The sequence below is a fragment of the Anarhichas minor genome, unplaced genomic scaffold (genome assembly GCF_050575085.1).
Source record: "Anarhichas minor isolate MPS153535 unplaced genomic scaffold, ASM5057508v1 ptg000074l, whole genome shotgun sequence".
Taxonomy (NCBI): Eukaryota; Metazoa; Chordata; class Actinopteri; order Perciformes; family Anarhichadidae; genus Anarhichas; species Anarhichas minor.
Window position 1 is genome coordinate 11,796,797 of NW_027466520.1, and position 119,257 is coordinate 11,916,053.

Below are 119,257 nucleotides of genomic sequence, written 5' to 3' on the forward strand. Positions count from 1 at the left end.
GCCACAGGGCTCTGAAGAGCTCACAGTCAGGGGAGCAGAGTTAAAAACCAGACAAGCCACACCAAAATGTCACAGGAGACTGTCCAATGAAGTAAGACAATGGTACAAAAACACCATAGAGTCAAAGTCAGAATCCAGAACCAAGGTCCAAAATACTAGAAAACTACCCAGAAATGATCCCTCAACCAGTAAAGACATGAACAGACAAAAGAGAGCACACACACTGAATACACAAGCGAGGAAGGTTTATTAGACACAGGTGAAACTGATCAGGGCCGGTTAGGTAATCACAGTGACGGGAAACACACGAGGACAGGAAGTGAAGTAGCTATAAGTGAATACCAAAATAAAACAGGAAATAAGAGAAAAACTGAAAACAATAAAAAAAAAAAAAAGACTTTGTAACAATATTTAGATTAATCAGTGTGCTGTTACTAAAAACATTTTTCAAGAACAGAAAGATTCTAATAATCTAATTTCAACATGAACAATATTCAATAAATGCATCCACTATAAAGAAAGTTATTTCTGCATGTAATAATCAAGGAGAGAGAGAGTGTTTCTCTACGCATGCAAGCTCTTAACAATTTAAATAATCAGTTCCATCTCATAATATGCATTGTCGTGACTCTAAAAGTGTCATTTCTTCATTTAGAATACTTTCATTTAATCATTGGCTGGTAAATTAATGGACGTTGTGGTATTTTCAGAATCCAGTAGTGGTTGTAGTACAAATGTGCACACAAGTGTGTGAATTCTAGCTTTATTTTCCATTTGCAAGAACACCAGCAGTGATGTTTTGACCCACCTTCCATTAACTCCTCCTTCCTTTCACAGTCCATCTTGGTTCATAGACCTGTGACTTCTGCATTTACCTGGTCAGACAGCACGGCTGCACTGAGGAAAAACACCCACTCCAATGTAAGTTGATATCTGCTACAATCAATCATTTTAGGATCAAATGGCAAATGGTAGAAAACTGTCTTTCTATATCTTTAATATTTCTATTTCTTCTAGTTATAATATATTTAATTCTGATTATTCATCAACAAATTTTCTGATTACTTGTAGCATCAATGCAGAAGCATCCAGAGGACTGACTAGCGTTTTACTTGTTGAACTTCTGTTTTCATATTTAAAGGCACAGAGAACAAAACTGTGTGTCAGGACTCACGGGTGGATAAAATATCAATGAGTTGTAAAGAGTAGCTGCTCATCTGAGCCTTTTCCGTATTATTCATGCCATCGAGTGCCTTATATTGTTCTGACTGCTTGGCGAGTCCTTTTCCTCTGCTTCTCATGGATTCCAGTATTTTCCCCTCTATGTTCCTTTATGAAGGAAAACAACAACAGATACAATTTCTGCAATAATCTGTGTGAAACTGGCTCCTTGATGGGACATTTTCATGTTTTTCTTTTTAAATATAAAACAGAATAATCCTGACCTTTTGTCTGCTGGTGTTTATCAAATGTACTTTTTAAAGATTTTAATAGATATTTGAGAGACGAGGAAGCAGAATGTTTAGCTATTGGGGTAAATCATTTATTCAATGATGAAATTGTAATAACTGATAAAAAATAAAACTGCACTCGCTCTGTGTTCTTAATTCAAAGGAAGTCGACTTTGTTTTAAATTATGACAGATAAAAAAGGGAAGTTAGTTTGTTGGACTGTTGAAATTCATGAATATCATTATTTTCTCTTTAAAACCACCAACCAAAGGATCTATTTGTCACTCTCTTGTTGATGTGGGCTTCTTTGGTAAGACAACACTCATGGTTTTATTCTCATCTAACACTCTGAGTCGTACACATTTGCAGCCTTGTGAGCGGTGGTCTCTTAACACACAGGAACTTGTGGTTGTACAGAGCATGTTGAACGCTTTGTAAAATCCACTGTTGTGTTTGTGAATCCAGGTGATGAGTGTCATGGCAGTCCGGTCTGTGAGAACGGTGACAGCCAACATGTTACTGAGTGTCTTCTTTCTCTCAGGTGAGCTTTTGGTTCAGTCACTTGTATTCCTCTTGAATCATTTACTATTTGACACATATCATTTTACCCTAAATTCATGTGAATGTTACAATCTGTATTCTCTGCGTCAGCTCTTTTGTCACTGAGACGAGACTGACTTAGTTATTTGGAGATATAGACGGGTTTGGTCACCACTGGGGTCGGCCTCGTGGGGGATAGTTGTTGTAAAACCAAAAACATTAATCAAAACAAAAACTGTTCAGGGAAAAAAAGACCAAAATGCAAAATATTACTGCTGAAGTATATTTCTCTTCATGTTTTTGTTGTTGTTTATTTACACATGTTACTCACCACTGTTAATCATTAGTCTGTTTCACAGGTGCTTTGACTGATTGTGATGAGAATCCAGCTCTATTCATAACTGCACCTCAAGAGATGGAAGCACTGACTGGATCTTGTTTGCAAATCCCATGTAACTTCAGAGATAAATCAGAGGAGAAATTCAACAGCACAAGAAAAACCTTCGGAGTGTGGATTAAAAATGACCATAACTTTGGCCCAAATCCAAATAATGTGATTTTCAACAGTAGCAGGAAGGATACCATCTATCCAATGAATCTAACTGGAGACCTGAGTCAGAAAAACTGCACCACTTTATTTTCCAGTTTAAACACATCATACACAGACAGGTACTACTTCAGGATTGAGAACCGACCATTTCTGGCAACAGCTGAATGTGATCCTCTTCAAATAACAGTTCGAGGTAAGAGAGTTTTGGTTTTTATCAGTCAGTCTATGATGTTATTGTTTAGAATAAAAAGTGATATCAGTTGAAGCTAACCTTCAATGTGAATGTAAATATCTGCTACAGAGACCAACCAGAGAATGAAATGTTTACACTTCATGGATATTAATGGAATTGTTTTTTGTGCTCTACTATTAATAGTCCCATGATGAAGCTGCCTGTTCATGCAGACCTTTGCATTTAATGCTTGAAAAAGGGGAAGTCTCATGAGTTCAGTATTTTTTAGAAAATCTACATTAATTAGTGCAAGTTTACATTTCATGTTACCCCTACAGAGGGTCACAAGATAAATCTGAGGGGTCGTGAGATGATTAAACCAGTCACATGTGGTGTTATTCTTCATTCTGTAATGTCTTTGTTACTGGCATCAAACAGGAGGAAACAGCATTTGTTGGGGACTATTTTCAGCGGCGGATTAATCCACATTTGGCGACTCCTCTGGTTGTATAGAAGTCTATGAGAAAATGACTCTACTTCTCTCTTGATTTATTACCTCAGTAAACATTGTAAACATGAGTTTATGGTCTCTATCTCTAGTTTCAAGTCTTCTTCAATACAGCATGATGTTCATTGAGTACATTATGGTCCATTTAGAGTCAAACAGACCATAAAGCAGGGGATGCTTTAGGGCGGGGCTACACGGTGATTGACAGGTCTCTACCAGAGACGTATACGGCGTCTCTACGTCACTCCTCCTCAGTCCAGATATGGTCACTTCCTGTTCACTGGTTGCAAGAAAACCAAGATGGCGACGGCCAAATCGCTTCGAAACATCAGTCCACAAACCAACGGGTGACGTCACGACGACTACGTCCACTTCTTACATACAGTCTTTGAGAAATACATCAGATCACCCCCGTTTTAATGCATTGCACTGCTGATTAATAACTGTGTGTGTGTGTGTGTGTGTGTGTGTGTGTGTGTGTGTGTGTGTGTGTGTGTGTGTGTGTGTGTGTGTTTTAGGGAGCAGCTCAGTGCATAGTCAGCATACGGGGGTCGGGGAGTTGTTGGGAAACACACGGTTCTGGCACGGAAAGGACTACTGCAACTTTGTGTACAAGGACTGGATTCAGCTGGAGAAACCGTTCGATGGTGAGAACACCGTCACGCTCACAGTTTACGGAGAGAAGAGGAGGGAAGAGAGAGAGATTTATTCCACTCACCCGTCCTCCTCCTCACATTCCCGTTGTAGATTTCATAGACAGACACACGACTCCCAGAATGCCCTGGCACGACATCTCCTCAGTGGTTCACGGGAAAGCAGCTCGGGACGTGGCCAGACACTTCATCCAGCGGTGGAACTTCACTAAGGTCAGAGGTCCTGCTGCTGTTGTCTCGTCACCCTGATTCTATCCTAAATGAATAAAAGTATTTATAATAATCTGTTTTCATGAGACATTAGTGTCACAGTTGTTACTTTTTGTGTACTGCCCTTTCTTTCTGAAGGAGAAAGCTGGTATCTAGCACCAGACTATAGCGTTCAATTAAACTGATATTGATTCTTTTAGGTGTCTAAAATACGTCCACAGCAGAACATTGATTACTCCGACCCTTTAAATAATCTCCTTCTGGACAGAAGTGATGAAATTAAATATGTGGAAGAAGCAGAATATACCTGGAATAAAGTATAGAGTGTTTTATTTTCTCTGATGTGACTCTGCAGCCGACCACGTCGCTGTCTCCAGTAAATTTGTGACCCGTGTTTTGATTTTTCCTCTGTTTGTCTTCCAGCTCGTGAAGCCAAAGTACCGCTCCCTGTCGTACCCGTACCTGCTGCCCAAGTCTCACACCACGGCCAGAGAGCAGCGGTACCAAGTCCCCAACTGCATCCAAACCAAAGTGCAGGTCGGTGCTTGTTGCTTTTATTTTAACACGGCTGACTTTAAGACGCCCCTTTACATCCTGCAGCTCATCCTCACTGTGGGTTCAGCTCTGACCTGCACTGGAAGAGGGTTTTTAAGTGTGCAGTGTAAATCTGGTGTCCCACAATGCAATGCACCAAGGAAACAAAGCTTCTCACGGCTGGAAAAAAAAATGAAAACAGATTTGGCGAGATGAGTTCAGGAGGTTCCCAGAAAACCAAAAAAAGTGGTTCAACACTTTGCATTCCTCTTGTTTAGTTTCATTTTCAGAGACATGTTGTCTCGTCACCTTTTTATGAATTAATTTCTGTTTATTTGCACTTTAGAAAGTAGAAATCGTAAACAAGTTGGAACATTGTGTAGCAGAGGTTGTAGATATCAAAAGTCATATTTGAAAAAACAAAACAATAAAGAGACAAACGACAGATTTATAAAAATGTTCAAATGACAGAAGTTTAAGATTACAAGTTGAGATACAAGAAAATGTGTGAAGTGATATAAACAGCTGCTACTTTAAGTTATTTTCAGATGTTTTTGGTACAAAAATCATAAAATAAACTCAAAGTACATGAAGTACAGATTAAGTATATTATATATATTAGTGGACGAATGGTAGTTGTTGTGTACTCTCACGTGTCTCAAGACTCAAACACAAACATCCAACTTTCCTCTTTGCAAAGTTTTTGTTTTCACGTTTGTCTTCCTGTCGTCCCTCCCTCCATTTTTCTGGAATAATTCACGTTAGAATATTCTAACCAGCAGCAGAAGTAAAGTGAAGGTCTCAGTGAAGGATCTAGTCTCAAAAATCATAAGACGATTATTTATCACTTGCAAGTGTCACGAAAATGTCTTTATTCAAACTGCAAAACATGTATTCATGTTTGAACCGTTCAAAATACTGATTAACTAACAGTATAAATGTCTTTTTTAATCGTTCAAAAATAGCCAAAAAATACACATTACCAGTTACATTAATGAACACATTTCACATTTGAGCCAAGTCGTAATATTTGCCTCCTCAAAGTCACCAGACTCCATTGACGGAAAACGTCATCTTACCTCCATGATCGTCGTGAAACAATCTTTTCAAACAAACTTCGACAAACAAAATAAACCTCACAATTACTTTGTGAGTCTTTCCACTGTTCCAACAATCACCAGCTGTGGTTCAGTCAGAATATATCATAAATTCAGAGTTAGATGTGAAAAGAAACGGACGTTATTCCCTCCTCAAAGCCACCAGACTCCATTGACAGAAACAGTGATATTGTCGAGTTTTCCCGTGTTTAAAAAACCTCCATATATGCTCTAATAATTTGTTGGAAAAACAGCATTAGACGGTGTTTGTTCACCACCTGAGGAATGTTCCAGTGTTACCTTTGTGACCCAGCCTCACTAACACTGTTTGAACATAGTTATTAATTATAATAATGAATCTGTTGAGCTATCGATCCTCCATCGTCCTCTGGTGTTCTTATCTTTGTGAGTCATTCGGCGGTGAGATATCATCCTTCTCTTTCTCCGTGTCATTTCAAACGTTTTCAGGGAGGGTAAAAAGTACCGAGTGTACGTGGTGACGCCTCTGCTGCCGGGCTTCGAAGGAGACATCAACACCGGAGGAGGCAGCGCCATCCAGGCCGTCATGCACTTCAACTACAGGTGTGTGTGTGTGTGTGTGTGTGTGTGTGTGTGTGTGTGTGTGTGTGTGTGTGTGTGTATGTGTGTGTGTGTGTGTGTGTTTGTGAGAGACAATAAAGCTGCCTTTAACCCACCTTCTGTTTGAGTTTGTCTCATGCTGGTCTGCTGGTTTTCTAAACATGTTTGTGTTTTTGAACTAGAACTGAACCTTTAAAGGTTCCACATAACCTAAAGCAGAACTGCGGTTCCCAAACTTCCCTTCTGACCCTTTAAATGAAGAAATGTCTGAACTGTACCGTAATGAGATATGGTGTGAAATATGTGTCGGGTAACAGATGTTTCTTTCACACAGATAACTGTAGAGCGCAGCTACAAATAACAGAAACTAAAATATAATTCAGTGTAAATAAAACTACATCATTAAAGATTAGAGTTACCACAAGGAACTTTCATTTTGTGTCTGAAACAACAATTTAATAATAGAATTCTGTAATCGTTTCTGTTATTTTGTCCAGCTCCTGTCTACAGTGACATAAAGATAAACATAACTATTAAATATAAAGGACATCATTCACTTCCATGCCCTTGATATGAAAGTGAAGACCCATTTATTAAGTATTTAACAGATCTCTTTAATTATTTTTTTTATATACATTTCTTTGGACTATTTCATTTCCTGTATTTTACTAGTATGAACGTCAGCATGTAGTCTGAGCTCAGGCGCTGCAGCGCCCCCTGCTGGCCGATTCTGGGATCGCACTCATTTTGTGGTTCTGCAGGTTCTGCCAACATCAACGACCGGAGCATGCTGGGAAAGAGGGACAGCGAGGTGGCGGTGATCGTGGAGGACTCGGAGACGGTTACGGCGGTGATGGACGGGCAGGAGTACCAAGCTGGAAAATACGCTCTGCAGCTCCGCCTCGAGTGCTTCAAGTACTGACACATTATATGAACTATGTATTCAACCAGAGCTTCTTTACAGGCTGTAAAGACATTTAAACATGAAATAAGAGAAAGTTAGGAGTGAGAGAAAACTTATTCTGACACTTTTTAAATTAAGATAACTTATTACACTATAACAATATTTGTTTCATGTATTTTTTGTTCTTTGTCCAGGGGGGCCCCTGACATGTTGGGCCCCTGGGCCTGTGCCCAATATGCCCGTTCAGTAATCCGTCACGCAACCGTCTCTAAATTTGAGGTTTCAAAGGGGACATATCATGAAAAATGAATGAACTCACATACATTTGGCTATCTGGAGTTCTTACCAACCCACAAACTGTGAAATAAGACGACCCAGTCAGTTTTTTTGTGCGCTACCTTGATCAGAAAACATTAGAATAAACCTCCCCATAAGAGTATCCCCATATGAGCTTCAGAACCACATTTGCAGAGGATCGCCATCATTTTCTAACAAGCCAATCAGAGCAGACTGGGCTCATTTAAAGAGACAGGCGCTAAAACGGAGCGTTTCAGACAGACGCTGAATACTGATGTATTCAGACAAGACTGTGTGAGAAAAATAGTTTTTTAAATGTAAATCTAATTTATTTATTTATTAGAGTTTTTTGTACTTCTGTTAAATTTCCTCATCACGTCTTCTTCTCGTTGCCAAATATCTCCGCTCGCAATATCCTGCAATGTTTCAGCATTTCCTCTTTTCTGGTGCCGTCAGCGTTTCTTCAAGTTTCTCCTCACCCGCCTCCTCACCTCTCCGTCTCTCTCTCTCTCTCTCTCTCTCTCTCTCTCTCTCCCCTGGTTCTCTCTCTGACTCCGTCCTGTTTTCTTTTGTTTTTTCTCTCTTCAGGTCTTCCGAAGTCTTCCGCCCAGCGACGTCCGTAGCATCCTGGAGCTGGAGGGCTACCTCGCCAAGCCGGGCCTGGACAAGGAGGACCCGGCCCGGGCTCACGAGGAGCTGAAGAAGATCCGCGGCTTCCTGGTCCAGTTCCCTCTTCAGTTCCTGTGCGAGCAGAACCTGCTTCCCCCCATGGGCTGCAAGGAGGCCATGGTGCCCATGGAGGTCTGGACCTGAGACCGAGAGGGACTCGCCAGTGCATTCATGTGTTCACGCACAACATCAGGAAGGCTTTCAGGTTAATGAGACCCACTCTGGTGCCATTTTGGAGGTCATAGTGGCTGAAAACAGCCTTTTTGTGTTTTTAATAAACTGACAGCTGTATCTGATGACATGTTAGCGTTGCACTACAGTGGTTCCCCTCTGCAAACATAATTGAATAATATTTTCTAACCAGTTTGTTTGTGCTGTAAAAATCCTTGACCTTGGTGCAGTCTGTCTGTGCTGCAACGCTCCTCAACATGAGCCACAAAAAGTAAAAGTTAGAGTTAAACGGAGAGTTTCTTTGGAGATAAAAACCTGGTGTTTGGATATAATTTATAAACGTCTGATCTACTTACTTTTATCTTTGTTGTAGTATGAAAGTGATCACAAACATCTGATGTAATGGATCGTTGCAGTTGTGTCTCCATCATTGGTTCTTTCGGTTGTGATAATAATAATAGTGGAAACAAACGTGAGCAAACCGATTGTAAACAAATGCATGTGGACGAGAAAAACATAGTTTAAATGATTCGAAACGTCCTTCACAGTTGACAGACGGTCTTTGTGGTTCAACTGACCTGCTGTTCTTACCGTAGTGTAGGCTTTCTTCGCTTTATTATCAATATTTAAACTTTCAATTTGACCGTGAAAAAAGTTGTTTTAGATAATCTGGAATAATTCAATATAATTCATCATCTGTCAATTGAATCACATCCTGATACATAATAACCCCGTCTATATTGATAAGAACGAGCACATACTCCCTTCATTTAATGAGAAAGTACTCCGTATATATGAGACATGGTTTTGTAAACTTATTCGTGAATTGAATACAATTTATTTATTTTCAGAAAACTTTCTATATCCTAAAATATATCATTATCAAGATATTTCAGGTGATTAAACACTAAAGAGAACATCATTTTAAACATAACATTCCCTTTCTGCCGATAGATCCCCTTTAATGCGACGCGCTGGCCCTTTAAGGTAACCTGTGTGGTCACAGCTGCTGATCCTAGAGAAGATGGGTTTTAGCTGCAAAATGACCTCCAAAAATGGCGTCAGCTGTGGTTGTGAACAAAGCCTTTTGTACCAGCGGTGCCACCGGATGCACGTGAATAAGTTTCACACTGACACTGTGTTGTTGGAACAACATGGAGACTACGATGACACGTAAACGACACACATGTACCAACAAACATGGAGCGCAAACCACCAGGCTTTTCCTCTACAGTCTCCTTCGTTCTGCAACAACACTATGCAACGTTCAGGGCCGGCAAACGCAGCTCTGAGGGTTTGAAAAAGACACAAAATAATATAAAGAAGAAGAAGAAGGGGACTTTAATAAAGGAGAAGAGGATGAAGAGCTGTCGGACGTCTCCAGCCATTTTCTCTCATATCTCTGAAGCTTTTTAATATTTATGTCAAACAGGAAATCACAAGTGCCAAAGATGAAAGACTGTTAGTACAGTACGTACATTCATTACATTCCTCATACTGTTCTACGTTTAGCCTTAAGTGACCTGTTCTTGTGCTCTGATCTGCTCTTTGTAGTTCTTTTGGTAGCACTTTACTTTGCAGGTCTGTAATTTCCAATTAATACCATTTTCTGGAAAGAGCTGCTATAGTTTGGTGCTAATTACAGTAACGGGGAAATCTTTATTCATACCTAAATAAACATTCATTTGATTGGAAACTTTACACTCCTTATAATAGTTTTCTGCCTGTAGACAAAGTTTAATTTAAATTTAAAAGAATCTAAGTAACATTGTTAGTTCTTTGGTATTCATTATAGAAAACGTGGACACATAACCAGCCTTTCCAGGTAATTACAGACTTGAATAAAGCGTTGCCGTTCTGTTTTTTTACTGCATAACTCTCAGATTCATGCATGATAAGTTCATTACAATGCTGCGTTTCATTAATGTCAGCAAGCAGGAATTCTTTAGCAACAGCCAAGTTTATACAAACAGGCAACATTAGTTTGTTGGGCAACGATTGAGCGGATGCAAGTTCCTTCAGCACCTTTGTTTCTGCTGCCACCAAGTGGCCAAAATAATCTATTATTGCAGCGTTAAGATATTTATTAGTGCAGTTTTAAGGTTTTTGTAGTCTTAAAGATATACTTGAAGTTTAAGTTTATTAATAAAATTAGAAACGATGGTCTGCAGCCTTCACGCTGTTAAACTCAACGTCAGGTCGTCACAATTTTGAGAAAAAGTCTCAGATTTTCCGACGTTTCTGGAACGCAGCATCAATGTCCCTCCGTGTCTTCCTCGTTGGTCTGTGAGTGATCTGCATGACGCTGTTTTGTGCTATAAATTTGACCAAAAAAAAGACGATACCCGTAGCTGACAGCATGACAGCTGCTCATTGCCATTAAACATTAAACAGATGAAAGCATGAAGCTGAACTGGTTGCCTTTTTAAAAGCCATGGACGTTATTGATGCTAAACGTTGTGCCTGTGTGTCGTCCGGATGCACCTGAAACTTCTCTTCTGTTGTTATTGATGGATGCTCTTCTTTTTAATCGTCCTCTCTACCTGCCTGTGTTTCTACGTCCTGCTTTTTAAGCTTTAAAAATCAGGAATATCTAAAGCTATCCCCCCCCCCCCCCCCGAAACATTTTACCAGGTAAAGTCATCTGAACAGGCAAAGAAAAGGTTTGCTGTTGTGTGCAATGTCAGACTGTTTAAATCTAAAACATAAAGTATATTGACAGACAAAAACCGAATTCACCCTTCAGAAATGGGATTATGTCATCAGCAAAGAAGTTGATTTGGATGGAAGTGTTTTCTGTGCATCCGGAATAACTGACTTTAAACCCAGAAATGTTTATGAGTATTGTTTTAGGTCATTTCTGAGTTATCAGGAACACAAACATATTGTGTACATGGAGTCACAACAGGTGTAAATGAGTATTGAAACCTTCAGCGGTCGCCTCATTTTCCTCACACCTGACGTCTAGAGGTTCAGAAACACGTTCTTTTCTCTGTCCAGCTTTTAATCACCGTGTCTCTATGAAAATGCACTTTTTTGCACAGACTGTTTTCTAGTGGCGACCTCTTAAAAGATCTGCATGTCATTTGTCGCTTTTTGTGAAATGATGGAATAAATAAATGATGTAATAATAAGTCATTAAAATGTGGTCTTCTATCGGAATGAGCCATTTATACTCATTATCGTATGAAGCTGTGTTCATCAAGTCTTCTGCTAATAGCAGGTATAAAATACTGTGTTCTTACAGTTTAGCACAAGTACATTGGTTATGTCAGTGGTGGTAGAACTAAAAATCATAATAAATGTGATAAACCTCATGACAAACTGAAGAACCACATCACCGCTGTCTGTGATTCGATGGAAACAACTGCTCAATCTGTTGGCAATTAGTTCTCCACACGCTTGTGAAACAGCGGTAACGAGAGCTACAGAGGGTGAAATTGTGGTATCACCAGCCGCCGTCTGGCTTTCTTTGCTCCTAAAGAAGTGATGCCACGGGTTTTCATTCTGCTCACGTTAAGGACTCTTGTAAAGGGAGGAGTGGAGCAGAGGCGTATTCAGTTGGTTGCAATCTACAACCTCACCACTAGATGACACCAAATACTACACAAAGTCCTTTGAACATTCGGCTTATTTTATTCATGACACAGATCGTAAAAAATAAAAATAAACATTTATCAAAACAATAAGGGTTGTAGAAAGGAATCTGAAAAAGAATCAACGGTATTGAAATATTTGTATTTTATTTATTTGGATATTTTCTCCTGATTGTCCTTATTGTGAGGCAGCAGCTCGAACCACTGAACCCAACAACATCCTGTATTATGGCTGCAGCTGTCGATTACTTTCGATTATTTTCCATCGATAAATCGAGCAGTCGGATTAGAAATAATCACTTTAATAAGGTATACATACATCCGTGCTATTTTTGTACACTTGTTGACAATAAACACTAATATATTAAAAATATTTCATGAAATACTACACTGACTTTTATATTAAATACTATACTATGACTTTCATATTACATTTATATGAAACAGTATACTGTTATGACTCCCAGAACGCCTTGCTTTTACAGCATTATACAGTATTAGCACAATACAGTAGGTAAATGTTAGAATTTCACTGTGAATTTACATCAAAGTGTTACAATGCAGAGTGTTGAGAAACGTTTTCTATAGATTATTAAATCAATGCTGTGATTGTTTGAGAGAAAGCCAACAGGAAAGATTCTATGGGTTCTATTGCGGAAAGGTATTTAGTGTTCAAAGACCGTCATGGAACCTTGTGAGAGAAACAGATAGAAAACGAGACTTTGACTCATTCAGAGTGGACATGTTTTAGTTAATGATTCATATTAGCTCCACATTAAACCTGGGGCAGGGAAGAGGAAACAATATGTTGTGTGTATTATTCATGTATATTTTATTATACTGAGATGCAATGCAAATATCTTTAAAATGTATGCTACTCACCTTCTATTGTTCTTTGTTTTAGTGAAGTGGCAAAAATATATTAATTATATTAGTGTTTACACAGCATTAACCCCTGTGTGACTCTATATAACAACTTTTATAATGTCTGAGACATATGAGCCTTATGTCAGTGAGTATGTAGTTATGCATAAAGTAGAATTAGTGAACTGGTACATTATAAGTAAGATAAGTTTCAACTCAACACATTTGACAAACTGTCCAGACTGTGTCTAAAATCTCCCTATTCACTACAAAGTGAATGATATTTACAGTCCGAGTGTTGAGTGCAGCGTGTGTGAGCACTGCTTGTGATCACCTTGTACCTGCATTATTAGCAAATATCTGACTTCTGTAATTCTATAATGTAATATAATGCATTATAAAACATAAAACTGTTCAATCAATAATTGTTTTTCACATTCAATTCAATTAATTTTTGTTATAACCCAAAATCACAAATTACAAATTTGCCTCAGAGGGCTTTACAATCTGTACACATGCAACAGACAGACGGACGGACAGACAGACAGACAGACAGACAGAGAGAGACAGACGGAGAGAGAGACAGACAGACAGACAGACAGACAGACAGATGGAGAGAGAGACAGACAGACAGACAGACAGACGGAGAGAGAGACAGACAGACAGAGAGCAGACATTACATTACATTACAGTCATTTAGTAGACGCTTTTATCCAAAGCGACTTACAATAAGTGTATTCAACATCGGTTTTCAAGACACCAGAAGTCATAAGTACATCTCCTTTTTCAAACAAGCATCTAAGAGCATGAACCAGAGCAAATGTACAGTGCAGAAACAAACGAATGTAATAATAATAACAAACTAATACGAATACAATAAGTGCTAAGCGGAAGTCTCAGGGTAGTACTTCTTGAAGAGGTGAGTTGTCAGCCTGATGAAAGATGGGCAGCGACTCCGTTACCGGGGCCTAACAGAGGGAGGGACGCGTAGAAGGAGCGACTGACCAACAGCCAATAAGGTCACGCGAGGGCGATCAGCTGACTGAAGCCAGGAGGAGTCAGCTGGATTTAAGCTAATTGTAACTGAGACAGACATGTTATGACTTTTACGGACTATGAAAGAAGATTCAACGGAAGTGCTCGTTCAGTTCGTCACATTGCATCCTGCAGGTATCAAGCTTCCTGGTTGGAGCGTGTGTGGACTCTTTTCCGCAGATCATATTTCCATCGATGGTGTAAATAGTGTAATTCACTTTGCAATTGTTTTAGCTTCTGTAAGATTAAATACTTTTGATCAGAATTTGAACCGGCTGAGTTTTTGGCACGGCTGGATGACGTGCGGCTCTCCCACAGTTTCGAGAGGTTCCTGTCCCTAACATGGGTAGGAGGAGAGGAAGAGTGGTAAAGGACAAAGGAGGAGAGGAAGGAAAGAAGAGGTTCTAATTTATCAGTCTGGATGTTAAAGTCGCCGAGCAGGATGAGTGCTGAGCCATCGTCATGGAAGTGTGAGACTAATGTGTCTAGCTCCTCCAGGAACTCACCAAGAGGGCCTGGTGGGCGATACACAACAGCAATGGTGAGTGACAATAACCGCATGAAATTCGAAAGAGGACGGGAAGAACTGTGGAACAGAGACAAGAGAGTATCTCCATTTTGGGGAGATTAGCAGGCCAGTACCACCACCTCGCCTCACAGCTCTGGGAGTGTGAGAGAAAGAGTACACTTCTGACAGAGCTGCAGGTGTGGTGGTGTTTTCTGGTGTGATCCACGGCTCAGTTAGAGCAAGAAAGCTGAGGGAGAGCAAGGAAGCATAGCCTGAGATGAACTCAGCTTTCGGCACTGCCGATTGGCAATTCCAAAGTCCCCCCACTACCACTTGCTCGCCATGAGCTGAGAGAGTAGGATAGATGAGGTTAGCGGGGTCACGGCACCTGGGAGTGACCCAATGTCTACGTGACCACCGAGCAGAGGAGCGGACAGAAATCGGATGCAAACACATGGTAGACAAATAGAAACTCCCTAAGTACACGCTCGAGAAGTCTTCGCTTGACGAAGTCGCCCTGTTTCCTTTGACCGCCCTAGCCTTCGTTTGTGTAACGCTCGAGAGCTGACGCTTCCGACCACCAACAGTGGTTAAGGACAGCTATCTACTGATTGCTACCAGGAGTGCAAGCTCCTCCCTTTGCAATCAGCAGAGCTATTCAGCAGCAGAGACTATGTCACACCTCCTCAGTCAGGCAGAAACTCACAGTCCAATCACAACTGAGGCAGGCCTAAGTACAGCTATAAAGACAACTTAGTTAAAGCAAGAATAAAATACTTCAGATCATCAGATTCTGGGTGAGTCAGAAGTTCAGTTGTTGCTCCAGAAGATGAATACAGTCAGACAGATACAAGACAGAGAGACAGAGAGACAGACAGAGAGACAGAGACAGACAGAGAGACAGAGAGAGAGAGACAGATACAAGACAGACAGACAGAGAGACAGACAGAGAGACAGATAGACCAGGGGTCGGCAACCTGCGGCTCTTTAGCCTCTCTGTTGCGGCTCCCTGAGGTCCCCAACTGGCACACCGGATCCGGACCCAGGAACGAAAAACCGATAGATAATTCGGAATTATACATATTGGGCACCAAGTTGAAACTTTAACCGGCGCCTCTTATTCAGCCGTTACGGCACTTGTTCGGGGGTGCAGGAAACACACCAACCAATGCATTGCAAATCACATCACGTGATGCAGCAATCAAATATGAGTATTCTGACAAGTTTCCTGACTCCAGCGAGGTTTACACACACGTGACACACAGGGCTGAGAAAGAAATAGAAAGAAGAGCAGGAACATTGCGCTAATTGAAGAAGTCATCTCACATGACTCTCCAAAAAGAGAAACGTGTTCAGAGAGAATATAATTCATAAGCAAGAATGAACAGACTCTTCTATGTTAATTATAGAAAAGGTTGCCGACCCCTGACCTAGGACAATGGGGGTAGGGTAGGATGTGGTGTGACTTTAACTCCACACTACTGTAATTTGGGCATGGATGGGAGGGGGTTGATCGTCAGATACCCCTTAGACATACTCGCTGGCTTTCTGAGCGTGATGCGAGTGTTTCTTGACATGGACGCACTGTGCCTGATCTGAGGGGGGGGGGGGGGGGGGGCTGGCATTTTTTAGACATTGGAGGCAAAGATGTCTTGCCTCCAATCTCCAACTTTACCGTCCTTTGGTCAGGAGTGAGATCCTTCTTCTGCTCTTTAACCTGAGGGGGGGGCTGGCTTTTTTTAGACATTGGAGGCAAAGATGTCTTGCCTCCAATCTCCAACTTTACCGTCCTTAGGTCAGGAGTGAGATCCTTCTTCTGCTCTTTAACCTGAGGGGGGGGCTGGCTTTTTTTAGACATTGGAGGCAAAGATGTCTTGCCTCCAATCTCCAACTTTACAGTCTGGCTTTTTTTAGAAATTGGAGGCAAAGATTTCTTGCCTCCAATCTCCAACTCGTACATTCTGGAGTTTCCCTTTTCAGCCATTAACTTCATCCTCAGGTCTCGCGTGTCCCACTCGGACGCTGCCAACTTCAGGATGGCGTATTGCGGCCGCTGTGCCAGCCTGCTCTTCAGCTCTGCTATCTCGGCATTTTTTTGTGCCAGACTTTTTCTGAGCCTGCTTATGGGGTTGGCATCCAGATTGTTTTTCAATCGTTTCCCCCGACGCAGAATCGAAATGTTATTATTCAGTCGTACTCCGAGTTGTTGCTGGAAACTTTTCCATTGATTTTGCTCTAGCACGAGAGAATTTACTTTGTTATTAGTTTGCACAATAACCCCCTCAAGTCTCACAATCTCGGTGTCCTGGAGGCTGAGCTGTTTATTTTGCTGTGCTACAGTTTCCTTGCAGAGCTGAAGTTCTTTTTCCAACTTTTCTTTCTCCGCCATGACCGCGTCCAATTTGTTTGTCAAGTCGGCCTTGGACTCTTTCACGGTCTTATATTTGTTGTTTATTTCACACCGCTGCTGCTTCACTTTTTCCAGCTGCTCTTTCACAGAACAGTTGATCTGGTCAGCCTTGTCCAGCGCTTTGTTCTTTTCATCTGCCTCAACTTTCAAGAGTCTGACTTCCTCCTGCAGCTTCTTAGTAGAAACAAGTTGATCCTGAGCCTCCAACAAGTTTATTTGGATCTGAGTCCTCTCAGCCTGTAGGTCCTCAGTCTTGCTGATTGCTTTTCGCAACCTGTTCTCCAATTCAGGAATGAGCTCTCGGAGCTCCTTGATTTCCTGTTCTTTTAACTGAGCACACTTGATGTGCTCCTCTATCTTCATTTGCTGATAATTGTTTGAGGTCGTGATTCTGTCAACGCGACGCCTCATTCCCCCAATGAAGCCACTCTTTTTCTTGGACTCCTTTTTACAGGATTCCAATTCTGCAGTGTCTTTAGCTTCTTTGAGGCTTTGTTCTTCAGCTTTCTTCTTAAATGAGGTAAATTCCTCATTTAAGAGTCTGTATTCTTTCTCCAGAGATTTTATCTTTTTATTTTTCTCCTGAATTCTAGAGTTGAAATCTTTCAAATTTGCTTTCTCCAATGCTTCATACTTCTCTGTGGTTTTAAACCGCTGCACTTCTTCTTCTTGCCTTAGCGATCTTTCCTTCGCGAACATTCTCACATGTTCCTTCAACTCAGCCGCGTGTTTTTGCTGTAAACTTTCTCGATCTTCCTTCAATTGTTTCACCTCCTTCTGGAGTGGAAGGAGGCTATTTAATTCTCTTTTGAGGGACTCGTATTGTTCAAATAGTCTCTGATGATGGGTCAGTTGACTTACAGTTAATTCTGCACTCTGGCCTTTAAATCGGATGACTTTATCGGAAGACATGTTGACTGTTTGACTGTTACTTCAAAATGTGAGAGTTCATCTATCATTCAACATGATATGGCAATGTTTCATCAAAGGCACCTTTGAAACGTGACGTCACAAATAATCAAACTTGAAAGGAACGTCGGAACGTCCCGCCCACCCTAAACAAACCGCCGCAGCTATGCAACCGTTGCCGTGGCAACGGTGGAACCTACTCACAACAGCTGATCCTCACGTGCAGCGGGAGAGACAGACGTCTGATGTCAAAATGATGTAAATTATTTACCACGAAACCTTTATGAAGGAAAACAACAACAGATACAGTTTCTGCAATAATCTGTGTGAAACTGGCTCCTTGATGGGACATTTTCATGTTTTTCTTTTTAAATATAAAACAGAATAATCCTGACCTTTTGTCTGCTGGTGTTTATCAAATGTACTTTTTAAAGATTTTAATAGATATTTGAGAGAAGAGGAAGCAGAATATTTAGCTATTGGGGTAAGTCATTTATTCAATGATGAAATTGTAATAACTCTGATAAAAAATAAAACTGCACTCACTCTGTGTTCTTAAATCATTAGTCTGTTTCACAGGTGCTTTGGCTGATTGTGTTCCGAATCTAAAGCTATTCATTACTGCACCTCAAGAGATGGAAGCACTGACTGGATCTTGTTTGCAAATCCCATGTAACTTCAGTGGTAAACCAGAGGAGGGATTCAACACAAGAACAACCTTCGGAGTGTGGATTAAAAATTATTTAAATTTTCCCCGAAATCCAAATAATGTGATTTTCAACAGTAGCAGGAAGGATAACATCTATCCAATGAATCTAACTGGAGACCTGAGTCAGAAAAACTGCACCACTTTATTTTCCAGTTTAAACACATCATACACAGACAGGTACTACTTCAGGATTGAGAACCGGCCATTTCTGGGAACAGCTTCTTGTGATCCTCTTAAAATAACAGTTCGAGGTAAGAGAGTTTTGGTTTTTATCACTCAGTCTATGATGTTATTGTTTAGAATAAAAAGTGATGTCAGTTGAAGCTAACCTTCAATGTGAATGTAAATATCTGCTACAGAGACCAACCAGAGAATGAAATGTTTACACTTCATGGATATTAATGGAATTTGTTTTGTGCACTACTATTAATAGTCCCATGATGAAGCTGCCTGTTCATGCAGACCTTTGCATCTAACGCTTGAAAAAGGGGAAGTCTCATGACTTTTATTTTTGACAATTTACCATCATTGATGTACAAAATCTACATTAATTAGTGTAAGTTTACATTTCATGTTACCCCTACAGAGGGTCACAAGATAAATCTGAGGGGTCGTGAGGTGATTAATGAGAGAGGAAAGGAGAAAAAAAGTGATTTCTGTTAACAACTCAGAAACATCAGAAAAATGACAAGAAGCCCCGAACAAACACGTTCTTCTTTTTTTAATAAGGAACAATCCAAAAGCTGTTAGTGGAGTAAAAGTACAATATTTTGCTCTCAAATGTAGAAGAGTACTGCTAGCATGGCAGTAGACTCCTGGTCTTGTTGCTGTGTTCTTCAGTGTACAATCTGTATTTGATTTGAAACCACAGATTCTCCTCCAAGCCCCAGGATTGAGATCTCAGGTGATCTGAAGGAGAAGGAGTCTGTCTCTATAAGCTGCTCAGCTTTCACTCCCTGTCCACACTCTCCTCCTAAACTCACCTGGAACCTCCAACAAGACCCTCACATCATGACAGAGGAAAACACAGATCGAACCTTCACAACTAAAATCCAGAAGATCATCACTCTGTCAGACAAACATGATGGATTCATCATCACCTGTTCTGCCAGATATCCTGTGAATGAAGGAAAAGATGTCAAGACATCAGAGGAGACAACGACTCTCAGTGTTTCATGTAAGTGTTTGTTTTATAAAGATTGAAAGCAGATGGCAAAACAGCAGATTTTTTCTCATGATTATATGCTAAATTTTCCAGATTCTCCCAGAGACACCTCAGTGGTCATCAGTCCCACTGATCCAGTGTCAGTTGGCAGCTTGGTGAACCTGACCTGCTCCTGCAGAGGAAACCCTCCCATTAACACCTTTGTGTGGTTCATGATCGATGATGGCAGACTGACACTGATCAAAGTTGATGAACAGATTTATGGCTTTAAAGTGAGCAGCAGTGATGGAGGCAGATTGTATTATTGTGGATGCAGAAATGAGCTGGACATTCAGCTATCGACTGGACGTCAGTTGGTATTTGAAGGTAACTGCAGGAATTATGATTTGAGATGTTTTAGAGTCATAACATTTCAGAAGGTGACCATGCTGTTGTGTTGCAGGCGATCAACGGGTTGGTGCTCAAGTCATAGTGAAGATCCTGGGAATCGTAATGCTCGTCAGCACATTGGTCATCTTTGAGCGGTGAGATAAACTTTTCTACGATACGATCGTCTGCAGATACACACCAGCTGGTCTCATTTTAAATGTGGTTGGAATGTATGAGACAGATCACTGTCATTACAAAATAACCCCAAAAAACACTTTCTACTCTCTAAGCCCATGTCTATAATACATTATGAATACATTTGTAATGCATTAATGCATAATACACCATCAATATTCATAATGATGATGACAATAATCATACACATTATAAAGCATTTTACAACGACGTATAAGGTCAAGTACAACACTTCATACCTGCTAGTCACTCACTGACATTTACAAGGATCATAGTGTATTATAACTCCCATTGTTGTAATACATCATAATCTTTTAATGATGCATTATAATGTGATTATAAGTTACTCTAAGTGGGCACTGTTTGCTTCAAGAAAAGTGAAGAAATATGTCATTAATTCTGCTAAATAACAACACACAATGTTCACTTAAATCAAAACAATAACCACAGAGTAACGTATAACCACATTATAATATATTATAACAGTGAGTACAATGCTTTCTAAAACAATGATAATGTATTACAGCTATGGGAATTATAATGCACTACTATCCTTGCAAATGTCAGCGAGTGACCAGCAATTATAAATGATTATGATACTGGACCTTATATGTCATCATAAAATGCATAATGATGCCGTGATGAAAGAAAATGCATTACAAAGTATGTTTATGAAGCATTATAGACTTATAAAGTGTTACCAACGAATTCATTCATTCTTCTTTTTCATCCAGCTGGTTTAGATCAAGACGCTCCACCAAACCACAGGAGGTAAGATATGAGATGAGGAGAGCTATTTCATTATTATTTCTTTATAAAGTGGTTCCATTCACTCATACGTAAAAACAGAACATCAGAAATGAATACCGACAAAAATTAAATCTACATAAAGAACGTTTGAAACAACACAAAGTCAAAACAGCTTTAAACCTGCATTCATTTATTAAGGGGCAGTCCAACAAGCTGTAAACACAACATTGACATGTTATCACCTTATAAAGATGATATGGCGAACACTATCGTGTGTGTGTGTGTGTGTGTGTGTGTGTGTGTGTGTGTGTGTGTGTGAGGTTTAACATGTTCTTTGAGGGCCTAATTTAGTTGGTGGATTGTTCAGTCTGCTGTTCTCTAATGTGAGGCCCTGTGACACTGACACATCTGTAACACAAAAGACATGTTGCATCTGTGTTCATCTTGGCAGTAACTAAAACTCTTTCTGCTGCAGCAAGCAGTAGAAGCGGACTATGTTAACAGCGTGGTTGAGTTACATCCATCATGAGCCAGAAGAGGAAGAAGATGATATGGAACGACAACTGTGTTATATGTTCTGTATTCATTAGTCTTAGTGTGCCACTTACACAATGTGTGTAGATCTTCTCTTAATACTTAAGGGTCTTCCGTTCTTTAAAGAGGAATAGTTAATCATGTTTATATGTGCTTTCTCTGCACTGTTGTCTTTGTTAAAATTATCACAACACAAAAGTAAAAACATCCTCTTTCATATTTTATCTCATGTTAAACTGATTCCTGGCACCAGATTTTATTATTTGTTCTTAAGATACAAAACACATGCCTGGACCATGTACATCATTTGTATTGCTTAGCTGGTGTTTCCATTGGATGCATGTAAAGTGTGTTAAATAAAATAAAAAATGATGTGTTTCAATCAGCAGAAAGTGTTGTCACTTATGTTATCATTTAGCATGTACACACAGACTCATGATTGCTATGTAACTGTGGAGGTAACGGCTGATATAATGTGCAGAAGTCAGCATTACGGTTTCTGTGCGTGTAAAATACATGAAGTTCATACTTTCACCTGTTCAAATATGTCATTATTATCATTATGTTATTTGAGTTACGTGAAGTATATACATGAATGCTTGTATCTTTATGATGTCGTAATATCTGACTTCATTTGGTTCAAATATTTCTGATGCTCAACACGACAACTGAGAATAAGTTGTATTTATAACTGACTAATTAACTCGTTGTCTCATACTGTGGAAAGCCCACGTTCCCCTACAGAGAATATGGTTTTATATGTGGGGTGTTCATACAGTGCAAACAGTCTATGTACTGAAATGACAAATCAAGACTTATTGTTATATATATATATAAATCCACGTGATTAGGAGTCCAGTTAATAGTGCATTATTAATGATCCTCAGGAGGACATCACATTCACTGCAGCACAACTAAAATTCAATGTACATGATATTCATCGAGGCAGATACTTGTTTGTGAAGTTTCCCACACGTTTAGTTGGTGTTGACACTCTGAATGTGATGAGAAACCTTTGTTTCAGCTGTGTGGCTTATCAACCAGACTAATAAGGAGAAGTGGTGGAGGGTAAGGCATGTGCAAAGCCCTCAATAAATTCTGAGAACTTTCAAGTACACAGGGAAAGTTGGTTAGTCGGATTCTGCAGGATTCTCACTTGTGATAAATCATTTTCTACAATAAAATGTATTCATTGAGAAATGGGATTTTCATTTCAAAGTATATGTTGTGTGTACTAAGGATGGGAACATGTAGGATTTTATAGGATATTGCATTAAAAGAACAATAAGTACAGGAATTATCATGTACAAAAGAGCAGACTCACACAATGTTGCTATTTCTTTTGTATTCATCCTGAAAGGGGACCTTATGAGTTATTATTATTGTCAGACGAACATGATGGATTCATCATCACCTGAATATGTACATATGTATTAAGCTACACTGGAAACCAGCAAGACATGAACCCAAAACACACGACTCAGATGAAAAGTGCAGGTGCATGTAAATGTTTTAAGATGACAAAAACACAAAAGTTCACAGGAGACTGTCCAATGAAGTGAGACAATGGTACAAAAACACCATGTAGAGTCAAAGTCAGAATCCAGAGAATAAAAACCTTTTTCAATAACAGAAAGATCCTAATAATCTAATTTCAACTTGAACAATATTCAATAAATGCATCCACTATAAATAAAGTTACTTCTGCATGTAATAATCAAGGAGAGAGAGAGTGTTTCTCTACGCATGCAAGCTCTTAACAATTTAAATAATCAGTTCCATCTCATAATATGCATTGTCGTGACTCTAAATGTGTCATTTCTTCATTTAGAATACTTTCATTTAATCATTGGCTGGTAAATTAATGGACGTTGAGGTATTTTCAGATTACAGCAGTGGTTGTAGTACAAATGTGCACACAAGTGTGTGAATTATAGCTTTATTTGCCATTTGCAGGAACACCTGCAGTGATGTTTTGACCCACCTTCCATTAACTCCTCCTTCCTTTCACAGTCCATCTTGGTTCATAGACCTGTGACTTCTGCATTGACCTGGTCAGACAGCACGGCTGCACTGAGGAAAAACACTCACTCCAATGTAAGTTGATGTCTGCTACAATCAATCATTTTAGGATCAAATGGCAAATGGTAGAAAACAGTCTTTCTATATCTTTTAATATTTCTATTTATTCTAGTTATGATATATTTAATTCTGATTATTCATAAAGAAATTGTCTGATTACTTGTAGCATCAATGCAGAAGCATCCAGAGGACTGACTAGCGTTTTACTTGTTGAACTTCTGTTTTCATATTTAAAGGCACAGAGAACAAAACTGTGTGTCAGGACTCACGGGTGGATAAAATATCAATGAGTTGTAAAGAGTAGCTGCTCATCTGAGCCTTTTCCGTATGATTCATGCCATTGAGTGCCTTATATTGTTCTGACTGCTTGGCGAGTCCTTTTCCTCTGCTTCTCAAGGATTCCAGTATTTTCCCCTCTATGTTCCTTTATGAAGGAAAACAACAACAGATACAGTTTCTGCAATAATCTGTGTGAAACTGGCTCCTTGATGGGACATTTTCATGTTTTTCTTTTTAAATATAAAACAGAATAATCCTGACCTTTTGTCTGCTGGTGTTTATCAAATGTACTTTTTAAAGATTTTAATAGATATTTGAGAGAAGAGGAAGCAGAATGTTTAGCTATTGGGGTAAATCATTTATTCAATGATGAAATTGTAATAACTCTGATAAAAAATAAAATTGCACTCACTCTGTGTTCTTAATTCAAAGTAAGTTGTCTCGGTTTTAAATTACGACAGCTAAAAAAGGGAAGTTGGATTGTTGGACTGTTGAAATTCATGAATATCATTATTTTCTCTTTAAAACCACCAACCAAAGGATCTATTTGTCACTCTCTTGTTGATGTGGGCTTCTTTGGTAAGACAACACTCATGGTTTTATTCTCATCTAACACTCTGCGTCGTACACATTTGCAGTCTTGTGAGCGGTGGTCTCTTAACACACAGGAACTTGTGGTTGTACAGAGCATGTTGAACGCTTTGTAAAATCCACTGTTGTGTTTGTGAATCCAGGTGATGAGTGTCATGGCAGTCCGGTCTGTGAGAACGGTGACAGCCAACATGTTACTGAGTGTCTTCTTTCTCTCAGGTGAGCTTTTGGTTCAGTCACTTGTATTCCTCTTGAATCATTTACTATTTGACACATATCATTTTACCCTAAATTCATGTGAATGTTACAATCTGTATTCTCTGCGTCAGCTCTTTTGTCACTGAGACGAGACTGACTTAGTTATTTGGAGATATAGACGGGTTTTGTCACCACTGGGGTCGGCCTCGTGGGGGATAGTTGTTGTAAAACCAAAAAAATGAATCAATACAAAAACTGTTCAAGGAAAAAAAGACCATAATGCAAAATATTACTGCTGAAGTATATTTCTCTTCATGTTTTTTGTTTTTTTGCACGTTACTCACCACTGTTAATCATTAGTCTGTTTCACAGGTGCTTTGGCTGATTGTATTCAGAATCTAAATCTATTCATTACTGCACCTCAAGAGATGGAAGCACTGACTGGATCTTGTTTGAAAATCCCATGTAACTTCAGTTGTAAACCAGAGGAGGGATTCAACAGCGCAAGAACAACCTTCGGATTGTGGATTAAAAATGACCGTTACTTTGGCCAAAGGCCAAATAATGTGATTTTCAACAGTAGCAGGAAGGACAACATCTATCCAATGAATCTAACTGGAGACCTGAGTCAGAAAAACTGCACCACTTTATTTTCCAGTTTAATCACATCATACACAGACACGTACTACTTCAGGATTGAGAACCGACCATTTCTGGCAACAGCTGAATGTGATCCTCTTCAAATAACAGTTCGAGGTAAGAGAGTTTTGGTTTTTATCACTCAGTCTATGATGTTATTGTTTAGAATAAAAAGTGATATCAGTTGAAGCTAACCTTCAATGTGAATGTAAATATCTGCTACAGAGACCAACCAGAGAATGAAATGTTTACACTTCATGGATCAATAGAATATTTTTTGTGCTCTACTATTAATAGTCCCATGATGAAGCTGCCTGTTCATGCAGACCTTTGCATTTAATGCTTGAAAAAGGGGAAGTCTCATGAGTTCAGTATTTTTTTAGAAAATCTACATTAATTAGTGTAAGTTTACATTTCATGTTACCCCTACAGAGGGTCACAAGATAAATCTGAGGGGTCGTGAGGTGATTAATGAGAGAGGAAAGGAGAAAAAAAGTGATTTCTGTTAACAACTCAGAAACATCAGAAAAATGACAAGAAGCCCCGAACAAACACGTTCTTCTTTTTTTAATAAGGAACAATCCAAAAGCTGTTAGTGGAGTAAAAGTACAATATTTTGCTCTCAAATGTAGAAGAGTACTGATCGAACCTTCACAACTAAAATCCAGAAGAACATCACTCTGTCAGACAAACATGATGGATTCATCATCACCTGTTCTGCCAGATATCCTGTGAATGAAGGAAAAGATGTCAAGACATCAGAGGAGACAACGACTCTCAATGTTTCATGTAAGTGTTTGTTGTTGGATCCTGTCAGCACATGATGATTCTTCTCTCTTAAGGATCTCATTCAGGCTCTGATGCTGCTCTCTTTCCTCACATCTCCGTCACATTCTCCTCAGACGCTCCCAAGGACACCTCGGCGTCCATCAGTCCACTAGGTTCGGTGTCAGCAGGTAGCTGGGTGAACCTGACCTGCTCCAGCAGAGCCAATCCTCCTGTCAGCAGCTTCACCTGGTTCAAGATCAGCAAAGATGGACCCGTCAATGTATCTGAAGGAGACCTTTACAGCTTTAATGTCACTGATGGAGGAGTTTATTACTGTGTGGCCACCAATGAGCTTGGTAATCAAACATCAGAGATCCTTCTGACTATTAAAGGTAAACACGGAACTGTATCACATCCTGTGAATTAGGAGCAGTTATTGTTGGCTAACATCACGTCTGCAAACATTAGTGACGCAGCATTTTAAATATACGTTTGCAAAATACTGTATGAAGTCAAGCTGAGCATTCTTCTTAACTTGACTTGGTCACTTATAATGTTTTGTTTCTGTAGAAGAACAGCTTGAAAGGTTGTCACCATGGATCGCAGTTGTTGGAGGAATCATTGTACTCATCTGTGCGGGTGTTGCCATTTGGTAAGTACCTCAAATCAAGTTCATATCCAGATGTATCCACTCAAAATGATTGTATTTTTGTACAGATATTCTTCTCATTGTAATCTGTGATTTGTTAGTATTAGTTTTTTTTTTTTTACACCTCTGACATTTTGTACTGTATTATTCTATTTTGAATGAATGTCTTCAACTGATCAAAATCTCTGAGTCTGATTTATTTTCATATCTTTTTGTTTCAACTGATTATTTAAAGTCTAAAGTGTATTTGTGGCGTTCCTCAGGGTTCTATACCTGGGCCATACTGTTGTGTCTACACGCTGCCTCAAGGTCATAATATACACATGCAGAACACAGAGATTAATTTTTATGCAGATGACACATTCATTTTTTTGAGAGTTTGTCAATATCACCCAACTTGATTCCCTAATTGGGAGTCTAAGTTATGTAAATGTTGGATGTCATTAAAGATCTTTGAACCTAATGTTGACAAATCAGTGTAAGAAACCTGAGATCACTGTCTTCAAATGTAAAACCAGTCTGAACTAAACCTTTAGACCTTTAGACCAGTTAGTACAAGAAGTGGCCGCCAGATGTCCAGAATGAGTGAACACTTCAAGCACATTTAGTTTTAATACTCAGACTCAAAACTCTTTTATTCACTTTTAAAGCATCAGAAGTGTCTTATACAAGCAGGAATAATGTGGTGGTCTCAAACAATGCTGTGAAATGACTTGCTTTTAGCTATTTCCTCTTTTTGTACTGTATTATTAATTGTTGACTGTTTCTGTTCTTAATGACGGTTTCTAAATTGCACTTAAAGCACTTTATTATTACACAGAAAAATGAAGCTGACAGCTCTCATGTGTCTTTCAGGTTGTTCAAGTCAAAACGTTCAACTTCACAACAGACACAGGTAGGAAACAACTTAAATACTTTAGATAATCATGTGTTATGAGCATGTTTCTAACTAGTCATACTGTCTGCACTCTTGAGATCTGGACTGAACAGGTTACTCATTAGGGACTAAATGTGGAGACAAACAGGAAGATGAAACATCCTGTTAGAAACCCACATTAATAATCCACTGCCATAGCAATAAGGGTTTCTATTGTTGTGTCCATTAAAAGCTGGTTATTTGGATGATTGTCGCTGTCTTATAGCAGTGGGAGCTGAGTGAGAGACCAATGAGGTGAAGTGAAGGAAATAGATGAAGGTGCTTCACAACATTTCTTGTTTGGTCCATTTATCACAGAGCCTAACAGCGGAGGAGCCAGCTGTTCAACAGCCAGCCAGAGCAACAGAAACAGAAACAGGAGACATCCATTACGGAGAGATTAACTTCTCCAACTGGAGACCTGAACCGTCCTCGGCCTCGGTGCAGGACAGTGGACAGCAGCAAGACACACTGTATGCACAGGTCAAAGTGTCCAAGACAGTAAAGAGCTTCACACAGACTGCTGACAGCCCAGAGGATCTCTACGCTCAAGTGTTGAAGTGAAAACGAGTGCATGGACATGAACTTTTATTCAACAAATATTCTGTTGTTATTCTTACAAGGACATCTTTTCTTCAGTTCTTTGCAATATATTTAAAGTGGGACATTTTGAAAATTTTTTATCAATACGTGAGGTGTTGATGGATCTCTAAATTCCTTTTCGCCACACATGGATGGCTGATTTGTTCACGTAACATGCGTCATATTTCTTCATCATGAATGGATCTGTGTTTAATTATTACAGCTAAACCAAAGATGACTTACAGTCATTGTTTCTGCATGTGAAGGTTTTTCATTTTTGCACTTTAGTACATGAGTAGCTGTTTCAATGCCACAATTAACAGTTTTTGAGTCTTGGCAGTTACAATAAACAGCAAAAATGATCTTGCACGCTACAAACTATCACTCTGTAGTACAAGCAAGCCAAACAAATCTCAATATTATGTGTTTGTAGTGTCATAATGCAAGCCAAAACAATTATTTTGTTGCATTTCCTTTTTCTTCACATGGCTCTTTTGTGGTCAGCAAGAAGAAATCCATGAATAAAAGACAAACTTGTCACTCAATTATGGATGAATAAGAGATAAACATTTTCACTTTAGTTTCCCACTGTACTGTGATCAGTCCACTTGTTTGAAGAGTTGAATTTAATAAATTAAACGTTGCAGTTGTAACATTTTTCAGCTTCCTTTTAGAGATTTAAAAAAATGTTGCAGTACATTCATGTGTGCTGTTGGTCAAATTCATACAGTGTGATCAGTGACTTATGAATACGCTTTTACAAAAATGTAAGTTTTTTTGATTTCACACGAAAAAGAATCATCCAAGTTGGTTCTTGCTGCATTTTAGAAGAGGTGATGTCACCAATCAGGAGCAACATTTGAATCACAATTTGATGACAATGGACAGGGTTGTTGAAGTGTTTTAGTGATAAACTCATAATTAAAGCTAAATGATGATTGTTGCTTATTCTGTCATAAATATGTATCCTATTATATGGAGAAATTCTTAAGTTTTGATGCCAAGCTTTCAGGGGCTTTAAATTTGGTCATTGAGGTGCAACCCAGATATGTACTAAATATGACATTTTACTGGAAATACACTAATATCAAGTAAGACATAAAATGTAATGACCACCAACTGCAAATAGACAAAAACATAAATACAGCAAAAATGTTGTAATGGGGAACAACAGCCAATAGCCGGGCTGCATCTTATTACACCAGTTAAATTTAAATACAAAGTGACTTCTACTACAAAGCCAACAACGCACCTACCAGGAGACTCTGAGCCACAGGGCTCTGAAGAGCTCACAGTCAGGGGAGCAGAGTTAAAAACCAGACAAGCGACACCAAAATGTAACAGGAGACTGTCCAATGAAGTAAGACAATGGTACAAAAACACCATAGAGTCAAAGTCAGAATCCAGAACCAAGGTCCAAAATACTAGAAAACTACCCAGAAATGATCCCTCAACCAGTAAAGACATGAACAGACAAAAGAGAGCACACACACTGAATACACAAGCGAGGAAGGTTTATTAGACACAGGTGAAACTGATCAGGGCCGGTTAGGTAATCACAGTGGTGGGAAACACACGAGGACAGGAAGTGAAGTATCTATAACTGAATACCAAAATAAAACAGGAAATAAGAGAAAAACTGAAAACAATAAAAAAAAACAAGACTTTGTAACAATATTTAGATTAATCAGTGTGCCAAAATCTACTGTTCCAAAATCCCAAATGAGAAACTCAGTGCCACTCACAGCTATTGTAGAAGTAGGCTACTGCAGATATATTATACAAGATAAAAACAACACAAAATATCATGAACTCACTATAAATGTCGTATTCAGGAACACAAGACACCCTGTGAGTTCCTCAAGGAATATTAACATTAATCATTCAAGTACGTCTGCACCAGGCTGATGTTTTTTCCCCGATTCTGGGAAGGATTGGGTCTCACCTTCGCTCCAGGTTTTATGAACCTGTAGATGTCAGTATGGTGCCGCGCACCGCTTCTCCCTTTATCTCACCAAAAAGCTCCACTGACTGCAGATGTAACATATTTCAGTCTAACCTCAAGTCTGCCTGAGGTTCATGCTCTACAAATATTTTGCTTGTAATCTAGATCGGTATGAACATCCGAAAGGACATTTTACATCGTGTCTTGAACTTTGGTTTAAACACACGCACACACCTCGCTTTAATCGTTTAATGTTCTTCATTAGCGCTGATGCTTCCCTTGAGGCGACAACTAAGTCCACCGACTCATAATATTCTTTGTTGTTGAATGTCACTCCTTTAGGAGGCCTCTGGAGGTCACAGCTATCTCTCTCCCTGGTATCCAATAAACATGCAAACAATACATAACAAATAATAGAATGACTGTGTTTTCTTACAACTGCTCTCAGCCACATAAAGAGGAAACAAAAGTAAAATATATATATTTAAAAAACACACTCGGCCCTTGTGTGATTGACTAGGCCACACAGAGAGCGAATTTATTCATTGGAAACAGATGGAGACTTCTATAAGATACGCTACCGAACACGGCTGACCTACTTATTCATTTTAAGATTAGTTGTGAACATCAACACCTAAATGAGGACCAGATTTAGAAACGGTGAATATTAATTCCATAGATCCATCAGATCCTGTTGCGTTAAAGCCACGTGCAAAAACAGTCAGACTGGAAAACTAAATTTGCGTTTCAGCGTTGAGATGTGAAGCATAAGTAGTCCAAGTTTAGACCGATAAAAGACCTTCCTTGTGGGTATTTTATCCGTGCGTAAATCTCAGATTTGCGCGCGTAAATGCGCAATTCACGCACATCTGCAGAAACTATTTTATCAATACAAAATATAACTAATAATTATGTATTATAACTTAAAGAGGCTCATGCACATCTCCAATGTAATTCCACAGTAAATTCACCCTACAAGTCTGATCTTGACATTTCTTATCCTGTTTTCATTTTGCGCACACGGTGGAGAGATAACGAGCTCTGATAACAAAACCTCTCATTGTCATGCACTCTCTCGGTGTGCTAACTCGTGCTGAGTGACGAAACCGTGAAACAGAGGCATTCCTCATCGGTAAACCCGGGACTCCAGTTAATCCACGTGTTAATAAAAGCCGCACATGCGTTAAACGCAACAGAACGCTCCACATACCCGCTCCGCCTGTGTCTGATGGCCTGGTTGTCTCTGATAGTCTGGTTGCTGGAGAGGAGGTCTGGATGTTGCCCGTCGATGACTTCTAGATAATTTCTGCTGCTCATCTCCACCTCTTTCGCCTTCTCCTCAAACAGGACCTGGCTGCTCAGTTTGTTAAACACGATGGCGTTCATCTTTGGCCGGATATTCCTCCCGATTAGAAAATGTTGAAAAAAGGTTAAAAAAAAAAAAAAAGTTTCTCCTCTGATTTGTCACGGCGTCCCAGTGTCTCTCCTGTGGAACAAGTGTGGAGATTTTACAAAAGCAGTCTTAAAATAAATAAATCATACATATAAAACAGAATTTGACACCTTCACTCTGGTATGTGTGATTCTGTTTCCCTTCACTGCGTGCCGCTTGCAAATGCACTGAATGAACCAGCCTGCAGACTGTCTTGAGCTGAGGTGGACCGTGCGTAACTGCTGCTGTTGTGATGCGTCATTATAAGGTCGCTCTTTGTAAACATACGTATCTGCAATTCCAATTCATATCAAGGGATTTACGCGAAGACCAAGCATCCGTTAGTTATCGGATTTTGTAAAGCAGCAAACAAACGAATACAATGTCAAATGACAGTCAGTGCAGACAGCAGGTCCATTATAACTGTTATTGGTGAATACATTTCATTTTAATCGAGCGCAATGACAATAAAACCCTCATCACAAGACTATTATCTTGCTCAGCTTCAAACTTGATTTTTCATACAAGATGTGACAGAATTTTACTCAATTCTGTTTCATACATGCAGTTTCACTTGATTTTCAACTAACAACTAGGGTAAACGTATCATTTACTGCCGTAAATCTAGGCTACAGGCTCGGTGGTTTAGGTTGTAAAAAAATGTTTTTATGCGTTTCAGAATTCCAGTTCAAGCATCCTGAATATTTCTGCCCTGTCTCTTCTGCGCTGCGGTAGCAAGTCTCTACAAAAACCCCGGATGGTTTATTTTGGTTGGTGCTCTCCTTTATGCAATGCTAAACAAACAAACCCCGCAAGTTCCACAAGTGTGACATTTTGTTTTTCTCTTCACTTTCAATTTGGAAATGCTCTGGGGGCGGGGGGTTGAATATTGAATTTGTCACGGGGAAAGAGACGCGCCGTGATGCGGTGCCATCAGCACCCCGTTGCCAAATATGTAGCACAGAGAACCATGTAGTGATGAAATACACAAAAACATCATGCCGGCAGTGGGTTAAGAATTAATATTGTATATTATATTACGGCTTAAAGTCGTGGAGATTTATATCAGAATAAAGAGCAGTTTAAACTCAGCACTGTCCATTCAAAGTTGGATAAACTGTTTTATCCTTTTCTACATCCCTCATTCTAAACCTTAATAACCTGAGTACCATTTGAAAGCTAAGCCTATCGGTCCATTCCTAAAAAAAAAAAAACATCCATCAGTGTATCTCGGTCAGTTACCTGTCCCGTGCCCCTCCTGCGTCTCTCTGCCGTGTAGAACAATAATCCCGTTTCCAGTCTCCCATTCCCTGCTCACATGCTCCCGTCCTGAAGTCCTGAGCTCAAACCACACGGACCGCCGTCTCCTCCTCCGCTTTATCCAGCGGCCCGCAACTTGCTGCCCGGGACTCTGAATATCTCACCCTGCTCATGTTTCCTAGCACGCGGCCTGAGCCTGCGAACATACTGTTGATGGTCTACGCCGGTTCCGGGGCCGGGGGCCAGCGGAGGGAAAGGGAGGGAGGGAGGCATCACGCTGCAAAAAAAAAGAAAAAAAGGGGGCTGTCGAAATCACCGACTCCACGGTGGAGTGTGATAATGTTACTTTTCTTGAAACAAATGTATTTCAGCTGACATGGGAGAACACATCTCCTCACAGAGCTAATGCTGGCTCCAGGGATTACTAGGGTATTTTATGTTGCCTGTCTTGGAAGCACTATATCTAATGAGGAACCTTTTAGTTAAAGTAATTAGTAAGCGAACTAACGGCTTTATTAACAGTTCATAAAACATGAACGTATGTTTCATAGATCACTTACAAGCCATTACAGATACATGTGCATTTGTGAAATTGTCACCCAAAGTTCCAATTAAGTCCAGTGCATCTGGTTGACTTAATTTGCATTCCTGCAGAACCCGCCTTTGTCACGGGAGTTCACGGATAGGACCCAAACGCAAGACCACAGGAGACAGAGTACAGAAAAAACAGGTTTTATTGTGTAGGTGTGTGAAGGTGTGGAGCCCGAGGTCCGACACCAGAGAGTAGGCAGATCGACGGTGTGAGTCCCGTGGCTCGACACCGGAGGGCTGGTAGCTCGACGGTGTGATGTCCCGTGGCTCGACACTGGAGAGCTGGCAGCTTGACGGCGTGTGTAGTCCGCTAACACAACGGAGGGCAGAGCGGCGGTGAGTAGTCCGTTAACACAGAGGGCACGGGGGATTCCCGGACCGACGGACACCGGAGGCAGGCGCTCGAGGGAGTAGCTGCAACAGGGTTGAAGCGGGTGAAAGACGGTTAAAGACGGTACGACCTGACAACCCCAGACTGCAGGACCAGAGTTTATATACTGCCAGGGGAATCGTTAGTGGGACCTGAGTCTGGTGTGTCAGGCTGCAGGAGGGAATTGGCTGGAGTGGCTGCAGCTGTGTGGCAATGGGAGGTGTCTGGTCTGACAGGGATCCTGACAGTACCCCCCCCCTCAAGGAACGGATTCCAGACGTACACCGTCCAGAACAACAAACAAGGGTGGGCGGAGGAGGGACGTCCCCGCATATACAAAGCCAACCAGGGTGGTTGGAGGGGGTCCGGAGGGTGGGTGACTGGATCTGACTGGCCACGGGGCTGCAGAAGGGCTCCAGACACGGGTGCTCCGGCGGACGGCCGGGCGGGCAGAAGGGCTCCGGACACGGGTGCTCCGGCGGATGGCCGGGCGGGCAGAAGGGCTCCGGACACGGGTGCTCCGGCGGACGGCCGGGCGGGCAGAAGGGCTCCGGACAATAGGATGCTGGTCCAACGGCGGCAGGCCCTGGAGGTCGCTGCTGCTCCGAGGCGGCGACTGGAGGTCGCTGCTGCTCCGAGGCGGCGACTGGAGGTCGCTGCTGCTGAGAGGCGGCGACTGGAGGTCGCTGCTGCTGAGAGGCGGCGACTGGAGGTCGCTGCTGCTCCGAGGCGGCGACTGGAGGTCGCTGCTGCTCCGAGGCGGCGACTGGAGGTCGCTGCTGCTCCGAGGCGGCGACTGGAGGTCGCTGCTGCTCCGAGGCGGCGACTGGAGGTCGCTGCTGCTCCGAGGCGGCGACTGGAGGTCGCTGCTGCTCCGAGGCGGCAACTGGAGGTCGCTGCTGCTCCGAGGCGGCAACTGGAGGTCGCTGCTGCTCCGAGGCGGCAACTGGAGGACGCTGCTGCTCCGAGGCGGCAACTGGAGGACGCTGCTGCTCCGCGGCGGCGGCGGCCGGAACTGGAGGTCGCTGCTGCTCCGAGGCAGCGGCGGCCGGGACTGGAGGTCGCTGCGGTACGGAGACGGCGGCGACCGGGACTGGAGGTCGCTGCGGTTCGGAGACGGCGGCGACCGGGACTGGAGGTCGCTGCGGTTCGGAGACGGCGGCGGCCGGGACTGGAGCTGGCTGCGGGGCTGAGGCGGCCGGGACTGGAGCTGGCTGCGGGGCTGAGGCGGCCGGGACTGGAGCTGGCGCAGAGGCGGCAGGAACAGGAACTTGAGTTCGCTGCGGCTCCGAGGCAGCAGCTGGATACGGTGACGGCCAGAATGCCGCCCGAATACGGGGAGCCGGACTTGGCCGGACCACCGAGTGTTCCCCTACACTTGCTTGGCCCCGTCTCCGGCTGAGAGGGTGCTCAGCCATATAATCCGAGTCCACCGAAGGGTCGAAAACCCTCCTCAGATCCTCCACAAAGTCCACGAAAAGCACAGCATTTGGCCGATCAAAACCTAATGTTCTCACGGCCCAGTCCAAAGCCCTTCCCCGCAGTAATCCAACCACGTAGGAGACCTTGGACCCGTCCGAGTCAAAAGTCTGAGGCTGACGGTCAAATACCCGTTGGCATCGCAACAGGAAGCCCTGGCACTTCCCCAGTGTTCCATCGTAGGGATCCGGAGCCGGCACGGGGGATTCCCAGACCGGCGGAGCGAGGACAGGAGGGAATAGTGCGGGTGCTGGAACTGGTGGAGACTTGACTGTTCGGGCTAGTTCCTGCATGAAACAGCGAATCCGAGAAACTTCAGCAACGACAGTTCTCGTCTCCTCCAGCAGACTGTTAGGCCTGTACGGCGTAGCTGCTCCTGTGGTTGCTGGGTCCATTATGGTCAGGTCGTTCTGTCACGGGAGTTCACGGATAGGACCCAAATGCAAGACCACAGGAGACAGAGTACAGAAAAAACAGGTTTTATTGTGTAGGTGTGTGAAGGTGTGGAGCCCGAGGTCCGACACCAGAGAGTAGGCAGATCGACGGTGTGAGTCCCGTGGCTCGACACCGGAGGGCTGGTAGCTCGACGGTGTGATGTCCCGTGGCTCGACACTGGAGAGCTGGCAGCTTGACGGCGTGTGTAGTCCGCTAACACAACGGAGGGCAGAGCGGCGGTGAGTAGTCCGTTAACACAGAGGGCACGGGGGATTCCCGGACCGACGGACACCGGAGGCAGGCGCTCGAGGGAGTAGCTGCAACAGGGTTGAAGCGGGTGAAAGACGGTTAAAGACGGTACGACCTGACAACCCCAGACTGCAGGACCAGAGTTTATATACTGCCAGGGGAATCGTTAGTGGGACCTGAGTCTGGTGTGTCAGGCTGCAGGAGGGAATTGGCTGGAGTGGCTGCAGCTGTGTGGCAATGGGAGGTGTCTGGTCTGACAGGGATCCTGACAGTACCCCCCCCCTCAAGGAACGGATTCCAGACGTACACCGTCCAGAACAACAAACAAGGGTGGGCGGAGGAGGGACGTCCCCGCATATACAAAGCCAACCAGGGTGGTTGGAGGGGGTCCGGAGGGTGGGTGACTGGATCTGACTGGCCACGGGGCTGCAGAAGGGCTCCGGACACGGGTGCTCCGGCGGACGGCCGGGCGGGCAGAAGGGCTCCGGACACGGGTGCTCCGGCGGACGGCCGGGCGGGCAGAAGGGCTCCGGACACGGGTGCTCCGGCGGACGGCCGGGCGGGCAGAAGGGCTCCGGACAATAGGATGCTGGTCCAACGGCGGCAGGCCCTGGAGGTCGCTGCTGCTCTGAGGCGGCGACTGGAGGTCGCTGCTGCTCCGAGGCGGCGACTGGAGGTCGCTGCTGCTGAGAGGCGGCGACTGGAGGTCGCTGCTGCTCCGAGGCGGCGACTGGAGGTCGCTGCTGCTCCGAGGCGGCGACTGGAGGTCGCTGCTGCTCCGAGGCGGCGACTGGAGGTCGCTGCTGCTCCGAGGCGGCAACTGGAGGTCGCTGCTGCTCCGAGGCGGCAACTGGAGGACGCTGCTGCTCCGAGGCAGCAACTGGAGGACGCTGCTGCTCCGCGGCGGCGGCGGCCGGAACTGGAGGTCGCTGCTGCTCCGAGGCAGCGGCGGCCGGGACTGGAGGTCGCTGCGGTACGGAGACGGCGGCGACCGGGACTGGAGGTCGCTGCGGTTCGGAGACGGCGGCGACCGGGACTGGAGGTCGCTGCGGTTCGGAGACGGCGGCGGCCGGGACTGGAGCTGGCTGCGGGGCTGAGGCGGCCGGGACTGGAGCTGGCTGCGGGGCTGAGGCGGCCGGGACTGGAGCTGGCGCAGAGGCGGCAGGAACAGGAACTTGAGTTCGCTGCGGCTCCGAGGCAGCAGCTGGATACGGTGACGGCCAGAATGCCGCCCGAATACGGGGAGCCGGACTTGGCCGGACCACCGAGTGTTCCCCTACACTTGCTTGGCCCCGTCTCCGGCTGAGAGGGTGCTCAGCCATATAATCCGAGTCCACCGAAGGGTCGAAAACCCTCCTCAGATCCTCCACAAAGTCCACGAAAAGCACAGCATTTGGCCGATCAAAACCTAATGTTCTCACGGCCCAGTCCAAAGCCCTTCCCCGCAGTAATCCAACCACGTAGGAGACCTTGGACCCGTCCGAGTCAAAAGTCTGAGGCTGACGGTCAAATACCCGTTGGCATCGCAACAGGAAGCCCTGGCACTTCCCCAGTGTTCCATCGTAGGGATCCGGAGCCGGCACGGGGGATTCCCAGACCGGCGGAGCGAGGACAGGAGGGAATAGTGCGGGTGCTGGAACTGGTGGAGACTTGACTGTTCGGGCTAGTTCCTGCATGAAACAGCGAATCCGAGAAACTTCAGCAACGACAGTTCTCGTCTCCTCCAGCAGACTGTTAGGCCTGTACGGCGTAGCTGCTCCTGTGGTTGCTGGGTCCATTATGGTCAGGTCGTTCTGTCACGGGAGTTCACGGATAGGACCCAAATGCAAGACCACAGGAGACAGAGTACAGAAAAAACAGGTTTTATTGTGTAGGTGTGTGAAGGTGTGGAGCCCGAGGTCCGACACCAGAGAGTAGGCAGATCGACGGTGTGAGTCCCGTGGCTCGACACCGGAGGGCTGGTAGCTCGACGGTGTGATGTCCCGTGGCTCGACACTGGAGAGCTGGCAGCTTGACGGCGTGTGTAGTCCGCTAACACAACGGAGGGCAGAGCGGCGGTGAGTAGTCCGTTAACACAGAGGGCACGGGGGATTCCCGGACCGACGGACACCGGAGGCAGGCGCTCGAGGGAGTAGCTGCAACAGGGTTGAAGCGGGTGAAAGACGGTTAAAGACGGTACGACCTGACAACCCCAGACTGCAGGACCAGAGTTTATATACTGCCAGGGGAATCGTTAGTGGGACCTGAGTCTGGTGTGTCAGGCTGCAGGAGGGAATTGGCTGGAGTGGCTGCAGCTGTGTGGCAATGGGAGGTGTCTGGTCTGACAGGGATCCTGACAGCCTTAGTGTTTTATGGTGCAGAATTTGCAAAATAAATTCAATACGAAAACCTATTGATGTGCAGTGAATTTAGCTTTTGGGGCCGCTCGGGGTCCCGCTTGGTAATCCAGCCTTAGCGTCCAACTATTCAATCTTTTGTCTAAGAAATTTGACAAATAAGTCAAACGCCATGGAAGTCAATTAAAATCTTCTTGCCACATTTGCAGAATTTGTGACTTTGCCTTCAAAGGAAAGAAAGTCGCTTGGACTATATTTCTTTTTTACAGCTCCTGGCATGGGTATAGTTAAACCTATTACCAACCGTCTGCTGCAGGATACTCTACACCTGTTTTTGGATGCTTGTAAAGAATGTATCTTCCCTCCACTGCAACATCACACCACCTAAATGGCGCCATGTCAAATGTTTTAGATTTATTCTTACCCCATTCGTTTTTCGAACACCTTAGAAGTAACTTTCTTTGCATTCCTGAATACAGATGCCCATCTTCTTTTTTGCAGAACATCTTCTCCTTGGAGCTGCCTGAAGCTGAAGTCAACATCAGTGCTTTCTGCTGCAACAATAATTATTCCATCAGATTCAAACCGAACACAATCCAAGCTGTTTTTAGTAACATTTAGAATGAAGAGAAAAAAAAGAAGATTCTTACTGTATATAGCCATGCCACTGCTGGTTACTCCACCCTCTCATTGGCTTCCATTATAAAAGCTGTCACATTATGGGTTCATGAGTCACAGCGTCTGAGGTCCTCAGCTGTGTGTTCCCTTTGGGTTTATCCAAGGTAGTGATTCGAAGGACGTGACTAAGCAGCAAGAGCCATATGAAGGGTTAGGGATCTGTGTAATTATCGTTTATTTGTGCTTATTTTCATTTAACGGGGGAAGTTCACTTTTACTAACGGCTTGTGCAAACATGCTATGAATGACCCAGTCATGCAATCACTTTAATTAAGGTCGGGGAGGGTTTATTTGCTCAGGTTATACACAATATGTATGTTTTCCGTCTGGCCTGAAGTGAACCCCTGTTACCTCCCGTGACCTTGTCACTGTTGTCTAAACCTGTAGGTGAGAACGGCCGTCTCTAGGGATGGGAACATATGGACTTGTCACTGGCTTCTCTTTTGTGTTATTCCACCTTCTCCACAGCCTCTGCTTTGGCTCACTAAATCTACATTTGAGACTCCTGCCTGTTGACCATTGTGGGCGTACAAAACGATCCAACAGGTAGGAAGCACGACATCATTAATCATGATGTGCTGCTTCACAGGGGTCGGTGGCAGGAGCTCTGCAGGCGTTCCCCAGTGCGCCGCCCTGTTTCATCTCAAACTGGAGTTTCACGAATTTCACCGGCATCTGCTTTCTGTGTCCTCTGATCTTTGTCGTTCTGCTGGTCACTTGGGTTTGACCAATAATGGTTTTCGAAGACTGGCACCAAACACCAATATTTTAAGTCTGGAGTTGCAGACAGCCGAGACAGTGTGCAGATATTGGCAATTTATGTGCTCAAGCGATACAGGAGCTTAAAAATAATTCACACTTATAACTTTTACAGAAGGAACTCTGGGATATGCCACGCATTTAAATACACAAAATGAGACCGCCATTAGAGCCTATCAATACAAAAATCATTTACAGTCTTATTCATGGTTCAAGGGCCACCCCACAAGTTTTACACATCAAAATCAGTTGACTCGACGTAAAGAGAAACTACACTTCAGCCTGCGAAAACAGTAATTTGATGCCGTCTGTGGCTTTGGAGGAGATTGGCTAATTCTCAGAAAGTAACCTTGATGATGTATTAGTGATGTCATCAGGGTTATCTCAGCTTGGGCTTGGGAAGACTACGAACTGGGGGTGTGGAGTAAGAAATGTGCGCTGTTTACCAGGCAAAGGGAGTGTAGTGAAAGATCTTATTGAACGGCTGCAGGGAAAGTGAAGAACCCAGTGTTTTTAGTGTGTGACCCATGCAAGAGGACTTAAAGGCTGGTCACAGCAGCGTTCATCCAGGCATCTAAATATGTGGTTCTAAAGAACTGCTGATAAACTACTGTAGCTGGCAAGCTAACAGCTAACACGTCAGTAAGCCTGGAACTTTCCAGCACTAGTCACTCACAACAGCTTTCTAAGCTTCTTTCTATTGTGTCCTTGCTGGGCCGTTTCAATCATTTAATTCAACAAAGAGTTACTGAAGGGAGGAAAAACAAGCTCACTGAGCTTGCTAACCAGCAAGCTTGTTAGGTCGGTTTCTAACAGGACACAGTCTATTCAAGAGACGTATTTGCACCATCGACTCCTGCCTCATTGCCCATTCAACTTTTATGGAGCAGTTTATGACCGTACTCTGGCAGGAGAGGGTTACATAAAAGCCGATGATGAAACACAGCTAATAAGCAACAATAGAGTTGTCCTTTTTGGACTCATCGGCTCTCAGTTCCCTCAAAGGTCAGCACTGTCAAGATGGGTTGCTATTGTTCAACAGTGCAAACTTTTGTGTCAAAGTTGAAGACGCACAAAAGATTTCTTTGAGCGTTTTTATGTTGCCCTTGTAAATGAATCTGCTGATTCAATTGAAATGAACTGACCATTGTTTTGTTTTTTATAGGTCACTGATATTTCCTAAACTTTGTAATTGTGTTATCAGTGGAGTATCCCTTTAATAAAGGCCCAAATCTCCAATATATCCATATACTGATTAATATTAGATATGTTACACTCTGTATCCCAACATCTGGAGCTTTGTTTTCATACAATGCCGGGAAGGAAACCTCAGTTTAACGTCACCCTACCTCCTCCATCCAAGACGATTTCATTTAAATGCACTACGTCAGTGTATTTCTGAGAAGACGTTGTTCTTGCTCTGTTCTTGCATCTAATCTCTGTATATGTTTTTTGTAGCCTACATGCTCAGTCTTGAATCGTATTATATCACATCTCCTGGAGTTCATTTGTATGAGGGTTTGGTCTGGCCTGGGGCGGTTGTAGTTAAAGTTGTATTTCCATGCACTCATAACATTTGTTTTCTCCTTAAACTTCCAATTTAACTCTGATCCCTTTTACAGAAAACACACCACTAACGGTGCAAATCAAATGTCTCTGCTTTTGAATAAATAAGATATTGTAGTGAGGAGGCAGCATAAGATCAGCAGCCTCTAAATGGAAGACTTGTGTGTCTTTTTTGAGGACAGTGCATGTAAAATTGAAAAGCAGACATTCATTATACATCATGGATCCAGCAGGCAACACCCTGTTTTTGCCCCGGGGTACTTCATCATTCAATGTGTATTAAAGGATCTGGCTATGAAAGGTGGCCATTACGTGAATTCAGCGTTAGCTCAATGTCAACACCTTACGCCATTACAATCTAAATTATTTTCTAAAACCTCAGTCTCTGCACCCATAATCTGCCCCTCATTTAAGATGATGTTTTCACTCCAGACTTGGACTTTATTTCGCCATGTAAACCAAATTGGAATTACGTACCGTAGTGTGCGGACTACTTGTAAAGCCACAGACATATTTGTTCAATAGTTTGCCAGCTTTGGTGGAAAATGTGACTGAGGAAAAATTTGCAGGTTGTTTAAAATTACCCAATTACTGTTTTCAGGGGGTGTTTAAACATTTAGGACACTAATCAGCCAGTTGAAATGTGTGCTATCTGTCCATGTCTACTGAAAGTAATCAAGAGTCAAAACCAAGTGCCATTAGAAGTCACTGGAATTGCTCCTTGAAATTACAGTGGGGAATAATTGCAACTTGGAACACCCAATACTCTTCTAACCCTCCTATCCTCTGTTGTCTCTCTAAATGTGGCTTTCCAAGAATACACGAATGGCTACTAGGTAGGCACACAGTACTTCAGAGGGAGTAGGTGCCAGTTCAGTTTCCAGTGTACACGAAGGTGATGGATACATCTGTCAGAGAACATGCCTTCATTGTGGACCGGACCCTCTGTGATTTTCTTGCACTGGCAATCCAAGTTGAAGTAAGTCAGACAAAGCGTGCGTTTTGTGCGCCTAAGCCTTGCCAGAACTACTCACTCATGTTAGAATAACAAAGAGGCATATTTGACTCTTTGTCATTTATAATGCCAGTGTGAAAACTTCGGTGAAACCTTTCAGTTATTTCGAGTGTCATCGCCTCTATAATTCTGGTCGTGCAATCTTTGGTTGTTGAGTGTCCAGGTATTTTTGTTTTTGTGAGCAAGCAGTTGCAAAGCTCTGAAGTATTTGGGAGTGCTTGGGCGAAGCAAGACAGCAGTGAGCTAGACTGGAACGGGGTGTTATTTATGCATTGCGCGGTGGGAAAGGACATTTATTAATGTCAGAGTTAAAGCAGGACTTTGGAAACATTGGAGTTAAGGAAGAGAACGCCACAAAAAAGAGGATACAACTCCACACCAAAGCAGAAAAATGCATTTTGAACATTTGCCCAATCGACCACCTTTACAAATATTACTCTTAATTTTGTGAAGAAACTCAAGTCGGCAGCGTGTACCACAGTTTTGTACTTTGCGCTCATGCCTCAAAGCAGGCAATCAGCTGCAGATTAAAATAGGATGTTCTATAATGCCTTGCTGATGATTTGGTGCTATTCCCCCCAGTTGCATGTCTTCCCCTCAGGTCCAGAGTTGTGATAGCTTGATGAAAAGACTGTGATGAAAACTCTAGAATAATATAATTTTTGGTGGGGTGCCATACGGAGCTCTCAGGTTGGTTCATGATCCAGCAAGGGAAACCTGGCCGGGCTTATGGTTCACAGCTGTGCAGCCGGGAGCGTGTGCCAACTCATCACTGTCTGCTGTGTGAGGAACTTGGCATTTTTTAGCATCTTTACTCGACAATATCCTTTGTCTGCAGATTAATATAACTGCCTGTTGGCTATCAGTGTGCTCTCCTTTCCAGTTTAATGTAACTGCAAGAAGGAAAGGTCCAGAAAGGCTGCAGGTGATACAAAATCTTCTGTGAACACAAAGCTGAAAAGTACTATGAACATCATCACATGTGACATTACAAAGAAGGTTGCAGAGTGAGAAAGACAGTAAATCAGCATACAAAAAATAAATGCAAACATGTAAAAAAAAAAAAAAAAAGATGCAGTTACATTTTGAGGCCAATCAGTGTGATTCCATTAAGGCTAGAGTCATACCTTCCAAGTTTCATCAAATCAGCAGTGGTGTCTAAGATTTCACAATTTCCTCAATTTCAAGGTCAGGTACAGAACAAAAAGCTATGATCTGTTAATGTGGTTGACAGGCATATCCTAACCCCCCCTCCTCCACCTCACACTGACTATAACGAACGGACATCAGATCCGGTGAGTAAAGACTGTTTCATTAGAAATGCTTAGATGTTGAGTGCCGTAACAGGTCAGGATGAGCCAGGATGACTAATCTAACAGAAGTCCCGCATGGAGCCTCCTCCAATCTGCTCAGCCTCTTGCATTAATGGCTGGAAAATGTCAGCGTTTTGATAAGAAAAAAAGTTGCTTTTAGATGTTTCTGCAAATCAAGGCCCACAGTGCTTCTGGCCGTGTCAAAGCAGAAAGAGGCACAGCAAAGTTTGTCCCGGCGCCTTTTCAAAATACGTAGTTCTAAAAGCTTGGTGACGTAGTAACTAAGGGCTAGCTGGCAAACTACTTAGCTGGTGAGCTAACCGCTAATTCGCTAGCCTGCCTGGCTAGTTCTAGTGACTCACAGTGACACTCCAAGCTTTTTGTTCCCATGATTGTACACCATTTCATTAAATAAAGAAAACAAATTCTCTGAGCTTGCTAACTGTCATCCAGCATGCGACTCCTGTCTCAGTACTGTTTTGTGTCTAATGTGCTTACGCATAGCAAAAGCAAACACACGAATCAGCACAAAAGGGATTGTTGTTGGCATGTACAAAATACAATTATTGCGTGTGTAAAACATTGAAAACATAAAATCAGAATGGAATTCAGAAAGGTACGTTTATTACGAGCCTAATGCTTGTAAGGACCAGAAGCCATTATTCATATTTTGAGACCTTTTTGGACTCTAGCAGCCTTGAAATCCAACCCAGACCCTGTGGTATTTGCCTGCATATTTCTCTGTTTATTTATTGTCATAACAGCTTGTTATTTACACTTAATGGAAGGGAATGTCAGAATTGATTAGTGCAGAAAAAAAAGTGTTTAAAAACCACTGAGAAATTCACGGGGGATCTCAGGACATCACTTTGACCCCCTTAGGAGTGCAAAATTAGGGGATATTGTGAGCAACTGCTAGACGTAAACGAATGCAGAGAGGCAGCAAACAGCGTGAGAGCACGACATGCGAGGCTAACTGGAACAGACCCGGTGGTGTGAGCATGCTGTAATGATATTAAAGCTAATTTACAGATTGAGAACAGAAACTGTTTTCACCCCCTCATCCGCTACCAGAGAGCACTGCTCTGTGTTTGGATGGAGCTCTGAGAGGCCGTTGTGTACGTGCATGTTTTTAATGGCAACATCGCAAGCTAACCCTGTGCTGCAGTTTGGTTTTATATTAAAAACGGTCCTTAGACACTGAAGGGGACGGAAAGCCACTTCTAATATTTGGAAAGAACTTTTACTGGTCATTAGTTTCTTTTATGAAATATTGCTGCAGGACGCCTGAGGAGATGTGGGATCTTTAAAAAAAAAAACTTTTCCATCCATTTTAAAACAATTGAGCTAGTATCACAATACACAGCTCACTCTCTGAAGGACTGCCTGACTGTAAAAAAATAAGCCATATATATACTCTGTCGACCCAAAATGTGGACAGACAATTTTCACGACTGTAGAAAGGACATTTACACACGTAAATCTTGTGTAATGCATAATAGAGTCCTTGAATGTGGTTGCATACATCAGCCTGGCCTATGGGAAACCTCTGTGGACAGGGTGAAGGTCAGGTCAATGGTGAGACATACCAGCTGAGATACAGGGGTGTGGCAGATGCCAGGGCCCACACTTTCCCTCAAAACAGGAGCAACAACATCAGGGATGTCCCTCCACTATTTCCATCCCTTCCGTGAAGCGATGGGAAGCGTCAGATCTTAAATGGTGACCAGAAAGGCCAGAACCGGACGTAATTGCTGCCTGTGCCGAGGCATGGAGGCATAACCTCTAATTTCTCGTGAATAATGTCCCTGTGTCAAACTGCCAGGCAAAAAAAAGTGGCAGTCTCTGTTCCTTAGAGAGGGTTTGTGGCTCGGCTAATACACTCAACTGTGGCTTTATGACCAATGGGCCGGACAGCCAGGTGTCTGAAACCAACTTGCGACTTCCTTTCAGCGTCTCCCCTGTGCTCTACAAGGTTTAACATCAGGTTCAGAGGGTATTCAAGCACTGTTTCTTTACAACAAGAGTTGTAAATATTGCAAATCAAGCCTCAGCAAGTTTTGGAGACATGATAGAATGCAAATGTGCAGAGTTCTTCACAAAAGTTTCTTGTTTACATTACATTTGCAAAATCTGGTTCTAACTCACACAGGCTGCACCCTCTACTGTACTCTTTGGGTAATACTCTCCTTCAATCACAAGTACAAATTAATTTACATAAGCATAGCGAGCCAATCAGGGCGGGCCAACCCAAATAGTACCAACAGTATATAAAGCAGCACGCACTGCTGCCAGACTATCCTTTTTGTCTTTGTGCCACTGACTATACCACTGACTGCCTACCTCTGCTGCTTCAAGAACATTGTCAGTGCCCGTTGTTTCCTGGGACGGATCTCCACATCCTAAACAGGTGCATTGCCCACAAGACGTTCCATATGTTAGCCATCAAGTGGTTACTGAAACTGGTTCAGCCAGAGGTGGTTTCGAAACACAGGATATTCTTGCGTCTTGCCCAGGGGATAGCCTGGTTGTACAAGGGGAGCAGTATCTGGGGGTTATGCTGGGCGCATGCAGGCTGAGTCCCCTCTGTCAGACCACAGACATACGGCCCTGCTGCAAGCAGTCTGCAATTGCAACTTTTTCCCGAGCTGGGAAAGCGAAAGTGGGTCTGTTTGCCAACCGACACAACATCAACTGCCTGCTGTGGCCCTTTTTGGCACAACACTGCCCAATCTGGGCCGTCCTCTCCAGGCTGGGCTCCTGAGAGGGACAGGCTGAGGAGGGCTGGACTGTCTGTACCGGTGGTGCAGACAATCCAGGTAGCAAGAGCAAGATCCACCACTGTTACAGGGCAAGTGGTCAGGGTTTCAACACTGGTGTGAAGAAAGGAGGCTAGAACCTCTGTCCTATGCAGATGGTTCAAATGTGTTTGATGGATAGAGAGCCATGTCTTCCTGTCAGGAAGGGTTTTGGAAGGGTTTTGGCGACAGACAGGTCTTTGGTCGAATCTCGTAAAGCGGTTCTTTGAAGGGGTCAGGAGACAGCGCCCGTTGATGCATGCCTTCTCCCTGAAGTGGGAACGGCCATTGGTGCTCGAGGTATTGGTGAAGGGTCATTTTGATGCCTCTGGAGCACTCCTCTCTGAACGCATTGTCATTCAAGACACCTTTGCTGCTTGCACTGACCTCAGCTAAGAGAGTATGTGAACGAACCACACTGTTGATGCACCCCAGTTGCTTGATGCTTCACGACCCCAGCGGGGCTACCCTCAAACCATATCCCTTTTAAGGAGTTTTGTCAGGTCGAGGGTTATTGTCTTCCGCAATATGTAGGGTAAAGGGAGGCAAAGTAACATCTGTTTTGCCCAATTCGTGCATTTGCATTTTATGTTGAACGCACAACCCCCATCAGGGGAAATTAACATCTGTTCATGTGCTTCAGGGATGGTGTGACCAGTGAAGCCCTATCCAAGAAACACCTGGCAGGATGGCTTTGTGAGTGCATCTCCCAAGCTTACAAGCAGGTGGGAACAGACCCTCCCACTGTGGTCCACGTACACTCTACACACATTGTTGGCAGCCTTGTTTGTTGGGGTGAGTGTCAAGAACATACAGCGGCATCGTGGTTAGCACCTTGTCCATTCATACTGTTCTATCTCTTTGACATATCAGGCTCTTTTAAGGGTCTGGGCTCGCTGGAACGACACACTACTGGTTAAAAGGGTGGGCTGTGGTACATCTACATGCCCCTGTGTATTCATCGGGATCCTACCACTGTACCAATGGAGACTAGTAGAGGGATCCCAGTACTCCTCTAGCATCAACTATGGACGTTTCAGGGAAAGCATGTTAATATACACTCGTTTCACGCAGTGTCTTTTCAAAAGAAATGTCACGTCCTCACAGGACGTTTAGGTTTAGGCAACAAAACCACTTCCTTGACGTCCTTGACCACTGCATTACATTAACTTCACTGACTAACCGACTCAAATGACTAGCGAGCTAGCGACTCATGCGAGTCACACGACTAACAACCCTAACAACTCACATGACCAACAACCCACGTTACTAACGACTGACATCATAAATGTCAACGTTTTCTTATAGTTTCTCACGGGACACAAACTAGTGGGCTCCTTGACAAGTCTTTGTGCGTGTGTTTGTTCGACCCATCCATCACCCCTCCAGTCTCTCTGTGTGGACTATCTCACACTTTATAATACATCAGTTGCTTTGAGCAGGTAATAAGGACGGGGTTGTGTTTACATTGGAGTTAGTTGCAAGCCCGGTGCGTCGCATACAGACGATAAAGAGTGCCTCTGTGCGTCGTTGCTGAGGAGCACTGAACAAGTATTTGACGTATTGGGAGTGATAACAGGTTGAACTTGCATGGTTTGTTAAATAGTTTATATTTATTATAATACTTTACTACCAAGAGTAAGATGGGTGTTCAGTATGGGCCTCAAGTTACTTTCTGAAATTAATTCTTGGTCTTCTCTAAAAACTGTTTATTTGCAAAGAAATAGTTCCAATAGATAACTCTAAAACCAGTGTGTTTTTGGTAGCTTTAGAGGTGTTGCTAGGCGGATATTTTGACTTTGTTTCCCCCTGCTTTCAGTCTTAATGCTAAGCTAGCCTAACTACATCCACTCCAGCTCTGCACTTAACACATAGATGAATCTTCTCATCTCACTTTTGGAAGGAGATCAGATAAGCTATTCCCCGAAATGTTGAACTATTAGGAAATTAGCGGTAAAAGAGAAAAGGAGCTCAAATTAAGAAAAAACACAGCATGAAAAAAGGAAACTTTAAGCAGCCACTCAAGACAAAAAACAATGTTTTCCTCCTTGTTTGTTGAAGTGACTAAAAGCTTTTCCTTCAAACAGTATCAAATTTGACACTGAGCATGTCGCAGAGGTTATAAAGCTTGCCGCATGGAATTAAAGAGACATTAATCATTGTGAGTTTATTTGCTCTGAGTGGTTTGGAGTCAGTGGCTTCCTTCAGCTCCTAGTTTCATTTTTTTTGAAGGAAGTTGCTTCTTCAGAGTAATAAGCTCCCTCATCTACCATCCTCCTTCCACGCTCTTCCACTGACTCCCGCTAACAGCTGGTAGTGTTTAAACTTCAAAGAGTGATGAAGATTTTCAACCACATATTTTCAATGTTTTGCTAATTTTCTATTTTAGCACGTGGCGGATATTAATGATGAAAGTCCCATGAGATTTTGTGGCAGCCTCTGTGGTTGAGTGCTGAGCATCTAAGCTAACTGGGACCAGGACAGTGGGATCAGAGAGACAGAGAGGCTGACAGACATGCGAGGGGGGAACAGTGGTTCAGGCCAACGGTCTTTTACCAAAACCTGCTGCGCAAAAGGCTGTCAAGCCTGACATGGCCTGTTTGTAATAAACAAGAACAGAAGACCAAAGAATCAGACAAGACCGGATCAGCTGCAATGAGGTGCACACGCACACCATTACCGTTGTGTCTAAAAATGTACAATACTGAAAATGAAATAGCCTAGAAAAAAGATATTCAGCAAAAAATAAATAAAAAAATAAGTACTTTTAGGAAAGAACAGGGCAATTTGGTGCATTTTCCCAAATACCCTTCATTAGATCTTTTATTGTTGGTGCTCTCTATGTACTTTGGTGCAGAGATGATTCCAACGAGCAAAACATTTGAGCTTTTACTGACGAAAATAATGAGCTTGTCTGTAGAATATATTTTTGTATTTATAATAAATACTCCTACAAAATCTGAAATTACTATAAATCAATTCTGAGTAATGTGCAAAATCCTGCTTAAATTCATAATATCTGCGGTGGAGACACGGCACACTATTGTATTCCTGATTGTTATCGATTGTTCTTGTATTGATGTGTTCATATTGTAGTGTGGTATTTATACATCACGTTGGTGCAGATTCCAACAGCAAGTTACTTTGTTTGTCTAAATGTCTCTTTTGCAAGCGCAGAAGTATCCAGACTATAGAAAAGCATGTTGAGCAACCCTAAGCAGATGTGGATCTTGTTTAGATATTGCGGTCTCCTGTGTATTACTTAAGGAATGTTACTGCAGAGGACGCCGAGTGTTTCACGCTGAACCAACGTATGGGGTATTTGGCGTGAGATCAAACGTGAAGAAGAAGCGTTTATTTTTATCATCGCAGTCAGAGAGCGAGAAGAGGGCTTCCTAAAATGTTTGTACCAACTCCCGATGAGGTGGCTGATGGAAACGGGGGATAAAAGTTTGCCGCTAGGACGGAAGCAGCAGCTCAAATAAATAAAGACTCATCAATCAAGGTAAAACATTTTATTGAAACACTTAAAAGCATATTCAAACCACTTATATTTCAAACACCTTTCTCATAGATTTTATTTGAAGCTTTTTCTTTTCTCCCCAAACACATTTAAAAACAAACTCTGAAGCTCAATAAAAGGGTCAATGAAATAACTCAGCCTTCTTATTCGCCAGGGCCAGCAGTCGGATGTTGCGCACACAGCCGGCAGCATGTTCCTGGAGCATCTCGTCATCGGAGCCTATGACGTGGATGAGGGGCTGTCGGAGTACAAAGGACGGAGGTTACAGTTTGCAGCAGGAACAGATTCCCAAAGAATCATACATTTCCAACTGTGTGCTCATACACCTTACACCCCTCATCTAGCGCCCACACAGGTAGCTTGCTGCACACGTTGCCATGTCAGCAGCAGCAGCCAATGCACACTTCCACCAGCACGGCCTGCAGAGATATACAGTGGCTGTGAGGCGACAGTCTCAAGCTGCATGTGTCCCTGTGTGTGTGTTCAGCATGTGTGTGTGTGTGTGTGTGTGTGTCCCACTATACCCTTCTGTAGCACGCTCCCTGCTACACGGTGGGTCTGTTGAGCACAATGACGGCAGCACACGGTTAAATGACGGTTTGCAACAATGTTCTTTATTTGTAAGGAGTCGGCCTAGCTTGGCCGTGTGCTCTCCGTGCTCGTCCCGAGCTGTCCTCCTCGCCTCCGTCCCTACTGTTGATTAAAATACAGCTGTAAGAGACCTAATCAGGATCAGTTTCAGCTGCGCCTAATTAAGTCTCTTCCCGGCACCGTTCCCTGAACCACTCCCACACTCCGTCCCCTCCACAGCTGAGCCACCCACGCCCGCCACCACACCTTCCAAACCATGCCTCGGCAGCAAAGGGGTTGCAGCTGCGAGCACACATGCTGCTGTAAATTGGTTCGGATGAAAGTCGTGCAGGGCGGGCTTGACATTAAAAACCTGAGCATGAACCACACCACTTGACAGCCCTTCCGACGCTCCAAAGGTCAGATTATATAGTGTGTGTATAGTGTAAATGGATCCAGTTAGATCTCATTGCAGAACAAGGTTTTTTTTGCGCTCCAGAAATCTGGAAGTTTATTTTTTTGGGGGTTACATAAAACCGAACATTTAAAAGATTTTCGTACGCTCTAAGAGTTGCGTATTGTGCAGAAATGAGCGAAGAAGGGAACACACAGGACTTATGGAATACCACTGAGTGGCATGTGTTGTGGAGGGGGTGAGGTTTTCTTTTTCCTCTATTTTATCTGCAGCGAAATCACTACATTATGTTTGTGGGCAGCTGTGGGGCTGAATCAAAATAAAAGTAAATGCAAGCATAAATACTCTGGTGCAATGGACGAATCTAAATGTGTTCAATGTGTGCTCCTTGGGTAAAATCACAATGGAGTGCCACTGAGGTTTCCTAAGCCACACTTGCAATTATTTCGGATGGTCTTGTTTACATCCATAATGAACCAACGGCAACATTACATCCCTCAAGTAAGCACTTAAGGACTCCCCGCTCCTAAACATAATGAAGCTTTGATGAATACAGTAACTGCTGAGACGTCTGAGGCACTACTAAGCCCCGTATACCAGGGCCTCGTTCCCCACTGAATGAAACAAAGATCATGCTGCTGCAGGCTTACAAGTGTTGTTTGAACACCATCGGGATTGTTTCCCCTGGTTTCAGCGCAGCAATGCCACATCCCCGTTGATCCCGAGCAACACAGAGGACAATGTCGAATGACTGTCGCTGTTAAAAAAAAAAAAGGAAATGATCCAAGAACTAAGCCCCCTTTACAACCTACAAAAGAGCCACTGATTTAGATTTAGTTAAAGGCAGCAGAATGATTCTCAAAGCTTCTGGCATATCTCCATTTTCGCAATTTCTCTCTTTCTTATTCAAAACCTCCCCATCCTGTTCAGCACTGGCTCGGCATATCAACATAGGAAGTGATGGGATTCCTCTGTCGGTTTCACACAAATGAAATGTCACTCTCAACTTGTGGAAACATTTTCAGTAAAGAAATGTGTGTGTAGACACTGACCTAGTCTCTATCCAGCTGATCCAAAACGTTCTCACTCGCAACTCGTCAGATACGGACGCTTGGTCGGGACCCCTTGGCGTCACTTTTTAACACTGGGTTCCCCTTTAGCGTCATTAGTTTAACATGCAGGGTAGTCCTGATAGACTTCAATGTTGTGAATTCAAACACAACTACTTAGTTAGCTTTAGGGGGGGGGGGGGGAAATACTTCATGGTTAGGCTTTAAAAAAGTGTGTTTAGAACTTAACTTAAGTTACGTAAGTAAGTTATGTATGTGACGTAAGTTAAGCGCCTTACCTAACCTAAAATAAGTCCATGTTGACTCCACAGAGGACAACAGCGGTCTTCTGGGTGAAAGTCCTGTGTTTGTTGACCCATCCCTCCATGCCAACCTCCTCCCGATTCCGACGTTGTTGCTCTTTAAACTGCGACACCTGACTTCCTCTTTTACTCCCGTCATAATTACTACGGCCACTAGAGGCAGCCCTGCACAGGCAGAACTGACGCTAGAGGGGTATGTAGAGCGCCACAGTTTGATGCGCAGGGCCATTGAACGAGCATCCGTATGTGACGAGTTGGGAGTGGGAACGGGCCGGCTGATCAGCGCCTATCAGGCAAACCTGAGATCTGTTTTCCTCCCAGTCACTACTGTGTTCATAATGCATGTCATAGAAGAGCCGAGGCCGACCCTGACCCCTCTCCACGTCACATTCAAACTTAAAAACGCCGCTCCGCACGTTTGTGTGGCTAGCAAACAGCCGGAGAAGCAGAGAGAAGACATTCCCAGTGCAAAGATAAACAGCAAAAGGAAAACAGATGAAAGATGATGTGAGCCAGCTTGTGTGTGTGTGTGTGTGTGTGTGTGTGTGCACGTAAAAGGGCTGTGAAACTACAGTACACGTCCAGTTTCAAAACTGAGAAAATAATATCCTTCCTCCTGATTATAATCACATTTTGTGGGGAATAAATTCTCCCAGCCGTCCAAGATGTCGGCTCCTCCTCAATGCGATGTGAAACATTTGCCCGCGGGTTTTATATGATTTTTTAAAAATAGCATCCAAAACACCTCCAAAAGCAAACTTGCATCCACCGGCTCCAGAAAACATGCAGCTCGCTAAACAAGTCTCTTTTGTGAAAAGAGAGGATGCCTGAGGCGGCGTTTTTTGCCAACCTCATAGCATGTTATTCAGACGACGCCAAATAAGGTCTCCCGAAAGCGCACGGCTAGGCTAAGATAAGCGTGTCTCTCTTCGCTGCTTTTCTCCCGAGCTTGCTCTTTCCCTCCCAGCTGGGATCTCTAGGAACATAATACGCCACTTGTTGGATATTGCCTGACCGTGGTAACATGAACACTTGCCCCACGTTTGAAAAGCTGAATCGTGAGTTTTTGAGGTTTTTTTTGCACTTCAGAGAGCTCCAGAAGAGTCCTGACCTCCAAGAAGGGAGCTGGGGAAGGGAACACGCCCCCCCCCCCCCCCCCGCGCTTGGCCTCCCCCCTTGGCTGAGGGGGGAGGGGGAGGGGCGGGCGTACCAGTCTGACAGGGCTGCACATATTGTTGCATTTGCACACGCGCGCACCTTATCGCACACGGAGGTGTCATGGTGTTAAGTGCGCTCTGTCGGGCCGCGTCTGCCTGCAGGAGTTTTCAGGTTTAAATTCCCCCTGTGCGGGTCTGACAGCCATTACGGCTCCATCAACCCCCCCCCTTCTACTCAAGCATCCCCATGTTTTAGACTCCTCTGTGGAGGGCAAACAGCACAAACAGACAGCAGTGTTTAGCTAGGGCTGAGGGGAAGCTGGTGAGGGAAGTCAAGGTAAACAACATTCCCTGCAGCCTCCAGTGAGCCAGAGACTGTTAAGCTGCTTTCTCTGTGTCTCTAAAGAGGAAAAGGAAAAAGGAGGGGAGGGCCGCTTTCAAATCAATGACTTTGAGGGGAAAGTTTCAGCCTGAACTCCTCTGAGCCCCTGCAACCAGGAGAACATGGCGGGGAGAGAGGCTTAAGGTCGAAAAGGCTCTGAAACTTTATGCTCCATGGACCTCAAAAACACGGTAGTCATAACAGAGCAGGCAGCACACGGCGCGTGTGTCATCTGCTCACCACACCCACAACCTGAAGTCGTGTTAAAGCAACGAGGAAACTGAAGAAGTAAACGCTGTGATGCTCGGCTTGGTTTTTATTCCTTCACCTCACTTTTGATGTAATGTGTGTCGTCCCCCCCCCCCCCCCCACAACGGACGTCCTGGCCGTGTAAGAGAGAGAGAGAAATAAAACAAACGGGGCAGAAGTGTGCTCATGCAAAATACATACAAGGATCTGGCAAAAGCTTGCACTCTAGCATACATTGGCTTGAAAATTACCATCCGCATTTTGTCATTTTCATCAATTTACTTCACAGAGTTTTTCTCATGAAAGAGCCTCTTTAATACAAATAGCCGGCTGAAGCTGTCTACAAGGATTTACGATCTCGGCAAACAATCCCCCAGTCCTTTTGGGAGCGATGTAAAGCTTGTTGATTTTGTACCTGACACGAAATGAAGCACATCCGTATGAAACTGCGAGATACCAAGGGTGTATGTCAAATGGAACGGCGAAGGGTGATTCGCCTCTCAGGCTACAAAGTTCTCTCTTCTCCTGGTATGCATCTCCTGTGAGAGCGAGCACCTGAACAAGGTCCGATCTGAGGGGGCCGGCAGGAAAATATGTTGGCAGAAGATTTACACGAGAACTTGTGAATGACTGCAGGTCGTGTCCAAAACAAATCCAAAGTGTTACATTTAAAGATGTTTGATACTATAGAATTGAATTGATTCCGGACCATATTTGAAGGCTTTGAAAAGGGGTGAACTGAAAAAACTGAGACGGGTCAGTAATGTGTTTTCCAGTGTGAAATACTTTCTCTTCTGTGCTTGATTTCCCCCTGTGAAGCTTAAGGGACTGGGCCATACACCATTAAGTGTGCTCGAGAGGAAAGTTACTTTGGAGTAAGAGAGACCTTCGCTCGTTCGAAATCGTATACGACACGTGGGTGAACATGTTTTGAGAGCTTCTCAGTGGCACAGAAAAGCTCTTTGAAATACAGTTGCAATAACAAAAGAGGTAGTTCCAGATTTTGACACGGGGCTGTAAATTAGACACAGGGCGCTGTATCAATCCTCGATAAACCCTCTCCAAAGCTATTCAAGAACTTTTGGGGATATTGTTTTAACACATTCTCTCTCACAGAAGCCTGTATATCACGGAGCAGAACACTGCAGCGCACACTGAATCCAGGAGATCGACAAGCTCTCACACTGTAATGTTTCCTCCGGGGTCAGGCAGGTAAGTTTGCGGGCCTCCCTCCTCAGACCGGCTGAGACCGAGGCCAGACTGAACAATGAGGCAGCCTGTGTTGTGTTTCCATGTCTGAGATTAAGAACAACTGCAACGCTGGTGCAGTTACGTGGCCTTCGGTGATTAAGCTCTTTAAAAGTCCAAAAATACATTATGGAGTAGTGTTGCAACTCTCAACTGGTACATTAATAAGGGCAAACACAGAGACAGATTAAAAACGGTGGCATGTCACACACACTCACGCCCCTACACATGCAGAATTTCAAATATAGACACACACACACACACACACACACACACACACACACACAAAGAGGGCATGTCCAGTTTCTGTCATGGCTCGAACTACAAAAAGCATCCAGCTTAACGACTTTTGTAAATTGGACACAACTCTTTCGGAACACCCAATGTTCAGTCCAGCTACCAATTATAGCTAGTGTTGAACCACATACACTGTAACGGCAGATCAAGCTAAAGTACACCATTTAACCTCTTAAGCCCTGAGCCGTTTTTGAGGTCTCTGAGCGAAAAAGCATAGCCCTACAAAACTGACCATAGTTCTGTAACTACAAGGTCGATTTTAATAATTCTTGTTGATATAATCAGATCACAACACCTGTGAGATAGTTTAGATAGGTAATATTGTGTATATGTTGCTGGTTAATATAGGAAAATAAGAAATTACACAGCTGAAATTGAAAATATTCAGCTTCGCCTGGAAAAATGCACTTTCATTGATAAAAGGTTATTGAAATAATGCAGTATAATCCCTAAAAACGTTACCAAGTCATAGCATAACTGATCAGTAGTTATTACAAAATGGTTAAAGTGGAATAAAGTGGAACAAAGTGAATAATAAGAGGTTTTAGTCAGGCGAGGTCATCATTTTCGAACCAGCTGTTGCTGCTCTTACATTGTACTTTTATACACTATATAACTATATATTTCACTTTCTTTATCACTCATATGATTCAATACATCCAAATACAGATAATAGGAATCATATTCATATTCATAACATCATCAGAGCCAGTTTTGGCTGTCATCTGTAGGATTTTCTCACTTCATGTGTGTGTGTGTGGCTGGATCTCAGCCTATCCTCGGTCGATTTCCAAAAACAACCCCTCCTTAGACGCGTCACAGGCTTAGGAAGACTCATGCCAAATTCGGTGGTGATCGTCAAAAGATTTCGTACAATAAAGTTGCCAGAAGTGAGGCGTGTACCCCGGCGGAAATTTCCGGTCGCCGGCAGTCTGACCACTCGCCCAAGCCCCCTTGACCGCTCTTATTCTGGAAACAAGTCGGAAGTCAACAGTATGCAGTTGGCAGCAATGACTACAGCTTTGGAACGGAAATTCCGCGACGTTATTATCCATATTTTGAGAAAACTTGGGCGCATACCCACGATTTTCTTCGGCGAAGTTCAGCATGAAGGTACGTTTGATCGCCCACCACGGTTTAGTGTTCGTACGGATCGTAAAAAAGAAGTTAGTTACGTGTTCCGCCACGTGTGCTAATGCTAATAAATGCATTGCATGACTTGGTAGCCGTTAGCATGAGGGTACAAACATTGATTTACTGTACTCATAACGCCGATTTCGGGCCAGGATTTGGTGCGTTTATGCCACGATATTTTTCTGCTTATATGAGTACCCTATATCTGTGTTGGGAGTGTGGCAGAAGTGACTTATATGATGTTGTTGTCCACACGTTGCTCTTTCATCGAAAAAAAAAAATTAGCCACATACATGCTACTGGCTAATAATCATGCTATTTTCCGCATTTGAGTTTTGAGGGGTTCTGAGCCCCAGAACCCCATTTGGGGTTCGCTCGGGCTAAAGAGGTTTGAACATGGGAAAAAAACTATCTGGCTGCAGTGGCATAACCACTTCATAATTTATGTCGCAGTTGTTATTTAGGAGGGGGAAAAGGATTTAAACTGGCTGCGGCCACAAAAAGATTTCTCATGTGAAAGTCCTTCTACGTGAAACTACAGAGGGAGATAACAGTGTTTTTACCCCAAAATGCTGAAATACGGGCACATGATCATCTGTGACAAGACATCAATTACAGCGTAATCTCCACATCACGGTCAGAGACGAACATAAACAGGCCCTGGAGCTGAGCATGGAAACAGCCAGACAGGCTCAAATGTTAGACAAAACAATGCTTGTTTCTTTTTTGGAGGAGCGCTACACAACTGCAACTATGAAGAGAGCTGGCGGATGTAGCTTTACAGGGTCGGGGGTTTGTGTTGGGGGGGGGGCATTGTTTATTTTAGCCTTCAACAGCTCTGACCCGACTCTTTGGCGTGAACCATATCGCCGCTGCATTCTGCCCTGATGTCCAGGAACCGACCTTAGCAACAGTTACCCCCAGCTACAGCCCTTTGACTTGTGCTGTAATGGCATCTAGGGTCTACCGGAGAAATGGCACTGAGCACACACTGAGCTGTTTGCGTTTCTGAATTCCCATGACGGCTAGAAAGCGGAGTCATGTTTCCGCCGACGAATAAAAACCCACTTTGTTTCTGCTCCATCGGTCAAAGGCTCTGAAAATAGTCACAGCTTTTCAAAGTTTATTACTCTGTGTTTTTCACACATGTCTAAAACAAGTGGGGCGGGAGGCCAAAGGGGCATTTTCCGTAATTATGCCAAATGTAGTCTCAAAAGCACCAAATAAAGCAGATAAATAACTACTTTGTAAAAAAGTATGGCGCCATGAATCCAGCTTACCTTGACCACCCCTCTCTCGTACATGGTAATAATATTGTTGGGGTCCAAGGACAGCTGGTACAGGGCCACAGTCGTGCTCTTGATGACCGCCTTGTCCTTTGACTTGAGGTAATGCACCAGGGGGGCCACGGCCCCGGCATCACCGAAGGACGCCCTGTTGCTGCCCCACATGCAGCAGTGGCCCACGGCCTCAGCCAGGTGGTGACGGAGCCTGTCGTCTGTCTGTGGAGAGGAGAACAGGAAGCTATTGGTCCCCAGCGGCCTGTCTTTACAATGCAGAGAATAACAAGCTCCGCTGCAGCTCTGCAAGAGACTCTTGGCAAAATCTTCTATGTTCTTCTCATTAGCTGGGTTTATGCAGCATTGAGGAGGAAAAGGCCAACTAAAATCCATTGTAAAGACAGTCATTTGTATATGGACAGTAACCACAGTGTTTTTTAATAGTAAAGCCTTGTTGTTTCTCTCCAGCAGTGAAGTGTTCTTACCGTGATCATCAACTTGGCCAGCAGCTGGACAACCCCGAGATCAGTGAGGATCGCCAGATTCCCCTCGTCTCTGGCTATGTTGGCGATGGCGGCGCAAATGCTTGCCAGCACCTCGTTGTTTGTTGACTTCAGCAAATGAACAATCAGTCCCAACCCACCGATGAGGGAGCGCACCATTTCCCCTGCATCCTACAATCAAAGAGTCTGTTACTAGCCGGTGCTCTGTCAAAATGAACGAGGAGGATGAAGAAGAGGGGAGGTTGCGTAATGACTGAGGAAAGAAGGAGATGCCCCGCAGGCATCTTTAAGCAAGGCAGACAAAACAAAGGACACTAAATAAGTACAAACAAAGTATTTCCATCAGGCAACAATCAAAGTCCCATCAGTGGAAAGCGACCAGCAGAACTATCTTCATCTGTGTAAAACAGATGCTTTCAGAAATAACAACACTGTCTCCTACACCAGAGCTGTGTTGTGGATCTGGGGCGGACAAAGCAATAAGTTTGACATCTCTGTCAACCTCTCTCCTCCTGTCAGCCTAACTTGTCATAATGAAGTCGGCAACATAGAATTTAGAGCTTAGGGGTGACGTTTAAAATGTTTGCCTCGGACTGAAACACAGTGTAGACTCGAGGCTTCATGGTTTGAGTTCATGGCACCAGCTGGCACCACAGGCCTCTCAGCCACTTGCGGGGCGATGCCCACCAAACCAACGAGCTCGCAGGGAGCGCTGGGGGAACCACAGCGGAAGAGCCGGCGGAGACGCCGGCTTGGCACATCAGGCCACTGTTTTAAAGTCACGACTCCAACGCATCGCCAGCCACGGGAGAACACATCAAGGTGACCCAAGTCTGTAATGTTCAGCGCTTTGAAAATAGAACAGGAAATTTGTCAAAGGGGGGGGGGGGTGCCGGGGCCAGGAGCTGACCCCCCTGACACACAGGAAGCCCTTCCTCAGGAATACTGATGTCGGCTGGCCCGGGAGTCCCTGCGACAGAGGAAGCTCTCTCAAGCCACCAGCTGCGATAGACTAGCCAGAATCTCTTTCATGGCCTGGACGGGCCCCCAGATCTGAAAACCGCAACATTATGAGGCTGCACACGGAAAGGCCTTCCTCGCTATCCTCTCCCTCTCCCCTCCTCTTTACCCGGGATGAAATGAAATAGAAAACACATTATCTGCTGTGCGTGATCTCAAGCTGAGAGGAGGCATGCCAAAGTTGGGAACTGACCCTGACCTCCTTCTCCGGAGCAATCAGACTTCTATAACGTCCATGGCTATAATGTAAAAGGAAAAATAAATCAAGCATCTAAATGCGACTCCGTGTCCGGGCAAATTAATGATACACCCCATTACGTGCGACTGGGAGGGTTGTACTTCCCTGATTGGAGAAAAGAGATAATTGAATGATTCACTACTAAGTCTGTACGGTACTTGTATGGTACTAAATGAGTTTAAGTTGTGGACCTGTGGGCACAGAGCAGCAGCACTGTATGGAGCATCCAGCAGATGCATTGATACCACGTCTCTCTCATAAATCCACGATGGAACTGCTAACACGAACCACATGGGGTTTTTATCTAAATAACGACTGCGCCGAAGCAGCTGTATCAGGTTCCTCAACTCCACGGGCCGAGAGCACTATTTAGCTCTTGTCATTGCCCCTGTCCCAGGAAAATCACCCAAAAAGCATGTTCATGAATTTCCCTCAAAATTGGCACACTGACGTCCAGACAAACATTGTCAAACTTTGTTAGCGCTCAATGGAGGGTCCGCAGTCGTCCCCCGCCCCCTTCTCGCTCCATATGGTTGCCATGCATCATTTTCGCTACACTTCTGGGCCAGAGAAATTCCAGCCAGAAAAAAAAAAAAAAAAGAGAGAGAGAGAGCTTCACCCCCAAAGACACCTGTCTGGGCCCAATATGTCTGTTTAAACTTAACCAGATTGTTCCACTGACAAGCTGTTTACCTTAATCACAGCGATAATCTAATAGAACAACATTACGTTTGTCGTTGGAAATGATACAAGCGCACAGCGGATCAAAGACCTGTTAATGTGGAACTGGAATGAGAGTTGACTGACAACACTGCTGAGTAAGATGATGCTGAAGGCTTGTGACAACGGCATAAAGGAGTTTTTTATGTTTTAAAACAGTACTACACCGATTTAGCATTGCACTCTTATAACAAGATATCGTCTAGCCTATTCCTACTTATCCTGGCACCTACATTACCCACAATGCAACCTGACCACTGACAGTAAAGTCTGAGATAATGTTGTTTCGATTTCAATATCGGCGAGTTCACGATTCTATTCACTGATCTGATATCACTTTATCATATTCAGCTCCTTTACGCTGCACAGGAACAACAACACGCGTCACTCACGACCTGATCTGAACATCCTGCCCAATCAGTAATGCACATATGCATATTAGTACTACACATCTGTGGTTAAACACTGTCGTGCAGCCTGTTGTTTCCCTGATAATGCTGCATCGTCAACAACAAATCTGCGTTGAAATCGTCAGGAGGAGAGCTAGCTAACATTAGCTCGTAGCAGTCGGTGGGCAGCCCAGTCCTGCTTGGCTACATTAATATGCATTCAAGCTCTATTCAGCATTGGGTGAAGGTAAAATGTATCTTGCTGCAGTGCTAAAACTGCGCGCAGTTGGCAACGTTACAATCACTGAGAGCAGCCTCTCTAAACATTTAGGTAAATCATTAAAGAAAACAGTGATACGTCAATACAATACATAACTACTAGGAACTAGTAGAGGAACTAGTACTAGTACTACTAGGAACTAGTAGAGGGGGAGTGAAACGTCCATGCAGGTCTCTAATTCAGAGAAAAGAATTCAGTCTGGGGGGTGGTGGGTGGATGATTTACGCGTACATGTGGATTTGGATGACGTTAGAGCTGATCCGTACGATCGGTAATTGGTAACTGACGATACACAAGTTCGGGTATCCGAATCCGTATCGGAACATCTCTAGTCTGGGTGTGTTAGATAATTTAGATGAGGAGTGGGCCAGCTCCCACTGGAGACACAAAAGACTTATATGATTTTACATTATGAAATAGTACTCACTAAGACTTACAAACAGGCAGTGGTGAGGTTTTCTTTAAAGAAAATGCTTCCTGTTGATGGACCTCCAAACGTTTAATTGTATTCTACGCATTTCCAAAACTCTGTAAGTGGTATTCATGACCATGTTGTGCGTTTCTCTGCAAAGCATTGGAGCAGTGTTTTCATTAGGGAAGTGGGTTCACAGAAACTATCTGGTACCCTGTGCTCTGTGTGTAGATTGTGTCTCTGTAACTAGTAGCATGTTGAGGGAAGTTTTTCAGCGAGGAAATCAGAAGCCACGGCACAGGATATTACTCAAGTCTTTCTCCCTGCCCTGCTTCCCGATTGGCCAATGTCAGTGTGCCAAGGCGGCTTCTCTGCTTCGTATTAGCCCGGGGTTCATGTAAGCCCCCTCTGACACAGCCCTGCCCCTGCTAACCTCCCAGCAGCAGCAGGTTGGAGGGAGAGCTTAGGAGACAAGCATGGTGATATAAGCAGGCTTCTGTTTTGCGAGTGGGATAACCCTTCATCCTGAAACGACACGAACCCCGCAGACCTCTTTGATTTAGGGGCATTCTATGTGCCTTTGGTGTGCTTCGCTCGCACAGGACACAGGACGGAGGCAGAAGACAAATGTACCTTTGCATTCTTGATGCATGGACAAAGGGCCCATGCAGCACTGGCCTGAACATCTGCACTGGGGTTTTTCAATAAGGACCACACCAGACGGACTCCATCAAGCTCGTCGATGATCCTGTAGGGAGAGAGGGACAGAAAGTAGTATGAGGTAAAATAGAGGGAGGGATGAACAAGGAAAGAATAAACAGAACTACATTATGATTTCATTCAGATAAAGCATAATTATCTGCTTGAACGATTTAAGAGGAACTCATTTGATCATGTTTGTTTCCCGTCTGGTCCAGCGGCAAGACAAAAAGCGTCGATGGATTTCAGCATTTGTTTTTCATCACAACTTGCCTTCAGTCCTTCTCAGTTCCTCTCCAGACCTGAAACTCACCCACTGTCTGCTCACTCGAATCACTCTCCGTGGAAATGCTCAGCATTGCCAGGGCCAGAGGATAGTGCTTCATACACAGATGTATAAATAGAAAGTGAGACAAACTTACACTTTATGTCGGTGGCTTGTTTTTCAACCAGAGCCAAAAAGAGGACCTCTTTCCAAATCAAACAGAGCCAGAGACAGGTCGCTCTATATTTCATTGGGCCCTGAGTGAAGTTTAATTAGGCATGAACTTTATTTCATGTCGCATACATGACTGTAGTCAAAAGTGCAGTCAGGGTCTGGGAACCCAAAGAATTACGCCACAGTGCACCCGTTGTCTGGTATAAATAACATGTAACGTGTTCCCCATGTGTGCTTCCACCAACAAGGCCGACATTGAATGCTGTCATAATTACTTAAACACTCCCTAATCACAGTATCTCCGTGACTGGCAACGAGCGAATACTCATCAGGGACGTCCCCTGCGCCATCTGTCTTCCCTTCGCACATAAATCAGTCTACAGGGATCATAACATCAGATTCCAGTCCACAGGGCCTCCTAAATCCAGTCCCGAAAACAAAAGTGAAGCGTCACATCATCCGCCAAAACAGCTCCGTCTTCCCATGAAGCAGGTATGAAACAGATTAGCAATGAAGTTGCAGCTGACAGTGATGGATTAGAGGAGGAGGCCGCAAACCCGGGAGGCATTAAACAACGTGTGTTCACTCTTGTAGCTACACAGGATCCTTTGGGGGAAGCGCTATGTCATTAACCGCACACTGCCTACTGGTTAAGAATGAAAACAAACACATGAGTATTTCATGGAAAACTTGAAAGCGATCAGCGTTTCTTTCTCTTTTTTTGGGACTTTCAGTAGTTATGGATGACCTGCATCAGAATGACGACGAGGGAATGATTGTGCTGATCAACAGAAGGCGGTATAAGAGGAAAAAAATGAAGTCATGTTAACTGGCAAGAATGTTGTAGCTGACTGTGTGGTGTACATCATCATCATATTTGTTGGCTCGCCAAATACCATCTAATTACTGGGGTTCTGGAAAAACAGGGTTGGAGCCGGAAACAGAGTTATGTTAATTGCTCAGCAAACTACTGTACACATACATGTCTCAAAATAAGCCATCGCCACAAAACATACACAACGCACAAGCGGCCGTTGAAATGAGAGCTTTCTGTTTACAGCCAAGTGTGAAGGCTGAAAAATGACACGCTCCGGCCGTCATATACATAACGTGAGAAAACACGGAGAAAGCGGCGAGCCGGCGTGAAACACTTCGCCTCTTGTGTGAAGTTCAGTGGCTTTATTTTGACATGCTTCGCTGTTTTATTGAACCCCTTGGGTGTTTCCTCTGAACAAATGTAATAGGCTCGCACGGCAGCATTAACAGCTAAGTAACAATGCAAAGTCAGACATTAAGTTGTGTTTGTGTCCAGTGCTAATTAAGAAGGATCTCGTAGTCCATAACAGCCTTGTAAAAGCAATGAGGCACAGATGGAAGCTCCACAATGTTCTGCAATATCGAGGGTGAGGTTAAATGAACACAGAACAAAGACTGCTCTGGACTGTGGTTCACTGTGTTGTGTTTTTTTATTCCCAGCCATGTAGTCTTGGACAGGGTAGGGCGTTAGGTATGCCTGTCTGTCCAGCTCAAGTCCTGACAGTGACCACAAAGCTATAGTAAAGCACTGGGAATTACACCACAACCATATTTAACACAGCAGGTACAATAAACAAAGCTTTTAAAATCTGTCATTAAGCCGAGGATGAAAGGGAAAATTACCTGGATAATTACAATTTAAAAGAACATAGATTTCTTTAAGCATCAGCCCATGACAGGTTAATGATACTGTGTTTAGATCCTGGAATTGGTGTCATTCCCTTATCAAAACATATGACACAAGAACATGTGTTTTTGGAGGTGATTCAGTAATGGCGGTGCGCAAGCCACTAACGATGTTTTAAGAGACACCTCACATGTGGCTGTTTGCCTTGTGTAAACTGTACTCTGAATGTCAAAGGCCGCGTTAGCTGGTTGGAGACTTACGCCATGTTGTCCATATCAGTAGCACAGGCACCCACCGCCTTGGTTACATTCACAAGCAGCGCCTGGTAAAATGACACAAATAAAAAGTACATGCATTCGATCAATAAACCCTATTAGACGTGTGGGTTGAAGATGAGATGAATCTTTATGCAGCAAGAGAAAAAAAATCAACATGCCTGGTTTCTTCCAATCAGCAGGTTAACTAGCGACTTGATGCCTCCACACTTGCGGATGGTGGCCTTGTTGGCAGGTATCTGGGCAAATTCTCCCACGGCTCCGACTACATTTACCAGAACTTCTTCGGGCTGATCAGTCAGGAGGCCAACCAGGGTCTCCAGGGCTTTGTACTCCTGAAACCTGTGGAGAAGAGGTGCAGGCGTGATATTGACTAATCGCTTCACGTTGTTTGGTTTTATTTCTTACATCAACTGATGGAACAAGAAAGAAGAGTCTACAGCTGTGCTGCAGGCCCAGCGGTGCTTTGAGCTAAATGCTAACATCAGCATGCTAACAGTGACAATGCTAACATGCGGCTGTCAAGCAGGTATAATAGTGATTAGGTTCACCAATTTAGTTCAGTGTGTTAGCGTGCTAGCATTTGCTAATTAGCAAACACAACACAAAGTACAGCTGAGGCTGATGTCTTTCCTGGTGTTTGGTGACAAATTGAAAAGTTGACCTCATGATGGAGCGAAAGAAAAGGTTAAAGGTTAACACAATTCATTCTGAGGGGGGAAATGAGTGCATGTACCAAATTTCATGTCAATCCAACCAACAAGTTGTGAGGACATTCTACTCAACACAACAAATGTCAACGTCATGGTGACGCTACGTATGTGAAAAGGTTCGGATATATCCACTGGGCACCATGAATGCCTGTTTCAAATTTAGTGAAACTTTGAACGTGGTGCCAGATGAACAGTCAGGGCATCATCAAAGTCATTAAGATTCATCCTCTGGCGACCACGAATGTCAGTGAAACTTCTCTGGCAATCCATCCAATAATTGTTGAGTTATTTCAGTCTAGACTCGAAGTGGTGGACAGACCAACAGACCGCCAATATAGCCATCCCTAGAGCCACACCACCAGTGTGACTAAAGATGCTATTAGCTGTAGCAGCTTCAGTGCCCTCAGCCACATGGGCATAGAGCTCTCACTGTGACCGGCACTTTTCCCACGGCTGCTCACAGTTGTCCCCTGTACGTACTTTGCATAACCAAAGCTTTGCTGCGGCTTGGAAACTCTCCCTCCCTCTTTTATTGTGATTTTTCCTTGTTTGCCAGTGCTATAGAGTGGTAAACTACAGTAAACATTTAAAAGGGATATAATGCGGTTGCAAAAAAACCTCAACAAACCTCTGATGTACAGTTAAGGTCTACGACTGTTTTTATTCACAGCTACGGTTGCTGGCAGCACGGGCCGTGAGCTATTGTAGATGGCCACGGTCATTTGGTTTTTGGTGAGTGTCCACCGACACACAGCCTATTCTAGCGAGTGAAAACACTGCTAATGAAAAGAGGAGCTGCCAACGTTAACTTCAGTGATGTTTCACCATAAAGGAAAACAATGGGTTTCCTATGCCATCACCGAAGTGTCATCCGCAGTTGACTACAGTAGAATTATCTTGTTATCGCAGTCAAAACTTTTGATAGATGAACGGTAAGTCGTGAGGATTTTTTTATGTGAAAACCAATCCCAGCCGGAGTAATTACGTGATGGCAAGAGTAACATCACACAAGGCTGCCTGAAGCGGCTTCTACTGCAAACACTGAGCTCCACACAGCTCGCTAAGGCCTGTCGGAGGACGAAGCAACCACAGTGGGGCTTCTGTGCAGCAGATTTGTTGATTGATTGTCTGCCTTTTCCTTCTCCCATTCTTCAATGCTAGTCACACTCGACTAAGTGCAGAAAGCCAAAATGCTGCCTTTTGTACTAACTAGGGCTTTGAGGAAGGCCCAAGTGAAAGTAACACATTTTAGAGACCCAGCGATGACAATGAAGAGAGAGATAGCTGCTCGTTCAACCTGAAATTGAACGGACAGATTGATCCATTTCATTTGAAAGGAAACTTAGGCTGAGCACAGAACTTTTGTGAGGTAGGGAGAAGTATCATTTGGAAGGGTAATTCTGGCTCATCATAGGTCTGGAGCAGAGGTAAGATGGTGGGGTAGTCAGGAATTGGAAGCGAAGCTCGCAATCTTCACCCCAAACATTACTGCGATGGCAAATTCAGCTTGAGACTTGGCAGTCGTGACTTTCCATTGCGAAGTTCTTCCCTCACTCTTTTACAGCATTTTTGTGTGACCATAGCACCTCGGTATACGGGCTCGAGGGACAGCGTATCAATGTGTCCATAAATCTGCTCAAAATAATGTTTCAGGGTTTCCAAGCAGGACTTTTGCAAAGGCATTTTCATGGCACACATAAGCTTGGCAGGTAAAGACCTCTCTGTTATATTCTATAAAAAAAAACACTCGCTTATGTGGTCTTTAAACAAACACACTTTAGTTATAAATGTAATTATATTTCGGGGCATCAATCACCTCTCATTTTGATGCATCATTAATCAGGAAAATGGTTAACACATGCTGCTACTTGTCTCGAGTGGAGGTCCCCGGACCTCTATACTGTCCAGACCACGCAAATCATCAGTGACATGAAAGAAAAAATGATGTTGTTTGCAACGGGCCACGAGCTCTGTTTCATTTGACTGTGTACTTAATGAAAGAAAGAAAAAATTCCACTCCTCTCCCTCTCGCTGTCGCTGTAGCAAAATATATTCCGAAATGATTTTCATTTCAGCGCAGCGCTCAGCTTATGATTGATTCTGAAATGAGCGCATGGCCCCCGAAACCCTGTTACCATTAGCCGCCTTTCCTTTTTGACAGTAATGACTCGGTCACTTCATCCCGAGCTTTTGCCTGACCTCGACATTCTAAGTGATTTAAATAAGCCTGAGAGAGTACGAAAAAAACAGATCCACTTACACATTCAAGTGTGCATTAAAAACATTCGCCGTGCATCATGCCGGTTTCCTCCGGAGGAGGTGGCCACCTTCACTCACACTCGACTGCCCACATCGTCCCAAAAAAACCGAAATGAAACATAAAACACACACACACACACACACACACACACACACACACACACACACACACACACACACACACACACACACACACACACACACACACACACACACACACACACACACACACACACACACACACACACACACACACACACACACACACACACACACACACACACACACACACACTGTTTTGTAGTGTTTGTAAATGAAGTGTCACTAAATGTGGTTTACATGTGACTAATGGCATCATCATAATTATTTCTGTTATTATTATTATCAGTAGTAATAGAAGTATTTTACATAGCAACAGTGTGACAAGTCATTACATATGGCAGAGAGCCTGTACTGGCAGCAAGTGTTTTAAACTGCCACATTAATCATGACAGTGTAGTTCACTTTTATCTCCACGCCAAGCTGCAGTCAATAGGGTTCCCTATCTGTGCCAATTCTGTTGTTTTTTTAAGAATATTTGATGTTAAATAAATATTACAAAGCTTGATTTGTGTACCGTCTTCAGAGTAAAAGACATGCCATTGGCTTTAATCATTTAAAGATAATAATGTAAACGCACAATATGTCTTTGGGGTAGCGAGGGATCATGGGAGTTGTTGTCTTCACCGCCATTGTCAGCGTCTCCCGGTCAGGATTCCCTCTGTGTTCATCGTTTAGGAGCTTTTTAACGGGAGCTAAATTATCCACAGGGCCCTCCTTCTCTCCAAAACAACGGCGCAGGTGATTAAAACCTGATAAAAACACTGAATAAAACAGTTTCACGTTAAAATTCAGCATTTTTTAGATGCTGTTTGACGGACAAAGGTCGCCCCGGCTCAGCTTGTTTCTCTGATAACTTAAGATCCAGATGTTTGATGACTAAAATCCTTCATCCGGTTAAAATGTATAGTTTAAAACAAGCAAGATCGAAAAAATAAATGGTCAAAATGTTCAATTAAAAATCAATTAATGACAGCTTCTGGAGGACAACCACGCATGTGCAAAGGGGATATGACGCTATTGACAGGAGGCCAAATGAAACGTACCATTACCTTTATTAAAATAACACCTTTCTCTGGGTTTGAATATTGTTGAACACATTCGGGATAATGTGAGTACACAATAAAATACATACAACTGGTCTTGTGGTTTTTTAGATATTCTAATGCTGAAAAGTGACATATTATACCTTTAAATAAATTAAATTCCCCTCATGATTTTCTCTGATGACGTGAGTTAAATAGACAGTGATCTGGTCGGATCCATCTTGCCTTAAAGGAATGTTATTGTCATGCTTCTGCTCCTGTAAAGGAATCCTCTCTTAACTCGATGTGGCAGCAGACTCTCAGTTCCAGTTGGGAGGACTTAACTTAGACTTTAAATGTAGGATATCATTCTGTCAGTTACGATATATGAAGTGAAGACAGATCCTCCTGAGTGCTACTGCTCCTTCTTGTATTTTTAGGATTCCATCACATTTTGAACTAAGCGGCGTTTGTGAGTCAGAAGAAAATCATTTTCACATAATCTCACCTCAGCGAAAGTACTCAAAAATGATTCAAAGACAATGTATTATCAGTTTCTTGGCTACAACGGGGAGAATAGGTTTTGAATTGATTCACATGTTACCAAGGTGTTAAATTACTGCATGTGGGTTATATATTATGTCCCCTGGCCTCACACTAAATAAGAAAATAAATACACCTAAATCATTCTCTCAAGGAGCACTAGTGGAAATGTATGGGGCTGCCAGGGCACGGTCCCCCGGCATTATTTATTTTAGAGGGAAAATGACTGACTTAAAAATCATCTGACACTAAAGTACAAGTCAAAAGACATTCCAGAGGTGTCACTGCCGAATGAACCAAGCCAAATGACACTTAAATAAACCTCTGCTTTACATGACAAATGATTAAAGGCTCCGTCAGCCTGCGTCTTCTGACATTAGAAAATCCCCATCTCAGGGCTGATTATTTCGACATGCCTGTGTTTGGTTCGATGCTAACAGGCCCCGACTAACGCATCACCGAAGTCTATAAAATCAGCGCGTTGACTTGAGCCTTCGCTAACGGGGGAAAAGACTGAATTCGACTCGCATAAAAGATCAAAGCAAAAAGAATCCGTTCAAAAACTTTACATTTCACGCAAGTAATCACTCTGACCAGAAACAATGGTAAAGAAAAGGCAGATATGACAGCAGCATACAATGAGAGTGGAAAAAGCGACACAGCCAGCCGTGAACGAATAAGAGCCCCCCCATAAAAGTAACATATGTGCTGATGGCATAACGACCATAATGCACGCAAGTCGGCGGAACCCTTTATTGGTGTTCTGTTTTCACATACTGCAAGACTGCTGTTAACCACATCATCTCAGGAAACATATTTTCCACAAGTTCGATTGGTACCATCCCCATTTCCAAACTTCGTTATGGTTAGAAAACGTTTCTTGGGAAGGACGTAGGCACTTTGCACCTTGGCTGCAACACAGAGGCAAAGGACCCCAATGTCCTGATGATGTGGTCGAGATCAGGATTGGAGGACCTGGTGGGGTTACAGGGAAGCCCGTATACAGCCCTGGGTGTCCATGAGGAAGTCAATTGTCAGACTACTTTGGACACTCAGTGAATGGATCTCTCCAGGACCCTGAGGGACATGTTCATCTCTGTGACCCTCAATTTCCTGCAAATGTATGTCGACTCCCCCCGCATCCATCCATTGTTACTGCTGGCCTCTCGCACCTGCAGTTCACTAAGGCAATGGATAATCGGGCAGAGACTTACCTGCAACACATGGAGGATCTGGCGGGATATGGTTCCGTCACGATCGAGAGCTTTGCACAGGACTTGGCCTAAAATGCCTCATTGCTATTAACCCCCTTTTACACTGGGGCTCATTAGACTGTTGATCCTGTGGATAATGATTGATTTATCTCGGGCACACTAATCTGTATTAACTAATTACAAACACATCCCAAAAGATATGGCAACAGTACGTTTTCTGTATCTCTGGTATGTTAAGTGTGGGCGTTAATATGTGTGTGTGTGTATGTGTTAATAAGATGTAATAAGTTGAGACCCTGAGTCCCGGCATACTTAGCCATGTTCTCCATACTGATGGAACACTTCCAGATGGCTCCGGTGGCGGCGGCCAGGAGCTGCTTGTTGTCCGCCTTGCTCAACAGCGAAACCAGCGGCTGCAGACCTGAGTACTTGCGCACCAGGTCACGAGTTAGTTTGTCCTCTGCACACTGCAAGGCAAAAGAGAGGGTCAGGATCTACATTAAGTCATCTAGAGACATAGTGTATGAAAGATGATTTTCCTTTCTCCTTTCTCCTTTTCTACGGAAGCCCTTCAATGGAAAGTGAGAGAACAACATTTCTGGTGATCCATTTTCTAAGTGTAATCTAAATTGCTTTCCCTCCTGTGTTTAAGACTTAAGAACGGGAAAAAACGGTTTTGACAGGATAATCATTCCTTTTTTTATTTTTTTTCTCCGTGAAACAGGAAATAGAGGCTGAAGTGCAACACTACCCCGTGTTCTAAAAGGCACTAAAAGCAGTCTCTGATTATTATCATTAGAAAAATGATCATCGCGACTGCTTTCTTTATTGCCTGTTTCACAGAGATGAAATGTCTTTTAAGAAACTTAGAAAGATTGTCCAGACAAAACCTTTTCACAAGGATCACCAGAAAATGGATCACACACACATTCATTTTTCGGGGGTTTCCGTAATTTTCTCTAATTTCTGTTATAGACTTTAGGTCGATGAAAAAATTGTCTACAAGCACAGAAGTGTGGAAAACAATTACCTTGAAGATTGCGCTGGCACAATGCATTTGTAACTCATCGTTGTCACTCCTTAGGTTTTGGACCAAGTCCTTGATCATGCCCTCAGTCTGAATGGCAACCCTGAAGCTTTCCTATAGTGACAATTAGCAGACCACATGAACAACATGGACTAATCTCATGTCACATATGTACCGGTGCTGTTTTTTATGATTCCAATGTTCTCCTAATTGGTTTCATATGGCAAGTATCATACTTCTCCCACCCTTAAATATTTCATAATTTTATATATTATCTTTAATAATAAACATATTACATCTCTTTTATATGCACCATTGTTGGGATTCTGCTCACCCTGCTGCAATGGCTTTATGATAGTTTTAAGGATAAGGCTGTCTTGTATCAGACTTGACAACTTGTTCCACATTCAACAACATAGAGTATGTGCCCCCTCTCACCTCAGAGGCACACTCCTGCAGGGTGCCCACCACAGGAATAAGCATGTCCTCATGTCGGGACTTGAGCAGGCGTCCCAGCAGAAAGACGCCCCCGGCCTTACGGATGGCCTCCTTGTTCTTGGTGCTCTTGCTGCAGCTCCACAGCGCCAGAACCCCAAAGCGAGCCACTTCCACGTCCTTCTCCTGGTTTGCAGTCAGGCTGGCTAAGTTGGGGACACAGTCCAGCAGCTTTACCTGAGAAGAGAGAGAGACAAAGACTAACATGTGGATGGGTGGATAAAAACATGTGCAAACAAGCAGACAGACCGCACATGTTTTAGCAAAAAAAATACTCTTCCATACAAGCAGTTACACAAACTCAGTGAACTTGACATCAATTCAAGGACTCTGAAAAGTCGATTGGAGTAATAATGGAGGGCTCCAGATGAGAATCGCAAGTTGTTGGCCGTGATTAAGGGTGTAATTAAAATTCTATTACCACTGAGTCTGCGAGGATGAAACAGCCAGGGATGCTAGGAATGGAAAACTGTCAGGATAGATGTTGATGTTAAGCCTGAAAAGCCCAGTGTGACGGTTTATGGCCATCATTCAGGGTTCTAATCCATAGTTCCTGGCCAGTGAGACAGAGCAGGCAAAGCTATTACACACAGTGCAGTTCAAAGGTGGTCTCATAGCGTGAAATTAATCTGCCTCCGTGAGTGACTTGCACATGAGAACATCCGATTTGGGGCCGAGGAAAATATACAAGGCATGGAGGCTTTAATCACAGATCTCTCTGTCAACAAACATGGATGCAGGTCAGAGGATGTAGGGGACATTCTATCTGTTTTACCACGGCACCCACTCTGCTCTGTTCAAAGACCGGGTGAAAAAGGACGGATGGGCCACTATCTGGAAAGTTGCGTACAGTGTGAAAAGGGAATGAATTTAAATTGCTGTGCACCAAAAATGTAGTTCAGCAATCTGGATATGTGTTTTACACTTTGAATAAATAAGCAATGGTAATATGTGGATCAAATCGAAATAAGGCAGCATCCTGTTTTCCCAAAGGTTCCAACGTGTTTGTGGTTTAGCACAAAAAGTTTTCAGAAGTGTTGTAACGGAAAATCTGCAATCGTAGGACACAACGTTTTTATAACATCAATACAGAAAGATCAGGTTCTGGTCTGCAGTTTTCTCTCCTGCAGCTCTTCATTTTAGGATTACAGAGACTTTTGAGTACATTTTTATAGAATAACCTTAGTTTATGATGGCCTTTGCTTATGCTCACCAGTTTTTTGATACCGTCATAGCGCCTGACGGTTCTCCTTGCTCTGCGGAACCTGGCCACGTTAGCAATGGTCTCAGCAGCTAAGGCCCTGAGGTCCTTGACTGGCGAGTCCAGGATCTTCACAATTCTCTGCAGGCCTCCCATGTCGACAATGGTTCGACGGATTTGCACGTTGTGACTTATCTTCCTCAGGATTTTCAAAGATCCAATCTAAAAAAAAAACACACACACACACACACACAATAAACTTTAACACTCAGTAAGATATTTGAAAAAATGATTTATGGAGAAGAAACTGTTGTGTCTATGCCAACATGAGGCCTCCATCTGTGCGAAGGGTACATACAGCGATATCTAGTAGCCAAACATTCACCCACATTACTACTAAAAATAGACAGGGCGAAAAGCCACAATAAAAGCAGGTTTAAAAAGCGCCCACAAGTCATTTGGCGCGCTGGAGAATAATTGCTACCCTGTGTCTTTAAAGGCATCCTCTCGACACAGCACTAGCGTTTCTGTAACTAAAACACACACGCCTCTGTTCATGCCCGCAGGCCATCCAGGTCCAGCTTTGGCACAGCTACTTACTTTGCATTTGACTTCATCTGTATCCAGCAAGTTAATGAGGACTTCAAGGCCACCTACGTCCCGGATGGCCAGTTGGCACGTCTCCTGCATCAAATTAAAGTCCATCATGGCGCACAGAGTGAGCACAGTGGCCGTCTGGTCGCCTACCTTTTGCCAAACATGAATGAAACATGAATGAATGAAAAAGGGAGACAAATGGGAAGAGAGGAGGACAACATTAAACAGTAAGCATTTGGAAAAGGGAGGAGGATACAAGCCTCCCCCACTCCCCCACCCTCCCTCTCCCTCTGTTGTTTCCCCCCCGTAATACCACTCCTGCTGGGGCCTTTTTGTCTATACCACATCCTGGTAAGTGTTTGGCTTTGTGTCAGTAAACACTGATGGAAAGAAACAACTTGCTAACAGACAACAGCGCCAAGACATTGCCCCGAAGATGAAAACGAACACTATTAGCGCTAGAACCCTGTAACTAAGGATGAATTAGCATTTAAAAAAGCAGATTATCTTTTGACAGTAGTTATATACACACATATCATGTTAGACCTGCACCCCAGCAATTAGAAACAGTAGCTACAACACTACTAAGTCAACAAGTTTTTTGAGGGCGGGGGGGGAATCTGATCGTTGATTTAAAGTCAAGTCCCTGAAGCAGAAAACAGATTTTTTTTGTTTTACTGCCACACTATGTTCACTAAAAAAAGATAAACCCAAAGATTTTAAATTGCATGTGTGGGCAAATCCTGAATCGGACTTTATCTTAGTGTTTTCTCCTAAATTTAGTGTCCAAATACATGTTGTCCTTTTTCAGATTCCCCTCACAAGTCATAAATCCACATAATGTCCCAGCTGTGGATGGATGTTGACAGCATTACGGCACTTAAAATACCAGTCTTCGGGTTGGTGCTTTGAGATGGTTCAAATACCTTCCAGGCAGGCAGCAATGGTGTTTTTATATCACCATATTTAGTCTGTATCATGCATAACAAACTTTGCTGACATCCAATGGTTTTGATCATGAGATGGGATGGGGAAAAATAATAAATCGGTAGTCAGATAAAACAGAAGCTCGTGACACGCAAAAGCAACAGTTAGCTGCTGTAACTCTAGGCCTGCTACATGGCTTTGATATGCGACACTGAAACGTCCAGTCCAAAATCTCCTGGCAAGTAAACAATCAAATATTATCCCTTCCCTGCAGTGGTTTGAATGTGCCACAGTTAGAGTACTCATCCAGTGGATTCAAGGCCGCCTCTACCGTTCCCAGCTTCAGAAGCCTTTATTAGCTGCACACTTTTGCAAACAATTTGAGCCGTCAGGACCGCCCTAAGTGGATTATTTCAAGCGAACATAAGAATGTAACACGTCCTGCTATCAGCTACCCATATGAGTAGAAAATAGCCCGTCACTATGTAGAAGGCTGGGGCAGTAATCTGTTTCATGCAGCTGTTGGAGGGGCCAGATCATCAGTGTAGACCTATGTCTGAAGTGGTGTTTGATCATATCTCACTGGCAAAGCAGCGCTCCGACAACAGCAGGATAACGGCCACATGTGTTCTCCATATCACGGCGCTATAGCCTAAATGTGAACCATTTGCCTATTAACAGCAGTGGATCTACGGCTTCCTTTGTCTCCTCCATTCTCACTCTTCAAAGGACTCGGCAGGCGAGGTTCATACCTTGTAAAAACAACCGAGAAAAAAAAAAAAAAGAAGCTATGTTTCGGAGTGATAGCTGGGAGAACAGAAAACAGATCATGTGCTTTCATTTTTGTTGGCTTTGGTCTTGAAGTATTGTCGACATTCTTTAAAACATTGACAACATCTGACAATCTTTTATGGTGAAAGATCTTTCACTCTCTGAGCATGATGGGGCAGACAGATGCTCAAAGTGGAACCAATTCAACCACTATGTTGATGAATGTTTTGGTAGGTTTTTCTGGCTATTCTGACCCACAATCCTTTACGCAGATGAGCAAGGGGGTCAAAGTTCAAGTTACTATGTTATGAAAAAGTAGTGTGTCGCAATTGAATGCATACTGCATGCAACTTTTGAACTAAAAGTAAAAAGAAAAAGTATGCGATTTGGAACGCAGCTTTAGCTTAACCTGTTGGCATGCTAACATTTGCTAATCAGCACTGAGCATATCAGCTGAGGGTTACACAACTGTCCACATTTGTAACAAATTTTAGAGCAAATTATCCAAGAGTTGTCGAGACATTTCACTCTGAGCCAAAAACACCAACCTCATATGGTGATTCTAAAGTAAAAGACAGTGGATCACCAAAGTCTTAAGGGCTCATCCTCAGGAAATCATGAATGACAAGCTATTTCCATAAAAAAGTGAAAAAGTTGACTTGCTAGTGGCACTAGACGAAAAGTCAGAATATCACCAAAGTCATTAGAATTTATCCTCTGAGGACCTTGAATATTCGTATCAAATTTTGAAGACTGCATCGATAGTTGTCAAGATATTTCACTTTGAACCACAGCCTCATAGTGGTGCAAGAGGAAAAGTTAGGGGGTCACCTAAATCTACTCTGGGGACTATGAATGTCTGCACAAAATGTCATGGAAATCTATCCAATAGTTATTGAGATAAGAAAGTCTGAACGTGTGGATAAATGCAAAATACTAAAGTAGAAGAAGTGACAGAAAATGAATAGCTAATGACAGGGTGTATTGCAAAATATATCCCTAAATAGCAATACTTATGCTACTACAGTCACCTCTACAATAACACATCCCATTAAGACAATTCATAGGAACACCGCTATGGAATTTGCAGCATGCTATTTATGACGATAATACTCATTACTCACAAGTTTAATGGCAGCTCATCTAGTAATGATCAAAGATAGTTGTCTGATGGAATGACACAATAAAAAAATGGATTTAGAAGAATTGAAGCAGCGTGAGGGATCAAATTCCATTCAAGAGGTGAACTCAACATCAGCCACTTAAAGATGCTTTACGCATTTTGTCTCTTCCTTTACTGCAGGTGTCTCGGCCTGACCTACTAAATAGCCGATGCATTTCCCACTACTGAATGGAGGTCTTATTCTTGTCTGGTTCCTCTGGAGCTGCAGACACAAGCTGCCCTGCATGAGCCACTCCAGGCCTATAAATCACAGCACTAAGCACGTGGGAGCAGGGATGGGGTTAAAAGGGCTGTCAATGGTACCCGGGTGACCTCAGGCCCTTTTTTCTGAGTACAGGGTTTTTTTTTTTTTTTTGGTCTATATTTTATACGTGAGTGTGTGTTTTGGCTCGGACTACATGCCAGCGGGGCTAAACGTGCATATTGAGTATAAGTGCTCAGATATATAAGAGCGCATGTCTGCAATGCTGGACTGGTGACAGGTGGACTCGGGCCACTGCCAGAGCTTAGTGTAAGAGGGAAGTAGTGGCGTCTTGGCAGAGGTCGAGCCAGAGAGGATGCATGAGGTTTCATACGTCTCTGCAGTCTGCAGCAGACTTAGAGGGAAGGCTACTAATGACGAGAACAAACCCAATCTCCTGCTCTATAATGGTAAAAGGTACTGTAGGGATATAATGAATGATTACTGGTTGCTCCTAGCTTCATATTTGACATAGGATCTCCTATAACATAAAACTTGATCACTTAATAGGCCTTTCTGTCATAAAATGCGTGCAGTGCGCGCTGAGCAAACGTCTAGTCGGGTCCTTGGATTGAAAAGTGGCTTAACTCATGAGAACGCAATGATGCAATTATTCTCCAGATTAGACATGTTGTAAATGCATCACAGGCACTAAAAATCTAATGTTTTAATTGAGTGCTGTAGTTGTTAAAACAAGTATCAAAAAAAACTACATAATTAGCTTAGAAATTCACTTCTGTTGAGGAAGTGAGCCAGTACTGGCTCTTGCACACTGGAGACAGGATTAGTTTTAGTGTCGCAATTAGCAGAACGGTTCTCATGAGGGGGGGGGGGGGGGGGGGGGGGGGGGGGCAGGGCAGTAGTACTGTGACTGCCCAGCAGAGGGGGAGCAACCTTAATGAGGGTTGAACTCAATACCATGTGTGTCAAGGGCCCAGCTCAGCTTGTTTAGCTGCAGCACTTTTACATTTGAGGTAAATGTACAGCAATAGAAACACAAACTTAAAGCAATGGAGAAAGGCTCCGCTCACAGGGACACGCTTTAAAAAGCAGTCTGCTGAATTATTTCATTGTGACTGTTCAAGAAAAAGAGGATTAAAAAGTCATCCGCTCAGTAAAAAGAAAATAAATCAAACTATGAACACTCGGTATTGGAATGTTTCATCAGGTAAGTAGTAACATATTGTGTATCAGACACAATATTTACATCTGCGAGAATATGAAAATTGTTTTCTGTTGAGAAAGCCACAGGCCGACCTAACTGATAGCAGCTGGAGAACTTTTCCTTTTATTTGAAATGACACAAAATACTCAAATAACATTTTGTGGCTTGGTTGCTCAGCTTACCGCTTGAAGTGATTCAGTCCTGAGCAGTAAAACAGCTCTTTATTCTCTTTTAGCAAAGCTGTCCTGTAACTTGTTTCCAGTCTGGTTTATTGAAGGCCTGCATGCCGTACGTATATATCTATATTTACAGAACACGGCCTTTAAAATGTATATAGCTTCAAATATAAAAGTATGACCAAATGTTTGCTTGTACTGTGGCACTGACGCATTACAGACTGGGATTAGGAGGATGAATTATGTTATGTCGGTGTGTTACAGACACACACATGTAAACGCATGCTTTCCTAGACACAGACTCAAATCTGCATGCTGGAATTTTTGCGTGCGACCATGTAAACCGTTTTACAAGCACAGATCTCCAGTCATACGAGTACAAAAACAAACACATCGGAACCCTAGGCAAACATTCCTCCATAAATATCATTAAAACACAAAACAGAACATCCGTGTGTCGCTTTATGAAAGTGTTCGACTTCCTAGAGTAAAGACGGCTGTCTATAGAGCGAGGGGAAAGGGGAAGGGGGGGGGGGGGGGGGGGGGGGGGAGATCTCCTCCTAAAATAAAACAGATATTTAACTTGGCTCATGGTAAGTTTCAGAGTCTGATGGTAATGATATTATAAAATGACTACTGGACAAACCCCATAAATAACTCTGCTGTGTGGTTTCCAGACAGATAGAACGCTGGGACATGTTGGTTACTGCAGGGCTGCATATCATTGAAGCAGGAACACACACACACACACACACACACACACACACACAAGCCTAAAGCTCACACCACAATCCTGCTGAAAAGCACAAAATATACAAACCAGTGAGGTTTTTTTTTTTTAAATCTGAATTTGCCTCTTTCATATCATTTACATCTTCTATTTTCCCTCTCTGGAAAGCAGTAGCTGCATGCTTTCAGAGTGGGAATTTCCTCCCATTATATTCTATTTTGCTAAGCTATAAATATCTATCTGGAGATCTTAAACTTTACAGCGGTGTAAGATTTACTCTGAACGATCCTATTTGAGCCACAGAACACAAATCTGCTGGTGATATCAAGAAATCTCGTACTGTGTGAAGATATGCAGTGCGGACTACTATTACATGCTGAAATAACATCAAGCAATTCAATTTGAAGCAGCATTTAAGGTATTTTTCGCCGTTAAATAGAAGGGGACAGCTTTGCAACGTGCGAAAAAGCAGATTCCTGTCAAAATAAAGTAAACGCAGTCTGTTTTAATAAAATCGGTCTGAACGACACTGTCCAGATAAATAGATAATAGTCTCACTGAGTGAGTAAGGACGGACGATCTCGAAGTCAAGTGATCGGAGGTGTTCCCAGCCAGTCTGGGTCAGTGGCGTTTTCCTAAATTTGCTTGATCCTCTTTTCTTTTCCTTCCATGTTTTGACACATTAATATTCACCATATGCCCTGTCAGACCTATCACAGGCGTGCTTCATTTCCATGCTTCTGCGGTGTGGGCAAACAGTGCGTACAGCTGCTCCGGTGCCGTCAGACAGCTCTTTCCCCTGCGCCTTGGCTCACATTTGCAACCAAACAGGCCTGTGTCAAAAAAAACAGGAATCCACGAGCAGAGCCAACCACTTCAATAAGCATCTCCCTACGAAGCGCCGCTTAATAGAATATATGTACTTTATCTGATCTGACATCCTCTTTTTTTTTTTACTGAGTGGCACCTAGATATGACTGAGGTTTGATTGGAAAATGATACCAGCTGTTCAAAGTTTTCCTGCATTGCAGCTCTGAAGAGGTTTTTGAAATTTGAATACTGACTCGGGACAGCATCAAAACTGTTGAACAGACGACTGGAAAAGAGCATGGACGTTACTGCTTCCTGTCAGCTGTGGCCTGCCGTAGCCCGCATCTGTACGGCTCTCTGTACGAATCACTATTTTGGGGTTGCAATTCATCAAGAGGAAGGAAACAGTGGTGTGCCAGGTAACGTTCCCCTACCTTGAGGTACTTGACCAGTTCCTCGATCTGCCAGTATTCAGGAGTCAGGTCTGTGTTACTCTCTGCACGGCGCTCTGGCTGCTCCTCCTCCTCCTCCTCCTCCTCCTCACTCTCAGCTGAACTCTCGCTGAAAGCGTCCACTGGCACGGATGCTGCTGGGGTCTTACTGCAAAACAATACATAAAAAGAGCAGATAATAGTACACTTTCGACCGCAGATAACGATCCACAAAAGTGTGGGATAGTGTAATGAGTAAGACAATACATAACCGGACAAAAGGAGGGAGTATGATATTGTTAAATCCCTTTTCCGGTGTTTTTAATGGGAAAAACAGCATGGTCATCCCACACAACGAGACCCATTAACGATTTTGAGATTCAAGTGTCAAGTTTGAACTTCCTCACAATCTAAGCAGCAGGAAAATAAAGATCGTAATAATGTCATGGGAGGACTGGAGCCGTCATCACATACAGAGGGCCATTGATGCAAACAGAAGTGCAGATGGCTTTTCCGAGCTGCTCGGGCCACTTGGATAACAGTATGCTGAAGGTCGGGAGCTGTGGAGCAATGAAATTTGGTATATACATATTCAGATGGGGCCGCTGAGAGACAGTTCCCATGTACGCACAAATAGCATTTCCAGGGGAGCGTAGTATCAGAAGGAGCCAGCCCGGTACGAGGGAGAAACATGAGAAACACCGGACACCGAACGAGGCCTACGCTCTGTCCCGGGTGGTGTGCAATTCACATTCACTGTGACTGAGTGAATGAGCCCCGGGGGTCTTTACTGCGTGTAGGCTAACCGGTGAGCACCAAAGAATGCTATCGGTGAACAGCGGCTATGAGTGGATTTATGATGCTAGGAGCCTGTATGCATTGGCAGACGCAAGTGTGGAGACAGCTGAGGAGGTGTCGCTGCCAAGAGCCAGAGGAAGAAAAGACCTTTACACGGGTTCTTCATCAGTACAATGGTTAGTGTGAATGCAGGTTACACTTTCAACAACAAAACTTGTAAAATGACACTTCCTATCAGTTCCTAAATCTTGTATCCCCCCCCCCCTGTAGAAAGTATTCCTTACAGATTGTGATAGACTGCTTTGGGACACTTACATTTTGTGGGAGGACTGGCGTCCAGGTAAGGAGGACACAGAGAAGTCTGCTTTCATCTTGCCCTTGGCTCTCGCTCCCAGCTTTCTCTTCTGTATTTCACCAGACTTCTCCTCTCCGGAGCTCTTACTCGCTTTCTTTTCCTCTGCTTCACTATAATGATGTGAAATAACGAGTCATTACGCCTGCTTCTATGTTGAAAATGGTTATTTTTCTAACATAATCATTATTTAACAAGCACATGTGACGGAGGCTTTGGCATCGCCGTCGTTTGAGGCTCATCTCCTCAACAAGAGGAAAGTATTCCTTACAGATTGTGATAGACTGCTTTGGGACACTTACATTTTGTGGGAGGACTGGCGTCCAGGTAAGGAGGACACAGAGAAGTCTGCTTTCATCTTGCCCTTGGCTCTCGCTCCCAGCTTTCTCTTCTGTATTTCACCAGACTTCTCCTCTCCGGAGCTCTTACTCGCTTTCTTTTCCTCTGCTTCACTATAATGATGTGAAATAACGAGTCATTACGCCTGCTTCTATGTTGAAAATGGTTATTTTTCTAACATAATCATTATTTAACAAGCACATGTGACGGAGGCTTTGGCATCGCCGTCGTTTGAGGCTCATCTCCTCAACAAGAGGAAAGTATTCCTTACAGATTGTGATAGACTGCTTTGGGACACTTACATTTTGTGGGAGGACTGGCGTCCAGGTAAGGAGGACACAGAGAAGTCTGCTTTCATCTTGCCCTTGGCTGTCGCTCCCAGCTTTCTCTTCTGTATTTCACCAGACTTCTCCTCTCCGGAGCTCTTACTCGCTTTCTTTTCCTCTGCTTCACTATATTGATGTGAAATAACGAGTCATTACGCCTGCTTCTATGTTGAAAATGGTTATTTTTCTAACATAATCATTATTTAACAATTCGTGACAAGGGTTCAGCGGCATTTTTTTTTTTTTTTTAAAGCAATTGAGATACTTTTATCGTGAGCCAGTTTCTCCTCAAATGGGTATAGTTATCACAAGGTGCAGCTGCAACAGCTCAGCCCTCGCTAGATCTATTTATCAATCAAAGACCATATGTGACAGATCTTTTTGGGGATTGTTTCTAAGACTTTTTCCCAACATTTCTGTCTGTAATAGGGCAGAAAGGGTTTCCACCCTGTGAACGTATCCATTAACGTAATCATTGTGTAATCAGGAACACTTTCACTTGCCCTTAAAATATGAAAAACCATATAACGGTCTCAGTGTAATGTGCGACTGCTGGCAGACACGGCGAGCACATGTGACGGAGGCTTTGGCATCGCCGTCGTTTGAGGCTCATCTCCTCAACAAGAGGGCCCCCCCCCCGGTACGCGGTAGCCTGAAGATATTTCAGGGCACATCTTAACGGGAGGAATCATCACATACCCGCACAGAGACACGAGACTCAGATTCTTCCACCACGGACATAGTTCATATTTCTTCCCGCCGCCCGCCTTGTTCGGCGCATGCTGTTGCCTCGCCTTCTCGTGCACATTCTTTTCCTGTTGCTCGTAAGACCTCTGGGGTTGGCCCTGTTCCTCCGCATCAACCGGTTCCACATGCTGGATCTTTTGCGTTGATGGAAGTTCTTGAACTGCAAAATCCTGTTGGTAAGTGGAAAAAGACAACGACCGGAGAATGAGAGGGGGGGGACCTCTTTCAATTTGCACCGAAAGTCTAGCTGTGAGATGTACAATACATGATTGTTTGTAAAAATAAACGTTTGTGCCCCGGTTGTGCATTTCTCTGAATGATGCTTATTAAAAGTAAATACTCATTCTGAATGTATTTTCCACCTAAAACCTGGCAGCTTGGCACAGACAAAGCAGTGCCTTTGTGTCACGGTTATTCACTTCTGATTTGATTTTATTCTGACGTCTTGAAGGTCTTTGTACCAAACTTTACAACCTACATACGAATGCCAACAAGACACATATGAATGGTTTGCAGGCGGGAGAATTTTTAATCACAGACACCTGCTCAGCAGAAATAGCTTGTGATTTGTTATTAGGGGGCTCAACCGTTTTTAAAGGGCAGGGAAAAAGAATTAGGAGTTAAGTATTTATATGGCTCGTATCGCCAAGCATGCCCGAAGACTTGTTTTTCATAAAACACAAAGTGACCTGCCATTGGAAACATACAAGTCAACTCACCGCAGAGCCACAGTCTGACTTTATTAGCCAAAGCGACCTTCTTTAATTCTACTGTATGGGACTCCATGCGCTCACACAGAGGGGAACATTCCTTGACATGCCACGGTAAAAAGTCCTAATACAGGCGCCTCTCTGCTTCTGAAAACACTCCAGGCCTGGACAGAAATGCTTGGACGCCTACATTTGTAAACTCAAAAAAACATTTTAATAGCAGGTGATATTCAATCCCTGGCACTTTTCTTATTTCTTCATTTGACTCCTAAAACATAAACTCCAACTATTTACATGTGCTTGTGGCTCGACTAGATCTAATTACTTGATTCGCACTGATGGAAAATCAGCCGGGCAGCAAATGTGAAGCCACCGGCCACAAAACATCTGTCAGTGGCGAGATTCAAGCGGCCTCTGCTGACTGACAGTGAGGCGGTCTATATTAATTTCAGGATGTGAATAACAAAAACAAATCTCTTTTTTTCGCTCTTCAGTGAGCGTCTTGTGCATGCAAATACGCCGCATGTCCAATTCCCAATCACGCCGCCATGTCAAAACAAATCCACAACACCGAACAGAGAGGGCGAGTCTGCTTCCTCCCCGTGTTGCAGGCCTCGGCTCCTTTTGGCTCGTTTGATTGAGGCTGTCTAATCTAATAGAACTGTTCAAAAAAAAAAAAAAGACCTGCTTCCTCACTTTGGAGTCGAGCAGATACGTTTGGAGATTAGGTGTTGTTATCTTTGGCTATCGCCTTCCACGCTTTGCAATCAGGGAACTGAGCCGGAGTCATGCGAGGTTGTGTTTCTGACGGACACCGCCCGCTGTCGCTCTCCCTGGAATTAAAACTGGAATGGATCATGTCCACGAGAGCGACCGCAATTACTTAATATCTCGGACGCGGGATGCACGTTTGCGCCGTCTGATTGCTGTCGTCAGCAATCAATCAAACGAGTTTCAAAGCGCTGCGTTTTCCCCCCCGTTGACCCCCATCATGTGAGGGTGATTAGCTCGAGTGGAGGCAGGGAGAGTGAAACAACGTTTACGGGACACAGCGAGCCACATATCAAAGGAGTTTGAAGAATCCAGAAGAAAAAGATCTCGACAATGATTTGTGCCCCCACAAACTGGTTCGCAGCGATTTTTACTGCGGCTGTCCGTCATTTTTTTTTGATGGTTCAGACTCGAGGCATCACTCTTCACACAGTAGGGCTCGTAAAACATAAAAGCCTCAGTGTGTTTTTTTACACGCTTCAGCCTGGCACTACTCATTGGTTTATTAAAGGCTTCACTAGCCCCATCCCAGCTTACTGTACCACGGACCAATGACAACTTCACAGATACAATGGAGGCGCTATTCCACTGTGTATGCTGCACAGTATAATCTTCGTGAAGCTTCACAATCACTCCTTGTTCACTCAGTCACTATTCCCATAAGCTAGACACTCAATAGGTTAAGGGTCATTTTCTCATCCATAAAATAAAGAGCGTAGCAATGTGGAATTGTCAGCTGAAAGTAGTAGTACATGGTAAATGGACTTGTATAAAGCTTTTCAAGTCTTGCGACCACTTAAAGCACTTTAATACTACATCTGAGCCAATGCTCAATATAACACTAAAGCAACAGCTTTGTGCTGCGTTTCAGACTAAATTAAAGCTGCATAATGCACAGCTTTCCTCATTTTGTTTTTGTGTGATCAACCTGCCACATACATGCCATGCACACTACTTTATTTTCTGTCCATATGGTGCTTACATGGTGGATGGAAGTGCACCATGCAGTGAATAGGAAGTGATTTCGGACACTAAGAGTCTACAGCCACGTTAGCAGTGCTTTAAGCTAAATTCTGATGTTTAGCATTTGGTCATAAATCTACGAAGTCTTGAGAGGCAAGTCAGACAAACGAGTCTGATCGAAATTGTTTTCTCTCCTGTGTTTATGACTTCAGAACAGGTGCAAAAATGCTTTCGCCAAGATATGTTTCAAAATAAGTTCCTCAACAAAAGAAATCATCTGTGAAGCAGGTGAATAAAATGTGTATAGTGTTTGTTGTTGCAATACTCATTTCTGGCCACAAGAGGCTGAAGTGCATCACAACCTCGTGTTCTAAATAGTTTTAAAAATAAATCATGTTTGCGTTCAGTTTTAATTTACATAACCTGGTAACACACAATATTGTCTTGTAATGTTTCTTAATACCTTGTGTTTAGCGTGCATGGAGAAATAAAAAAAACTCACCTGGAAGAAAACATTTTCAAACAATCTGTCAAAAGGTTGTTTTTTAAACTGCTTTCACAGATGTGAAAACTTGCAGGTGGCGTTAGAGGAAAAGCCAGGAAATCACCAAAGTCAATAGGATTTAATCCTCTGGGGACCATGAATGTGTGTTAAAAACAAATGGCAATCCATCCAATAGTTACATAGAGACATTGAAGTCTGGACCAAAGTGGTGGACCACCTGACTGACATTTCCATCCATAATGTTTGCAAATGAATGTCTGTTAAAGACAACTTACATCAATGTACAGCAGTGATTGAATAAATGAATCCTTGGGACAATTCAATAAGCAGTTTTGTTTTGTAAAAAGCATTTCTGTTGTCTTCTGTACTGAAGGCATTTCTACTTACAGAGTAGTTCTGTGAAATCTTCTGGTTTTGAAAAAGCATTGAGAAAAATGCATCTCCGTGTCAATCCAGTTGACATCAGTAAATTCTATGAATCAGACAGTTCTACTGTATATTTCATTGAGAATGACATGATAGCAAATGGAAAACAAAAATCTATAGGCCTACTACGATTCTTTAAAGACACGAGATCGATACAAAGCGGGCAGCGAGCGGAAGGTGGTCCGTAGGTGTTTCGATGATGCTACATTTTCCAACAAACATCAGCGTGAGCAAAGAAAAAAAAAAAAGAGATCAGATTTTTAAATGATTAACAGATTTTTGGAGCACAGCTGGAATCTATTATTGAGGCGATTTGTTATGTCGTCAAATTACTAAAGCAGGAAATAGCACTACTGAATAAATCACGCGTTTTGCAGTGTCTGGAAATGAGCGCGGGTGTCCGTCTGTCTGTGCATGCGTGTGTGTGCCGGGGGGTGGGGGGGGACGGCGTGCTGTTTTGATGTTGGAACAAGGAGGAGGTCGGCTTCAGAAATTTTTCAGCACAGTGACAACCAGACACTAGCTCACTAGCGTGGAGCAGCACAGACACTGATTACACAATCCTCACTCTGTTTACACATGTGAGTCACACGCCGTCAGCGATCAAATCACAGGTTTCGGAGAGAAGGACCTCGTTCGTGGGACAAAGAGGCATTTCAACACCCACGCGTTCCCGGCTATGGGAGCTAAAACTCAAGGCTACGAAAAAAAAAAGAGGCCTTAATGCGTTGATGTTAATTGCATCTGCCCTCGTGTTCCACTGTACCTGCTCGTTTGTGTTCCCGGCAAAATGTGGAGATGTGCTCTTCAGAAGAGTTCCCAGGTCCTCGTACGTATCACTCGCTCGCTCGTAGCCGCTCTCCTCCCCCCCCTGTTTTATGCCCTGTGAAAACACAGTGAAAAACAGCTTCATTAATTCTAAAAACCACAATTATAATATGACCCACATGTCGGCTGGAATAGCTGAGGGTTAGAAAGCTCGGAGTATCTCCAGGCAGCCTTTAGCGAGGAAGTGTAAAAACCATGTAAACCGCCGAATTAGGTTTAAGACACTGCTGCTCTTTGAGGTTTCATTTGCATCAATGTCACCCGTTTCGGGTTTGAGGTTGTAGTTTTTTTCACCTCGGCCGAACCATTTCCAGGTGGAGAAACAAGAGGCAGGAGGCCTATGGCTTGTCAGCAATGTCAGGGAAGAGAGTGAAAGGTGCTGCAGCACGCAAAATCCTCTCTTAGAGATGATTGCAAACACATTCAGAGAGATTCCTGGAGTTTGGCAAGTATTTGGAAGCTCCGTATGCAATAGCACACTTTTTTTTGGGGGGGGGGGGGGCGACACCTAAATGCCAGATAGGAGATTTTCTTTTTACCCTGCAAATTGAAGGTATATTTATGAACATAATAGTTTGAGTTTGTCCCCTGATCATGAGTAGAAACACAAGCCTTACACAGAGATTATATTAAGAGACTTTTAACAGCATCAGAAAACATAAGTAACTTAGACTTTGTTGTTGTCTAGTGATGGCTTATTTTGTATCGGCAAACTTTTCTTCAACTTTTGTAACGTTATTGGTGATCTGCTCTTAATGACTGCACAGGCCCAGTGGTTGAAGATGTTGGACGCTCTACATGATATTACTGGGTGTGGTTGTCTTGCAGACCCACTGCACTTTGTTTAAACACCGCATCCAGCTGGAACAATGTAAAGGCGGACTTACAAATGTCATAAGTGATTACTCTTCGTGAACTCAAGTCAGTTTTTAAGGATGTGGACAATAAAACTCTTGCTCCTAAATGTATTTTATTTCTTGTTTTTTTTATTTTGCTAGTTTTGGAAACATGTAATATAAACTAATATAGTTTAATCTACTGCAGGTTATAACACTGACTATGGATAAGTACCTCGTATAACCCCACTTTAAAACAGCCAAACTATGACTGACTGACTGTACAGTGATGGATCAGAAATTACTTTCCAGCATGTAACCTCCATGAACATCTCCTCACACAGAAATAGGACGCAATATCGGGTTGACTGTTGCAGCTGATCCACAGTCCACAGTGCTTCATCTTCCTCATCTTACCCCGTTGAGAAAGACTCCAGCTGTGCTGCAGGTGATGTAGAGGGTCTCAGTGTCGCAGGGCTCGATCACAAGGTAACAAATCTCATTAAGGGCCTGTCTCCACGGAGGGGCGCGGCAGCCGTTTGAAAACACATAATCTAAAAGAAAAGCAAGGGGAAAAAAAGATGGCAGTTTGGAATAATCTCGCAGAAACCTTGACGTAAATGTAATGTAGCCTGACAGCAACAACACGTCTGTCTCCAAAGGAAGAAGGAAACAGAGAAAAACAGTGGAGCAAAACAGAGAAATTATCACAAGTGCCTGGACCGCTAAAGAGGATGACGTGGCACACCGATGAGCACAGGTCTGAGAGGTAGTTTCACTTAGTAGTGAAACTATCATATTTTACGGCTGGTTGGGAGAGTATTTTCATCGACTTCATAGAATTCAACATGAGGACTTGCTTCCACCACTTGGTGTGCACATGCTTTGTGAGGCCTCGATGAATACGAGCACTGACTAACGACTTGGTAAACTGGAATCTGACAAGACATAATGACTTCTGCGGCGTCAGAACACAGACCTTTTTTTTTTTTTACGCTTTGGAATATCCAGCATTAGCGTTAATAGCAACGGCTTTCGTTGCAGCGCAGTGAAATGTGGGGAGATAATTCAAACCTGATGTGTATCGAACCGACTTCAACACCCTCTTTTCCCCCCCGCTGCAGAGCCGCTTCAACAGCTCCACTTCACTCTTCACCGCGCCGGGGTCCAGCCCGACTCGTCTGTGATGAAAGTGCAGAAAAACAAAACAAAACAAACGTCCAATTCGTCTCATTCATTCACGGTTTCCCTTTTTGTCTAAACCCGCTGCTTCTTCCAATCAAAAACAACCACATGTTGCAGGGAAACTGGTTAGGTCTTGAGTGGAAGTGGGGACAGCCGTGGAGGATGGATAGATGATGGAGAAGGAAGAAGCACCTACCCGTCTATCTCTTTGAGGCACTTGCTGAGGAGCTGGTTGTCCATATTTTGGAGCAGGAGGAACAGCTTGACCTTGCCTTGATCCCCCTCTTTGTCTTCCAGACTTAGCACATCTGTGTGGGCATCATGTTTCTCCAGGACGCTGGCAAAGCTGGGGCCAAGAATCTTAACCACGGGGTCTCTATTTTCTGAGTAATGAAAGAGGTTAGCCATAGCGAATCTTCAGATTCAGAGGCCGATCACCCAAGAATGAGAGCTACAATTCAGTAGGCCTCATATGAACTGTGTTTTTCCTCTTTTTTTAATGTTTTTTACTACATTAATCATGTATTCCCGTCATTAACTTATCTTTTTTTTGGCAGCAGACCTAAACTAAATGCATATATGTAAAGAGTCACCAATGGCAGCATAATTGCGTGGTTGTAGACAAATAAATGAAGTCTGTGGGTTATGGAGGTATGTTGGTGGCTGGACTACTTAGGATGCAAATTGGATTCAAATCACCTCCTGTGTTCATCTTGCTTACCTTCGAGACATGCTTGAACCTCCTCCAGCTTCTTATCATCTGCCAGATGAACTAGTCTAGAGAGCTGGCTGAAGCTGCGCACATAAACAGTAGCAGGGGAGAGCTGCAACAATGGACGCCCTTCGCTGTCTTTCTCGTGGGACTGTACATCCGAGTCACTGAGGAGAAAAACAAAAAAAACTTTTATCCATATTATTACTTTTTCATACTAGATTAAGTTTTTGTACTTCTCCGCTTCCAAGCTACGGGATGCAACGCACACACTGAAAGTCGACCAGAACTTCTGATGGAATAAAAAGGAATGTACTCAGTCTAACTGAAGCTAACTGATTAATTATAGCCTACTGCTTTGACTAAAGCCAAGGTAAAATACATTTGGACACCATGGTGACAGCATATCCTGCACAGGCACGTCATACTGAAAGCACCGGCCAACCAGCTGCCGGCCTCATGATTAGACCAACCTGATGTCATAGTTGGTTTTGAAATCAGATGCCACTAAAGCGGTACTCCACCGGAGAGGCTCCTCGAACACGTGCTCGGCCTCCTGTGGGTGTCGGGAGCTGAACTCCTCCACAAAGCGCAGGACCTCTTTCAACAAGGACTCGTTCATTGGCGTGAGCTCAAGTTTGCCAGAGCTGGTCCACTGGGCCGCCCTCGTCAGTGATGACCCCATGGCACCGGCTGGGATATTCTGAAAGTAAATATTACAAACAACATCTTAAACAGTGTGTGGCTGATGCTTCTTAACTTTACACTTTTGATAAATTTTGTGCTCGGGGTCCCATGTGGAGATACTAAGAAAAAAGGCATTCGTTTGATATATTTTCAAAGCTGAAACGATTAGTAAATGAATTGCTTCACAGACCGACATGAAATGAATCTGCAACTGCTTTGATAATGCTTCTCAAGCGTGAGGATTTGCCATTTTTCTTTTCTCTTAGTGAATTGAATAATTTTGGGGGTTTGGACTGAAGTAGTTGGAATCTTCAGTAGCTCAAATGATGAATTGAGAAAATAATTGTCAGATTAATTCATAATAAAAAAAGAATGATTTATTGCAGAACTATTACATTTTCTGTCAAAAATGAAACAAGCTGTGCTTAACATGTGTGTAATGTATGCTTATATACCATTAAGAAATGGCCTTTAATAGCATGTCGTACTAATATTTATGTGACAACTTAAACACTGCTAAGGTTTAAGATCTTCAAAATGGGTCAAAGAACCATGAAAAGGTTTAGAAACTCGAAAATATAATATCCTAAATCCTTAGGGCTTGTCAGTCAAGCACATTCTAACAAAACTATAACCCTATCACCCTATTTCACCCGGGCTTTTACCTTTAAGTAACTGTTGTGAGACAGGTGTTTTCTCACAGCACACCTGTGTTTTGAGAGAGCTGGTAACGTTATATAGAAGGGCTACACTCTGCATTTAAAGCGTAAATATGAAATAAATAAATAAAAACTAAAGTTAGCTATGATGACGTTATGTTCATGGTGAACATTTTAATGTTGGGAGTTGACAGTAACGTATTTACTTTAAATTAACTTAACGTTTTTCTAGTTATACTGTTTGAATATTTGCGCACATAGCGTTAAGTCCCTCTTTACGTTAATGTCAACGTTTAGCGTTATAGCTAACTGTTAGTTTACGTTATAGCTGTTAGTTTTACGCTTTAGCCCCGTTAGCACAGCTGATAAACAGCCTCCAGCTAACGTTACTACAACCAGTTACCACTTCCCCTCGTCAATAACACACGCGGTACATGTTTCTGATAATTTGTTACGTTTACACATCTACATTAGAGCAAACTTACCGAGTATTTCGAGCTTCTTTTCTATTTCAAAACTTTTACCGACAGTTTGCCCTCATAGGTATCCATGGAAACCACACATCCACACAGCTTCATCCGCCTCCGTTGGCTGTTGCTACGATACAACCAAAGCGAGTTGGGTCAAAAATGACCAAAGCCAAACTTTGAAATATCTAAATGTAAACGAAACTGTATAACTAACATGAGTTATTTAATAACCCACTAGGTGTAACTTAACACGTGCAATGTGGTGCAATGCAACACAGAAACTCTACCTTTACTGTGTTGTACTGTGTTTCTTTTCTTTTTTTTTTTGGACTGTTTGGAAAGCAGCATATTGATTCGTGGATTGATTTGTTACATGCACATACAATGTGTACAGTGACATGCAGGGTGGGTGGAAAATATATGTTAGGAATACAAATACAAATATATACAAATTATAAATATATGTGCACTAACAGCAATTGCAATCTACCTGTGTGAAGTCTAACTTTGGATGTGCAGGTGTTGGGACTTGCAAGGCCAGAAATTCTAAAATGTCAAGTTAAACGTTGTCATAATAATAAAAATCCCTGTTTGCTTTCCTTTTAGAGTGTCTACATGACCGCGTATTTGAGAGCCTATTTCCTCTATCACTACTGGTTTGGCAGTGTCCTGCAGACAAACATTGGCTGGTGAACACTGTCTATTTGTGTGGATACTCTCTGTTTAGACACAGAATATGAGTTCACTCAGTTCAAAGTTAATAAGCCTTATTCTTGACATGGAAAGTCAAAGGTAAATAAAAGCCACCAATACAGACATCTGAATGTTCAAATAGCAATACCTATAATCTCTCTTTCACATGTAAAATGAGCACATTTCCCCAAATATCCATTTAAAGTGGATGAGGACAGCAACTTTACATGGTGGCTGAAGCCCCCCTAAATAATTTATTTGAGAAAAGTTCATATTTGTGTTGTCAAATTTCACTATGACCCTGAAATTCTGTCTCTTGTGTTATCATATACTGAATGCAAGCAAAACTACAGAGCAAAATCACCCTCTTTCTGATTGAACCAAACATGCCACTCCCCTTGGGGCTAAGCCCCCCCTTTCTTTGAATCCTAGAAACGCCCCTGGTGATACCAAGCATTCTCCCAGATACATGACGTCTTTTCAGTCAGTGATTAAATCCCTTCCCTCTTAAAGAACAAATGTGTGTCCTTATTGTTCTAGCTAGCAGCTGCCCACCTACGATGTCCTGAGGCTGACCCGAGAGAAAAGGTGTCTCATGGCCCGATGAAAACCACTGATTTCCTTTGGTACTTGCTTCGTCTGGCACACTGTCCGTCAGGAGCGCCAGTGGCGCGGAGACCTATCCCTTTCAGCCTGGCGCGCCTAGCGGCACAGCAGGTGGAACTACTTTGTCTCCTAAACCGTTGGGTTAAGTTGGACTGAGCCTGCGTGTAAATCAATCACCAAGGATCCCCCAGGAAGTGAGGAGAAGTAGTAGCTCATCTCTAGCATCAGGAGAGATCCCTCTGGATGTTGTTGTTGTTAGAGGAGCGGATTTATGAGTTTGCCCCCCCCCCATTTCAGGTATTTTATTTGGAAGAAGGGGGAAAGCTGTCTCCTCTAAATTAAGAAGCATTGAGAATCTGCCTGGAGCTGGGGGGGGGGGGGCTGAAGGCAGGTGGAACTCAGACACAGACAGAGCTGACGTAAAGTATATGTGCATCTGCGTGTGTCCCAGTTTGCCCGACTGACGCAGTGAAAAACAAAGCGAAGGAGAGGAAAAGGGAAGGAAAGCAGGATAAACAAGGGTCTTAATACATCTAACCCGGGGCCTCATTAGGGAGCCTAATTGCTGTTCGTTAACAGGGAGTAAATGAAACGCTCTCCCCAGCCTGGGCCTTTCACAAAGTAAAACAAATAAGCTCCCAGCTCAAGAAGCACCTGCTCGCTCTTTAGATGTCCTCTGACTCAAACTTAATACGGCATAATAAACACAACTGCTCGCCGTGCTTTTTCTCCAATGCTTGAGTTCAGTCGCTGATTGAACTGCACGGAAACCCCGCTGATGACACACTGAGAAACGGTACCGACCCGGCCTCTGTACACATGGACATCGTGATTGCATCCGTTCGCAAGTGTGTCCAAATCTCCACAACACTCCATTAACACTCAGAGTAAACGCACACAAAAGCTGTGCGTGAGTAGCAAGTAGTGATGATGAGGGGGGGGGGGGGGGACGTGCCGACTAAATTAAAGTTTAAGTTATTCTGTTGTGTCTAAGGGCCATTTTAAGAGTTTTTAAACATATTTAGATGATTATCTGGATAATATTGTGAGTCGCTGTTATTTTGGCCATGATAATCACCATATGAAATTTTCATATCGTCCCATGCCAAATCTATACGTTATATAAATTAATTAAAATTTATGAATAGGATCAGATGACTTGGAGTGCTGCAGTCACTTGTATTGTTAATGTGAAGAAGTCACACTCACATAATGCAGCTGCTCTTAAGTAACAAATGTTTTCTGAATATTTTGATAGAAACTCAATCAAAGTCATCTGAGAATTGATAGGCCTGACAGAACATGATGTTTTTGTTTGAGTGTTTTCTTTGGGACATATTCAATTAATTTACGAACCAAAATTAATTTGGAACTGGAAAGTATTTCCAGTTTTCTTTGTTATAACTTAACTCCTAATGGCAATGCAGTGATGATTAAAGAATTATATTGATAGTCAACCCTTCAGAAAGTGGATGTGACTTTCAAGACAATGCAAGAGCTGGAACGGAGACAAGCAATTAGTTTCGTAATGACGCGAACCAAACCATGCGGTTTTTCAACACTTCTCCCCTAAAAAGTATTTCACCATTATCTAAAGTCTTGAAATTGTACATTGTTACAGGAAAATTACACCACCATATCTTTGTATGTTTTCAATGTGCTGCACCTGTATGACAAAAAAGAAAACAAAAATTCTATTTTCAAATATTTCTGATAGATTGGTTGCATTCCTCCCTTGATCCGGAAGTTGCCATAAGCAGCAATTCCCCCCTCCGGGTCATCACCTGTTTTGAAGTAAGACATGCAGTGTGAACTTGGGTTTATTTCAAGACAATCAGCAGAAGTAGATAATCTAGATATGTAACTCCTGTTACTTAGTGCCTCTTGCATCACTCATATATGTGGTCTGACATGTATACTGTAACTTGAACAGCTATATCCTTCTCGTGTGCATTTCTGCACTACAGCATTTCTACATGATCACTATTCCTAAACCTCAACAGTTGGAGATCACTAAAGCACTAAAATAGATATATAAAGTTAATCACCAATTACAGTGTTAAGATGTAACGTTAGTAACCTAACTTGTGTTTACTTGTGCTCTTATTGAACCGATAGGACCGCAAATAGGACGATTATCAAAAGGGAGCGAAATCGCCGACGTGTGTTCAAGACGATGAACAATTAAGGTAACGCTAACTAACGTTACCTGTGTGTTATCTCAGGAGCAACACTAAAACCAGATCAAACTTATTTTAGTGTTGAACGTTAGTCCATTAGCTTAATTTCTGCACCGAGTGGAAGTTCCTCAATTGCAGCACTTTGCTTGAAAATTTGAAGACCTAGCCTGCTTTTCTCAGCTTCCTGTTAGAGATTTACAAAAATGTTGCAGTACATTCATGTGTGCTGTCGATGAAATTCATACAGTGTGATCAATGACTTATGAATACCCTTTTACAGAAATGTAAGTTTTTTTTCATTTCACAGGAAAAAAAAAATCATCTAAGATGGAAGAGGTGATGTCACCAATCAGGAGCAACATTTGAATCACAATTTGATGACAATTGACGCGGTTGTCGAAGTGTTTTAGTGTTAAACTCATAATTAAAGCTAAATGATGATTGTTGCTTATTCTGTCATAAATATGTATCCTATTATATGGAGAAATTCTTAAGTTTTGATGCCAAGCTTTCAGGGGCTTTAAATTTGGTCATTGAGGTGCAACCCAGATATGTACTAAATATGACATTTTACTGTAAATACACTAATATCAAGTAAGACATAAATGTAATGACCATCAACTGCAAATAGACAAAAACATAATACAGCAAAAATGTTGTAACGGGGAACAACAGCCAATAGCCGGGCTGCATCTTAGTACACCAGTTCAATTTAAATACAAAGTGACTTCTACTACAAAGCCAACAACGCACCTACCAGGAGACTCTGAGCCACAGGGCTCTGAAGAGCTCACAGTCAGGGGAGCAGAGTTAAAAACCAGACAAGCCACACCAAAATGTCACAGGAGACTGTCCAACGAAGTAAGACAATGGTACAAAAACACCACGTAGAGTCAAAGTCAGAATCCAGAACCAAGGTCCAAAATAATAGAAAACTACCCAGAAATGATCCCTCAACCAGTAAAGACATGAACAGACAAAAGAGAGCACACACACTGAAAACACAAGCGAGGAAGGTTTATTAGACACAGGTGAAACTGATCAGGGCCCGTAAGGTAATCACAGTGGTGGGAAACACACGAGGACAGGAAGTGAAGTATCTATAAGTGAATACCAAAATAAAACAGGAAATAAGAGAAAAACTGAAAACAATAAAAAAATAACAAGACTTTGTAACAATATTTAGATTAATCAGTGTACTGTTATTAAATCCACTATAAAGAAAGTTATTTCTGCATGTAATAATCAAGGAGGGAGAGAGTATTTCTCTACGTATGCAACAAGCTCTTAACAATTTAAATAATCAGTTACATCTCATAATATGCATTGTCGTGACTCTAAATGTGTCATTTCTTCATTTAGAATACTTTCATTTAATCATTGGCTGGTAAATTAATGGACGTTGTGGTATTTTCAGAATCCAACAGTGGTTGTAGTACAAATGTGCACACAAGTGTGTGAATTATAGCTTTATTTTCCATTCGCAGGAACACCAGCAGTGATGTTTTGACCCACCTTCCATTAACTCCTCCTTCCTTTCACAGTCCATCTTGGTTCATAGACCTGTGACTTCTGCATTGACCTGGTCAGACAGCACGGCTGCACTGAGGAAAAAACACTCACTCCAATGTAAGTTGATATCTGCTACAATCAATCATTTTAGGATTAAATGGTAGAAAACAGTCTTTCTATATCTTTAATATTTCTATTTCTTCTAGTTATGATATATTTAATTCTAGTTATTCATCAACAAATTGTCTGATTACTTGTAGCATCAATGCAGAAGCATCCAGAGGACTGACTAGCGTTTTACTTGTTGAACTTCTGTTTTCATATTTAAAGGCACAGAGAACAAAACTGTGTGTCAGGACTCACGGGTGGATAAAATATCAATGAGTTGTAAAGAGTAGCTGCTCATCTGAGCCTTTTCCGTATTATTCATGCCATTGAGTGCCTTATATTGTTCTGACTGCTTGGCGAGTCCTTTTCCTCTGCTTCTCATGGATTCCAGTATTTTCCCCTCTATGTTCCTTTATGAAGGAAAACAACAACAGATACAGTTTCTGCAATAATCTGTGTGAAACTGGCTCCTTGATGGGACATTTTCATGTTTTTCTTTTTAAATATAAAACAGAATAATCCTGACCTTTTGTCTGCTGGTGTTTATCAAATGTACTTTTTAAAGATTTGAATAGATATTTGAGAGAAGAGGAAGCAGAATGTTTAGCTATTGGGGTAAATCATTTATTCAATGATGAAATTGTAACAACACAAATAAATGTTTGTGAGGTTCATCAGTCCTGTGATGCAGAGCAACAGAGATAAAGCTCAGTGTGATCCACAGTGACTGTACTCAAGTCACTGGCTGTTACATGTTCTTATTATTGTTATTATAATTATTGGGATATTTGCAATATATAAAGATTTCAGAATAAATAGACTCACAGGATATGAGTAGTTAAGGGAAGAACTCTGATAAAAAATAAAACTGCACTCGCTCTGTGTTCTTAATTCAAAGGAAGTCGACTTGATGTTGAAGTACGACAGCTAAAAAAGGGAAGTTGGATTGTTGGACTGTTGAAATTCATGAATTGCATTATTTTCTCTTTAAAAACACCAACCAAAGGATCTATTTGTCACTCTCTTGTTGATGTGGGCTTCTTTGTTAAGACAACACTCATGGTTTTATTCTCATCTAACACTCTGAGTCGTACACATTTGCAGCCTTGTGAGCGGTGGTCTCTTAACACACAGTAACTTGTGGTTGTACAGAGCATGTTGAACGCTTTGTAAAATCCACTGTTGTGTTTGTGAATCCAGGTGATGAGTGTCATGGCAGTCCGGTCTGTGAGAACGGTGACAGCCAACATGTTACTGAGTGTCTTCTTTCTCTCAGGTGAGCTTTTGGTTCAGTCACTTGTATTCCTCTTGAATCATTTACTATTTGACACATATCATTGTTGGGAACATAGAGGAGCGTGTTTGGTTTATCAGCATCTAAGAAATTAAGTTCTTGACATCAATAGAAATATTAATGTCAGTAACAATTATTAATGATTATTAATAACAACGGGGCACCACCCTGCGAACAGGGACCAATAACCAAACAATAAAACTAAGTCTCATAATTAGCGTTCACTCATAATGTCAATAGTCTGAGTACTATTACACGTTCAGAGTGAAAGTGAAGGTTTAAGTTCGAGCACAGGCCACTACATCCAGTTATTATTACACACATATACACAAGTAATCACAGACGACTGCTCTTTAAAATATAACAGAGTTTATTAAATAAAATAATAAATGATCAAATCAAGTAATATCAAAATCAACAAACACTATCATACAATTATATGTCTAATACCTAAAGTCAAATGAATAAAGTGGGGTAAGGATATGTATATAGATATATGTACAGGTGTGAGTGTGTGTGTGTGTGGAAACAAAGGGGGGGGGGGGGCCTACTCAAACAGTGATGGTACGTAACCTAAAAAGGGGCGTGTGAGCCTACAAGCAAAGATGGCGGAGTCTAGTGACCCGCGACAAGATAGCTGAGAGGTGGCTACGTGTAACCACGTGGGGCGGCGCACAATGTGGGTTGAGACAATAGATTACGCGACCACGTGTCTGAGAGGTTCACCCAAAATCAGTGAATCTAACTATGTGTGTGCGGGTTAGTAGGAAGAGGGAGAGAGGGAGAGAGAGAGCGAGAGAGAGGAGCTCTGAGCGCGGTGCTCCGAGCTGCAGTGAGAATGTGAGGAACAGCTGATCACTCGTAAACTCTGCGGTCGGATTCTGAACCGACCGGTCACGCTTGTACGGTGATAGTTGCGGTTCTAGATCTCACTCACAGAGCCGATTTAAAGAGGAGAGAATAAAACCAAAAACAAAATAAAAGAATCCCCAAAACAAACAGATCTTTATCACTGCGGTGAGATGCGAGTATTGCTCTCTTATCACCCCGAAACTCGGTCGGCGAGACGAGGCTCCGCCACCGTGGTTTTGGTCTTTGAAATGATAAAATCACAACCTCCACATCCACTAGCAGCGACGGATCTAATGCAAACAGTTACAGCAGGAAATACACAATATAACGGGACTCCGTGGTCCGCGATGCTTGCGCAATAACACGTTATAACACGACAGTAACTTAACGTAACAAGATGCAGGAATAACAACGACATAACGAATAGGCTAAATGAAGCTAATGCTAAGCTAAGCTAAGCTAGGCCCAGATACCAGTAACTCTTACTTGTAGAAGCTTCGTTCGGTAGGGTACGTTTCCCGTGGTGGGGATCACTCGGTCCTCGAGTAGCCGCTGGCTCTCGGTGGCGCGGCCTCGGGGCTGGCTGGCGCAGACTCGGCCTCCTCGCTGCAGAGAGGGGCTTTTTAACTTCGGCTGAGGGACGAGGTTTGGGTCGTCCTTCCCGGAAATCTTCGGCGAGGAACGATTGTTACCTTCTGATAGGATTTGATGAGGCCGCGGTTCCTCGTGGATCTTCTTGTCCCCTGGACGAGTCCGGAGTGAAGAGGCCTTGTGGACCTCCTGACACCAGCGCGTGTCCGGGGTGAAGAGAGCCTTGTGGATCTCCTTACACCAGCGGTGTCTGGACGGAAGAGAAAGAATTCTAGCTGTGCTCAGGCTTATAAACCAGGTGGCACAACCAGTGGGGGGCCCTTTCTTGGCCAATGAGGGACCAGCATCAGGTTTCTGCTGTGCTGGGAGGTGTAGTCATTCATCTTGGAGTTTTCCATCAGACGTTGTATGACAGGAAGGAGCATGGGTGCTTCTAGACTAGGGCCAGATCCCAACATCATTTTACCCTAAATTCATGTGAATGTTACAATCTGTATTCTCTGCGTCAGCTCTTTTGTCACTGAGACGAGACTGACTTAGTTATTTGGAGATATAGACGGGTTTGGTCACCACTGGGGTCGGCCTCGTGGGGGATAGTTGTTGTAAAACCAAAAACATTAATCAAAACAAAAACTGTTCAGGGAAAAAAAGACCAAAATGCAAAATATTACTGCTGAAGTATATTTCTCTTCATGTTTTTGTTGTTGTTTATTTACACATGTTACTCACCACTGTTAATCATTAGTGTGTTTCACAGGTGCTTTGACTGATTGTGATAGGGATCCAGCTCTATTCATTACTGCACCTCAAGAGATGGAAGCACTCACTGGATCTTGTTTGCAAATCCCATGTAACTTCAGAGATAAATCAGAGGAGAAATTCAACAGCACAAGAAAAACCTTCGGAGTGTGGATTAAAAATGACCATAACTTTGGCCCAAATCCAAATAATGTGATTTTCAACAGTAACAGGGAGGATAACATCTATCCAATGAATCTAACTGGAGACCTGAGTCAGAAAAACTGCACCACTTTATTTTCCAGTTTAATCACATCATACACAGACACGTACTACTTCAGGATTGAGAACCGACCATTTCTGGCAACAGCTGAATGTGATCCTCTTCAAATAACAGTTCGAGGTAAGAGAGTTTTGGTTTTTATCAGTCAGTCTATGATGTTATTGTTTAGAATAAAAAGTGATATCAGTTGAAGCTAACCTTCAATGTGAATGTAAATATCTGCTACAGAGACCAACCAGAGAATGAAATGTTTACACTTCATGGATCAATAGAATATTTTTTGTGGAATTGTTTTTTGTGCTCTACTATTAATAGTCCCATGATGAAGCTGCCTGTTCATGCAGACCTTTGCATTTAATGCTTGAAAAAGGGGAAGTCTCATGAGTTCAGTATTTTTTAGAAAATCTACATTAATTAGTGCAAGTTTACATTTCATGTTACCCCTACAGAGGGTCACAAGATAAATCTGAGGGGTCGTGAGATGATTAAACCAGTCACATGTGGTGTTATTCTTCATTCTGTAATGTCTTTGTTACTGGCATCAAACAGGAGGAAACAGCATTTGTTGGGGACTATTTTCAGCGGCGGATTAATCCACATTTGGCGACTCCTCTGGTTGTATAGAAGTCTATGAGAAAATGACTCTACTTCTCTCTTGATTTATTACCTCAGTAAACATTGTAAACATGAGTTTATGGTCTCAATCTCTAGTTTCAAGTCTTCTTCAATACAGCATGATGTTCATTGAGTACATTATGGTCCATTTAGAGTCAAACAGACCATAAAGCAGGGGATGCTTTAGGGCGGGGCTACACGGTGATTGACAGGTCTCTACCAGAGACGTATACGGCGTCTCTACGTCACTCCTCCTCAGTCCAGATATGGTCACTTCCTGTTCACTGGTTGCAAGAAAACCAAGATGGCGACGGCCAAATCGCTTCGAAACATCAGTCCACAAACCAACGGGTGACGTCACGACGACTACGTCCACTTCTTACATACAGTCTTTGAGAAATACATCAGATCACCCCCGTTTTAATGCATTGCACTGCTGATTAATAACTGTGTGTGTGTGTGTGTGTGTGTGTGTGTGTGTGTGTGTGTGTGTGTGTGTGTGTGTGTTTTAGGGAGCAGCTCAGTGCATAGTCAGCATACGGGGGTCGGGGAGTTGTTGGGAAACACACGGTTCTGGCACGGAAAGGACTACTGCAACTTTGTGTACAAGGACTGGATTCAGCTGGAGAAACCGTTCGATGGTGAGAACACCGTCACGCTCACAGTTTACGGAGAGAAGAGGAGGGAAGAGAGAGAGATTTATTCCACTCACCCGTCCTCCTCCTCACATTCCCGTTGTAGATTTCATAGACAGACACACGACTCCCAGAATGCCCTGGCACGACATCTCCTCAGTGGTTCACGGGAAAGCAGCTCGGGACGTGGCCAGACACTTCATCCAGCGGTGGAACTTCACTAAGGTCAGAGGTCCTGCTGCTGTTGTCTCGTCACCCTGATTCTATCCTAAATGAATAAAAGTATTTATAATAATCTGTTTTCATGAGACATTAGTGTCACAGTTGTTACTTTTTGTGTACTGCCCTTTCTTTCTGAAGGAGAAAGCTGGTATCTAGCACCAGACTATAGCGTTCAATTAAACTGATATTGATTCTTTTAGGTGTCTAAAATACGTCCACAGCAGAACATTGATTACTCCGACCCTTTAAATAATCTCCTTCTGGACAGAAGTGATGAAATTAAATATGTGGAAGAAGCAGAATATACCTGGAATAAAGTATAGAGTGTTTTATTTTCTCTGATGTGACTCTGCAGCCGACCACGTCGCTGTCTCCAGTAAATTTGTGACCCGTGTTTTGATTTTTCCTCTGTTTGTCTTCCAGCTCGTGAAGCCAAAGTACCGCTCCCTGTCGTACCCGTACCTGCTGCCCAAGTCTCACACCACGGCCAGAGAGCAGCGGTACCAAGTCCCCAACTGCATCCAAACCAAAGTGCAGGTCGGTGCTTGTTGCTTTTATTTTTTAGGTCTCAGTGAAGGATCTAGTCTCTAAAATCATAAGACGATTATTTATCACTTGCAAGTGTCACGAAAATGTCTTTATTCAAACTGCAAAACATGTATTCATGTTTGAACCGTTCAAAATACTGATTAACTAACAGTATAAATGTCTTTTTTAATCGTTCAAAAATAGCCAAAAAATACACATTACCAGTTACATTAATGAACACATTTCACATTTGAGCCAAGTCGTAATATTTGCCTCCTCAAAGTCACCAGACTCCATTGACGGAAAACGTCATCTTACCTCCATGATCGTCGTGAAACAATCTTTTCAAACAAACTTCGACAAACAAAATAAACCTCACAATTACTTTGTGAGTCTTTCCACTGTTCCAACAATCACCAGCTGTGGTTCAGTCAGAATATATCATAAATTCAGAGTTAGATGTGAAAAGAAACGGACGTTATTCCCTCCTCAAAGCCACCAGACTCCATTGACAGAAACAGTGATATTGTCGAGTTTTCCCGTGTTTAAAAAACCTCCATATATGCTCTAATAATTTGTTGGAAAAACAGCATTAGACGGTGTTTGTTCACCACCTGAGGAATGTTCCAGTGTTACCTTTGTGACCCAGCCTCACTAACACTGTTTGAACATAGTTATTAATTATAATAATGAATCTGTTGAGCTATCGATCCTCCATCGTCCTCTGGTGTTCTTATCTTTGTGAGTCATTCGGCGGTGAGATATCATCCTTCTCTTTCTCCGTGTCATTTCAAACGTTTTCAGGGAGGGTAAAAAGTACCGAGTGTACGTGGTGACGCCTCTGCTGCCGGGCTTCGAAGGAGACATCAACACCGGAGGAGGCAGCGCCATCCAGGCCGTCATGCACTTCAACTACAGGTGTGTGTGTGTGTGTGTGTGTGTGTGTGTGTGTGTGTGTGTGTGTGTGTGTGTGTGTGTGTATGTGTGTGTGTGTGTGTGTGTTTGTGAGAGACAATAAAGCTGCCTTTAACCCACCTTCTGTTTGAGTTTGTCTCATGCTGGTCTGCTGGTTTTCTAAACATGTTTGTGTTTTTGAACTAGAACTGAACCTTTAAAGGTTCCACATAACCTAAAGCAGAACTGCGGTTCCCAAACTTCCCTTCTGACCCTTTAAATGAAGAAATGTCTGAACTGTACCGTAATGAGATATGGTGTGAAATATGTGTCGGGTAACAGATGTTTCTTTCACACAGATAACTGTAGAGCGCAGCTACAAATAACAGAAACTAAAATATAATTCAGTGTAAATAAAACTACATCATTAAAGATTAGAGTTACCACAAGGAACTTTCATTTTGTGTCTGAAACAACAATTTAATAATAGAATTCTGTAATCGTTTCTGTTATTTTGTCCAGCTCCTGTCTACAGTGACATAAAGATAAACATAACTATTAAATATAAAGGACATCATTCACTTCCATGCCCTTGATATGAAAGTGAAGACCCATTTATTAAGTATTTAACAGATCTCTTTAATTATTTTTTTTATATACATTTCTTTGGACTATTTCATTTCCTGTATTTTACTAGTATGAACGTCAGCATGTAGTCTGAGCTCAGGCGCTGCAGCGCCCCCTGCTGGCCGATTCTGGGATCGCACTCATTTTGTGGTTCTGCAGGTTCTGCCAACATCAACGACCGGAGCATGCTGGGAAAGAGGGACAGCGAGGTGGCGGTGATCGTGGAGGACTCGGAGACGGTTACGGCGGTGATGGACGGGCAGGAGTACCAAGCTGGAAAATACGCTCTGCAGCTCCGCCTCGAGTGCTTCAAGTACTGACACATTATATGAACTATGTATTCAACCAGAGCTTCTTTACAGGCTGTAAAGACATTTAAACATGAAATAAGAGAAAGTTAGGAGTGAGAGAAAACTTATTCTGACACTTTTTAAATTAAGATAACTTATTACACTATAACAATATTTGTTTCATGTATTTTTTGTTCTTTGTCCAGGGGGGCCCCTGACATGTTGGGCCCCTGGGCCTGTGCCCAATATGCCCGTTCAGTAATCCGTCACGCAACCGTCTCTAAATTTGAGGTTTCAAAGGGGACATATCATGAAAAATGAATGAACTCACATACATTTGGCTATCTGGAGTTCTTACCAACCCACAAACTGTGAAATAAGACGACCCAGTCAGTTTTTTTGTGCGCTACCTTGATCAGAAAACATTAGAATAAACCTCCCCATAAGAGTATCCCCATATGAGCTTCAGAACCACATTTGCAGAGGATCGCCATCATTTTCTAACAAGCCAATCAGAGCAGACTGGGCTCATTTAAAGAGACAGGCGCTAAAACGGAGCGTTTCAGACAGACGCTGAATACTGATGTATTCAGACAAGACTGTGTGAGAAAAATAGTTTTTTAAATGTAAATCTAATTTATTTATTTATTAGAGTTTTTTGTACTTCTGTTAAATTTCCTCATCACGTCTTCTTCTCGTTGCCAAATATCTCCGCTCGCAATATCCTGCAATGTTTCAGCATTTCCTCTTTTCTGGTGCCGTCAGCGTTTCTTCAAGTTTCTCCTCACCCGCCTCCTCACCTCTCCGTCTCTCTCTCTCTCTCTCTCTCTCTCTCTCTCTCTCTCTCTCTCTCTCTCTCTCTCTCTCTCGGTTCTCTCTCTGACTCCGTCCTGTTTTCTTTTGTTTTTTCTCTCTTCAGGTCTTCCGAAGTCTTCCGCCCAGCGACGTCCGTAGCATCCTGGAGCTGGAGGGCTACCTCGCCAAGCCGGGCCTGGACAAGGAGGACCCGGCCCGGGCTCACGAGGAGCTGAAGAAGATCCGCGGCTTCCTGGTCCAGTTCCCTCTTCAGTTCCTGTGCGAGCAGAACCTGCTTCCCCCCATGGGCTGCAAGGAGGCCATGGTGCCCATGGAGGTCTGGACCTGAGACCGAGAGGGACTCGCCAGTGCATTCATGTGTTCACGCACAACATCAGGAAGGCTTTCAGGTTAATGAGACCCACTCTGGTGCCATTTTGGAGGTCATAGTGGCTGAAAACAGCCTTTTTGTGTTTTTAATAAACTGACAGCTGTATCTGATGACATGTTAGCGTTGCACTACAGTGGTTCCCCTCTGCAAACATAATTGAATAATATTTTCTAACCAGTTTGTTTGTGCTGTAAAAATCCTTGACCTTGGTGCAGTCTGTCTGTGCTGCAACGCTCCTCAACATGAGCCACAAAAAGTAAAAGTTAGAGTTAAACGGAGAGTTTCTTTGGAGATAAAAACCTGGTGTTTGGATATAATTTATAAACGTCTGATCTACTTACTTTTATCTTTGTTGTAGTATGAAAGTGATCACAAACATCTGATGTAATGGATCGTTGCAGTTGTGTCTCCATCATTGGTTCTTTCGGTTGTGATAATAATAATAGTGGAAACAAACGTGAGCAAACCGATTGTAAACAAATGCATGTGGACGAGAAAAACATAGTTTAAATGATTCGAAACGTCCTTCACAGTTGACAGACGGTCTTTGTGGTTCAACTGACCTGCTGTTCTTACCGTAGTGTAGGCTTTCTTCGCTTTATTATCAATATTTAAACTTTCAATTTGACCGTGAAAAAAGTTGTTTTAGATAATCTGGAATAATTCAATATAATTCATCATCTGTCAATTGAATCACATCCTGATACATAATAACCCCGTCTATATTGATAAGAACGAGCACATACTCCCTTCATTTAATGAGAAAGTACTCCGTATATATGAGACATGGTTTTGTAAACTTATTCGTGAATTGAATACAATTTATTTATTTTCAGAAAACTTTCTATATCCTAAAATATATCATTATCAAGATATTTCAGGTGATTAAACACTAAAGAGAACATCATTTTAAACATAACATGTTTAAAATGATGATAGATCCCCTTTAATGCGACGCGCTGGCCCTTTAAGGTAACCTGTGTGGTCACAGCTGCTGATCCTAGAGAAGATGGGTTTTAGCTGCAAAATGACCTCCAAAAATGGCGTCAGCTGTGGTTGTGAACAAAGCCTTTTGTACCAGCGGTGCCACCGGATGCACGTGAATAAGTTTCACACTGACACTGTGTCGTTGGAACAACATGGAGACTACGATGACACGTAAACGACACACATGTACCAACAAACATGGAGCGCAAACCACCAGGCTTTTCCTCTACAGTCTCCTTCGTTCTGCAACAACACTATGCAACGTTCAGGGCCGGCAAACGCAGCTCTGAGGGTTTGAAAAAGACACAAAATAATATAAAGAAGAAGAAGAAGGGGACTTTAATAAAGGAGAAGAGGATGAAGAGCTGTCGGACGTCTCCAGCCATTTTCTCTCATATCTCTGAAGCTTTTTAATATTTATGTCAAACAGGAAATCACAAGTGCCAAAGATGAAAGACTGTTAGTACAGTACGTACATTCATTACATTCCTCATACTGTTCTACGTTTAGCCTTAAGTGACCTGTTCTTGTGCTCTGATCTGCTCTTTGTAGTTCTTTTGGTAGCACTTTACTTTGCAGGTCTGTAATTTCCAATTAATACCATTTTCTGGAAAGAGCTGCTATAGTTTGGTGCTAATTACAGTAACGGGGAAATCTTTATTCATACCTAAATAAACATTCATTTGATTGGAAACTTTACACTCCTTATAATAGTTTTCTGCCTGTAGACAAAGTTTAATTTAAATTTAAAAGAATCTAAGTAACATTGTTAGTTCTTTGGTATTCATTATAGAAAACGTGGACACATAACCAGCCTTTCCAGGTAATTACAGACTTGAATAAAGCGTTGCCGTTCTGTTTTTTTACTGCATAACTCTCAGATTCATGCATGATAAGTTCATTACAATGCTGCGTTTCATTAATGTCAGCAAGCAGGAATTCTTTAGCAACAGCCAAGTTTATACAAACAGGCAACATTAGTTTGTTGGGCAACGATTGAGCGGATGCAAGTTCCTTCAGCACCTTTGTTTCTGCTGCCACCAAGTGGCCAAAATAATCTATTATTGCAGCGTTAAGATATTTATTAGTGCAGTTTTAAGGTTTTTGTAGTCTTAAAGATATACTTGAAGTTTAAGTTTATTAATAAAATTAGAAACGATGGTCTGCAGCCTTCACGCTGTTAAACTCAACGTCAGGTCGTCACAATTTTGAGAAAAAGTCTCAGATTTTCCGACGTTTCTGGAACGCAGCATCAATGTCCCTCCGTGTCTTCCTCGTTGGTCTGTGAGTGATCTGCATGACGCTGTTTTGTGCTATAAATTTGACCAAAAAAAAGACGATACCCGTAGCTGACAGCATGACAGCTGCTCATTGCCATTAAACATTAAACAGATGAAAGCATGAAGCTGAACTGGTTGCCTTTTTAAAAGCCATGGACGTTATTGATGCTAAACGTTGTGCCTGTGTGTCGTCCGGATGCACCTGAAACTTCTCTTCTGTTGTTATTGATGGATGCTCTTCTTTTTAATCGTCCTCTCTACCTGCCTGTGTTTCTACGTCCTGCTTTTTAAGCTTTAAAAATCAGGAATATCTAAAGCTATCCCCCCCCCCCCCCCCCCCCGAAACATTTTACCAGGTAAAGTCATCTGAACAGGCAAAGAAAAGGTTTGCTGTTGTGTGCAATGTCAGACTGTTTAAATCTAAAACATAAAGTATATTGACAGACAAAAACCGAATTCACCCTTCAGAAATGGGATTATGTCATCAGCAAAGAAGTTGATTTGGATGGAAGTGTTTTCTGTGCATCCGGAATAACTGACTTTAAACCCAGAAATGTTTATGAGTATTGTTTTAGGTCATTTCTGAGTTATCAGGAACACAAACATATTGTGTACATGGAGTCACAACAGGTGTAAATGAGTATTGAAACCTTCAGCGGTCGCCTCATTTTCCTCACACCTGACGTCTAGAGGTTCAGAAACACGTTCTTTTCTCTGTCCAGCTTTTAATCACCGTGTCTCTATGAAAATGCACTTTTTTGCACAGACTGTTTTCTTGTGGCGACCTCTTAAAAGATCTGCATGTCATTTGTCGCTTTTTGTGAAATGATGGAATAAATAAATGATGTAATAATAAGTCATTAAAATGTGGTCTTCTATCGGAATGAGCCATTTATACTCATTATCGTATGAAGCTGTGTTCATCAAGTCTTCTGCTAATAGCAGGTATAAAATACTGTGTTCTTACAGTTTAGCACAAGTACATTGGTTATGTCAGTGGTGGTAGAACTAAAAATCATAATAAATGTGATAAACCTCATGACAAACTGAAGAACCACATCACCGCTGTCTGTGATTCGATGGAAACAACTGCTCAATCTGTTGGCAATTAGTTCTCCACACGCTTGTGAAACAGCGGTAACGAGAGCTACAGAGGGTGAAATTGTGGTATCACCAGCCGCCGTCTGGCTTTCTTTGCTCCTAAAGAAGTGATGCCACGGGTTTTCATTCTGCTCACGTTAAGGACTCTTGTAAAGGGAGGAGTGGAGCAGAGGCGTATTCAGTTGGTTGCAATCTACAACCTCACCACTAGATGACACCAAATACTACACAAAGTCCTTTGAACATTCGGCTTATTTTATTCATGACACAGATCGTAAAAAATAAAAATAAACATTTATCAAAACAATAAGGGTTGTAGAAAGGAATCTGAAAAAGAATCAACGGTATTGAAATATTTGTATTTTATTTATTTGGATATTTTCTCCTGATTGTCCTTATTGTGAGGCAGCAGCTCGAACCACTGAACCCAACAACATCCTGTATTATGGCTGCAGCTGTCGATTACTTTCGATTATTTTCCATCGATAAATCGAGCAGTCGGATTAGAAATAATCACTTTAATAAGGTATACATACATCCGTGCTATTTTTGTACACTTGTTGACAATAAACACTAATATATTAAAAATATTTCATGAAATACTACACTGACTTTTATATTAAATACTATACTATGACTTTCATATTACATTTATATGAAACAGTATACTGTTATGACTCCCAGAACGCCTTGCTTTTACAGCATTATACAGTATTAGCACAATACAGTAGGTAAATGTTAGAATTTCACTGTGAATTTACATCAAAGTGTTACAATGCAGAGTGTTGAGAAACGTTTTCTATAGATTATTAAATCAATGCTGTGATTGTTTGAGAGAAAGCCAACAGGAAAGATTCTATGGGTTCTATTGCGGAAAGGTATTTAGTGTTCAAAGACCGTCATGGAACCTTGTGAGAGAAACAGATAGAAAACGAGACTTTGACTCATTCAGAGTGGACATGTTTTAGTTAATGATTCATATTAGCTCCACATTAAACCTGGGGCAGGGAAGAGGAAACAATATGTTGTGTGTATTATTCATGTATATTTTATTATACTGAGATGCAATGCAAATATCTTTAAAATGTATGCTACTCACCTTCTATTGTTCTTTGTTTTAGTGAAGTGGCAAAAATATATTAATTATATTAGTGTTTACACAGCATTAACCCCTGTGTGACTCTATATAACAACTTTTATAATGTCTGAGACATATGAGCCTTATGTCAGTGAGTATGTAGTTATGCATAAAGTAGAATTAGTGAACTGGTACATTATAAGTAAGATAAGTTTCAACTCAACACATTTGACAAACTGTCCAGACTGTGTCTAAAATCTCCCTATTCACTACAAAGTGAATGATATTTACAGTCCGAGTGTTGAGTGCAGCGTGTGTGAGCACTGCTTGTGATCACCTTGTACCTGCATTATTAGCAAATATCTGACTTCTGTAATTCTATAATGTAATATAATGCATTATAAAACATAAAACTGTTCAATCAATAATTGTTTTTCACATTCAATTCAATTAATTTTTGTTATAACCCAAAATCACAAATTACAAATTTGCCTCAGAGGGCTTTACAATCTGTACACATGCAACAGACAGACGGACGGACAGACAGACAGACAGACAGACAGAGAGAGACAGACGGAGAGAGAGACAGACAGACAGACAGACAGACAGACAGATGGAGAGAGAGACAGACAGACAGACAGACAGACGGAGAGAGAGACAGACAGACAGAGAGCAGACATTACATTACATTACAGTCATTTAGTAGACGCTTTTATCCAAAGCGACTTACAATAAGTGTATTCAACATCGGTTTTCAAGACACCAGAAGTCATAAGTACATCTCCTTTTTCAAACAAGCATCTAAGAGCATGAACCAGAGCAAATGTACAGTGCAGAAACAAACGAATGTAATAATAATAACAAACTAATACGAATACAATAAGTGCTAAGCGGAAGTCTCAGGGTAGTACTTCTTGAAGAGGTGAGTTGTCAGCCTGATGAAAGATGGGCAGCGACTCCGTTACCGGGGCCTAACAGAGGGAGGGACGCGTAGAAGGAGCGACTGACCAACAGCCAATAAGGTCACGCGAGGGCGATCAGCTGACTGAAGCCAGGAGGAGTCAGCTGGATTTAAGCTAATTGTAACTGAGACAGACATGTTATGACTTTTACGGACTATGAAAGAAGATTCAACGGAAGTGCTCGTTCAGTTCGTCACATTGCATCCTGCAGGTATCAAGCTTCCTGGTTGGAGCGTGTGTGGACTCTTTTCCGCAGATCATATTTCCATCGATGGTGTAAATAGTGTAATTCACTTTGCAATTGTTTTAGCTTCTGTAAGATTAAATACTTTTGATCAGAATTTGAACCGGCTGAGTTTTTGGCACGGCTGGATGACGTGCGGCTCTCCCACAGTTTCGAGAGGTTCCTGTCCCTAACATGGGTAGGAGGAGAGGAAGAGTGGTAAAGGACAAAGGAGGAGAGGAAGGAAAGAAGAGGTTCTAATTTATCAGTCTGGATGTTAAAGTCGCCGAGCAGGATGAGTGCTGAGCCATCGTCATGGAAGTGTGAGACTAATGTGTCTAGCTTCTCCAGGAACTCACCAAGAGGGCCTGGTGGGCGATACACAACAGCAATGGTGAGTGACAATAACCGCATGAAATTCGAAAGAGGACGGGAAGAACTGTGGAACAGAGACAAGAGAGTATCTCCATTTTGGGGAGATTAGCAGGCCAGTACCACCACCTCGCCTCACAGCTCTGGGAGTGTGAGAGAAAGAGTACACTTCTGACAGAGCTGCAGGTGTGGTGGTGTTTTCTGGTGTGATCCACGGCTCAGTTAGAGCAAGAAAGCTGAGGGAGAGCAAGGAAGCATAGCCTGAGATGAACTCAGCTTTCGGCACTGCCGATTGGCAATTCCAAAGTCCCCCCACTACCACTTGCTCGCCATGAGCTGAGAGAGTAGGATAGATGAGGTTAGCGGGGTCACGGCACCTGGGAGTGACCCAATGTCTACGTGACCACCGAGCAGAGGAGCGGACAGAAATCGGATGCAAACACATGGTAGACAAATAGAAACTCCCTAAGTACACGCTCGAGAAGTCTTCGCTTGACGAAGTCGCCCTGTTTCCTTTGACCGCCCTAGCCTTCGTTTGTGTAACGCTCGAGAGCTGACGCTTCCGACCACCAACAGTGGTTAAGGACAGCTATCTACTGATTGCTACCAGGAGTGCAAGCTCCTCCCTTTGCAATCAGCAGAGCTATTCAGCAGCAGAGACTATGTCACACCTCCTCAGTCAGGCAGAAACTCACAGTCCAATCACAACTGAGGCAGGCCTAAGTACAGCTATAAAGACAACTTAGTTAAAGCAAGAATAAAATACTTCAGATCATCAGATTCTGGGTGAGTCAGAAGTTCAGTTGTTGCTCCAGAAGATGAATACAGTCAGACAGATACAAGACAGAGAGACAGAGAGACAGACAGAGAGACAGAGACAGACAGAGAGACAGAGAGAGAGAGACAGATACAAGACAGACAGACAGAGAGACAGACAGAGAGACAGACAGAGAGACAGATAGACCAGGGGTCGGCAACCTGCGGCTCTTTAGCCTCTCTGTTGCGGCTCCCTGAGGTCCCCAACTGGCACACCGGATCCGGACCCAGGAACGAAAAACCGATAGATAATTCGGAATTATACATATTGGGCACCAAGTTGAAACTTTAACCGGCGCCTCTTATTCAGCCGTTACGGCACTTGTTCGGGGGTGCAGGAAACACACCAACCAATGCATTGCAAATCACATCACGTGATGCAGCAATCAAATATGAGTATTCTGACAAGTTTCCTGACTCCAGCGAGGTTTACACACACGTGACACACAGGGCTGAGAAAGAAATAGAAAGAAGAGCAGGAACATTGCGCTAATTGAAGAAGTCATCTCACATGACTCTCCAAAAAGAGAAACGTGTTCAGAGAGAATATAATTCATAAGCAAGAATGAACAGACTCTTCTATGTTAATTATAGAAAAGGTTGCCGACCCCTGACCTAGGACAATGGGGGTAGGGTAGGATGTGGTGTGACTTTAACTCCACACTACTGTAATTTGGGCATGGATGGGAGGGGGTTGATCGTCAGATACCCCTTAGACATACTCGCTGGCTTTCTGAGCGTGATGCGAGTGTTTCTTGACATGGACGCACTGTGCCTGATCTGAGGGGGGGGGGGGGGGGCTGGCATTTTTTAGACATTGGAGGCAAAGATGTCTTGCCTCCAATCTCCAACTTTACCGTCCTTAGGTCAGGAGTGAGATCCTTCTTCTGCTCTTTAACCTGAGGGGGGGGCTGGCTTTTTTTAGACATTGGAGGCAAAGATGTCTTGCCTCCAATCTCCAACTTTACAGTCTGGCTTTTTTTAGAAATTGGAGGCAAAGATTTCTTGCCTCCAATCTCCAACTCGTACATTCTGGAGTTTCCCTTTTCAGCCATTAACTTCATCCTCAGGTCTCGCGTGTCCCACTCGGACGCTGCCAACTTCAGGATGGCGTATTGCGGCCGCTGTGCCAGCCTGCTCTTCAGCTCTGCTATCTCGGCATTTTTTTGTGCCAGACTTTTTCTGAGCCTGCTTATGGGGTTGGCATCCAGATTGTTTTTCAATCGTTTCCCCCGACGCAGAATCGAAATGTTATTATTCAGTCGTACTCCGAGTTGTTGCTGGAAACTTTTCCATTGATTTTGCTCTAGCACGAGAGAATTTACTTTGTTATTAGTTTGCACAATAACCCCCTCAAGTCTCACAATCTCGGTGTCCTGGAGGCTGAGCTGTTTATTTTGCTGTGCTACAGTTTCCTTGCAGAGCTGAAGTTCTTTTTCCAACTTTTCTTTCTCCGCCATGACCGCGTCCAATTTGTTTGTCAAGTCGGCCTTGGACTCTTTCACGGTCTTATATTTGTTGTTTATTTCACACCGCTGCTGCTTCACTTTTTCCAGCTGCTCTTTCACAGAACAGTTGATCTGGTCAGCCTTGTCCAGCGCTTTGTTCTTTTCATCTGCCTCAACTTTCAAGAGTCTGACTTCCTCCTGCAGCTTCTTAGTAGAAACAAGTTGATCCTGAGCCTCCAACAAGTTTATTTGGATCTGAGTCCTCTCAGCCTGTAGGTCCTCAGTCTTGCTGATTGCTTTTCGCAACCTGTTCTCCAATTCAGGAATGAGCTCTCGGAGCTCCTTGATTTCCTGTTCTTTTAACTGAGCACACTTGATGTGCTCCTCTATCTTCATTTGCTGATAATTGTTTGAGGTCGTGATTCTGTCAACGCGACGCCTCATTCCCCCAATGAAGCCACTCTTTTTCTTGGACTCCTTTTTACAGGATTCCAATTCTGCAGTGTCTTTAGCTTCTTTGAGGCTTTGTTCTTCAGCTTTCTTCTTAAATGAGGTAAATTCCTCATTTAAGAGTCTGTATTCTTTCTCCAGAGATTTTATCTTTTTATTTTTCTCCTGAATTCTAGAGTTGAAATCTTTCAAATTTGCTTTCTCCAATGCTTCATACTTCTCTGTGGTTTTAAACCGCTGCACTTCTTCTTCTTGCCTTAGCGATCTTTCCTTCGCGAACATTCTCACATGTTCCTTCAACTCAGCCGCGTGTTTTTGCTGTAAACTTTCTCGATCTTCCTTCAATTGTTTCACCTCCTTCTGGAGTGGAAGGAGGCTATTTAATTCTCTTTTGAGGGACTCGTATTGTTCAAATAGTCTCTGATGATGGGTCAGTTGACTTACAGTTAATTCTGCACTCTGGCCTTTAAATCGGATGACTTTATCGGAAGACATGTTGACTGTTTGACTGTTACTTCAAAATGTGAGAGTTCATCTATCATTCAACATGATATGGCAATGTTTCATCAAAGGCACCTTTGAAACGTGACGTCACAAAGAATCAAACTTGAAAGGAACGTCGGAACGTCCCGCCCACCCTAAACAAACCGCCGCAGCTATGCAACCGTTGCCGTGGCAACGGTGGAACCTACTCACAACAGCTGATCCTCACGTGCAGCGGGAGAGACAGACGTCTGATGTCAAAATGATGTAAATTATTTACCACGAAACCTTTATGAAGGAAAACAACAACAGATACATTTTCTGCAATAATCTGTGTGAAACTGGCTCCTTGATGGGACATTTTCATGTTTTTCTTTTTAAATATAAAACGGAATAATCCTGACCTTTTGTCTGCTGGTGTTTATCAAATGTACTTTTTAAAGATTTTAATAGATATTTGAGAGAAGAGGAAGCAGAATATTTAGCTATTGGGGTAAGTCATTTATTCAATGATGAAATTGTAATAACTCTGATAAAAAATAAAACTGCACTCACTCTGTGTTCTTAAATCATTAGTCTGTTTCACAGGTGCTTTGGCTGATTGTGTTCCGAATCTAAAGCTATTCATTACTGCACCTCAAGAGATGGAAGCACTGACTGGATCTTGTTTGCAAATCCCATGTAACTTCAGTGGTAAACCAGAGGAGGGATTCAACACAAGAACAACCTTCGGAGTGTGGATTAAAAATTATTTTAATTTTCCCCGAAATCCAAATAATGTGATTTTCAACAGTAGCAGGAAGGATAACATCTATCCAATGAATCTAACTGGAGACCTGAGTCAGAAAAACTGCACCACTTTATTTTCCAGTTTAAACACATCATACACAGACAGGTACTACTTCAGGATTGAGAACCGGCCATTTCTGGCAACAGCTTCTTGTGATCCTCTTCAAATAACAGTTCGAGGTAAGAGAGTTTTGGTTTTTATCACTCAGTCTATGATGTTATTGTTTAGAATAAAAAGTGATATCAGTTGAAGCTAACCTTCAAACCTTTGCATCTAACGCTTGAAAAAGGGGAAGTCTCATGAGTTCAGTTTTTTTTAGAAAATCTACATTAATTAGTGTAAGTTTACATTTCATGTTACCCCTACAGAGGGTCACAAGATAAATCTGAGGGGTCGTGAGGTGATTAATGGGAGAGGAAAGGAGAAAAAAAGTGATTTCTGTTCACAACTCAGAAACATCAGAAAAATGACAAGAAGCCCCGAACAAACACGTTCTTCTTTTTTTATGAAGGAACAATCCAAAAACTGTTAGTGGAGTAAAAGTACAATATTTTGCTCTCAAATGTAGAAGAGTACTGCTAGCATGGCAGTAGACTCCTGGTCTTGTTGCTGTGTTCTTCAGTGTACAATCTGTATTTGATTTGAAACCACAGATTCTCCTCCAAGCCCCAGGATTGAGATCTCAGGTGATCTGAAGGAGAAGGAGTCTGTCTCTATAAGCTGCTCAGCTTTCACTCCCTGTCCACACTCTCCTCCTAAACTCACCTGGAACCTCCAACAAGACCCTCACATCATGACAGAGGAAAACACAGATCGAACCTTCACAACTAAAATCCAGAAGAACATCACTCTGTCAGACAAACATGATGGATTCATCATCAACTGTTCTGCCAGATATCCTGTGAATGAAGGAAAAGATGTCAAGACATCAGAGGAGACAACGACTCTCAGTGTTTCATGTAAGTGTTTGTTATTGGATCCTGTCAGCACATGATGATTCTTCTCTCTTAAGGATCTCATTCAGGCTCTGATGCTGCTCTCTGACCTCACATCTCCGTCACATTCTCCTCAGACGCTCCCAAGGACACCTCGGCGTCTATCAGTCCACCAGGTTCGGTGTCAGCAGGTAGCTGGGTGAGCCTGACCTGCTCCAGCAGAGCCAATCCTCCCGTCAGCCGCTTCACCTGGTTCAAGATCAGCAAAGATGGACCCGTCAATGTATCTGAAGGAGACTTTTACAGCTTTAATGTCACTGATGGAGGAGTTTATTACTGTGTGGCCACCAATGAGCTTGGTAATCAAACATCATCAGAGATCCTTCTGACTATTAAAGGTAACTATTAAAAGGACTTCGATAATGTCACATGTTCACACTGTCTTCATTTAGTCACTTCTATTTGGTTTTTTTCCATCTTGTCTTGAGGCAAAGTTAACCTTCTAGAATTGGGCTCAGTTCTTGGAGGAATCATTGGGATCATCGTACTCATCTGTCTGGTTGTCTGTGTTTGGTAAGTATCACAAACTAAATCTTCTTCTGGCACTCTGTATATTGAACCCAACCTTTTGTCTTCCAGGCGTTTGAAGTCAACACATCCAACTGCACAACAGAGTCAGGTGAGAACATAAACTCTTTTTAGTTCTGTAATCATTTGGAAGGATCCGGCTGAAGGCTCACAAACACTTCCTTTTTGCTTTATTTATTTATTTGCAGAGTCTGACTGTTGAAGAGACAGCGAGAACAGAAGAAGACGTCCATTATAGCGAGATCAACTTCTCGAGGCGCGGACCTGAACCGTCCTCTGTCTCGGTGCAGGACAGTGGACAGCAGCAGGACACGCTGTATGCACAGGTCAAAGTGTCCTACTCGGCAAACGTTGCACAGACTGCTGACGTCCCAGAGGATCTCTACGCTCAAGTGAAGAGAAAATGAGTGTTGTCTTGTGGTCACATTTGGGTTGGATTCTTAGTATGCTTTTTACTTATACAAGAAGTTTCATCTCAAGTTTATGTAGAAAAAGAAACAGGAGAAAGTGCAATCTTCATTGCTCACAGATAATTAAAGGGGAACTCCTGCAGCTCAGATAGTTTTAGCTGAGATACCATCATCTATATTTTTGAACGGACTTCATATGGGTGGCTGTGATCGGAAATGTGTTATCAGATCACTTCAAATAGAGGTCCCCAAGCTCTCAATAGGGAAGTATTCTGAAAGACAGCTCTGTTCACACGTTAACATTGTACTACAAGATTATATTTACCTTTTAAATGTTTGTGTCATTTACTGAGCTCTTGTTTCTTACATTTTTTTGCATTCTCCATATTTTATTTGTATTTTAATAACTTCAAAAATGAACATGAGACATTTGAAGACATTTATTCATTGCACCGTAATAAAAACCATACTTCTAAAATTACCTATTAATCTCAGTTGCATTTATTGGTCCAACATTTCACATATTGCGTGTAAACACCACCTGAAAATCACACAACTTAATCACTAACATTACATAAGCGGCAAAATGAATTATGCATAGTAACGCCCAGTGGAAAACGGTGTTTCGAGTACTTAATGGTGTTCTGATATAAATTGATTTGAATATAAAGCTTAATTGAAAATAGAAAGGGCAGTTCCTGAGACTCAAGTCAATAGTGTATTAAAAGATCTGGTGCTATAACTCACTTAAAAAAATATGAGTAACTTTTTTTGTCCGAAATTTGCAAAAAACAGATGTTTGGGCTTCAGCCTGAAAACCTTAGCAACCTGGACGTTGTATTGTTAAACGTCTCAAAAGGCACCACAAGGCCGTGTTGATTGTGTTTTAGTACAATGCCAGGTCTTGTGAGTGAATGGAGGTAGTGATTAGCTTCTCTATATGAGGAGTTTGACAACGTCAAAGAAATCTAACCTTCATGTCGAGACAAACCTCCCTCCTACCACCAGTCTCTCTCACCAGTGTTATTAGTGGGAAGTCTTTTCACAAAGTTGTTGCATTATAGATTATTAGCTTTTTATCTCTGGCATTTTTATTCCAAAGAGAAACACGAGAGTCACTGGTTGTGTTTTCACACACACAGAGAAAGTTAACTGCTGGCCTGGCTATTGGTCTTTTTGAGGCGTAGTTTTTTATTCATTATTGAAAAAAACAACTGAATAAATCATCTTTACTGAGCAGCGAGTACTAGAACTCTCTTATACCTGTATTTCATGGATGAAACCCAATCTGTGGTGACAGAACTAAGTTCTCTGTGTGTGTAAACCCAGCCAGTGACTCTTAATAAGTGCACCCTAATGATCTGAATCCTGAGTCATCAGTGACTACAGCCCTGTTTCTGGTTGAACTTCCTGTCCGTAGCGTTTTAATTGTGCACTCGGTCCTCCAGTGCCTTCAGCTCAGCCTCCACCTGAGCTGGCAGATCAGCGCCAACCTGCTGGGTGAAGTAGGCTCTCAACTCCTTCGTCTCCCTCTGCCAGAAAGCCTTGGGCACGTCGAACAGGGCGCCCATATCCACGTTGCCGCTCAGACCTTTAGTGTCGATGGCGCCATCTTCTGGCAGCCAGCCGATGATGCTCCTCTTGGCCGCCTCGTCCTCCCTCTCCCGGCTGCAGCGCTTGAAGATCCACTCCAGCGCGCGGGCGTTCTCGCCGAAGCCGGGCCAGAGGAAGGCGCCGGTCGCCGGGTCCTTTCTGAACCAGTTGACGTGGAAGATCTTGGGCAGGTGTGTGGGGGCCTTACGGCTCTGCATGCTCAGCCAGTGAGCGAGGTAGTCGCCAAAATTGTAACCGAAGAACGGCCGCATGGCGAAGGGGTCGTGCATGATCTCCTTGCCTGGAGGATAAAGAATTGGCTTTAGTAACAGCACTAGTAACGTCCTATTATCATAAAACACCTCATCAACAGGAAAGCCCTGCAATGGCTG

General features: G+C 42.9%; 5 protein-coding genes, 1 long non-coding RNA gene and 1 pseudogene across 11 annotated transcripts; 5 read left to right on the top strand and 2 right to left on the bottom strand.

Moving 5' to 3' along the window:
• Positions 1-3,389: 3,389 nt before the first annotated feature.
• On the top strand, positions 3,390-10,952 carry LOC142937597 (phospholipase D1-like). Of its 2 annotated transcripts, XM_076080594.1 has the most exons (6): positions 3,431-3,868; positions 3,969-4,087; positions 4,508-4,621; positions 6,184-6,297; positions 7,056-7,209; positions 8,084-10,952. In XM_076080594.1, the coding sequence occupies exons 4-6, from the start codon at positions 6,281-6,283 to the stop codon at positions 8,306-8,308; spliced, it is 396 nt and encodes a 131-aa protein (XP_075936709.1). In that variant the 5' UTR covers positions 3,431-3,868; positions 3,969-4,087; positions 4,508-4,621; positions 6,184-6,280; the 3' UTR covers positions 8,309-10,952. The 2 variants fall into 2 exon arrangements, with proteins under 2 accessions (XP_075936707.1, XP_075936709.1); XM_076080592.1 differs by lacking the exons at positions 7,056-7,209; positions 8,084-10,952 and having other exon boundaries at positions 3,390-3,568; positions 3,740-3,868; positions 6,184-6,201.
• Positions 10,953-18,220: 7,268 nt separating this feature from the next.
• Positions 18,221-20,059, top strand: LOC142937816 (myelin-associated glycoprotein-like; the record flags this gene model as incomplete). Its single annotated transcript, XM_076080902.1, has 4 exons — positions 18,221-18,617; positions 19,238-19,543; positions 19,625-19,822; positions 19,974-20,059. Coding segments are annotated over 4 exons (987 nt in total), but the record flags the coding sequence as incomplete, so codon positions are not given.
• Positions 20,060-27,225: 7,166 nt separating this feature from the next.
• On the top strand, positions 27,226-28,736 carry LOC142937679 (uncharacterized). The gene is made up of 2 exons (XR_012949430.1): positions 27,226-27,480; positions 27,820-28,736. It is a non-coding gene; the product is annotated as an uncharacterized LOC142937679 (long non-coding RNA).
• Positions 28,737-49,890: 21,154 nt separating this feature from the next.
• On the bottom strand, positions 49,891-90,364 carry LOC142937695 (outer dynein arm-docking complex subunit 2-like). Of its 3 annotated transcripts, XM_076080745.1 has the most exons (21): positions 90,153-90,364; positions 89,689-89,846; positions 89,164-89,350; positions 88,857-88,963; positions 88,200-88,336; positions 86,885-87,001; positions 82,696-82,913; positions 81,973-82,122; positions 81,634-81,783; positions 80,185-80,350; positions 73,751-73,897; positions 73,163-73,372; positions 71,893-72,126; positions 71,458-71,568; positions 70,740-70,894; positions 64,736-64,916; positions 64,560-64,621; positions 62,132-62,246; positions 58,422-58,610; positions 57,937-58,158; positions 49,891-50,070 (listed from the first exon to the last, which is right to left on the bottom strand). In XM_076080745.1, the coding sequence occupies exons 1-21, from the start codon at positions 90,362-90,364 to the stop codon at positions 49,954-49,956; spliced, it is 3,345 nt and encodes a 1,114-aa protein (XP_075936860.1). In that variant the 3' UTR covers positions 49,891-49,953. The 3 variants fall into 3 exon arrangements, with proteins under 3 accessions (XP_075936860.1, XP_075936861.1, XP_075936862.1); XM_076080746.1 differs by lacking the exons at positions 81,634-81,783; positions 81,973-82,122 and adding an exon at positions 82,526-82,559 and having other exon boundaries at positions 82,667-82,913; XM_076080747.1 differs by lacking the exons at positions 81,634-81,783; positions 81,973-82,122.
• Positions 90,365-100,552: 10,188 nt separating this feature from the next.
• Positions 100,553-108,518, top strand: LOC142937667 (phospholipase D1-like). 3 transcript variants are annotated; one of them, XR_012949429.1, is made up of 7 exons: positions 100,573-101,608; positions 101,709-101,827; positions 102,248-102,361; positions 103,157-103,270; positions 104,033-104,186; positions 105,083-105,368; positions 106,289-108,518. XR_012949429.1 is itself a non-coding variant. In XM_076080715.1 (6 exons), exons 4-6 carry the CDS (start codon positions 103,254-103,256, stop codon positions 105,305-105,307), a joined length of 396 nt encoding a protein of 131 aa, XP_075936830.1. In that variant the 5' UTR covers positions 100,575-101,608; positions 101,709-101,827; positions 102,248-102,361; positions 103,157-103,253; the 3' UTR covers positions 105,308-105,464. The 3 variants fall into 3 exon arrangements, 2 of the variants coding, with proteins under 2 accessions (XP_075936829.1, XP_075936830.1); XM_076080715.1 differs by lacking the exon at positions 106,289-108,518 and having other exon boundaries at positions 100,575-101,608; positions 105,083-105,464; XM_076080714.1 differs by lacking the exons at positions 104,033-104,186; positions 105,083-105,368; positions 106,289-108,518 and having other exon boundaries at positions 100,553-101,318; positions 101,480-101,608; positions 103,157-103,184.
• A 5,974-nt stretch (positions 108,519-114,492) lies between these two features.
• Positions 114,493-116,683, top strand: LOC142937824 (myelin-associated glycoprotein-like). Its single transcript, XM_076080916.1, has 4 exons — positions 114,493-114,496; positions 115,138-115,518; positions 115,993-116,298; positions 116,412-116,683. The coding sequence occupies exons 1-4, from the start codon at positions 114,493-114,495 to the stop codon at positions 116,681-116,683; spliced, it is 963 nt and encodes a 320-aa protein (XP_075937031.1).
• A 1,014-nt stretch (positions 116,684-117,697) lies between these two features.
• Positions 117,698-119,107, bottom strand: LOC142937469 (phosphoenolpyruvate carboxykinase [GTP], mitochondrial pseudogene; annotated as a pseudogene).
• Between the last annotated feature and the right edge of the window lie 150 nt (positions 119,108-119,257).

Bases quoted from the DNA above. Each gene is read 5' to 3' on its own strand.
- LOC142937597 (XM_076080592.1), top strand. From the start codon at position 3,484: ATGGTCACTTCCTGTTCACTGGTTGCAAGAAAACCAAGATGGCGACGG. The intron at 3,569-3,739 runs GTGACGTCACGA...TGTGTGTTTTAG, and splicing joins ATCAGTCCACAAACCAACGG to GGAGCAGCTCAGTGCATAGT. The intron at 4,088-4,507 runs GTCAGAGGTCCT...TTTGTCTTCCAG, and splicing joins AGCGGTGGAACTTCACTAAG to CTCGTGAAGCCAAAGTACCG.
- LOC142937695 (XM_076080745.1), bottom strand. From the start codon at position 90,364: ATGGGGTCATCACTGACGAGGGCGGCCCAGTGGACCAGCTCTGGCAAA. The intron at 82,123-82,695 runs GTATGTGATGAT...ACATCAATATAG, and splicing joins AGTCTCGTGTCTCTGTGCGG to TGAAGCAGAGGAAAAGAAAG. The intron at 62,247-64,559 runs GTAAGTCTCCAA...CTCTCCCTACAG, and splicing joins ACTGATATGGACAACATGGC to GATCATCGACGAGCTTGATG.
- LOC142937667 (XM_076080714.1), top strand. From the start codon at position 101,234: ATGGTCACTTCCTGTTCACTGGTTGCAAGAAAACCAAGATGGCGACGG. The intron at 101,319-101,479 runs GTGACGTCACGA...TGTGTGTTTTAG, and splicing joins ATCAGTCCACAAACCAACGG to GGAGCAGCTCAGTGCATAGT. The intron at 101,609-101,708 runs GTGAGAACACCG...TTCCCGTTGTAG, and splicing joins GCTGGAGAAACCGTTCGATG to ATTTCATAGACAGACACACG.
- LOC142937824 (XM_076080916.1), top strand. The intron at 115,519-115,992 runs GTAAGAGAGTTT...TTGAAACCACAG, and splicing joins TCTTCAAATAACAGTTCGAG to ATTCTCCTCCAAGCCCCAGG. The intron at 116,299-116,411 runs GTAAGTGTTTGT...CATTCTCCTCAG, and splicing joins AACGACTCTCAGTGTTTCAT to ACGCTCCCAAGGACACCTCG.